At 41.7% G+C, this 141090-nt stretch overlaps 10 protein-coding genes across 16 annotated transcripts in view; 6 read left to right on the top strand and 4 right to left on the bottom strand.

Moving 5' to 3' along the window:
- Positions 1 to 9768: 9768 nt before the first annotated feature.
- LOC123600450 (olfactory receptor 52B4-like) lies at positions 9769 to 10731 on the bottom strand. The gene has a single exon (XM_045482503.1). It carries the CDS (start codon positions 10729 to 10731, stop codon positions 9769 to 9771), a length of 963 nt encoding a protein of 320 aa, XP_045338459.1.
- A 14277-nt stretch (positions 10732 to 25008) lies between these two features.
- Positions 25009 to 40232, bottom strand: TRIM6 (tripartite motif containing 6). 6 transcript variants are annotated; one of them, XM_045484273.1, is made up of 8 exons: positions 40114 to 40232; positions 32271 to 32759; positions 31699 to 31794; positions 30773 to 31003; positions 27998 to 28020; positions 26572 to 26672; positions 26259 to 26285; positions 25009 to 26036 (listed from the first exon to the last, which is right to left on the bottom strand). In XM_045484273.1, the coding sequence occupies exons 2-8, from the start codon at positions 32691 to 32693 to the stop codon at positions 25474 to 25476; spliced, it is 1464 nt and encodes a 487-aa protein (XP_045340229.1). In that variant the 5' UTR covers positions 32694 to 32759; positions 40114 to 40232; the 3' UTR covers positions 25009 to 25473. The 6 variants fall into 6 exon arrangements, with proteins under 6 accessions (XP_045340229.1, XP_045340232.1, XP_045340231.1 ...); XM_045484276.1 differs by having other exon boundaries at positions 26572 to 26669; XM_045484275.1 differs by having other exon boundaries at positions 31699 to 31791.
- An 11644-nt stretch (positions 40233 to 51876) lies between these two features.
- Positions 51877 to 52881, bottom strand: LOC123602527 (olfactory receptor 52B6). The gene has a single exon (XM_045487013.1). The coding sequence runs from the start codon at positions 52855 to 52857 to the stop codon at positions 51877 to 51879; it is 981 nt and encodes a 326-aa protein (XP_045342969.1). The 5' UTR covers positions 52858 to 52881.
- Positions 52882 to 70298: 17417 nt separating this feature from the next.
- LOC123602526 (olfactory receptor 52H1-like) lies at positions 70299 to 71249 on the top strand. The gene has a single exon (XM_045487011.1). It carries the CDS (start codon positions 70302 to 70304, stop codon positions 71247 to 71249), a length of 948 nt encoding a protein of 315 aa, XP_045342967.1. The 5' UTR covers positions 70299 to 70301.
- A 4595-nt stretch (positions 71250 to 75844) lies between these two features.
- On the bottom strand, positions 75845 to 76795 carry LOC123602525 (olfactory receptor 52B2-like). The gene is given in 1 exon segment (XM_045487010.1): positions 75845 to 76795. A coding segment is annotated over 1 exon segment (951 nt).
- Positions 76796 to 93646: 16851 nt separating this feature from the next.
- On the top strand, positions 93647 to 94597 carry LOC123602524 (olfactory receptor 52H1-like). Its single transcript, XM_045487009.1, has one exon. The coding sequence runs from the start codon at positions 93656 to 93658 to the stop codon at positions 94595 to 94597; it is 942 nt and encodes a 313-aa protein (XP_045342965.1). The 5' UTR covers positions 93647 to 93655.
- An 11149-nt stretch (positions 94598 to 105746) lies between these two features.
- Positions 105747 to 106688, top strand: LOC123600449 (olfactory receptor 52H1-like). Its single transcript, XM_045482502.1, has one exon. The coding sequence runs from the start codon at positions 105747 to 105749 to the stop codon at positions 106686 to 106688; it is 942 nt and encodes a 313-aa protein (XP_045338458.1).
- A 12360-nt stretch (positions 106689 to 119048) lies between these two features.
- Positions 119049 to 119996, top strand: LOC123602523 (olfactory receptor 52H1). The gene has a single exon (XM_045487008.1). It carries the CDS (start codon positions 119049 to 119051, stop codon positions 119994 to 119996), a length of 948 nt encoding a protein of 315 aa, XP_045342964.1.
- A 10875-nt stretch (positions 119997 to 130871) lies between these two features.
- Positions 130872 to 131891, top strand: LOC123600448 (olfactory receptor 52D1-like). Its single transcript, XM_045482501.1, has one exon. It carries the CDS (start codon positions 130872 to 130874, stop codon positions 131889 to 131891), a length of 1020 nt encoding a protein of 339 aa, XP_045338457.1.
- A 2094-nt stretch (positions 131892 to 133985) lies between these two features.
- The window catches only part of LOC123602522 (olfactomedin-4-like), a 16494-nt gene continuing 9389 nt past the window's right edge, over positions 133986 to 141090 (top strand). The window contains exons 1-3 of one of the 2 annotated variants that reach the window (XM_045487006.1): positions 133986 to 134111; positions 136801 to 136863; positions 137112 to 137255. In XM_045487006.1, coding sequence (XP_045342962.1) covers positions 134043 to 134111; positions 136801 to 136863; positions 137112 to 137255 — 276 coding nt within the window. In that variant the 5' untranslated portion in view covers positions 133986 to 134042. The remainder of the gene's footprint in view (positions 134112 to 136800; positions 136864 to 137111; positions 137256 to 141090) is intronic. The other variant, XM_045487007.1, reaches the window with a different exon arrangement.

The following is a 141090-nucleotide window of genomic DNA, read 5'->3' as shown; positions in this document are numbered from 1 at the left end:
ACTGAAAAATGGAGACTTGGCTGGGCAAAGAAAGGAACAAGCTTCTAGTGAAACATAATTACTGAGAATTAGAAAAGAATATCAGACACTTGCAGTTTTAGTTCCAACATGTAAAGAATTTAAAAGCCATTACTTCCAACTTTACAGTAAGAAAAAAACTGAACAGAATGACTAAAATCCAAAAGACAAGAAATAACAAGTGTTGGTGAGGATGTGGAGAAAAAGGAACCCTCGTGTACTGTTGGTGGGAATGCAAAGTGGTACAGCCACTGTGGAAAATAGTATGGAGGTTCCTCAAAAATTTTTTTTAAAAAAGGGGGTGCCTGGGTGGTTCAGTCAGTTAGGCATCTAACTCTTGATCTCAGAGTTGTGAGTTCAAGCCCTGTGTTGGGTTCTGCACTGACTGCGAAGCCTACTTAAAAAAGTAATAATAAAACTAGGACTACCATATGATACAATAATTCCACTACTGGGTATTTACTCAAACAATATGAAAACACTAATTCAAAAAAAAATGTATGTACCCCTGTGTTTTTCGTAGCATTATTTACAATAGCCAAGATATCGAAGCAACCTAAGTATTCATCAATAGGTAAATGAATAAGAAAATGCCATTTGCAACAAAATGGATGGACTTAGAGGGTATTATGCTAAGTGAAGTAAGTCAGACTGAGGAAGACAAATACCATGATTTCATTCACATGTGGAATCTAAAAGAGCAAAATAAAACAAAACAAATGAACAAACAAAAAGCAGAATCAGACCTATAAATAGAATAAGCTGGTGGTGACCAGAGAGAAGGGGGGAGGGATGATGAAGGGGAAGGGGAGATACAGTTCTCCAGATATGGAATGAATAAGTCACGGGAATAAAAGGCACATCACAGGGAATATGGTCAATGATGTTATAATAAGTTTGTATGGTGACACATGGTAGCTGTACTTGTGAGCGTAGCATATACCATATAGAGAAGTTGAATCACTATGTTGTACAGTGGACACTAAAGAAACATTGGGTGTCAACTATACTAAAAAAAGAAGAAGAAGAAGAAGAAGAAGAAGAAGAAGAAGAAGGAAGGAAGAAAGAGAAAGAAAGAAAAAGAGAAGAAAGAAAGAAAGAAAGAAAGAAAGAAAGAAAGAAAGAAAGAAAGAAAAAAAGAAAAAAGCTGAACAAACAACATCAATGTCTTTTCCTGGTTGCCACAGAGAACTGAGGCTAGGGCACCTGGGTGGCTCAGTCAGTTAAGTGGCTGACTTCGGCTCCGGTCATGATCTCACAGTTTTTGAGTTTGAGCCCCGTGTAGGGCTCTGTGCTGACAGCTCAGAGCCTGGAGCCTGCTTCAGATTCTGTGTCTCCCTCTCTCACTGCCCCTCCCCGACTCACACTCTGTCTCTCTCTCTCAAAAATAAATAAACATTAAACATTTTTTTTCATTATCTGTGATTTTCTAATCAACTTACTCTATTTCTTGAAATAAAGCCAAGGTAACAATGTTTAACATAAACCAAACTGCATTCTAAAAAGGATTCATTTCAAAGCATAAAGAAAGGAAGCCAGGATAAAATCAATCAACAGCTATAGATTTAGATAAATAGATCACCTCAGTTATGAGCTACGTTTCACACTGCAACATGCCTTTTTTCACGCCCACGTGACAAATACCCCTCTCACAAACTGCATAGCCAGAAGGACTGTACTGTAAGCCTAGATTTAAGGTCAGTTCAGAGATTCCAGAAGAGATAGGATTAATAATGAATGTGGGTACTGTGGGCAGGCTGGAGAGGCAAGACAGTGAAGGAGACATGCATGGTCTCAGTAATGTCTGGGCACTGCTCTCCCTCCACTGGGGCCCCTCACACAAACCCACACAAATACAAGAAACCACCCACCCTCCACATGCCATCAGAAGATATATATCTAAAACTCCATCTACTTTTTTTCGTTCTCATTCTAACACTATTTTCCACACTGGCATCACCTCTTTTCTGCCCTATGGCCTCCTGATGATTTTCCTGATTAACACACTCTACATACCCAACATACATTCTTCACAGAACAACCAAAATTATCTTCTACAATGGAAATATGATCACGCCATGTTTGAAAACAAAACATTTCCTTGGGTGTCCATTGCTTTTAGGTTTACAACTTAATTCAATTTTTTTAATATTTATTTTTCAGAGAGAAAGAACACGCTCATGTGCACACACATGGATGGGGGAAGAACAGAAAGAGGGAGACCAAGGATCTGAAGCAGGCTCCATCAGCACAGAGGCTGATGTGGGGTTCCAACTCAGGAACCACGAGATCATGACCTGAGCCAAAGTCGGACGCTTAACCCACTGAGCCACCCTGGCGCCCCTTAAACTTAATTTATTAACAATGTCTACCTGGCATTTAGTGAAGGGATCACGGAGAGCTTCTGGTCTTAGTTAAAGCCGATCATTGTATTCCATTCTTGCTGCCCCTCTTACAGTACCTCACCAGAGTCAAGCTCCTTCTCATGTCATGTGGTTTTGTCTCCTGAACTCTCTGCGCCTCCTAATTTACTTAACCAAGTCCAACTAATCCTTCATATCTGTCATTAAAGTCTCCTTCTTCAGGTAGATATCTTTGACCATGGGACCCAACAAGGTCCTCCATTATCACAAGTGTTATTCAAATGCTTATTTATATCTTTATTTGTAGTGTCTGTTTTCTCAAGTCAGCATACTCTGAGTTTGCATATTCCTCTCATATCCTAAAAAATATGTGGAGATTGAAATGAAAAAGTACCATTTTCAAATACATCTAAAGAAAAAAGTGCTTACATATAAAGTTAGCAAAATATGCATTGGATCTGTATGCTGACCATTAGAAAATGCTGATGAAATAAACCAAAGAAGACGTAAATAAATGGAGAGGCATACTAGGTTCATGAATCAGAAGACTCAGCATAGTAAAAAGATCATATATCAATCTTTCCAAATTTTATCTATATATCTAATGAAATTCCTATCAAAATCCCAGCAACATTTTTGGTAGTCATAGACCCACTTATTCTAAAATCTATAAGGAGAAGCAAAGGACCTGAAATATATAGAACAATTTTAAAGAAGAATGATGTGTGAGAAATCACTCTACTTGAAGTTAAAGCTAACTATTTAGCCATAATAATCAACAATAGTGTGTCAGTGGCAGAGGATAAATGCAGAGATCACTGGAACAGAATAGTAAACCCCAAAACAGGCCTAGATAAATATGTCCACCTGATTTTGGACAATTAATTATACAGAAGTAATTTAATGGGGGAAGAAAAGCTTTTGTCAACAAATGGTGCTTGGAGCAATGAACAATTATAGGCCAAAAAGAAGGGAAGGGAAGGGGAGGGAAGGGAAAGGAAGGGAAAGGTAGGGAAGAAGGGAGGAAGGGAGGAAGAAAGAAAGAAAGAGGGAAAGAGAAAGAAAGAAAGAAAGAAAAAAAGAAAGAAAGGAAGAAAAAGAAAGAAAGGAAGAAAGGAAGGAGGAAGAAAGAAGAAAAATGGAGAGAGAAAGGGAAGGAGGGAGGAAGGAAGGAAAGAAAGTTAACTCAAAATTGATCATAGATTTAAATATAAAATGAATACTCATAAAACATTTGGAAGAAACAGAAGAAAATCTCTCCAAAATCTGGAGCAAGATGAAGAGTTTTAAGATGACACCAAAAGCACAACCCATAAAAGGAAAAAATCAATAAACTGGGCTTATCAACTAAAAAGTTTAAAAAGTTTTAAAAATTAAAACTTTTTACTCTGAGAAAGTCCCATTAAGAGAATGAAGACAAGCTATGGGCTTGGAAAATTTATTTGCAAACCACACATCTGCCAAAGGCCTTACGTTTACAATATGTAAAGAATCCTTAAAACTTAGCGGTAAAAACACAACGAATTCAACTAGGAAACAGGTAAATTACACAAACTGATATTTCATTGAGGAGAAATGTGACAAACAAGCACATGGAAAATGCACATCATTAGCAATTAGAGAAATGCACATTAAAACCACAATGGCGGGGCGCCTGGGTGGCGCAGTCGGTTAAGTGTCCGACTTCAGCCAGGTCACGATCTCGCGGTCCGTGAGTTCGAGCCCCGCGTCGGGCTCTGGGCTGATGGCTCAGAGCCTGGAGCCTGTTTCCGATTCTGTGTCTCCCTCTCTCTCTGCCCCTCCCCCGTTCATGCTCTGTCTCTCTCTGTCCCAAAAATAAATAAACGTTGAAAAAAAAAAAAAAAAAAAAAAAAAAAACCACAATGGCATAGCTATCAGAGTGACTGAAATAAAAAATACCGATGACAAAAAAATAAGCTAGGACACCAAATGTTGGTGAGGATACAAAGAAACTAGATCACTCACGTGTACTGGTAGAGCCACTCAGGAATACAGACTTGTGGTTTCTTATGAAATTAAATATTCACTTAGCGTGCAACCCAGAATTGCACACTGAAGCATTAATCTCAGAGAAATGAAAACTTACATCTACACAAACACCTATGCATGAATGTTCATAGCAGCTTCATTCATAGCCCCAAACTGGAAACAACTGAATCGTCATTTAACATATGAATGTTTAAAAACACTATGGTACATCCTTTGTACATCCATGGTAGAATAACAGGGAATTCTACACAATAAAAAGAAATAAGCTACTGATATACAGAACTATGTAGATGAATACCAAGCAAATTATGTTGAGTGAAATAAACTCAGTCTCTAAAGGTTATGGGCTGTATGATTCCATTTACGTATCATTCATAACAAAATTTTAGAGATGAACACCCAATTAGTGATTGCCAGGGGCTAGGTATGGAAAGAGAGGGATGTGGATAAGGCAACAAAAGGTATCATAAGTGGCGATGAATAATTCTGTATCATAACTATGGTGGAGGTTCTGTGAATCTAACGTCATAGAATTATTTAGAACTACAGGCATACATGCGCACACACACTCACACACACAAAGAACTATACACACACAAGCACACATACAAATCCTACACATAAAACTGATAAAGTCTAGTAAGTTCTGTGGTTTGTACCAATGTCAACCTTACAGTTCTGATATTGTGTTAACATGGGGTGTTACCATAGGGGAAAACAGGTTGATAGAGAGAAACATGAACTCCCAGTACATAGTTATTATGCAACTTTCTGTGAATATATAATTATTTTTAAAATTTTTTTAATGTTTATTTATTTTTGAGAAAGAAAGAAAGACAGAGCATGAGTGAGAGAGGGGCAAAGAGAGAGGGAGGCACAGAATCCAAAGCAGTTTTCAGACTCTCAGCTGTCAGTACAGAGCCTGTCAAGGGCCTGAAACCCACGAACCATGAGATCATGACCTGAGCCAAAGTCTGACGCCCAACCGACTGAGCCACCCCGGTGTCCCTAATTAATTAAAAATTAACAGATGTTTTGTAGGGGCGCCTGGGTCAGTTGGTTAAGTGTTCAATTCTTGATTTCAGCTCAGGTCATGATCCCAGGGTTGTGGGATGGAGCCCTGCATTGGGCTCCATGCTAAGCATGGAGCTTGCTTGGGATTCTCTCTCTCTCCCTCTGCCCTTCTCCTCTGCTTGCATGCACTCTCTCTCTCTCTCAAATTAAATTAATTAATTAACTAATTTAAAAAAGATGTTTTGCAGTTGTTAAATGTGAAAAAAAGGTATCTTAAGACGAATGAAAATAAAAAGCAATAATTATAATAGCAAATATACATAAGTATATGTTTAACGACATTCTAAGCATATTACATATAGTAACCCATTTAATCCTCATAAGAACTCTATAATGTTTATAAAGTAATCCTAATTTAGAGATGAGAAAATGAAAGTCGTGAAATTAATATGAATAATACTCAAATCCTTGCTTATAGTGAGTTTTCTATGATTAAGAAATGGAAAAAGACAGAAAAGACATACATATAGCTATTAATGTATTTAAATGTTAAATATTTAAATCAGTTTATAAAAACAATAAAAATAAAAATTTATCTAGACATATTGGATAAATACTTAAAAATGAGACTGAAAACATGTATTGTTGTAATACATTTTAAAATTAGTGAAAAGAGATAAGGGGAAACCAGAGTTTTGAGAGTTAAATGGCAAAACCAAAAATAACTAAAATCATCTGGGGGATTTAGTAGTCAAGAGCACAACCTGACAAATAAAAATAAAATGGATTTGTCTTTGCCTCTGACATTTTCCTTGGTAGAGTTTCTGTTTCCCCATCTGTAATACCTATTTTATGAAGTGCAAGTGAAGGTGATGTGAGGTAATGTATATAAAATGTTTTGCATGGGACCTGTAAAGTAAGTACACAAATGATTGTTACTATTACTTTATAAGATGAAATATGGTCATCTAATGTATGTTTAACCTCAATATCAATTAAAAATATAAGTAAAAATTGCAGTATACAGCAACTTCTTACTCAACACGTCTCCAGAGGCGAGGGAAAAAAAGCAAAAATGAACTACTGGGACCTCATCAAAATAAAAAGCTTCTGCACAGCTAAGGAAACAATTAGCAAAACTAAAAGGCAACTGACAGAATCGGAGAAGATATTTGCAAATGACATATCAGATAAGGGGTTAGTGTCCAAAATCTATAAAGAACTTACCAACCTCAACACCCAAAAAACAAAGAATCCAGTGAAGAAATGGGAAAAAGACATGAATAGACACTTCTCCAAGGAAGACATCCAGATGGCCAACCGACACATGAAAAAATGCTCCACGTCACTCTTCATTAGGGAAATACAAATCAAAACCACAATGAGATACCACCTTACACCTGTCAGAATGGCTAACATTAACAATCAGGCAACAACAGATGTTGGTGAGGATGCGGAGAAAGAGGAGCTCTTTTGCATTGTTGGTGGGAATGCAAGCTGGTGCAGCCACTCTGGAAAACAGTATGGAGGTTCCTCAAAAAACTAAAAATAGAACTACTCTACGACCCAGCAATTGCATACTAGGCATTTATTTACAGGATACAGGTGTGCTGTTTTGAAGGGACACATGCACCCCCATGTTTATAGCAGCACTATCAACAATAGCCAAAGTATGGAAAGAGCCCAAATGTCCATCGATGGATGAATGGATAAAGAAGATGTGGTATATATATATACATACATCTATGTATACACAATACACAATGGAGTATTCCCTGGCAATCAAAAAAAATGAAATCGTGCCATTTGCAACTACGTGGATGGAACTGGAGGGTATTGTGCTAAGTGAAATTAGTCAGAGAAAGACAAAAATCATATGACTTCACTCATATGAGGACTTTCAGAGACAAAACAGATGAACATAAGGGAAGGGAAACAATAATATAAAAACAGGAAGGGGGACAAAACAGAAGAGACTCATAAATATGGAGAACAAACTGAGGGTTTACAGGAGGGGTTGTGGGAGGGGGGATGGGCTAAATGGGTAAGGGGCACTAAGGAATCTACTCCTGAAATCATTGTTGCACTATATGCTAACTAATTTGGATGTAAATTTAAAAAAATAAAAAATAAAACAAGCTAAAATAAAAAAAATTGCAGTATAATATTTTTGTCCTTTTAAATGGCAAAAAAAATTAAAGAAAACTGTGCAACTCCATTATTAGTGCAGAGATAAATCATCCTCACCCTTTGAGGACATTTTTATAAGATTCATAAAAAAAGTCTATAAAATCTGCAGTAGCATATCTAGGACTCCATCCTGAAAATAAAAAATTGAAATACCCAGAGTAAGATGTATGTTCAGGGAAGTCTTATTTATATAGTTAAAAATGGAAAGCTCCAAATGTCCAATAATATTTAAAATGTATGAAAATATATATGCAAAGAACAATGAAGGTAAAGCAATACACCAAACTGTTACCAGTGGTTTCCTCCTGACTAGGAATTTTCTTTATATTTTTGTTGTTTTCCAATTGTCTTACATTGAGTATTTACATCTTATATTAAAAGACAATATGTAAAACTTTGATTTGTGAGCACAACTCGTTCTGGAAACATGCTTGTAATCCAAAGCACTTGTATACCAAAGCAAATTTCAAGAACCCTTGGCTCAGTTGTGATCATGTGACATTGGGCGTCACGCACTACTCCAATTGCAAGACATTGCTCATTTATCAAGTTAAAATTTATTAGAAATGTTTACTCGTCTTGCAGAACACTCATAGAACAAGTTACTCGCAATCCAAGGTTTTACTGTTGCTTACAAATAATTTATCTAAACATATCTGTAAACTTAAGCAGCAAATAGAAATGAGCCTTAAGTTTGTAAATATATAGTCATAATGCTATGCAAAAAGGGCTTAAAATAATAATGCTTCATTAAATATAGTAACACTCTGCAGTAAACTACTTCATAGGCATAGTAATTGATTGTATAAATGCATATGTATTAGAAACAATGCCAACAAGTACTGCCAGAAAACTAGTTATACATAGTGGAAAAGAAACATATATAGTACAATCAATATTCTGTTTATGTATCGTATGATACTATTTTCCAGGTAGATAAAGGAGTAGATCAAGCTTTAGATACAGATGGAGATGAAATACAAACACAGACTCAGAGACAGTTGTACATGCAGATATAGAAGTATATAGATATGGGTAGATAGCCATAGAAGACAAAATTTTAACAGTAAAATTGTTCAGGGGCTGTAAGTTTATGGGTTTATGAGTTCCATTTCATGTTTGTCTTTTTTCTTAATTTCTAATATTTTCTACAAGAAACATAGATTTTTAAAAAGATACATATTTTAAAATGAAATATGGACAACACACTATCTTGCTCAGGAAGGAATTATCAACTAAAGAGCACACTGGGCAGGAGATGTGGTTGGAGAAAGGACCACAGAAGAGAAGAGATGAGAGGTGGGCATGGAAGGAGGAATAGGACTTTTCCACAAGCTGATGGAGGTTATCCCAAGGCAGATCAGGGACATGGAGAGCATGGCATGATCTGGGGAAGGTGAGGCATTAATGGCCCAGTGTGTCTGATGCTCGGGTTGCTTGGAGGTGACATGGCAGTGCTGCTATAAAGGAAGTCAGAAATCAGGTCATTAAAGGCCTTGAATGCCCTGCTGAGGAGGGATCATTGAAGAACATAGCCTGACGTTGAGATAGGAGTGTCCCTGTTCCCAGCACACACCACCCCCCAGAAACTACAGGAGAGACCAGTTTCAATCCCTTCAGTCTCCCCAGGGGTTTTTCTGCCAAATACAAAACACAATTCATTTATTTTCTCTTATTACAGACATGCATGCTGATCGGATATAAATTATAATGTAATAGGAATAACTGCAAAACACAGGGATCAGTGATTCTAAGAATATCATTAGCCAGAATGAAGGCCATTAAGGAGCAGAGGTTTGTATGTGATTGTCTAGAAACATCAGGAGATGTCTCAGAGCTTGAGAAACTCAGTGAGAAATAGCTGGGCAAAATCCCAGGCCAGAGCACGGCTCTCACTTCATCCATTTCTAAAGATCATCCTAGAGTCATTAAGGACATATGACTTTTGAAAATCAATGCATCCTGTCCCAGGGTCTTTGCAGGAGCGGGCTTGCTCAGTCCAACATGGTGCTGAGCTCAGTTGTTTTGACAATGAAGGAGTGAGTCCTCCAACCTCCCTGGTGGTCTTGCTCCAGAGACAGAACCCACTGAGCTTTCTCCTGGTGTTTCAGCTTATCTCTCCCACCCACCACTTCCACAGACCACTTCACATATGGCTAGAGATTCCGAAAACTCAGTTCTTCAACCAAAGTGATTTCTGCTTTGTAAACAACATGTGAACCACTTGCTCTCTGATTTGCTTGGTCTTAATCCCATAAATGATGGGATTCAGCATAGGTGGGGCAAGCATGCAGATGTTGGCCAACAAGATGTGGGTATGAGGAGGAATGTGGCGTCCAAACCGCTGAGTAAGGGTTGTGAAGATCGCGGGGCTGTAAAAGAGGACAATGATGCAGACATGGGAGCCACATGTGTTAAGAGTTTTGTGGCGAGCATCTCGGGAAGGGATGTGGAAGACAGCACGGAGAATCAGCACATAGGAAACAAAAATTAACACCACATCTAAAACCACTGTTAATATTAGGATGGAAAATCCATACCAGATGTTCACACGAATGTCATTACAAGCATATTTGGCCAAGCCAATGTGTTCACAAAAGGTGTGTGGAACAATATTATTTTGGCAGAAAGTCAATCTTTTCAAAAGAAATACTATGGGGAAAAGTGTACAGAAACTTCTCAGAATTATAGTCACACCAATTTTTCCAATCAGTGCATGTGTAAGAATAGTGGTGTATCTCAGTGGGTAGCATATGGCAATGTAGCGGTCAAACGCCATCACCAGCAAGATCCCCGACTCAGACATGAAGGTGCAGTGGATGATGAAGAACTGAGTTATGCAGCGATCCAGGGAGATCTCCCCAGCACGGAACCAGAAGATGGCCAAGGCCTGAGGTACTGTGCACGTGGAGAGGACAACATCTGCTCCGGCCAGCATGCAGAGGAAGAGGTACATGGGTTCGTGGAGGCTGCGCTTTGTGAGGATAATGCAGATGAGCAGGCTGTTCCCAAGCAGGGCGATGACATAGGAAACGAAGAAGGGGATGGAAATCCACACATGCTGGTCCTCTAGCCCAGGGATGTCTAGCAAGTGGAAGATTGTATGGCTAACAGCAGTGTGGTTTATGGTTGTCATGCTTGGAGCAGATGACCTGGGATCTCACTTTCTGTTCACAAAGAGATGAAAGAATTATTCTAATATTCTTTGTGAATATTAAGACTTTTGTCATATCTCACACTCTTCATCTTCTCAGAACATGCAAATAGGAAATATGCAAGGATGAAGGATATGGTCTGCACCACAGTGAGTGACAGTCAATTATCCTTACCTCCAACTAACCAAAGTCAGAGACATTACTGTCTGTATTTCACTTTCAAAGAGGATTATGCATAAATAGAGAAACTCATTACTCATGACTGGGAAGAGTGTAAAAAGATACTTGAAACTGACTAATTTAGTAGACAAGAGGCAGCATAAGAAAAGGCGAGCATACCAATCAATGCACAGTATATTCATGAAACACTTCCAGCATAGGGTGACAGGTGCATAGGGACTTGCACAAGCAGTGAAGAACCTGATCACAACTTCATACTTAGACCTCACTCTTCACACAGGACACAGCCATCAGATGTCTTAAAGCTATTAGTGTTGAATGATAACCCGTGAAGGTTTATTGGAATAGTAATTGAAGAGATTGGATGCTAAAAGGTAAGTTGGGTTCCAGGAATAGAATGGATCTGAATGTAATACAGCCACAGAGGAATTAAACTAATATTTATTAAGCATGGTTTTATGCCAGGAATTGCAGTATGCACATTATACATGGCATTTTGTATGCTCTTCATGTAGGGAGCAGACATCCACTCTAGGGAGTGGATATTGTCTCCATTTCACACCTAAAGAGGGACTCAGAGAATATGAAACTCTTGTCCAATTTCCCAATCAATAATTGATAGAAATGAGTTTGAAATTTCTCCGACTTCAGTGCATACAGTTTGCTCACTTGTGAAGAGGATCAAGAGAACTTCAAGAGGTAACAGGACTTGTGTGTCTCATGTTCATACCTTGGGGAGCTAAGCCTAGAAATGACTGAAAGTGGAAAAAGAAAGGCATTATTTCTGGGGATGGGGAATCGCAATACTTGACATTTGTAAGATTCTTCTGATAGAAACTAACATGTAATTTTACCATTTGTTTCCTAATACACCTTCCTTCATTCATTAGCTTAATCATTCAGCAAGCTTATTTGGAGCATGGGCTGTTTTTCAGACATCATGTCCTGTGCTTGAATCCTAACTGGGCTTATAGATTGAGAGAATTGTGGGTAGGTAAGCAGATGAGATCAGTAAAATGTTACAGGTGTAATGGGCTCAGAGGGCACCTCCTGAGAAGACAGCCATGTCTAATCCCGTTTTTACCAGAATAAAGAAGAAATGGAGCCAATAATAAAATACCTTCATCCTGGGTTTCTGAAGATGTTAAATGACGAGGTATCTTAAAATATCTAGCTCAGGGGCTAAGATAAATCTTATGCTCACTAACAGTATTTTTTCCACTCCAGTTCCCTCTTTTGGTGCTGCGATTTTTCTTTCTGGGGAGGAAAATCGGCTCCTAGTTTTTCACACCCGCCGAGATGCCCTGGCCCCTTTCCCAAAATTCCCTCCAACATCTGGCTTGGGGCAGGTGACCAGTTTGGGGCCATTCTCAAGGCTCTTTTCATGGTTTTCCAGGAGGGGTTCATAGTCTAAGTAAATGTGTTTTCTGTTTTCTCATCTCTCGTAGAACTATGAGGGCACCTGCCATTAACTGGATTGCTTCTCCTGATTTGCCACCCTACAGGAACTTCCATCTGGCCCATACATTCTCAGCTACCCTCCCAGACCTCACTTTCCACAGCTGCTAGAAACAATCAGATTTGTGCTTCTGGTCTTTACCATTCTTTGTCCAGATGTATCAATAGCCTCCAAGAGCCCCGTCACCTCCGGCCTTTTGGGGACAGAACACCAGCCCAGTCCTTACGTGGGTCTTGGAACCTCTCCACCCCCAGATGTCTAATTCACTCACCAACCTTAGGCTGAGTCTCCAGGAACAGAGGCCATGAGATCCATAATAAAAATTGGCTGGTGGGTCAGGAGTTGGGCTGTTTATCCTCTCTTGTGGAACCCTGGAGGGAAGTATTTATACCAGGGCTCAGGGGACAGAGCAGGTCTCCACCAGCCTCACCTTCTTCCCAAATGGGCTGGGTCTCTAAAATCATTTCCCATTACCCTCCCCCCTGACCCTCTTACTCTCTTGCTTCTCTCAAGATGCTCTGATAAGAAAGCCTTTTCTACCTAATCTAGTCTTGCTAGAGGCTTATTTAATGAATGTTGACTCATTTTCAAAGGGAATATTAAATACTCACAATTACTATGTACCAATGATTTCTATTTGTAGAGCTTTTTTCCTCACAAAAAGACTTAGGTTGAAGTTATATTCATCCCCTGGATTTTAATAAGTTGGAAATTTTAGAATCATGAATAATGATGTTTAAGTATTGACCAAGAGTATATGAGCATTTATAAACTGTTAACATGCTTAACAGTTAGTGGAAGAGGTGTGAGTCTTAATTACTTTAAACATTTGTATTTTATTTGCCTGCTCCCTTTGGCGGCTGTTAAGATTTTTCACTTTATCTCTTTAGTGTGATTGTGACATACCCAGACACAGTTTATTGATTTGTATTCTCTTTGAGGGTCAATGAGCTTTTGTAATCTGTAAATGTATGACTTTCACATAATTTGGAAAATTCCAGTAATTATTACTTCCAAAATTATTTTCTACCTCAGTCTCTCATCTCAATTTTGGGATCCCAACTACATATGTTAGACCTTCTGGCATTGTTCCATCAGCACCTGAGGGGCTCTTCACTTTTTTTTTTTTCTTTTCCTCTCACATCTTTAGTTGGAAAATTCTACTGATAAATCTTATGGTTAATTATGAGAAGTACAACTATCAAGTTCAAAGAATAAATGTATTCATAGATTTGTTAGGTATTAAAAGTTCCCTCATGGTGGTTGTACCATTGCCATCTGTCATTCTGATTGTTTATCGAGTGTGGCCATTTGCAAGAATGGCTGCCAATAATTCTTCCCTTGGCTGCACACACAAACCAATTTCCCCAATCATGAGGTGTAGTCTATTCTCTAACCCATCGAATCTGGAATCACCTTATGACTTGCATTGGCCAATAAAATAGACTTGAAATGAGGTGTGCATTCCAAGGCATATGGACCTAGCAACTTCCATTTTGCCCTCTTGGAGGCCAGCAGCCATTTAAAAAGCTGAGGATAGACAAATGAATCAGAGAACATGTGGAGAGAGATCACACAGAGGACAAGAGAAGCATACCAGCTGACAACCATAAAGGTAAGGGTTTTGCTTTAAAAAAATTTGTTTTAATGTTTATTTATTTTTGAGAGAGTGAGAGCACAAGTCAGGGAGGGGAAGATAGGGAGGGAGTCAGAGACTCAAACTCAGAACTGGGAGATCATGATCTGAGCTGAAACCAAGAGTTAGACACTTAACCAACTGAGCCACCCAGGTGCCCCTAGTTGCTTCTTTATAGCATAAACATGAACTGTTCTTGGCATACAGTAGGCACATGATAAAATTTATCGAATGAAATATGATAGAATGAATAAACTTTGAGCAATAGAAATACGTGACTTCAGTTGCCGGGTGTCATTTAAGGTGCTTGGATACCCTGAAATCTGGTGATTCCCCAATCAGGGAGAGTTTGGTCGAGTTTCAGAATGTTTTATTGGTGTTGGATGATGCCAGGGAATGGGATTTGGGAGCCTCTCACTATTCAATTCATCGAGGATTTATCAAGATTTCCCACCTCAGCCTGGTACCTCAGGAGGTGAGGCATTTCGCTACAGGCTACATTTACAGCAATATTTCCCATTTCATTTTTCATAACTGCTCCTCAGACACAGTGTATAATTCATCCTTCACCCCTCATTTGTCATGCCCTGCACTTCTACTACTTCTGCATCCTTATACTCATTGACTTTTTGCCAAAAATATCCTGTTTGACTGATTTTTTTAAATCATATAAAATCATGAAATTTTTACTTTAATTTTTTTTTAAGTTTATTCATTCATTTCTACAGAGACAGTGAGCGCGAGTGGGGAAGGAGCAGAGAAAAAGGGAGAGAGAAACCCAAGCAGACCCTGCGCTCTCAGCACAGAGCCTGAGGCAGGGCTCAAACTCACAAAAACGTGAGATCGTGACCTGAGCCGAAACCAAAAGTCAAATGTTTAACCAAATGTTTAACCGACTGAGCCACCCAGGTGCCCCCTGAAACTGTCACTTTAAAATAATAGTAATGGGGGCGCCTGGGTGGCGCAGTCGGTTAAGCGTCCGACTTCAGCCAGGTCACGATCTCGCGGTCCGGGAGTTCGAGCCCCGCATCGGGCTCTGGGCTGATGGCTCAGAGCCTGGAGCCTGTTTCCAATTCTGTGTCTCCCTCTCTCTCTGCCCCTCCCCCGTTCATGCTCTGTCTCTCTCTGTCCCAAAAATAAATAAAAACGTTGAAAAAAAAATTTATAAAAAAAAAATAAAATAATAGTAATGAAATGCAAAAAAAAGGACAACTGTTGCTAGTGAGGTTTAATTTACTTTTTCTTTGCTCTTTTATATATCTTTTTACATTCATAACCAAACTATATCTTTTATAGAGATTTATAATAGTTACTATATTTCAAACATACAATTTTATGGATGCAAAATACATCAATTTATGATAGAATCATATTTTACCCATCCATTTCATAACTGTTTTTAAATTTTTAATAAATTTTCATTGTGATAAATATATATAACATAAAGGTTACCATCTTGATCATTTTTAAATGTACTGTTCAGTAGTATTAAGCATGTTCACACTGTTGTGCAATCGATCTCCAGAACTTTCCATCTGTAAAACTGAAACTCTATAGTCATTAAACAACTACTCAGTCCCCGCTTCCCTCCAGCCACTGGCAAACATAATTCTTTTTGTCTCTATCAGTTTGAGTACTCTCAATATCTCATATAAGTGGGATCATACACTATCTGTCTTATGACTGGTTTATTTTATTTGTCAAAACGTCCTCAGGTTTCATCCATTTTGTAGCATGTGTCAGAATTTCCTTCCTTTTGAAGGCTGAATAATCTATTATATGTATAAACAACTCATTTACAGGTTCTCAGACCCAATTCCAACATGGGGGAGGTCCTCCACAGAACACAAATCAATTCTAGGCAACGACCAGGGTGTCCAAGAATTAACTTCATTCTGACACCACCTTCCCAGAGATAGCATCAGATTCCACAGATTACGTGTTCAATCCTACAAGACTACCTACCCCTGCCCCCATTTGAGACACCAGGTGCAAGTCCCAGGCAGTTACCTGGGCTTCTGACTTGTACACCTACAACCTCCTCCTTAGGTTCTTTTAAACTCAGGGAAACACTTACATTTGTCAGCTGAAGGATGGAATCAGCATCCTCATGGAAGAGATGCGTAGGATGAGGTATGGAAAAAAAAGCGAGGAAATTCCAAGCTCTCTGAGTGCACCACTTTGCCCCAAACACCTGCTCTTCACCCAGTCCTTTTGGGTTTTTATAGAAGCTTCATTCAAAGTCATGATTGACTAAGTCATCGGCTATTGGCTGATTCAACCTCTAGCCCCTCAGGATGTCAGGGGTGGGACTGAAAGTTCCTACCCTCTAATCACAAGTTAGTCTTCCTGGCTACCAGCTTCTTGGGTGGTGTCCAAAAGTCACCTTCATTAACATAACTAAAGACACCTTTATTGCACTTAATCACAGGAAATTCCAAGGGTTTTAGGAGCTGTGAGTCAGGAACCTGGAAAGAAGACCAAATACATATAAGGAATATATTTTGGTTGTCTGGATGATCAAATACATACATTTCTAATAAATCACAATATTGCAACCACATCACTTTTGTCCATTCATCCATTGGTTACGATTTAAGTTGCTTCCACCTTTCGCCCATTACCCATAATGCTGCTATGAACACAGGTATACAAATATCTCTTTGAGACCCTACTTTTAACTCTTTTGGATATATACCCAGAGTGGATTTGCTGGATCATGTGGTAATTCTATTGTTAATTTTTTTTTTTAAAGAACCACCATACTGTTTTTCATAACACCTGCACCTACCAGCACTGCACAAGGGTTACATTTTGTCCAACACTTAAAATTTCCTGTGGAGATATTTTGTTGTTTTTGTTTGTTTGTTTGTTTGTTTGTTTTGTTTTTTTAATAGCAGACAGCCTAGTAACCCTGACTCACAAAGGTAATGTAAACAGATTAAGAAAAAATGTAAATCTTCTCACATAAATATTAAAGCGTTATCAAAAATGCCAAAGTTTAAATGACTTGCTCACTAAGGCATGTATTTAAGCTCAAGTTTTTTCTAAATTATGAAGGAATGTATTTTTTTAGAGTTAGTGTTTTAAACATATACGGATTTTCAAATTATTTGTGCTGATTTAAAACGGGATGAATCTTTACTAACTCCCATTCAAATGGAAACAAGACTATTTGGTGCACTAATGCTAACAATGCTAACATGTGTAAACCTGATTTGGGGATGGTATTGTGAAGGAGGGGATGCGCAGGCTTGGAAAGCCATAAATATCTGACCTATGGATGTGGGTCAGAGGGAGAGATACTAAAAGGTGGCTCTGCTTCTGGGCTCCCTGGGGTAATAGCTGTCCTTGAGACCTTGAGGCAAATATATAAACTCACCCATCACTCTGATAATTCCTGTGGTGATTCATGCCATCCTAACCCACAGGAACTCCACTTGAAGCAAATAGGTGATATTTTCTTTCTGTGGAGTATAATTTCAGGGTGGAAGACCCTAGCCAGACTGTATGTTATTGGATCTAAGGCAGGTGGTTAGCAATATTAGGACTGTCGTCGACAGTGAAGTTGACAGAGTTGGAAAGACTAGAGCAGTTGTATGCTAGCGCCACAGTCACTGGCTGGCAAAGTCAAATGTGTGCAGGTCTTTCAAACGCAGCATTCTGTGACATTACGCTGACAATGCGAAACTGGCCATAGTAGGAGAATAGGCACCGTGAAAACTGGCAAATACTACAAATTAGGGCCCTGTTTCTATTCATTTTTTAATGTATTTGTTTATCCATTTTTTTATTTTTCTATTTGTTTGTTTATTGGTGAGCTGGTTTACCAGCATACCACGACACTAGACTCACAAATAAGGGCTGTCCAAGTAGAGTGGAAAGTATTATCTGGGGGGCAGTATGAATATTCTGGGCATGAGGACCCTCTTTAGCTCTCAGGGTGCCAAAGATCTCTGAGCCCCTCCAATGACGTTCCACGGTGGCCTCCGATCCTTTTTATTATAAACATCCAAGGATTTAAAGGGGCTTATTTATTATTTCCTTGTCCTGATCCTTCATTACACTCATCCAATATTTGCCACTTGGTTGTTTTGTTAAACATTTTGAAGACTTACACAGTGCTTCAGCATACTGGGTTCTGGAAACACACAGAGAAAAAGGATAATTTTGTGAGCCCTCACAAAATTCACTATTAATTGGAGGAACATGGCCAAGTAGTCAGATAAGCTCCTATCTGAGAAAGGGCTACTGACTGACCAAACTCCTTGTGAAAACAAGGGAAAAGAAATGGTTTACAGGGAGATATATCAGTAAGCACATTCCTGACATACTGGGCAGATGATAAGAACTTCCCTGAAAAAAGGTCTTTTTCTCAGCAAGACAAAGCAGGGAGCTAGAGGTGCATTGTCCAGGATTGTGAAAGTACCTGGATCAAGGCTAATGAAGGATTCATGAGGCATCTGAGAAATTATCTTCAGTGACCCTGAGCTAAACAATCAGCCACTTTAGTATATGCAACTTCACCTGTACAACAGACCCCAATTCTGGGCCTCTTAGCCTCTATATTCTTCCTCACAGTAGAAAAACTCTCTTTGCTCCCCCCCAACCCCCCAAAGTATCCAACGAATACCACTGTTTGTAATCTCTTCAGGCTTTTATTCTGCTTCAGATTCATCTCCTTTTCCTGCTATTTTTTCACGAGCGTTGCATGAACAGCCGGCCACCAACCTCAGCAGTATTATCATGTCTATTTTCAATCCTTCCATCTCCTCCAGCAGGATAGCTTTCCTCAGGGATGTGTGTTCTCAAAGTGGTTGTGTGGCCACTGAATGACCTGGTGGTAGTTGTCTTCAGCAGGCAGGTCCTCACAAGCCTCTACTGGCAATCTTTCACATGATTTATTTTCAGTGGTTTCACCGTTACCGAGAGTTATAGGAACAAAAACAGGAGGGGATTTTCCTACTGCAGAAATAAAATGCAGAGATGAGGAGAGTAGAACCCAGAGAGGGAGACAACTATGTTGACACGTACTCACTGTGTGCTAATATTTGAGTCACACACTAAGTCAACGCAGAGATGATGATGGTTGTTTATCTGTGAACTTCACCATAGCTCAGTTCAGATCCTGAACTTCTCACTATCTGAGTTCAGCACCAAGCTCCTCTCCTAGAGTGGAGGTAGGGATGTCAGATTCATCACACAGTCAGAGAGGGCATGGAAGTGAAGCCCTAGAGCGTGGCCTGGATAATATTGGTGGGATTTCAGACAAGTAATTTCCAAACCCATGTTCTATTACCCCTACTCTTCATTCTATAGCAGAAAGGTTAGGACATAGCTACCTGCCCAGGGAATGCCTTTGTTCTGCTCTTTCCCCGGCCCCCTAGTCATAGTCAGAAAAACCTTCTCGATTTCATTCAGTTCAGAAAGGTCTTTTGCCCCTTAATCCACTCACAGAAGATGAAAGAATGTGTAGTAAGTTACAAAAAAATCTTCAATTCCCAGCTATATTCCATGGAGCTGTGACAATGTTCTTGAACCTCGAAGTCCTATTTGGGAAAATTGGTGATGACAATATCTATTGCCTTGTACTATTACAAGCCATTACAGATGCCATGGGCAGTATCTTTATATCAGTGCCTATCACTGAGATACAAAGGATCACTTTCCAGATCTTATCTATTTCACTGGGCTAGTAATCATCCTTCGGTTTATATTACTAGTGTAAACACTTCAGTGTCCAGATATTCTAGTCTTTGTTAGCTTTCCCCCTTCTAGTCTATCCTCAACTCAGCCACTAGATTAATATATCCAATTAATGTTTTCCAGTTTCTTTCTTTTTTTTTTTTTTTTACATTTTATTTAGTTTTGAGAGAAAGAGAGACAGAGCACGAGTGGGGGAGGGGCAGAGACAGAAGGAGATACAGAATCGGAAGCAGGCTCCAGGCTCCAAGCTGTCAGCACAGAGCCCGATGTGGGGCTTGAACCCACGAACCGTGAGATCATGACCCGAGCTGAAGTCAGTTGCTCAACTGACTGAGCCACCCAGGCGCCCCAATGTTTTCCAGTTTCTTAACTCATCACGGCTGACCATTTACTCACAGATTAAATCCAAGATCTTGAATTTATACTCTGGGCAAATATGCTTTGGCCACCATCTTTTTTTCATTTGCCCAAATTTACACTGCCGCCACCACACAGAGCTGAAAGCTGTTTTGTTTTCCCCAGAGTTCAACCCATTCAATGTTATCCATAACCAAGGCCCAAGAGTCAAAATAATCTTATATTTGTCTCCATTGTTTTATAACCATGTCATATGTCAATAGCCATATACAACGTATATGGTTCATCGTACTAGGCTGATTTTCTCACTTCTTCTTTTACTTTAAAGTTCCAATTGACATCCCCAACTGTGGTGTCAAAATATGCACATGGAAATATTTTACTTTCTTTCCCAACATAAGCTTTCAACTTAAATTTTTTATCATAACCTTAGTCAACACAAACTACAATTCAACTTTCATATTTCTTAGTATCATTTTTAGGTAAGGTAGCTATTGAAGTCTTTTCCTACATTTTGAGTATTATGAATTTCTTTTGACTCTTTTGTAATACCATTTACATTTCAAATGGTCCCCTGACTTGTCTTGGAATATCCATTATTGGTCCAAACTAAAAGAGGATAGTCTCTAGGTACTGTGATTGACAGATCATGGATCAAATAGTTGGTGGCCATTAATAAAGTATAATTTTCAAAGACTATACATGCTCCTTAGCAGATCCAAAAGCTCAAAGATTGTTTTGTGCTGTCAGCGCAGGGCCACTGGCACACATTCCAATCACCATCTTCCAATGTGTCTTTGACATGGAAGTCACAGGGATTTGGATTTATTCCATGATCCTAAAGACAGAGCCATCTGAACATTCTGTTGTAGCACAAGGATGCCCTTGTTGCTCTAGAAGCCACTGAAATTAAGCACCAGATATATAAGAGAAGGTGATATCATTGATATGCTGCATGGAATGTAACCCAATAGTGCTACTATTGAAATGCCATCATAAAATGAAATACAGAAAAGGGAAGTCTATTAAACATTTATGTAGTAGATTAAAATAACAAACAAGAGGCTCCAAGTAACCCTGGAGTAAGCTGTAAACTTACATTGTGTATGAAGACAAATTGGCTTTATTGATAGGAATAATAACAATAACAACAGCAACAAAAGAGTTAAACACATACCAACCCCTTTTGTTTTGTGATATCTGCTAATGTTCAAACATGCAGTACGACTGGTCCTAATTTGTTCTCTATCCAATGAACTATTTTGTTAATTCCTCTTAGTCCATTGACAAAATTTAGAACCTCTTCAATGGTTATTAAAGATGATTTAATGACTCAAGTCTCTCTAGCCCTTAAGTTATTGTGTAGTTTCCTCCAATACACTGTAGTAATCTTTTTTTTTTTTTTTTTTCTGTATGACTCATTTTGGCTTTGATAACATTAGCAGGTCAGTGTGCAAATGTCCTATAGTAATAAACATAGAACAATTATTGCAATTACCTTATTTAGAAGCTGACATTAACTTTGTTAGAGAAGTACATCAATCCAAGACTATAGGAGAAAACCAATGACCATAATATTTAAATCGTATGGGTATAGCTTTTCTTTGGCAGGATTTATCAACAAAACGTGCTATTACATTTTAATCTCAAGAACATCTCTTGATATTATCTTCTACAATGGTAGTTTTACTAATGTTGTAACATTGTCTTCCTATCAAGTGTTATATTATTATTGGTGAATAGAGGTTCTACTTCTTCTTGTGATATGGAATTATCATAATAAAGGAAGGCAGAGGAAGCCTGACCTCTCATTTTCTCTCTGTAATCATCTCAGTAGTTTATTGATGTGCAGCTCCTTGGAATTATTTAACATCTATTTTCCCCCTTTAACTTCATTGTTCAGTAACTAAATGAACATCTCTTTTTTTCTTTGAGCGAGTGCACACATGAGTTGAGGAGGGGCAGAGAGGGAGACAGAGTATCCGAAGCAGGCTCTGCGCTATCAGCAGAGAGCCATTATGCAGGGCTCAAACTCTCAAACCGTGGGATCATGACCTGAGCTGAAACTGGAGGCTTAACCGACTGAGCTACTCAGCCACCTCTGAACATCTATTTATTTAAGTAGGTAACTTTGTCCATCCATATTTTTTCCTCTAGTTCTTTTTGAATTATTTCATGTCTTTATGTATGTCCATAGGCCCAACCCCCTCAGCTCAGCTCTCATTAGTACTTCAGTCTCTGCAGAGGTCTTCCGGGCAGTGACAAGATAAGAGACTGAACAGAACCCACTTACAATCTGTACAGGAGTTCATCCAATCAGATCAGAGTATACATTCCAGATCTGGTTGTCTCCAACCTCCTGAAAATCCTGATAACACTCTCTACCAGTTCTATTTCTCTTATTCTATCTCCTTTAACTTTGAGCGTAGCTTGGCCTTTAATTTAAAAAGATGGTTGTTACTTAGCTTATGCCTACGCGTATGACAACAAAACATCTCATCTCTTCCCCTTTTCTTTATGAGTTTTAGACTACAAGATGGAATAAACATGGTTCCAGAAAAAAAGCTAAGATCCTGAGTCTTTTGTAATGAGGAAGAGGAATTGCCTTAGGTTCCAGGCACTCCTGACTGTCCCACCTAACAGACCACTAGGTCTCTGCAATTTGAAATTTGAATTGTACATGATTGCATGTGGCTAGACATTTTTACATTTTTCCTTGCAGTTAGGTATGGCCAGATGGCTATTCTCAACAACAGAAAGTGAGCAGAAATTACGAATCCCGTATATAACTGAAAAATTTAAGAAGCAAACTGCCTCTCCAGGCTTTTTTACCCTTCTGCTGGCTTGATGCTTATGACAATACTGTCCTTGGGGATGGCAGAGACTCAGGTGGAAGCTTGGTGCATGAAACTCACATGAAACAGTGCCACACAGCACTAATTACACTCGTGTTTGATTTTTATAAGAAATAAATGTCTTTAGTGTTTGATCCTAAGTTACGTGTTTGGATTTACTTTTCACAGCAGGTTTGTCCTGCTGTGCCCAAAATGTCAAGGCCAGTAGGCCTCTGCCCAGATTTCCCCAGGAGTCAGGGCTGCAAACTCATTCCTCCAAATCTCAAATTGGACAACCTTCCCCAGACCTCACCGACACAGTCCCAGCTAGTACTATGTGTTTCCTTATTGTCTACGGTCATTCATGGAACACTTCTGCTGGCAGAGGACAGCTGGGCCAACTCCTTTTCCCTGGAATTTATTTCCTGGGAAACTAAGTGACAAGGGAGCAATTACTGAGGCCGATTCCCTTTTATCATTTCTCATCCGTGAACACCCACTAGCTCTGTGGACAACCATTTGCCGGCTCTATCTCCTTTCACATTTCTTCCAAGTGAAATGGAAATCAGGATGAAGAGTGTGCACTTGGCCTCTGGTCTCCCACAAATTTCATCTCTCAAGTAAAACCCTGCCCTACAGCAAGCTATTATTGAGCTCTCATTATATCCTGTACTTCATCTCCCCCCAGACACCAGAGCTGAGCCTGAGGATGAACTAGTTAGGATTTCCTCAAACCATGAAAGAACTACAAAAGTCCAGCAGACTGATGGCTAAAGACAGGGACCAGACTAGGCAGTCATATTCTCTGGCCATGATCCCTTGCCATGATCTCCCACATTGTAAATATCTAGATATGTTGAGATCTTCTCTCTGCCATTACCTTCTTCTACAAAAATGCCTCAGAGGGGCAAGAGGTCAGTGTAGAGATGAACACATCTGCCTACACAAGGCCCCCATAGGGATAGAAACTGCATTACAATAAGAGCTATTCAATAGAAAAGCTACGTGAGCCACATATGTAACTTTAAATTTTCCAGCATTTACATCAAAAAAGTGGAATGAAACCGGTGTAGTTAACATGTACTTATTTAATCCCGTATACGCAAAATATTATCATTGCAATCTACAATAGAAAAGTTGTAAGATACCTTACATTTTTTTAAAACTAAGTCATTGGGGCACATGGGTGGCTCAACCAGGTAAGCATCTGACTCTTGATTTCAGCTCAGGTCATGATCTCGCAGTTCATGAGATTGAGCCCCATGTGGGCCTCTGAGCTGAAAGCACAGAGCCTGCTTAGGATTCTCTGACTCTCACCTGCTCTCTGTCTCTCTAAATAAATAAATATAAAAAAATAAACTAAGTCCTCAAAACCAGGTGTGCATTTTACATGTACAGCAGACTTCAATTCAGAATAGTAATACTTGAAGTGCTCAACAGCCACTGGTAGCTCTTGGCTACCATATTGGACAGCTCTAGCTAACTTCTGTTTCCACTCTCACATCCACCTCATAATTTCTTTTGCAGCTGGCTCAAAAGCATATAGCGCCTCTGCCAAAGTCATAGCAGCTCATTCACAAAGCTGTTCACATTTGAGCATAAAGAAAGGGGGTAAAGCTGGAAAAAATCATTCTCTTCCTTAAAATTCTTTATAGTCTTTTCTTTGTATGTTTCCTCCCATTCTGGGAGAAAAACCTGTTTTGGATTTATCATTTTCTTCTCTCCTTTTTCTATTCTATTTCTATTCAATTCTATTCTATTTTCTATTCAATTCAATGAATTTGGGAGATTTGTTTTAAATTTTCAAACACGACGCTTAAAATTTTAAATCCATGAAGGTTGTAGTAAAAACTGAAATTAAAATTTCTTTCTTTGAATTTAAAGCCATCAGAATTAACATTCTAATGGTTTTTAGCACTCAATCATATATATACTTACACAAAAATACAATACTTTGTTCATTTGTTGCATTTTATAAAACCTGACAATGATGTTATAAGAATGTAACATTACAGGTCAATTTCTTTCATAAACAGAGATGGGAATGAAACCTAAACAATGTATTAGCAAAAATAAATCCAGTATCGCATGTGAAGAATAATAGTGATTTATTTCAGGACTTTGTGTTGCATTTAAAAATGGAAACAAATCAATGTACTCCAATAACAGAATAAAAATGACACAAGAAATCTCCATATTATAGACAGTATCTGTTGAAATTCAATTTTCCATTCAATATTTAAAAAATATAGAAAATAGAACAGAACTTCCTAAAAATTTGATCCCATGAATCAACAACAAAAAGAACTCCATCAAATATCATGCTTAATGGTAACATGTTGAAAGCTACCCCCCACCCATCCAAAGGTCTGTAATTAACTAGTCAGGGATGTTCACTATCACCTCTGGGTATATTCTAGCATTGAGTACATGTTCAAAGTGAAAGGCGTGAGAATGCAGGAATACAGAAGTTCAGAAAAGAGAGACTGAGGTACAGATGGACCTCAGACTAGAGGGTACTGCTCAGGTGTGAGTGGAGATGGCAGAATGTTCAAGAGCTTGGGCGACGCAGGGTCATCGGGACCACACAGTTGCAGGGATTAAAATATGGAGAAAGGGTGCTAGGAAAGTAATATTTAGAGAAGGTGTAGATGGGAAAGCCATGGTTTGTGACATTGTAAAAGGAGACAGTGCCCGCCTCGTAGTCTAAGAAAATCCCAACCCGGCGAGGGGGCACCATCATAGAGAGGAGCAGGGAAGTGGAAGATTCCTCATAGGCTCTATATTCATGTTTATGATGTAGCCCAATCACCCAGTATCCACTTTGAGGTTGATATCTGGAGTAAACATTTCGATTATTCGTAAACTGGTTGAAACAGTACGTGGGTTCCGCTGAATTACTGCACACCCCCAGGATCCAGTCAGTCTTCTTGGCCACATCTACCTCCCAGTAGTGTTTCCCAGAGGAGAAATGTTGGGAGCCCAGGATACCACAGTCATAATGCTCTTCCAGGTAAGACCCAGGCAGCGTGGCACCCACAAATCTCACTTGTCTCCGGTTTTTAGACATGACAAGATTTAAGTTAGCCGTGTGTGGATTCAGAGTCACGTCCACTGTGGAAAAAGATACAACATCAGCAGGGGAGGATAGGTACGCGGGTCTTAAGACACTGAGAAGAGGAAACCCAGAAGTGGAGGAATTGGAACTACATGGGGGTATGGAGGTATGGTATTAACACTTCGTGCCTTAGAGTATGTGGGTATGTCAGAGAAGGGGGGGAGCATGTGAAAGAGAATAAGGACATGTTGCTCAAAGATGCCATGCTGGCTACTTACCCCAGTAGCTCTGGACATCCGTCAGTTCTGTAATGATAACCAGAGTCAATCATGTTGCACAGAACTGACAGTCTCAGGTCTGCTGTCTCCCCATCATGGATTGAGGGGGGAGGCAAGGACTTCTGTAAGGATGCAAGTTGGCCATCTCATTCCTCCTTAAATATGAACTGTATGTTTTGCAGCATGCTATGTCCCTCCCTCTCTGACCTCTCTCTGCACCACTCTCCCCAAACATCAACTCTTCGCTCTATTCTATTTATTGCTTGGGCTACAATAATTACACATCCAAAAGCTGTCCCTTGAATCTCCTCACCTCTAAACACTCGCAGCATCCTTTTCAGATCTGGAACTCGAAACATACTCTTCAGCTTGGTGGGCAGAGCTTCTGGCTTCTTTAGGGTCCAGAACTCACTTCTAGAGAGAAGAGACCTTATGAATCTCCTACACTACTGCCCTTGGGTTCTTCCAACACCCATCTCCCTCATCTCCCAGGTCCCTGGGAGAACTTAAACATTCTTTCTTGAAGAAAATTAGCATAATTCAGCAAAGAGCCCTAGCACTGGAACCAAAGACTTGGACTAGAAACTAGCTTCTCAGCGTCTGTGTAAACTATGATAAGATCTAACCCTTCAAAGCCTCATTTTGGTTGGTTTTGTTGTTTTTGTAAAATACAATCATTTTCCCTTCTCTCTCTACATCTTAAGATTATATAAAATTAAATAAAATAGTGACTGGGAAATCCTTTGCTTCCTCTAAACAAGATACAAAATGCTTACAAGTGCCACCTTAGAGGGTCTACTACAAGGGACTGTGTTGAAGGGAGACTGCCAGGAACCTGCTGCCAGGGCTCTGAGAGTATTGAGTAAAGGGCTTCTTCTGAAGACTGAGTTTAGGCCTTAGGGTCTCCCAGAGGCCTAGGGAGAAAGGCCTTCAAAAAGAGGCCTGTCTCTAGGAATATTACGCCAGTTGGAGAAAGGAGACATCTACTCCACACTGAGAGTGAAGACTTCAGAAAGGACAACAGTCTCCATATTTCATGTGTCTGTGAGGAGCGTAAAGGTACCAGGTGTGTGGACAACCTTAGCTGTCATCTTAATGGATGAAATTCTAGAGTATGTGATAGAGAAGAAAACAGCTTTTGTTCGAGGCCTAAAACAACTCTTCTCAAGATTTCACATCTATGTTTTTATTGGAATTGAGAAAAATGTAAGTCTGAGGAGAAATAGGTAGCAAGGCAGGACTGTTCTAAAGCTAAGGGAGAAAGGGAAATTGAAGGCAGATGCCCCAAGAACTGATTCTTGGACCTTGGGAAACACAGATGGGAAATTTCCCTCTGATAAAAGACATGGACAAAGAAAATCCCTGTGTAGATTGAGGTAGCTATAAACTACTGGAATCAGGGCTGGAAGCAGGTAGAGTTTTGTGGCAAAAATGTTCCATCATAGGATACTAGAAGAGTAAATGATACTGTAACCTTTTATTCTTAAGAACCACTGTCCCCAATTTGTGACATCCATCCCCACCCCATCACTCAAATTCTCCTACCATAGAAACCAGGTCATTCCCTTTAGTTCAGGGAACCCAAAAATCCTCATGATGAGCAACTCAGGACATCATAGTCCTAAATCTCCCGTCTTGTGATTTTTCTTCTTTCCTTTTCCACTGACCACAAGATAATTCTATGGGTATCGGAACCTTTGTCAATCCAAGGGAACCACCCTGTATTCTCCTACACATACCTTTTCATGACATCACTCACATCCTAGGAAGGAAAGAGAAATTGTTAAGGCAAGGAGTTCTAGGTCTTATCCTCTAACACAGCCTCATCCATATTCCTTATCCATTCCCCACAACCCCATGATATCATGGAAATAAAGATGGACCCAATATGGAGGCCACAAAGTGGAGATAAGAACTCAAAGTAGACTGTCCCTGAGCCTCTATGTAGGAATGTTGGGAGATGATTCAACTCATCAGTAGCACCTTTATTTTGACAATAGTGTGTGTGTGTGTGTGTGTGTGTGTGTGTGTGTGTGTGTGTAATGTTATATATGCACATCACCTATTAGCACTAGAGAATCTCACATGATTAAGTCATAATTTCTGTCCTTGAGATGCTTACATTCTAGTTGCTAAGGATACAAGAGTCTTTTTTTTTTTTTTTAATTTTTTTTTTCAACGTTTATTTTTATTTTTGGGACAGAGAGAGACAGAGCATGAATGGGGGAGGGGCAGAGAGAGAGGGAGACACAGAATCGGAAACAGGCTCCAGGCTCTGAGCCATCAGCCCAGAGCCCGATGCGGGGCTCGAACTCACGGACCGCGAGATCGTGACCTGGCTGAAGTCGGACGCTTAACCGACTGCGCCACCCAGGCGCCCCAGGATACAAGAGTCTTAACTATGGTTATTTTTCAAACTTTGCCTCTTCTAGCCCTCTAAGCTATCCTTGCTGACTTCTTCCAGTTTTCTTGATTTTGACACACACATGTGTTGATGATTCCCAAATCGGAACTTCTGCTCAGATCACTCTCATCTGCACCAGCAAATGAGCCACCGACACCACAAACTCAAAATGTTTAAAGGAAAACTTACTTTTTCTGCAACCATGAGGTCTCGTATCTTCCATCTTCCTCAGTGTTACCAGCATCCATTTAGTCACCACATTTAGACAAAGTATCATCCTAAAAACTACCTTACATTCACCCTGACGTCCCATCTTAGGCCAAGCCAGTCCATTTCATGCTCGCAACTTCTTTTAGCCACCTGGTCTTCACTGTCATCACTGCCACCTCCTCCCTCACTTGAGCAGAAATGCCTCATAGCCTCCCACTTGGTCTCCCTAACTTCTGCCTCGTTACCACAATGACTGAAAAAAAGGCCAACGGTTTCATCTATTTTCTCTGTGTCGGGGCTATCTTTAAACTGGCCTGCACGTGGGAAGCAGTGGAGGTGGTGGATACGTGTCAACTTACACCAAATACCCAAGGTTGTGTGGGCCTTAAGGCATGGCTGTACTGAGGAACCCAAATGGCCAAATCAGGGTGCCACTTCATGGCTCTTTTTCTTTTGTTAGTGTTATTCTCAGGGGTCATATTTTGAAACTTGAAAGCTGTGGGCTTGCAGCAGCTATCAAATCTTACTGCGCAGCAATGCCCCACAGATACAGAAAAGAGAAGAGGAATGTGTTTGTGCTGGACAAGCTCTAGAAAAACTGACTGTGAGACAGCACTCAAGTTAAGACGCCCCCTGGGCAAGTCATGCTAATGGGTGTGAGAGTATACACAGATGCCTGGGTGAGCAACATACACTGATGATCCCTTTGCATGTACGGAGCAATGTTTACATCTTGAGGGGTCTGTGGAGAGGCAAGAATGGGAGCAGGGAGAAGCGTCAGTGTAACCCAATGTCAAAGACGAAGCAAAAGGGCAAGAAGAATAAAATGAAGATGGGAAATCAGGAGGAGTGCGGAAGAATGTCATAGTGACATTCTAGTAATGACCCCAATAGTAGGGCGCAAGAACAGGCAATGATTATTCTACCACCAAAGGGAGAAGAGGAAAGCAAGTAGGCAAACAGAGAGTAAGGAACAGCCTGAAGGTTCCGGAAGGTTACAAAGTACATCCTGTCTCCACTTCATAGTCACCCTATTCACTCTATGTAGAAAATACCTGCTCAGATTTCAATTTCAATTCAAGCTCCTGCACGAAACCTCTCCAGATTTGACACCTGGCACCCTCCCAATACACACATACGCTCACGCACACACACCCGAGTCCAGTCTTCTCTGTGCCTTAAAAAGACCTGTTCGAACTTCTATCACAACACGTTAAATGATTCTGCCCTAAGAAGACAGTAAAGCAAAAAAGGGTTGGTGATTACATACAGAACCTCTAAGTACTTGAGCTTTGTAGGTGTTTGCCGGGGACTAAGCTGGGTGAAAAGTACCTGACAAATCCCAAGTCAGCATCAGAGACAACAGGTGCCGAATGCCTACCTCTTCTCAACAGAAGAGGCATTATGTGCCCCACAAGGGATATTTGGCAATATCTGGAGGATTTCTGGTTGTCAGAGCAGACAGGAGTGGGGGGTGGGGGGTGGAGCTACTGGCATCTAGTGGGTGGAGGCCAGGGATCCTGCTAAACATGTTACAATGCACAGAGCAGCCCCTCCCAGCAAAGAATTCCCAGCTCAAAATATCAATAGTGCCGAGATTCAGAAGTGCTGCTGTAGAACATCAATGGATATAACAGATCTTCTCCACTGTATCAAATAAAGTTTTGGACCTCAGTTTATACATAATAAGTAAAAATGAGACATTCCCCTAGCATTTGTACTTTAATTATTCCATTCTTTATCCATGACCTCTACACAGTTTAACAGGCAAAAGGCCCAAGTGGGCCAAACGAATTGTTTTCTTGCCCCCACCAGGTCATCAGTCCCGTGTAAGAAGGGAAGGAGAGTTAGTCTCCCTTTGCCTGGACCGTCAGATCAGGGGCTCCTTCACAAGTCTCACCTGCAGCAGCTCCATTGCCGACCCCTGACACCGAAGCTCCAGGTCTGAGATGAGCTCCCTCAGTGACTGGCTCTGCTGGTCCAGCTCATCCTCAGCCTCTTCTAAAATACTCAGCCCCTTCCTCTCTTCCTCCTCCAGCTTTTTCAACTGTCGCTGCTCTTCTTTGTCCAGGATGCTTCTCAACTTATTAAACTGTGTCTGGATCCTGTGTCTCTCAGGTTCCATCTGATTCTTTAAGAACATGCAAGAGGAAGAGGCTGCTAGTCTGTTGAGCTGAGGGTCTCCTCTCTGGAGCGGGGATGCGGGGGGGGGGGGTGGGGAGGGTCAGGCTCAGCACTGCTCTTGGGGCCAGGTCTCACCAGGAGAGGGTAAATGGGGGAAGAAGTCCTGCAGAACCTGTTCTTCCCTTCTGTTCTCTTTTCAGTTCTTCCCAGACCATGAGCCCCAGGCTACCTTATCTAGGCCTCCTAGATATAGACTATGGCTCCTGGGTGAGGTCTAGATTCCAAGCTGCCTCCGTGGCCTCCCATGCATCTGCATTGGCCTCTCCTTCCAATTCGGAGTACCAAGGTGGGAATGATCGGCCTGTGTGAGACCTGTCTTTCCAGCAGCTTTCAGAGCTTGAAACCATAGAATAAGGTCTGGAATCAGGAATTGGGGGCCACCAATGGCCTTTCCTCTCCTATGTAACTATCTTCAAAAACCTGAATTCCTTTTTGATGTATTCATTCTCTGACTCCTCCTTCCCCAACTCCACAGCAAGAACAATACCCTTGTTTTTGTAAGGGTCACAGTGAGGATGGGGCAAAGGGAAGCTCTTCCAGTCAAATGAGGGAACAGACAGGACCAGGGCTCCTTTGCCCTCGGTTCCCATGCCCTGCCCTGATTCCTGTCCCAGGACACCTTCAGGAAGAAATCTCTCTTACCTTCCAGGATGTCCTCTTCCCTATGATAACAGCTTTTAGTCTCTCGGCTTCCTGCTGCTCTTGCCTCAGCTTCCTCAGAGACTCCTGGAACTTCTCCTTAAAGAAACATCAGGTCAAGCAGGGTCAAGCGCTAGCTTGTCTCCGTGCCCAGAACAGAGTAAATGGGGAAGAGATTATGCTGACCTCAGAAGCCTATCCTGCTGGGGCTGAAGAACTGAGAAGGCCTAAGGATCTTTTATGTAGAGTGGATGCAGACTGATTGTCTCTCCTCCCAGGGAAAAAACCTGCCCACGAAGGACTTTCCTCTCATTGCCACCATATTCCTCACACTTGATCCACCAAGGCCCCTAGCTGCACCCCCCCCCTCCCCCCACATCATCCTCTGTTCATGCAGAGCAGGTCTTGAGCAAGAAAGAGATAAAGTTACCCTTGGGCAGTGAGGGCCTTTTCTAGGTTCATCCTCTAGGTAAACAGGAAAACTACAAAGAAATTAGGTTGCAGCATGAAGAAAAGTTACAATCTCCTGCCAAGGCCCCCTGCTCCTCCTGCCTTCCTGCCATGTGGGCTCCCACCTGGTACTCATGGGCAACCTCCTCCATGAGGACTGTGTGGTGACCACGGTGCTCCTGAGACCGCTCACAAAGCCAGCAGATGAGCTTCCCATCTTCCTTGCAGAAGAGCTGGAGTTTCTCTCCATGGTGTGCACAGAGACTTGCCTTCAGCTGCATCCCGGGGCCCAACACCACCTCTCTGAGTCTCTCTGCGATGTTGGCCAGGTGCCGATTCGGCCGCAGGTCCCCGGGCCGGTAGCTGGTCTGGCACACAGGACAGCTGCTTTCCCCTTCTTGGCCTATCACCCATTCTGCGCTGTTCCCCGTGATGCAGGCCTGGCAGAAGCTGTGGCCACAGTCAATGCTCAGGGGTTCTGTCAGGAGCTCCAGGCAGATGGGGCAGGTCACCTCCTCTTGTATGTCCACCAGGACTGCTGAGGTCATTGTAGCTATTCTCCTGGCTCCTGCCCGCCTAGCTGAGATTTCTAAGACACCTCCTGCTCACAGATCCTGGGTAGATGGGCAAACAAAAAAGGGTCAGAGTAAGAAATGAGGGTGAATACTGGGTGGCCCAGTCAGTCAAGTGTCCAACGTGGGCTCAGGTCGCGATCTCACAGTTCATGAATTCGAGCCCCAAGTTGGGCTCTGTGCTGACAGCTCGGAGCCTGGAGTCTGCTTCGGATTCTGTATCTCCCTCTCTCTCTGCTCTTTACCCACTCATGCTCTGTCTCGCTCTCAAGTAGAAATAAACTTACAAAAAAAAAAAAAAGAAAGAAAGAAAGAAAGAAAGAAAGAAAGAAGAGAAAAAGAAAGAAAGAAAGAAAGAAAGAAAGAAGAAAGAAAGAAAGAAAGAAAGAAAGAAAGAAAGAAAGAAGAAAGAAAGAAAGAAAGAAAGAAAGAAAGAAAGAAAGAAAGAAAGAAAGAAAGAAATGAGGGTGATTAAAAGGATGTTGGGTATTCTGAACATAGAGATCAGATACCTGGGGCAACAAGGGCTTCTTATCCTGGCTTCAGACATGTTATTTACCCCAACTCATACATGACGTCAATTTGTGCTCTCAGTAGAGCAAGAATTATAATTTCCCTTTACTCCTACTGGATGGAGGGACCAACTGTGGCCCATGAGAAGTGGCCTTGTGTGAGCCACCATCTGTTTGTTCTCATCCACCAAAACACACCCTTGGTACTAAAAGCACCAAACAGGGGCTCCTGAGTGGCTCAGTTGGTTAAAAGCACCAAAACACGCGGCTGCCTCAGGATGTGTGCACTTGCTGTTACTGCTTCAAGAAAGACCGTTCACCCTGATATCCGCCTGACTCAGGGACTTCATTCCACACTCTGCTTTCATGCTCTCTTATCAGAAAAGTTGGCTCTGTCTAACCTAACTGAACCTAACCTAACCACTCTTATAAAAATCACTCTTCACATACTAACCTGCTTCATTGTTCTTTTTATCACCACTTAAATGTACATCTTTAATTGCCTGAATCCTCCCACTAGAATATAAGTTCTAGAGATCGGAGACTGTTTTTGTTCATTACTGTAGCTCAGAAATAGCAGTGCCTACACATAGATCCTCAACTTTATTTTTACATTTTAATTCCAGTATAGTTAACATACAGTGATATATTGGCTTCAAGTGTAAGGTCCTCAACTTTTGATGAATAAGAACCTCCTTTTTTCATGAGCTTTCTTGTGAGATTCATTTATTGCGAAGACACTTCCACCTTCTTACAGGTCTGTTCCATACAGAGCCCTTTCATCCCTCATGGTCACCTTCCCAGAAAAAAACAAAAACACCAGCAATGACCACAATAACATGAGGTAATATTTTTATAAAACTTTTATACCTAGTTGTGATTTAGAAATCACATTCCCCTGATTTCTTTAACCCTCATAGAAAAACCCTGAATAAATAAGTATTTTTGGCTCTTTGATAAAACAATAGAGACAGACATTAAGTGACATAATAAAATCAAACAGCTTCTAAGTCATAGAGTTGGCAGAACTTAACATGTCCATAATCCTAGTTCAAGGCTCTGTCCTCAAAGTCAGAACTTTAAACAGATGTTCAGTGGTGAAGGTGGTAAAAATCAGACACAGACCCGGGGCTTTAGGGATGTGGAAATGAGAAAGGTCCTGCTTGATGAAGAAATTTCACCAGGGCCTGTGATAAATTTTGACAGGAGCCTTAAGGGATACATGTGTTGAGAGAGGGGAGGGGAAAGGTGGGGCTGAGACCACGTGCCCTTCTAGTGTAGGACTAGTCCCCAGAGAAAGACCTAAGGAAGATGTATGAAGGGACAAAGAGGTCTTACAGCATTTCAGGCAAGTACTGAATCACTAATGGGATAGAAATGTGTAAAAGTGGGAGGAAGGCGGAATGAAGTCCTGATACATGCTTCAGCGTGAATGCCCTTGACAACATCAGGCCAGGTGAACGAAGCCACACACAAAAGATCACACATTATAGAATCCCATTTACACAAAAGGTCCAGAGTAGGTGAATCTTAGGCAGGGAAAATAGATTAGTTGATGAGGGAGAAAGAATGGGGAGTTACTGCTCAGAGGTTTAGGGTTTCTTTACGAGGTGATGAAAATTCTGGAATTAGATAGTGGTGCTTATTGAATACATTTGTTACTATACCAAAAAATATACCTTAAAAGGGTGAAATTCATGATATGAGAATTATATCTTAATAAACAAAGTGCATGAGAGGAAGAAAGAAGAGGAGGGGGCTTACCCATGACCTCCAGTGCAGAGTTCTCCCCGCCTCTCAGCTTGTATAAAAGGCATGTGATGGGAGAGTACTGGAGAGTCAAGCATGGTTCTATAGCTGCTGTGGGGAGATAATGATGAATGAAACAAATACTCCCCAAGGGCATATACTATTTAGACTCCCAGCAGGAAACAAATCTACTCTCGAAGACACAAAGATAGATAACCGTGATTAATGCAGACAAGTGTATATGAAATGTGTATGAAGGAAATAATCATCAATACCATTTTCTGATCACTTCTATGTGCTAGGCAATGGCTGAACTCTTTACAGATATTATATAAGCAATCCCCACAATAATTCTATCAGGGAAGTTTAATAACATCTATTTTCTGAATGTGAAAAGTGAATTTCTTAAAAAGGTGTTTAACTACCAAAAGTCTCAGAGTGAGTAAGTGACAAAGTAAAGATAACAATCCTGTTTTATGCAGCTTCAAATCTCAGGTTATTAATCAGAGACCCGCCTGGTCCTTCAAGGGAGAGAATGTTTTCTTCATGCTACCCACATCACCTGCAAGGGCACTCCGATCATGAAGTGGCTCAGCTTGCTTCTGTCCATATCCTGACCAGCACTGGTCTCACTTTTTGGCCACACTGCTTCAGGATAGAATCCCAGTTCTTCCTAGCATTTAAAAGCATCCAACAGGGGTGCCTGGGTGGCTCAGTCGGTTAAGCGTCTGACTTCAGCTCAGGTCATGATCTCACGGTGCATGGGTTTGAGCCCTGCACTGGGCTCTGGGCTGACCGCTCAGAGCCTGGAACCTGCTTCCAATTCTGTGTCTCCCTCCCTCTCTGCCCCTCCCCCCTCATGCTCTGTCTCTGTCTCAAAAATCAACAAACGTTAAAAAATAAATTAAAAAAAAAAGCATCCAACAGCTCTTTCTAAATTATCTACAGGCTCCTTCCCCAGCCCAACTCTGCTTCATTCCTGGCATTACATCTTGCAGACTCAGGCTGCCTCCTTTTCCCTGGCAGTATAGGGCAGAAAAGAAGGCGATGGTACTAGAGTAACATGGACCCAGCTCTAAATCCTGAATTTATCAGTGTCTAGTTTTAGAACACTGGAATAATTCCTGATCTGAGATGTGGCTTCATCTTTCGTGCACTGCTGAAATCATTCCTCCCTTAGGAGTACAGTTGTGATAATTGTCTGAGCCAATGTAAAAACTAGTTATGGTTACACCTAAGCTGGCACTGCTCTCTGATCTTCTGGTGCTCTTACCTCTCACCACAAGGAAAAGGGCCTCTGGATATTTTTACTGGGGACAGAGCAAAGTCTGGTAGATAGATAGCCCTAAATAAGTATCTGTTACAAGAATTCATGAGGCACTTCCTTACCACTTTTCGTATCTTCTTACTTCTTTTGGACCTACGATGAAAATCCACTATTTCCATTCATAACAAGATTTAATGAGATGGCATTTAAGGACAACATGAGAAAGCTCAGCCTGAGCCAGTTGCCTCTGTGTGCCTGGGGTAAGGGTCAGTTAAAAAAGCTAGAAGCTTCTCTAGACAACTAGAAATGCTAGAATTTACTCTAATTTTATTTCTTGTCTGTGCTGAATTAAGACAGATGTCCTTCTCATTGAAAAACACTATTTTATTCTCATTATTAGAAGTTTTCAGTTGTTAAATTATATTACTATTGTCTTAAATCACAAAGAGAATTTTTTAAAGACATCTTTCTTGTGCATGTATGTATGTATGTATGTATGTGTAGAGTGAGTGTGTGTGTTCTGGCATTTAATCACTTTCCTTGGAAGCCATTTGTCTGCTTGCCTAGCTGGAGCCTTGCCTGGGACATGAAAGAGCCAGCTCACAAATGCACTGCCTCGCTGAAAGCACACTAGCCCTGGGCTCCCAAATGTGACCTTCCTGTACAGGATAGGCCACGGGGCATTTCTGCCTCCTGAAAGCAATGTAATGCAATAATAGCCAAGTCCTGGAAATAATCCATAAAACCATTAACTGGTAAATGAACACATTTTGGTATATCCACACAAGGGCATATTACCAAACAATAAAATGGAATGGATACTTAACCACAAGATATACTTCAAAAGCATTATATAAAGGGAAAGAAGCCAGATACCAAAGGTAAGTTTCTATATGATTCCATTTATATGAAATCTTAGAAAAAACAAAACTACAGGATACGAGTTGAAAACTGACTAGTGGATGCCAATGTCCAGGGGTGTAAGAAGGGGATTACTTGCAACGGGACACAAGAACTTTTGGGGGTGATGGAAATGTCCTTTATATAGGATTATGTTGGTGATTACCAATTGTCTACATATCAACGCTCATAGAATTGTGTGCTTAAAGTTAACTTGATAGATGTAAATTAGAACTCGTTAGAGCTGACAAAAACAGAAAGAAGAAATGTATTGAGAAAAATTGAAGGCGTGGCTCTCTATCTTCTAAGCACGAATTAGAACTGAGCTGTCAAATATGGTAGCCACTTGAAGTGTGGATAGTCAAAAATGAGATCTTTTAAATATAAAATACACACCAGATTTCAAAGATTTTGTTAGAAAAAATAATCTAAAATGCAACATTAACTGTTTTTATATTGATTACTCATCCTAAAAATTGACACATTGAGTTAAATAAAATATATTAAAAAATCCGTTTCACCTGTTTCTTTTTAATGAGGCCACCAGAAAATTTAAAATTATACATGTGGTCCCATATTTCTATAGTTCTTGTTCACCTAATGCAGTACTATAGATATTCAAGACAAAGATTTTTAAGCAGAAAAGGTGATGTAAGAGTTGATGTCGCTTCTCAACGTGTATAAAGTTGAGGCTGCAGAAAAGAAGAAATTGTGAAGGAGGGGAGCACAGAGCTAGCATGTTTGAGTAACCCTTGCCCACATCCCTGCAGGCCTTTGACCACCCGCAGCAGCGGAGCGCAGCCCAGAGAGGACATAACAGGTCAATTCAGCCTCCCTTGGAGGCCGGTCTCAAGAGCAGTGTGGCCGGGCTGAGATGACAGCCCGGCCGTGTGAGTGCAGATCCCAGAGCCTGAGGTGCCTGAGTTCAGTGGGTCAAATTTGCAAATGAAAGAGGCCAAATTCATGACCAGGCAGAACTATTAAATCAGAAGCAGATGCCTGAAAAAGAAGGTCAGGTGGTCAGCTAACTATCAGCATTGGCATCCAATGGAACTCTTTATGCAGAATCTCAGCCTCACCCTGGCCAATTCAGTTTCTGCAAGTCAATAAAGATCCCCAGGTGATGCCTATACACAGACAGGAAGGCTTCAGAAGCACTGTTTTAGATACGGGCGCTTCCTCCACAGGCAGATGCAACACAGGGGGCAAAGTAGCTAGAAAAGGGTGGGGAGAGGAAGATTCAGAGAATGGCTGATATTTAGATCTGAAACATCGGAAAGAATGGAAGCTCACAATTCAGTATCAAAATGGCTGCAGAAAAAAAAGCCAGTGACTGGGCAGGGAATACTAAAGGTTAGCGCAGGCTGGGGGCTCAAAATAAGTTAGAAATAAGATGGTCAGGCCTGCCCACTCCCCCACTCCAGCTGGGAGGTCTACTGAAAATGCAGCAAAAACCCAATCAGGTGGAAACTGCTTTCATAAGTGAGTTTAGTTTCTCATGTTTAGGGAATAACGGTATTTTTTTTTTCGTTATATTCTACTTTAACCTATTATCTGGGATGGATTATCTAACAGGTGGCACTTGATAAATAGTTGAATTGGAATATTATCTGCTTCACTTTTTTTTTTTAATTTACATCGAAAGAATCTCTATCCCATGCGTTTCAGAAACTTGTAATAACTTTGCAAATTCTTAAAATATTGTCCTGCACAGGTTTTCTTCTTCTCCCTTTTAAATAATCCATTAACTGAGGGTTTTTTTCTAAAGAATAGTTCATAAAATCCTTATTTTCCCCTTGCATTTGTGAATCCCACTTGAAATCCCAACTTTTTAAAACTCTTAAATTTTTAACTTTAGATGTTAGCCATATTCTTCTTTATTATTGTGCATTTTAACATATTGTGTTCCCCACTCTATTTATTCTTGCAAAAATCGTTTTAATTGTGGATTTTAAAAGCTCAGCATTGAGTTTGTCAAGAATAATGACTTGATAATTTACTATTTGTAGTCGCCTATGTGTTTAAACCCTCAATACTCACCCAAACTCTAGGGTACAAATATTTCTCTGTCCATTTTATAGATGGATGAAACCCAAACTCAAAAAGGTCAGGGTCGGAGGCAGAATTTGGACACAGGGGGTTCTCAAGCATATATTTCTGCCTCGATTAACTAATCAACGTTGTCACTAATCTGAATTCACTGAGTTGGGGTGAGGATGAAAAGAAATAACGATCAAGTCGTCTATACCATGAGCTCGGAAAAGGAAGGGACTTCATGTCTTATACTGCCCTGTCACCTCGGCCAGAAGTGACAGTAAGTGGCGCGTCACAGAAAGGCAGACATCTCCCGGTGGCCGGCACGTCGAGAGAATGAGAAGCCAGAGAGGATCTGGCTGTGAGCAGCCCCGGGTGGTCAAGACTCTCCAAGTAGTTTTAAGTAGATTGTGAGGGCCAGAGGGTGCGGGGCCTGCTCGGTTCCTCGACAGGCAGGGCTCCAGGCCAGCCCCGCCTCCGAACGGACCCGCAGGTCTGGCGAGGGCGGAAGGCTCACCCCCCAACCCCCTGGCGAGAGGTCAAGGCCTCCCGGGTGGAGGATGAGCGGTGTCACTTCCTGGGGCAGAGCGGCCGAGACGGGGGAGGGGGTGCTGACCTCAGAATCCACGCCGTCCCACGGTTTGCACCCATTCCCGAACCCAAAACTTCCAGGACTGCACCCCCTTCCCCCGCATCCTACCGCCCCCTAACACCACCCTTTACACAGACTACTCCCGGCTCCCAAGCCAGGCAGGGGTCGCCGGGCCTTCCGCGCTCCCTTGCCAAACTCGAGTCAACTCGAAACCGCAGAGGTCTCCGTCGCTCTGGTCCACCCACGAAGTCCCCCCCCGCACCCCAGCCTGCAGGGCGGGCGGGGCTCCCAGCGCCAGCGGAGACAGCGGTGGCTGGCCAGAAAGCGGACTTGCTCACTAACCTGGACTCTGGGTCTGGATCGGAGCCGAGGACTCGCAGGAGCGGCAGCCTCCACCCACCCCTGCCCAGAGACTCCGAGCCCAGAGGCGGGGCGAGGCGAGGGCCAGAGGTTGCTGATAGGGCCGGCGCGTCCCGCGGCGCGGGGCCCGCACTCCAGGGGTGTGGTGGCCGGGGCCCCAGCTGCCAGAGGGGGCGCTGTTCCGCTCACCTGGGAGCCGCGAGTCTGGGGCCTGGGGGAACACCTGAGCGCCCCGAGAGGGCACTTGTGCATCGTCTTCACGTTACCGGAGTCTTCCGATCTCACGTCAGTGTTGAGTAACACTGATAATACAGCCGTACGCTCTATTAATTAAATTGTCTGAATAAAAGAATCCAAATGTATACGTGTAGGTAAAGATAACTGCCTTGCACCATAATGGTATGCTTTGCAAAGTCATCATTAAAAGGTATTAACTTAAAAACTGTATCTGCAATTTTAACCTATGTGACCTATGTACACTATGAGAGACGATAGATACGTGTATTTAGGTCCTTGTGCATACATGCAAAGCTTGAGAAGCCTGAGAGCTGTAGCTGTAAGGTTTCAATGGCACAGCAACTCTTAAGAAGAAAAGGAAGGGCAAACTTTTTGCCCCAAGAGAACTGAGGAGAGGAGCCTGACTCGGTCTGGGAAAGAGGGTTGGGGGATGGGAGCCTGCAAGGAGGAGGGTGTCCAGATCGAAGTCAGGACAGGGGGTTGGGCAACATGGCTTTTTTTCACTTGGCATACTATTTCCAATGTTCATTCATGTTGTGTCATGTATGAGTACCTTATTCCTTTCAGAGCTGAATAGTATTCCATGGCATGGATTTTCCACATTTTGTTTATCCATTCATCAGTGTTTAATTTTTTTCTTAAATGTCCATTTATTTTTTGAGAGACAGAGAGACAGGCACAGAGGGTGAGTGGGGGAAGGGCAGAGAGAGAGAGAGGGAGACAGAATCCAAGCAAGCTTCAGACTCTGAGCTGTCAGCACAGAGCCCAACCCAGGCTCAAACTAAGGAGCAGTGAGATCATGACCTCAGCTGAAATCTAGAGTCAGATAGATGCTGAACCAACTGAGCCACCCAGGCGCGCCCCAGTTCTTAGACATTTTAGACTGTTTCTATTATTTGGCTTTCATGAATAATGTGACTATGAATTTTCTTGTACAATTTTTTTTTAACTTAGGCCTTTCGTTTTTCTTGGGTATATACCTAAGAATAGAATTGCCAGATCATGCATTTACTGTTTTGAGAATCTTCCAGATTGTTTGTCAGCACCATTTTACATTCCCACCAGCAGTGTAAGAGGATTCTAATTTCTCCATATCCTTGCCAGTATTTCTTTTTATAATTTTTTTTAATGTTTATTTACTTTTGAGACAGAGACAGAGCATGAGCGGGGAAGGGGCAGAGAGAGAGGGAGACACAGAATGTGAAGAAGGCTCCAGGCTCCGAGCTGTCAGCACAGAGCCCGACACGGGGCTCGAACTCACCAACCGTGAGATCATGACCTGAGCCGAAGTCGGACGCTTAACCGACTGAGCCACCCAGGTGCCCCCCTTGCCAGTATTTCTTATACTCGTCTTAGTCTTTTATAGTCATCTTAGTGGGTGTGCAGTGGTATCTCATTGGTATTTTAGTTTGCATTTCCCTAAGAATTAATGGTGGTAAGCATTTTTTCATACACTTTACTATCATTGGCATATCTTCTTTGGAGAAGTGTCTATTCAGATCCTTGGCCTATTTTTTTAAATGGGTTGTCATTTTATTATTAAGAGTTCTTTATATATTCTAGATTCAAGTCCTTTATGAATTCTGATTCATAAGTATTATTTCCCATGCTAAGGATTGTCTTTTCATTTTCTTGATTGCATTCTTTAGAAGAACAAGTTTTGAATTTTGATGAAACTCCTTTTTTGTCACTTATACTTTTGTTGTCATTTCTGTGAAGGCATTACCTAATCCAAGGTCATGAAGGATTATTCCTATATATTTTTTAAAAACTTTTATAATTTAGGGGTGCCTGAGTGGCTCAGTTGGTTAAGCATCCAACTTCAGCTCAGGTCTCGTGAGTTGGAGCCCTGCGTTGGATTCTGTGCTGACAGCTCAGAGCCTGAAGCCTGCTTCATATTCTATTTCCATCTCTCTGCCCCTCCCCTGCTTGCACTCTGTCTCTCTCAAATATAGAATAAAAAAAATTTTTTAAATTTAAAAATTTTTGTAATTTAGCTCTTATATTTAGGCTTACAATCTATTTTGAGTTAATTTTTATTGTGTGAGATAGAGGTCCAATTTTATTCTTTTGCATGTAGATATCCAGTTGTCCCAGGACCATATTCTTTCCCCACTGAATTATCTTAACATTGTTGGCAAGCCACTAAAGAGTTTTAATAAGGTGTGTGTGTGTGTGTGTGTGTGTGTGTGTGTGTGTGTGAGTGATGGTATGGGACAGGTAGGGAATGACATGTTCTGAATTTGAAAATGTAAATTTGTAAATGTAAGAAAAGATCACCTGGCTGCAGTGAGCAGGGTAAAGATGTCTGGAGGTAACAAATTCCTCTGTTCCTTTAGTACAGAGGAAAACATGCTTAACTAGATGCTGTTGAGTTTGGATGAAAGAGAATGGATCTGGGAAATAATTGGTTGTCTCTCCATGTGAGCTGATGATAATGTGTAGGTGGGGATTAAGGATAAGTAACTCTAGGTGCATATCCAGATTTCTTACTCTCACATCCTAATGAAGGACATGAAGAAGACAAGGTGAGCTAAGAGAAGAGTACAAGTAAGAAGAAGAGAAATGTGAAGTGATATTCAAGGGAGCACACTGAAAGAACATCTTTCCAGGGAAAGCACCCTGAAGAAACAGAGCAAAGGGCCAAGGAAAAAGCTCAAGGGAGCCCTGATGTTAAAGAAGGCCTGGGGTAGGACAAAATAGATAAAGGGAATTAAGAGGTATACATACTTCCAATTATAAAATAAATGTCACAGGGATGAGAAAGTACAGTATAGCGAATATTGTCAATAATATGTAATAACTTGGTATGATGACAGATGGTGACTACGCTTACTGTGGTGAGCACCGAGTAACGTATAGAATTGTCAACTACGCCGTATGTCTCAAACTAATATGACACTGTATGTCAACTATACTTCAACAATCAAAAAAATTTTCTTACGTTTATTTATTTATTTTGAGAGAGAGCAAGAGTGCACATGCAAGTGGGGGAGGGACAGAGAGAGAGGGGAGAGAGAAGTGCAAGCAGGCTCTACACCATCAGCACAGACCCCAGTGTGGGACCCAAACCCATAAACTGCGAGATCATGACTTGAGCAGAAAACAGACGCTTAACCATCTGAGCCACCCGGGAATAAAACAATTTTTTAAAGGAAAAGTCTGAGCTCTAAGTCTGGAAAAGATGCAAAGAAAGGATGGTATCTAGCACAGGAATTAGCTCTAAAAACTCATTTCATCAAAGGCTTTTTAAAACAGGAGGATAAATCAGTAAATCAAATAGCAGATAATTGATCCCATTCAATACAACTTGCATTTCTTCTCTGACTTGTGTTTTTCCTGAGATTAGCCACTCTGAAATTCCAAGCCAAGTGGCACACTGTTGTGCTGTTTTTAAAATGTCTTTTTATCTTTCAAATCAGTTCAAGTTCTCTTACCAAGGTTTTCTTGATCTCTCTTATTTCATTGACTCTTATTTCCCTGCAATGTTGAAACCCTACTTCATGCAAGTCCAATCCACCACCCTCGCTCTTTACAGGCCTTTAAAAACTCAGTTTTGCTCCTGAAATTCAGCTTATCACAGAAAAGACAGTGAAAGATGGAAATCCGCTTTACAAAGAAACTCTGAGAAACTCAACTTACGTATGTTTGTGTAAAGTTAACTGGCATATTAGGTACCGAGTAGGTGTTGTCCTGTAATGTGTCTGCTAGTTTACTTTCCATTCAATAAGTATCTTCTATGGGGTTTGATTTTTATCATCTTATAGGCAGTGGAAAGTGCAATTATTTGTATTTTGGGTAGATCTTTTGGGTGTCTGGGTAGGTGGCAGCTAGGAGGTACACAATGCTGAAATCAGGGAGATCAACTCCCAGATGATTGAACTGGTCCAGATAAAACTAAATTAAGGCAATATATTGAGATATGAAAGAACTGATAATACAAGCTGCTGAGCTGGAAAGATTAGGCTCTGTGACAGCAACATATTTGAAGGAGGAGAAGGAGGAATCTGAGGTAGATTTTTACATTAAGCAGTTGGGAGGATGGTGAGACTCTACACCAAGGTGGGGAATGATGGAGATTAAGCAATTTGCTGGGGGAAAAATGCATGTTTGTTGTTGCTCTAAATCAAGTGTGCATCACGTGGATATCATTCAGATGAAATTAATACGTTCTAATTTCCAAGTATCTAGCCACTAGACTCAGTATAGATTTGTGAGCCAACATAATATGTGGGGGTTAAAGTCAGAAGATTCACTGAGATCTCTGAGGCATATGTATGAATGATAGGAAACAAGGGCTGAAGAAAAATACACTGAACTCTAAGATAAGGGGAAATTTCTGCATTCTTATGTGTATATCTAGGGTGTCGAACAATGTACAGAACATATTAATTATTCAGAGTTGGCTTGTGGAAGGAAGGTAGAAAGGAAGAAGGGGGGAAGGAAAGAAGGGCATGACTCCTCTTTGCTTCCCACAAGTGTCTCAGGCTCTAGACACTAGAGATCACATTTTGCATTTTTCATGTACCGTGGTGGGTTTCTAGAATAGCCTGCCTGGGTCTTGCTTTTCTGACCTCAATTTTAACCCTTTCTAAAAGAGGGTGTGTTCTGTGATTTCTGGACTTAACCGGTCTTTCTTTGCTCTCACAGGAGGAAGTGCAAAGTGTCCTAGAAAGGAATACATGGACGGGGTTGGGGTAGAGACTGTTAGTCACTTTGACTTGTGAAGTCTGGTATGAGCCCTTGTGAGAATCACAGGGCAAAGAAGATGGGATATTGAGCAGTTAGCAGATACAGGTCACTGATCTGGCTACCAAGGAGTCACGATCAGCAGGAATGGACAGATGTCTGTGGTAGGAGAATTTGTCAAGATCTCAAAGTCAGTGGGGGAATGTAGAGTAAAAGGAGTCTCAGGATTAGTACTTCTCCCAGATTCCCGTGTCTTTACATTATTTTTATTACTGCAGACTTGGTTATTGGTCTGAGCCATACTTTACCTGTTGATCTCATCATTGGATGCTCATTTGCCTCTTCAAATTCTGAATCGTTTCTGGGACTTGCAGCATTGTAACTTGTGCTTTCCATCATTGTGGAGGGAAGAACCCGTCTGGCCCTCAGACCATACAATACCCATACCCTAGGTGATGGAATTTCTAGCGTTTTTTCCATGTTTAGTTTCCATGCTTACTGTAAAAGCCTCTCCTGTGGGGTTGAGGTCACTTGAGTTAAAAGATCCTTCTCTGACTGCTTTTAGCTCTTTCCATACTCACTTGAATTGCCAGGCAATTTGTCCTCCATGAAGCTTTGGCTTTAGTTCAGGAGGCAAAGATTCTATGTTCCTCTGAACTATGGGAAAGACGTAAGGCAACTTGAACTGTAGAACACACTGCTGCATTCCATGTCAGCAAGATGTTCTACACTTGTATCCAGAGACTTTAAGAAGCAAAATGAGGACAGACTTATATAATGGTCTTCTGGTAGAGTCTATCAGTTATCTCTGTGTCTGACATAGGGAGAGAGTGGAGAAAGAGGTACCTCTTTTTTAGGTAGGGAAGAGGCTGGGAGCCAGAGCTGTCTTCTTTCTTGGGCAATCAACCATGACCTCTCCTGTAGTCCCTTAGCATCCTACACAGAGACCTAGAAATTTACTTGAACAAGCACAGGAATATGGCGATTTCTACACCACAGTTCTACACCACACTGAGTATGCCTAGAATACTGCTTTTGCTGTACAAATATCTGGTCTCATCTAGCTGGAAAGGCCACTTTTGTGAGCAAACTCTCATCATTTTTCCTCCTCCATGTTTGTATCATACATTTAATGTCACCAAATACTTTTAAGCCATTATTCCACATTCATGACAACTCGGGGAAATAAAATGGGCAAGAGATTATAATCTTGTTTAAGAGATGAGGACGGAAGCATGGCTCCCAGAAAACTAGAACATAAGTCTAAGTATAAGGCATCTACTATCCTAAATGAATTGGATTCACCTTAACATATTTTATTCATTAATCTTTCTAACATTGTAGTCCCATTCCCAGGAGTATAGATGAAAACTAGCTGGGAACTCATAAGAAACAGGGCTTACCAACATTAGCCATTAGGGACATACAATTCAGAGCCACAATAAGATACCATTTCACACCACTTAGAGGGCTAGAGTTGAAAAGACAAATAACAAGTTTTGTCGATTCTGTGAAGAAATTGGGACCATCATACACTGCAAGAGGAAATGTAATATGGCATGGTCACTTGGAAAGCAGCCTGACAGTTCCTCAAAAGGATAAATATAGCTACCGTATGACTCAGCAATTCTTTTAGGTATATACCTAAGATAATGAAAACATAATTCCACACAAACAAGTGTATCTGAATGTCCATAGCAGCATTATTCATAACAACCAAAAAGTTGAGACAACCCAAACACCCATTAATTTATAAATTGGTAAACAAATGTAGTATATTCATACAATGGCATGGTATTCAGCTATCAAAAGGCATGAAGTACTGATATATGCAACAACATGGAGGAACTTTGGACACAGTCTGCTAAGGGAAAGAAACCATAGAAAGGATCACATATTGTATGATTCCGTATGTGTAAAGTCCAGAATTGATAAATCTATAAAAAAAAGAAAGTAGTTTAGTGGTTGCCTAGGGCCAGGAGGTGGGATGGAAGAAAAAGGGACACTGGTTTTGTTGGGGGAAGAGGGGAAATGGGGATGTTCTAAAATCGGTTGTGGTGATAGTGGCATGGTTTTATGAATACAATAGGAGATACTGAATTATACACTCCAAATAAATGAATTGTGTGGTATGCGAATTATGTTTCAGTAAAGCTCTTACTTATATTGGAAGAAAGAAAAGAAGGAAGGAAGCAAGAGAGGAAGGAAAGTAGGAAGGAGGGAGGGAGTGAGGAGGGAAGGGAGGAAGAAAGGAAGGAAGGAAGGAAGGAAGGAAGGAAGGAAGGAAGGAAGGAAGGAAGGAAGAAACTGGACTTATTTCTTGGAGCAGAAAAAGAAAGAGAAGTGTGGGCCACGGGCCTTTCAATATTTCTTATCTGGTGGCTCCATGCCTTTATTCAGGGCTTCAAACCTGCCTCTTCCATTCCATTTAGTTTTCTGTATCAGGGTGTGCTGGACAATAGCCTTTACACAGCTACTTCATGGCCCAAGGTCAGCTTTTCTGCGCTCTGTCACCAAGCTTGGATCACACCGTAAACTTGCAAAATTTCTACAATTCTCCACTCGACACAGTCCACTTCTGAAGTCTGACAGAGAAGCGAAACTCTCTGTAGGAAGGTTGAAAGACACCTGGCTTCACCCACCTATATTTGCATATACAGATCAGGACCAGAAGCTAGGGAAAGTTCTGGGGATGGGGGAGGGGTAAAAGAGAAAAGAATGGAATGGGGCAGTGTCTTGAAGGGATGGGAGGAGCAGGAAAAGCCTGCTATAGGGAGGAATTCAAAGTACATCCAGGTCGATCTCAGTCTGTGGTTTTGTCAGGAATGTTGCAATACCAATCAGAAAATTGAAAGAGGAAGGAATGTGTATCCCAAGCAAGGAAGAGCTGTGATAGGACCTTGAACAGCAAATACAAGGGGCTTGGATATTGCTAGAGGCCAGTAGATGGTGATATTGAGGCCTCGGCCTCAGGGATGTTTATTCTTCCTTCCTGATTTAACCCAAAGAAAAACATCTTAAAAACTTAGATCAATCTGAGGGTTGATGGGGGGTGGGAGGGAGAGGAGGGTGGGTGATGGGTACTGAGGAGGGCACCTGTTGGGATGAGCACTGGGTGTTGTATGGACACCAATTTGACAATAAATTTCATATTAAAATAAAAAAAATAAAAAAGAAAATAAAGAAAAACATGCCCACATCCCATATGTTCAAAATAATTAACTAGCAGAGTCGAACTGTAGCATAACAGCATGGTTAATAGTTAAGTATTGATTAAGTTTGGTTTTACAGCTTAGCCTTCCCCCATATCACAGAGTCAATACATCCGTAGTTTTTAGGATCCAAATATTTTTTTTAAACGTTTATTTATTTTTGAGACAGAGAGAAACAGAGCATGAACAGGGGAGGGTCAGAGAGAGAGAGGGAGACACAGAATTGGAAACAGGCTCCAGGCTCTGAGCTGTCAGCACAGAGCCCGACGCGGGGCTTGAACTCACGAACCGCGAGATCATGACCTGAGCCGAAGTCGGACGCTTAACCGACTGAGCCACCCAGGCGCCCCAGGATCCAAATATTTTTGTAAGCACCTAGGAAGTCCCGGAGTCCATCATTATGCATTTAAGACAGAAAGGAGCCTGGGAGAACTCCACTGGCTTGTGGAGAATAGCTGAAGTCCATTTTGTCCAAAAGGAGCGTAGAATGTTGGAGTGATGCCCCAGAATCAAGAGAGCGACCCTCTGCTTCAGAGAAGGAGCCCTTCCCCCACCGAAAAGACAACAATGAGCTTTCCATCATACCTCCCTTCTCAGGATGCTCACCACCACTCACTGCTTTGAGACCTTCACAAACAATGTCACTATGCATTTTATCTCTGTTTTGTCACATACAAGAAGCTCATGATTCGAAGTCATTGCTCAGACTCTCATCTCCATAAGGCCCTGGATATCCCTAGTTTTGATTCCACATACCACCCCTCTCCAAATTTTGAAATTCTTCACTGGACATTCTGGGACTTATAGTCAGCTGTCAGAAAAACTCAACTTCTTGGAATATTTTCTTTCCTTTCTTGGTCTTGCTCCTGACTCTTTGTTTCTGTCTCTGTCTCTGCCCCTCCATAATTCTCTTATCATGATTCTTGATATTTCAAGACCTAGGGGTGTCTAGGTGGCTCAGTTGGTTAGGTGTCCGACTTTGGCTAAGGTCATGATCTCACGATTCCTGAGTTCGAGCCCCGCATTGGGCTCTGTGCTGACAGCTCAGAGCCTGGAGCCTGCTTTGGATTTTGTCTGTCTGTCTGTCTCTCTCTCTCTCTCTCTCTCTCTGTCCTTCCCTCATTCACACTATCTCTCTCTGTCTCTCTAAAATTAATAAATGTTAAAAAATATAGAGTTTTTAATTCAAGACCTAAGCTGAAGTTGGACGCTTAACCAACTGAGTCACCCAGGTGCTCTGTCAGCACAGAGCCCACTTTGGAACTTCTGTCCTTCTCTCTCTACCTTCCCCCCCACTCAAAAAATAAACATGAAAAAATTGATAATAGTGACAAATTTGGTAGCAACAAAATATCCATTAAAACACCATTTATTTTGTTTTGTCAGGCTAATCTCTTAAATAATCAAAACAACTCTGCAGTAGGTGTTGCTACTTTTTTTACAGAGAAGGAAAAGAAATTTAAAGAGGTTCCATATTGCCTAATGACAAACGGCTGGTATGTACTGAATATGGTGACTTTCTCTAACTCAAGTCTGAGTGGCTTTAAAGACTTTGTGGAACTTGGGGAAGTTTCCACTCCTAGTAAGCATATGGGTATGGCATTGGGGCTCCGGGATTCAGACTTCATTCAAGTTTTTCAAATACATTAGTTTGTATAATACTATTGCAATTGTACTTGCCAGAATTACTAAACTTGTGCACATGTTGTTTTGTATCTGTGAAGGTCAGTCTGGAAAGCAATTTCCTTTGTGGTTGCTGGATCAAAGGAGAAATGCATGAGAATTTGGTTGAGGTATTTCCAAATTCCACAAAAATTCTGTTGTATTTTATATTCATGAGTAATGTATGAAAGAGCTTGTTTTCTTAATTGTTTGCCAATATGATGTTGATCCTTTTCATTATTGCCAACCTGATAGGTGAGGAATGGTAACTATGTATGCTATAGCCTCAATTTCATTTCACTTATTAATAGTTAAGCATATTCCAACTGACTTTGTCATCTTTCGTCAGACTCTTGATCATTTTTTCCCCCTACACTTTATGGGCTCCTGTGTATTAGGAAAAATTAACCATTCATCTGTAATATAATTTGAAAATACTTCTTCCCAGTTTGACATTGGCTTTTGACTTTCCTTATGGTGATTTTTTTGGTTTTGGTTTTGTTTTTTTGCCATGAAAAAAAAAGGGGGGGAAGACATTTTTTATTCGAAGATCATAGTGATGTCTCTGTGGAAGAGACATATAAACAGAAAACTGAAGGAAAGGAGAGTAATGTCAAGATTAAGAAGAGAGTGGATCATCAGAGTGCTCTGTTGGTTAAGCCTTTGACTGCAGGTTTTGGCCTTAGGTCATGATCTCATGGTCACGGGATCAAGCCCCATGGGCTCTGCATTGAGCATGGAGCCTGCTGAAGATTCTCTCCCTCCCTCTCCCTATGCCCTTCCCCTACTTGTGCATGCACAGGTGCTCTCTCTCTCTCTGTCTCTGTCTCTCTGTCTCTCTGTCTCTCTCTCTCTCTTTCAAAAAATAAAAAGGATATAGGAAGAGGATGTTTCAGGCAACAGATTAACAGGTACCAGGATCTGAGGAGGAGATGAATTTAGTGTATCTGCAAAACAGTGATTAAGTATATGTGTTTTGTAGTAGGTGTACTTGTTTATTTTTGTTTTTATTTTAGAGAGAGAGAGAGAGAGTGTGGGAGCATGCACACAAGTGGGGGAGAGGATGGGAGGAGAGAGAATTCAAGCAGTCTCCATGTGGAGCCTTGTGCAGGACTCAATCCCACAATCCTGAGATCACGACCTGAGCCAAAATCAAGAGCTGTGTGTTTAACTGACTGAGCCACCCAGGTGCCCCTGGAGCAGCTGTAATTAAAGCAACATCTACAACAATTTCTAAAGGCATTTAATTTTGATATTTAAACATTATATTTGGTTGAATTCAGTTATTATAAAAATTAGATTTTTTTTTAAATCTTGTTTTCCCTTTCCTATTCCTCTATGTAGAAATATAATTCATGTATGATTATGCAATCTGCTTGGGTCTCGGGACAACTTTTTATTAATTATGAGATAATGAGCTATTAATTGAGTTGAATGAGCTATTAATTAATAATAATTAAAGCAAGAATACAAATAAAGCTATCATTTGTCAAGCATTTATTTTATACCAAGCACTTTTATACTATATATATATAATATATATTTATACATATTGTATGTATTATAAAATATATATTATAGAATATATAATACATATCTCTCATACACCCATTAAGGAGAAAATGCAAGTGGATACTGAGAAAAGTCCTGTTTGGATGGGAAACTCCAAATAACTTATCACCCTTACCCTAACCAATTTTTCCTGAGATGGTGGAGGACCAGAAGATATTGAATAATAGGTAGACAAAGGTGGGGTGGCTGTTACTGTAGATTTCTAAGAAAAGAAATCAAAGGTGGGTTTGAGTAGAGCATGTATGTGAATTAATTGGGACATAGATGATAATAGCATGGCGATAACTGGAAGACATAGAGACGAGGTTAGGGTGAACATAGGATCAATTAATAGATACAGAAAGGGATTAAGTTAAGGTCAAGTTGAGAACACTTATTTAGATTCCTTGGCAAGATGTGAAAACATCTGTTTAGCCCCTTCCCAAATCTGCTTGGTCCTTGCTCCATAAATAATGGGATTGAGCATAGGCGGGATGACCACATAGAGGTTGGCCAGGAGGATATGGACATAGCGTGGGATGCGTCTCCCACCGAACCTGTAGGCAAAGACAGAGAAAAGGGCAGGGACGTAGAAGAGTAGGATGACACAGACGTGGGAGCCACATGTGCTCAGGGCCTTGGACCGGGCATTTCGAGAAGGGAGGCGGAAGACAGCTCGGAGGATGTGAATGTAGGAAACAGCGATAAGGATGATGTCCAGGCCTGTGGAGAGTAGGGCAGCTGCCAACCCGTACCAGACATTGATGGAGATATCAGAACAAGACAGACGGGCGATGCCCATGTGCTCACAAAAAGTGTGTGCAATGATGTTGATCCGGCAATAGCGCAGGCGCTTGAGAAGAAAGATGGATGGAAACATGATGATGAGGCTGCGGGTCAGGGTGGCAGCGACGATCTTCCCAATGACGGTGCTCGTGAGGACTGTGGTATATCGCAGAGGGGAGCAGATGGCCACAAAGCGGTCAAAGGCCATGGCCAGCAGGACTGCAGAGTCGGCCACAAAGAGGAAGTGGATGAAGAACATTTGGGTGAGGCAGCCATCAAAGGAAATGTGGCTGGAACCTAGCCAGAAGTTGGCCAGTGTTTTGGGCATCGTGGAAGTGGAGAGCAAGATATCTGCACTGGCCAGCATGGACAGGAATATGTACATGGGCTCGTGCAGGCTTGGCTGCGAGAGGATGATACAAATTAAAATGCCGTTGCCTGCCAGGGCGGCTACATACATGGTGCAGAAGGGGATGGAGAGCCAGATGTGCAGGTGCTCCAGCCCAGGGATGCCAGTAAGGAGGCAGCCTGTCGTGCGAGTGTCAGAGTCGTTCACGGCAGCCGTGCTCCTGGCAGATGAAAGGGCCATGATTTTCTTCAGAGCCCTCGCCTGTGCCAGAGGGGAAACATAACTTCAGACTTTGTACACACTAGCAGAGTGAACAGTTGCAAACTCTTGCAAACAACCACAAGGTCTGTACACGCAGGTCCTACAACCACTATGGGGTCGGCACAGGCATATTCTCTGTAGACAATTACACACGGGCTCTGCACGATGTGCACGGTTATAGACCCTGCCCACAGAAAGGCTCTGTGTTCTTATTCAGAGGTTTTCGACATAGTTCTAAGAGCTTTGTGGGGCTCGAAAACCTTGCCAGACTCAGTACAGTGTCACAGGTTCTGAAAAGAACAGGAATAGCTAGAACACCAAAACAATCTCTATAATCTCTCCAGGTATGGGAACTGAAATGAACTCTGCAAAAGCTCAGGCTCTGCACAGAAGGGCCACAGTCCGACACCGAGCAACAGTTACCTCTTCTTAGCAGACCATGTGGAAGAGTAGGATTGGGGGCTGTGGGCTGCAGACACTATCTCTTTCCCCCATCACTGATGCTCTGACAAGTATGGAGGCAGTGAAGGCAGCTGTGGCATTTAGAAAGAACACTAGACATTATGTGCAAAAAAACAAAAAGAATCTTGGGTCAGAGATCTGCTCTGTCAATTACACTGTGTAATTTCGGACACTTCACTGTGGTTTCTAAGAAACAATTTTCTGATCTTTTAAATGAGCATGATTGTTGTCCTATTGGCATATCACATGAGATTTTGTCTTTGGAAGCCTTATTAAACTGTGTGGTGCCTCCTTAATCACCCATCTGGCTCTGAAGTGTGATGCAGTCACCAGGAACAAGAAGGAAGGTGTGGTGTGATGCTTCAGAAGGTGAGGTCCTCTGATCAGCATCACCAGCATCATCAGGGAACTTGCAGATTCTTGAACCCTACCACAAATCTCATGAGTCAGAACCTGGGCTTCGAGGCAGCAATCTACTTTTTAGCGAGGCCACTAGGTGACTCTGACTCATGCTAAAGTTTCCGAGCCACTGATACAAGACTTTTTCCCTTTCCTCCGTGTCTGGTCCAGATGCCCATCCCATCTTCCGGGATCAATAGCTTCTCAGTTCCGACTGGTTTTGCAGCATTCTTCCTCGAAATGCCTAGACTTCTGCTACATCTAACCAGTGTGATCCTCAGCTCACATGGTCAGGATGTGGAGAAAATGACAGGACCATACAGTGGGTACTATGAATTAAGCCACTTGACCCCTCAGCCCTCTCCAACGTTCTCACAACGAACGTACAACTTTTACCACTGCCCAAATTCTTATTCTTCTATCAACTGAACTTTCGTCCTGTATAACCCAGACCTCAACTTTGTCGGGAGCCAACTCCTCATATCATTATTCCACTCTTACAGACTTATCTCTGCACCCATTCTCCTCTCATTTCCTCCAGTTTTAGAGACAGCGGTGTGACTGTTTTTCCTGTGCTTCAACGATTCCTTTGTTAGAGCTGGAATACGTTTTACTTCACTTAGGTATAAAAAAGCCCCTTCAAGTTATTTTACTGATTTATTTAGAGATAATATAAATCAATTGTGACTTTCTATGCTGGCAGCAAACAACTGGAAAATTAAATTTTAAAAGTTCCATTACAATATAAACATAAAAGCATACAAAATGTATGTTAACAAACCACATACTTAAAAATAAATGTAACTGAAGTTTGCAAAGCCCCTACACTGAGAGCTGCAAACTACTGCTGAGATTTTTTACAACATAAAAAGATGGAGATGTACACCATGTATACAAGTCAGAGGACCCAAGTGATTGTTAAGACATCAGCTTTCTCAAAATAAATCTATAGTTTGCTTTTTAAATTTTAACTTATTTCAATAATAGGCAAGTAGGGGCGCCTGGGTGGCGCAGTCGGTTAAGCGTCCAACTTCAGCCAGGTCACGATCTCGTGGTCCGTGAGTTCGAGCCCCGAGTCAGGCTCTGGGCTGATGGCTCAGAGCCTGGAGCCTGTTTCCGATTCTGTGTCTCCCTCTCTCTCTGCCCCTCCCCCGTTCATGCTCTGTCTCTCTCTGTCCCCCAAAAATAAATAAACGTTGAAAAAAAAAATAATAGGCAAGTAAAAATTGTATATATTCAAAGTGTGCATTGTCAAATTATTGCCACAATCAAGTTAATTAACTTACTATCCATCACCTCCCATAGTTACTTTTTGTGTGTGTGGTCTTAAATTATTTTTAAAACCAGATGGATAAATACACACCCCTGTATACTTGTACATGTGCATATATACATATGTGCATATGCGTGTGTGTATGTATGTCTAAAAGAATAATTTCCCCATCTATCCTCTGAATCCCCTCTTTCCTACCTCCTCAGGGACTTTGTTCTGCCAATTTATCCCCTCTCTTCTATATCTTCAGTTTCTCCTAAATTCTTGGATCTTCCTTCTTAGATCTTTTGCATTTATAAACATTCAAATCTTTATAACCTTGAAAACAAACAAAAAATAACAACAGCTGTCATAAAAATATCTTATTCTACTAATCTGTCCCACTACTTACTGTTGCGTCTTTCTTCCTTTTTTCCAAAGTCAGTCCTTCCAGGGGTGCTTGGGTGGCTCAATTGGTTAAGCGTTTGACTTTGGCTCAGGTGTGAGTGTGAGTGGAAACCTTCCTATTCTCTCATTTTTGTTAGCATTCACTACATATCAACTCTATCCCAGACACCAGTGAATAAGACGCAGCAGTTCATGAGTTCAAGCCCCAAGTTGGGCTCCGTGCTGACAGCTCAGAATCTGGAGCCTGCTTCGGATTCTGTGTTTCCCTTTCTCTCTGTCCCTCCCATACTCATGCTCTGTCTCTCTCTGTCTCTCAAAAATAAATATTCAAAGTCAGTCCTTCCATACACATCTCTTTGGGCTTTGACGTCTCTACCCTCCCCTGGTACTTTTCCAGTCTCCTGATCTTCCTTTCCAGTCCATATTAAGGGTGATTCTGTCCCAGCAGGATTTGCTATCAGGTATTTGCTATCAGGTGTCTCTAACCTCTCCTTATTGCCCATTTCCCCTGGTTAATCTGGTCCACTGCCTTAGCTTCATTTAGCCCACCTATGCTAGTACTTCCCAAATCTATATCTGCCATCCATATTGTTTTCCAGGCTTCAGACCCACTTACCCACGTCCTCGCCCCAACTAGTCTGCAGTCCTTCCAGTCTCTAAGCCAGACTCCATGCATAAGTTATGTTTCCTACAGATAATTTTGAGCATGGTACTTACTTGATTACAGATACTAATTTCCTTCTGCCTGAGTGATTCTCACCAATAACTTGCCCACTTGCTCTTCTAATACTGGATCAAATGCATGCCTCTGAGTTTACATTTTGCTTCCTCTACCTCCTTCCTCACTTTTATTCACCCAGTTGATATTTCTCATTCAGGAAGACTTTCTTCATCCCTCAAGGCTGGGCTATGTGCTTCCTCTGTGCACCTATGTTCCCCTGCAATTACCCCTCTCTCCACTTATCACATTGAAGTATTTTCAGCCCTGATATATTGTGAAGCTCCTTCAGGGTCGGGGCTGCGTCTTATCCACTGGTGTCTGGGATAGAGTTGACACGTAGTGAATGCTAACAAAAATGAGAGAATAGGTAGGTTTCTACCCACACAGTTGTATAAGTTCACACTGTCAGGGACACACACTCATGCCATAAAAATCATGGGTTTGTAATCACAGATCCTCTGTTCTCACACCCTCTTCTTGTCCTGTGCCTTTTGCACTCATGCTTCCCACATGACTCACCACGTGCATCCTCCGCCACCTGCTCCCACCACCATGGGTCACATTGGCCCCCTATGCAAACTTTGCTTCTCCAGCTCCAGTTCTCCTCCTAGATAGTCAGCCTCCAAGGCAGCCTTTGTTGACAGCACCTCCCTATCGCTAATCCATGGGACTTGTGTTTTCACTCCAGTTCAGGCACCCTTGATGTTCCTGCACCCCCAAACTGGGTAGCATCCCCAAAAGCCCCACTTTAAGTTTTCTCTCCAGCAGCTCCTGTTTTCAGACCCTCCGCTGTTTGTATGCCCGGTTCTCTTGTCCTCTCATTCTTGCTTCTCTGTGCTTTGGGAAAATCACCAAAAAACGTGTTCCTTCTATTCCAATGAATTTGTACTCCCACTTGTTTTTGAATCCTTTACCTGACTGCTCCATTCAGGAATGTTATCCTTTTTTTTTTTTAATTTTTTTAATGTTTATTTATTTTTGAGAGAGAGGGAGAAACAGAATGAGCAGGGGAGGGGCAGAGAGAGGGGGAGACACAGAGTCTGTGCTGTGTGAGCTGTCAGCACAGAGCCCGATGCAGGGCTTGAACTCATGAACCACGAGATCATGACCTGGGCTGAAATCTGATGCCCAAGCAACTGAGCCACCTAGGAGCCCCGGAATGTTATCCTTTATAAAGGCTCCCCCTCCCCCTACAACTGCAATAAAATAACACTTCCCCCGTTGTTTCTCAATGTCTGAGGATAGAGCTGTGTGTCATTTATGATTCTTGCATCCTCCTTACAAGCCAAGGACGATTTGCTCATTAGTCTTGCATCGTCACCTGTAAAGTGACCCTTCAAACTGCTCTTCCCCCATCTCACTCCACAGGAGAACAAAGTGACCTAGCCCATTCTTCCTCTTCACCCATCACTTCTCCTTGAACGTTGCTACAAAGCTGGCTACTTATCTCGTACCCATTTCCCATCCATTCCTCCATATTAGTCACCTCCTCTCCATCCTGAAAATGTGTGACCCACACTTACCTCCCTGAGGCCTCCTTCTCAGAATCACATTTCTCAAGTCAACATTTCATACACAGCTCAACTTCCTCCATATATAGAGTTGAATCTGGGGCCTTGCTCCGTATGGTGTTTATTTCCTCTTCTCCTTTGGGAATGGGGATTCTCCTCCCTTGGTGTCCCCTTTCCTCCCTTAGTTTCAAATCCCTTCCCTGCCATCTGGGCCAATATGCTTCTGTTCAACACAAGGATCTAAGGCAGGCAAGGATATGCTCTGGCAAAGAGCCAGAGAGAAGAAATCTATTGATAGACAGCATCTTAGGGAGCGGGCAGTGGTGGTCAGCACCAACTCAGAGGCTCTTAGCATGAGAGTTTCCTTTGAACTTGTTTTTGCATTTCCTGCTTCAATACTCATTCTCCTCCATGCCTTCAACCCACCTCTCTCTTCTCTCTTCCTCTCATCATTTTGTCTTCCCTAAGGCATTTTCCTCTTGGGCTTCTTTCCTTCATTATCTGCCTAGTGTCTGTCTTCAAATCTCTGTGTCTTTTTAACCTTCACTCTCTTTTCACTGCCCCTAAAAATCTATTGCACTCATATGGCATCAGGAAGGAAAGGATATACAGGAATCATTGTCCCTAGTCTTGCTCATTCAACAATTTGACAAGATTGATCCCTTTTTTGGTAAGCATTTCAGGTAAATAGGTAAGGGAATCATGTCCTCTTACCATGAGCGGGTACTAGTAATTACCATAAAGTAGTGGTACAAAGTGCTATGGAATCCAGAGGCCAGAAGAATAATTCTGCCTGGTAAAGTTAGGGGAGGCTTCACAAAGTGTCAGATTGCAGCTGGGACTGAAATGGATGTGGTGTGCACACATGTGTGTGTCCATGTGTGTTTATGACTTTTTAAAGTGCCAACTGAGACAATGAATGTGAAAGAACTTTAGAAGTTTCCATTGATTGAATTGCCTATTCTTGTGCTAGCACCACATGTTCTTGATCATTGTGGCTTTATAATAAGTTTTAAAGTCAGGAAGTATGAGGGGCACCTGGGTGGCTCAGTCGGTTAAGCATCAGACTTCGGCTCAGGTCATGATCTCACGGTTTGAGAGTTCAAGCCCAGCGTGGGGCTCTGTGCTGACAGCTCAGAGCCTGGAGCCTGCTTCTCATTCTGTGTCTCCCTCTCTCTCTCTGCTTCTCCCTTGCTCATGCTCTGTCTCTCTCTGTCTCAAAAATAAATAAAACATTAAAAAAATTTAAAGTCAGGAAGTACAAGTCCTATTTTACTCTTTTAGAGTTGATTTGACTCTTCTGCATTCCTTGTGACTCCATATGGATTTTAGAATCAGTTTGTTAATTTTCTTTTTTTGTTTGTTTATTTATTTTGAGAGAGAGAGAGAAAGTGCAAGCTGGGGAGGGGCAGAAAGAGAGGGAGAGAGAATCCCAAGCAGGCTATGCACCACCAGCAAGGAGCCCGATGCGGGGCTTAAATGCACAATCTGTGAGATTGTGACCTGAGCTGAAGTCCGATGCCCAATTGATGAACCACCCAGGTGCCCCTAGTTTGCTAATTTCTGTGAAGAATTCTGCTGTGATTCTGGTAGGGATTGAGTTGAATCTGCAGATCAGTTTAGGAAGTATTGTCATCTTCACAATGTTAAGTTTTCCATCCCTGAACATGGGAAATTTTCCCATTTATTTAGATCTCCTTTAATTTTTTTTTTTATAATATATGAAATTTATTGTCAAATTGGTTTCCATAAAACACCCAGTGCTCATCCCAAAAGGTGCCCTCCTCAAACCCATCACCCACCCTCTCCTCCCTCCCACCCCCCATCAACCCTCAGTTTGTTCTCAGTTTTTAACAGTCTCTTATGCTTTGGCTCTCTCCCACTCTAACCTCTTCTTTTTTTTTTTTTTTTTTCCTCCCCCTCCCCCATGGGTTCCTGTTAGGTTTCTCAGGATCCACATAAGAGTGAAACCATATGGTATCTGTCTTTCTCTGTATGGCTTATTTCACTTAGCATCACACTCTCCAGTTCCATCCACGTTGCTACAAAAGGCCATATTTCATTTTTTCTCATTGCCACGTAGTATTCCATTGTGTATATAAACCACAATTTCTTTATCCATTCATCAGTTGATGGACATTTAGGCTCTTTCCATAATTTGGCTATTGTTGAGAGTGCTGCTATGAACATTGGGGTACAAGTGCCCCTATGCATCAGTACTCCTGTATCCCTTGGATAAATTCCTAGCAGTGCTATTGCTGGGTCATAGGGTAGGTCTATTTTTTAATTTTCTGAGGAACCTCCACACTGCTTTCCAGAGCGGCTGCACCAATTTGCATTCCCACCAACAGTGCAAGAGGGTTCCCGTTTCTCCACATCCTCGCCAGCATCTATAGTCTCCTGATTTGTTCATTTTGGCCACTCTGACTGGCGTGAGGTGATACCTGAGTGTGGTTTTGATTTGTATTTCCCTGATAAGGAGCGACGCTGAACATCTTTTCATGTGCCTGTTGGCCATCCGGATGTCTTCTTTAGAGAAGTGTCTATTCATGTTTTCTGCCCATTTCTTCACTGGGTTATTTGTTTTTCGGGTGTGGAGTTTGGTGAGCTCTTTATAGATTCTGGATACTAGCCCTTTGTCCGATATGTCATTTGCAAATATCTTTTCCCATTCCGTTGGTTGCCTTTTAGTTTTGTTGGTTGTTTCCTTTGCTGTGCAGAAGCTTTTTATCTTCATAAGGTCCCAGTAATTCACTTTTGCTTTTAATTCCCTTGCCTTTGGGGATGTGTCGAGTAAGAGATTGCTACGGCTGAGGTCAGAGAGGTCTTTTCCTGCTTTCTCCTCTAAGGTTTTGATGGTTTCCTGTCTCACATTCAGGTCCTTTATCCATTTTGAGTTTATTTTTGTGAATGGTGTGAGAAAGTGGTCTAATTTCAACCTTCTGCATGTTGCTGTCCAGTTCTCCCAGCACCATTTGTTAAAGAGGCTGTCTTTTTTCCATTGGATGTTCTTTCCTGCTTTGTCAAAGATGAGTTGACCATATGTTTGTGGGTCTAGTTCTGGGGTTTCTATTCTATTCCATTGGTCTATGTGTCTGTTTTTGTGCCAATACCATGCTGTCTTGATGATGACAGCTTTGTAGTAGAGGCTAAAGTCTGGGATTGTGATGCCTCCTGCTTTGGTCTTCTTCTTCAAAATTCCTTTGGCTATTCGGGGCCTTTTGTGGTTCCATATGAATTTTAGGATTGCTTGTTCTAGTTTCGAGAAGAATGCTGGTGCAATTTTGATTGGGATTGCATTGAATGTGTAGATAGCTTTGGGTAGTATTGACATTTTGACAATATTTATTTTTCCAATCCATGAGCAGGGAATGTCTTTCCATTTCTTTAAATCTTCTTCAATTTCCTTCGTAAGCTTTCTATAGTTTTCAGCATACAGATCCTTTACATCTTTGGTTAGATTTATTCCTAGGTATTTTATGCTTCTTGGTGCAATTGTGAATGGGATCAGTTTCTTTATTTGTCTTTCTGTTGCTTCATTGTTAGTGTATAAGAATGCAACTGATTTCTGTACATTGATTTTGTATCCTGCAACTTTGCTGAATTCATGTATCAATTCTAGCAGACTTTTGGTGGAGTCTATCGGATTTTCCATGTATAATATCATGTCATCTGCAAAAAGCGAAAGCTTGATTTCATCTTTGCCAATTTTGATGCCTTTGATTTCCTTTTGTTGTCTGATTGCTGATGCTAGAACTTCCAGCACTATGTTAAACAACAGCGGTGAGAGTGGGCATCCCTGTCGTGTTCCTGATCTCAGGGAAAAAGCTCTCAGTTTTTCCCCGTTGAGGATGATGTTAGCTGTGGGCTTTTCATAAATGGCTTTTATGATCTTTAAGTATGTTCCTTCTATCCCGACTTTCTCAAGGGTTTTTATTAAGAAAGGGTGCTGGATTTTGTCGAAGGCCTTTTCTGCATCCATTGACAGGATCATATGGTTCTTCTCTTTTTTTTTGTTAATGTGATGTATCACGTTGATTGATTTGCGAATGTTGAACCAGCCCTGCATCCCAGGAATGAATCCCACTTGATCATGGTGGATAATTCTTTTTATATGCCGTTGAATTCGATTTGCTAGTATCTTATTGAGAATTTTTGCATCCATATTCATCAGGGATATTGGCCGGTAGTTCTCTTTTTTTACTGGGTCTTTGTCTGGTTTAGGAATCAAAGTAATACTGGCTTCATAGAATGAGTCTGGAAGTTTTCCTTCCCTTTCTATTTCTTGGAATAGCTTGAGAAGGATAGGTATTATCTCTGCTTTAAACGTCTGGTAGAACTCCCCTGGGAAGCCATCTGGTCCTGGACTCTTATTTGTTGGGAGATTTTTAATAACCGATTCAATTTCTTCGCTGGTTATGGGTCTGTTCAAGCTTTCTATTTCCTCCTGGTTGAGTTTTGGAAGAGTGTGGGTGTTCAGGAATTTGTCCATTTCTTCCAGGTTGTCCAATTTGTTGGCATATAATTTTTCATAGTATTCCCTGATAATTGTTTGTATATCTGAGGGATTGGTTGTAATAATTCCATTTTCATTCATGATTTTATCTATTTGGGTCATCTCCCTTTTCTTTTTGAGAAGCCTGGCTAGAGGTTTGTCAATTTTGTTTATTTTTTCAAAAAACCAACTCTTGGTTTCGTTGATCTGCTCTACAGTTTTTTTAGACTCTATATTGTTTATTTCTGCTCTGATCTTTATTATTTCTCTTCTTCTGCTGGGTTTGGGGTGTCTTTGCTGTTCTGCTTCTATTTCCTTTAGGTGTGCTGTTAGATTTTGTATTTGGGATTTTTCTTGTTTCTTGAGATAGGCCTGACTGCAATGTATTTTCCTCTCAGGACTGCCTTCGCCGCGTCCCAAAGCGTTTGGATTGTTGTATTTTCATTTTCGTTTGTTTCCATATATTTTTTAATTTCTTCTCTAATTGCCTGGTTGACCCACTCATTCGTTAGTAGGGTGTTCTTTAACCTCCATGCTTTTGGAGGTTTTCTAGACTTTTTTCTGTGGTTGATTTCAAGCTTCATAGCATTGTGGTCTGAAAGTATGCATGGTATAATTTCAATTCTGGTAAACTTATGGAGGGCTGTTTTGTGACCCAGTATATGATCTATCTTGGAGAATGTTCCATGTGCACTCGAGAAGAAAGTATATTCTGTTGCTTTGGGATGCAGAGTTCTAAATATATCTGTCAAGTCCATCTGATCCAATGTCTCATTCAGGGCCCTTGTTTCTTTACTGACCGTGTGTCTAGATGATCTATCCATTTCTGTAAGTGGGGTGTTAAAGTCCCCTGCAATTACCACATTCTTATCAATAAGGTTGCTTATGTTTATGAGTAATTGTTTTATATATTTGGGGGCTCCGGTATTCAGTGCATAGGCATTTATAATTGTTAGCTCTTCCTGATGGATAGACCCTGTAACTATTATATAATGTCCTTCTTCATCTCTTGTTACAGCCTTTAATTTAAAGTCTAGTTTGTCTGATATAAGTATGGCTACTCCAGCTTTCTTTGGCTTCCAGTAGCATGATAAATAGTTCTCCATCCCCTCACTCTCAATCTAAAGGTGTCCTCAGGTCTAAAATGAGTCTCTTGTAGACAGCAAATAGATGGGTCTTGTTTTTTTATCCATTCTGATACCCTGTGTCTTTTGGTTGGCGCATTTAATCCATTTACATTCAGTGTTATTATAGAAAGATACGGGTTTAGAGTCATTGTGATGTCTGTATGTTTTATGCTTGTAGTGATGTCTCCGGTACTTTGTCTCACAGGGTCCCCCTTAGGATCTCTTGTAGGGCTGGTTTAGTGGTGACAAATTCCTTCAGTTTTTGTTTGTTTGGGAAGACCTTTATCTCTCCTTCTATTCTAAATGACAGACTTGCTGGATAAAGGATTCTCGGCTGCATATTTTTTTGTCTAGCACACTGAAAATCTCGTGCCAATTCTTTCTGGCCTGCCAAGTTTCAAAAGAGAGATCAGTCACGAGTCTTATAGGTCTCCCTTTATATGTGAGGGCACGTTTACCCCTTGCTGCTTTCAGAATTTTCTCTTTATCCTTGTATTTTGCCAGTTTCACTATGATATGTCGTGCAGAAGATCGATTCAAGTTATGTCTGAAGGGAGTTCTCTGTGCCTCTTGGATTTCAATGCCTTTTTCCTTCCCCAGTTCAGGGAAGTTCTCAGCTATTATTTCTTCAAGTACCTCTTCAGCACCTTTCCCTCTCTCTCCCTCCTCTGGGATACCAATTATGCGTATATTATTTCTTTTTAGTGTATCACTTTGTTCTCTAATTTTCCCCTCATACTCCTGGATTTTTTTATCTCTCTTTTTCTCAGCTTCCTCTTTTTCCATAACTTTATCTTCTAGTTCACCTATTCTCTCCTCTGCCTCTTCAATCCAAGCCGTGGTGGTTTCCATTTTGTTTTGCATTTCATTTAAAGCATTTTTCAGCTCCTCGTGACTGTTCCTTAGTCCCTTGATCTCTGTAGCAAGGGATTCTCTGCTGTCCTGTATACTGTTTTCAAGCCCGGCGATTAATTTTATGACTATTATTCTAAATTCACTTTCTGTTATATTATTTAAATCCTTTTTGATCAGCTCATTAGCTGTTGTTATTTCCTGGAGATTCTTCTGAGGGGAATTCTTCCGCTTGGTCATTTTGGATAGTCCCTGGCGTGGTGAGGACCTGCAGGGCACTTCCCCTGTGCTGTGGTGTATAACTGGAGTTGGTGGGCGGAGTCGCAGTCCGACCTGATGTCTGCCCCCAGCCCACCGCTGGGGCCACAGTCAAACTGGTGTGTGCCTTCTCTTCCCCTCTCCTAGGGGCGGGATTCACTGTGGGGTGGCGTGGCCCGTCTGGGCTACTTGCACACTGCCAGGCTTGTGATGCTGGGGATCTGGCGTATTAGCTGGGGTGGGTAGGCAAGGTGCACGGGGGCAGAAGGGGCAGGCTTAGCTCGCTTCTCCTTAGGTGATCCACTTCAGGAGGGGCCCTGTGGCAGCAGGAGGGAGTCAGATCTGCTGCCGGAGGTTTGGCTCCGCAGAAGCACAGAGTTGGGTGTTTGCGCGGAGCGAGCAAGTTCCCTGGCAGGAACTGGTTCTCTTTGGGATTTTGGCTGAGGGATGGGCGGGGGAGATGGCGCTGGTGAGCGCCTTTGTTCCCCACCAAACTGAGCTCTGTCGTCCGGGGGCTCAGCAGCTCTCCCTCCCTTTGTCCTCCAGCCTTCCCGCTTTCTGAGCAGAGCTGTTAACTTATGACCTCCCAGACGCTAAGTCGCGCTTGCTGTCGGAACACAGTCCGTCAGGCCCCTCCGCTTTTGCAGGCCAGACTCCAGGGCTCTGCTTGGCCGGCGAGCCGCCCCTCCGCCCCGGCTCCCTCCCGCCAGTCCGTGGAGCGCGCACCGCCTCGCCGCCCTTCCTACCCTCTTCCGTGGGCCTCTCGTCTGCGCTTGGCTCCGGCGACTCCGTTCTGCTAATCCTCTGGCGGTTTTCTGGGTTATTTAGGCAGGTGTAGGCGGAATCTAATTGATCATCAGGACGCGCGGTGAGCCCAGCGTCCTCCTACGCCGCCATCTTCCCTCCGTCCAATCTCCTTTAATTTTTTTCAACAATATTTTCTATCTCTCAGAGTATAAAATTTATACTTCTTAAACTTCTTCCTAAGTATTTTATTCTTTATGATGTTCTTATAAATTGAATCATTTTTCTAATTTGTTATTAGATTGTTCATTACAAATGAATAGAAATATAAACAATTTTTGTATATTGATCTTAAATAATGTATATTGACCTGCAACCTTGATAAACTCATTTGCTAGTTCTTTTTTTAAAATTTTTTTTTTCAACGTTTATTTATTTTTGGGACAGAGAGAGACAGAGCATGAACGGGGGAGGGTCAGAGAGAGAGGGAGACACAGAATCAGAAACAGGCTCCAGGCTCTGAGCCATCAGCCCAGAGCCCGACGCGGGGCTCGAACTCACGGACCGCGGGATCGTGACCTGGCTGAAGTCGGACGCTTAACCGACTGCGCCACCCAGGCGCCCCTCATTTGCTAGTTCTAATAATTATTTTTAGTGGATTCCTTAGGGATTTCTATATCAAGGTCAGGTCCTCTATAAATTGAGATAGTTTTACTTATTCTCTACCAATCTAGATGCCTTTTATTTTTTATTTTTGCCTAATTTCCTTGGCTAAGACTTCCAGTACACTGTTGAATAAAAGTGGCAAAAGCCTGTATATACATATATGTATATGTACATACATGCATGTGTATGTACATATATGTATATGTACATATATGTGTATATGTATCCTGTATATACATACATATATATTCTTTATTCTATACAAGAGCCAATAATAATAGTTAAACATCTTTTGAGCACTTACTACATGTTTTGTAAGTTCAGGAAGTAACTCATGTTTGTCAGAAAGAGTTGTAACTCAAGGGGCACCTGGGTGGCTCATTCAGTTGAGCATCAGACTCTTGGTTTTGGCTCAGGTCATGATCTCAGTGTTCATGAGTTTGAGTCCCGCATCAGGCTTGTGCCAACTGTGTGGAGCCTGCTTGGGATTCTCTCTCTCCCTCTCTCTCTCTGCCCCTCCCCTGCTCTTTCTCTCTTTCTCTCAAAATAAATAAATAAACATTTTTAAAAATTAAAAAAAAAAGTAAGAGCTGTAACTTAACACTACTTATCGTGATATAGCATTCTAGAATGGTATATATCTGCTCCATTTTCAACAAGTCATTTTATAATTATATTTGTTTGTTCCAAAGAATTATAATATTGATGGCTTAATAAAGAGGACTGACAATAGTAAAGATAGTTTTTATGTCTGTGAGTCACTGTTTCTTAGGGATATTTTGTTTACCTGTTTTTCCACTCAGAGTATATTTATTTTATATTCCCAAATTGTCTGTGTCAAGAACTGTGAGGAGTATGAAATTTTCTTCTACTTGCAAACTAACAAGTTATTCATTTCATGGTGGCTGGTGGAAGACACAGGAATCCTAAGTCAGAGACAAAGGAGAATTTAGTACAAACAGCCATAGTAGATTTCTCTAGATTTAATTGATGTCCTTTTTTCTGACCCAGAGTCCTGTCCAGGAAGCCTCATTATATTGACTTGTCATGTCTCCCTTAGGCTCTTCTTGGATACAGCAGTTTAGTGTTAAAATGTTTCAATGTGTTACTATTTTACTTTGATTTTTTTTAAATGGAGTTTTTATGTATACCATGTGTTTTTAATTTAAAATGTTAAATTTCTTTTTCTATATTGTTGGAATGAACCAGGTTGGTGTCCCTGTGTGCTCAATTTAATTTTTTGCTACAGAATTTCCACTCTGACTGGTTGAGATGAGAGAAAGTCAATTTCATGTAAGTTGCTGAGAGATCTGCAAGAACTCGGGGACACAGCAGAGACAAAAGAGTATATCTTTAGGGAAGCAGGAAGTTACTTTACCCATTTTTCTGTGCCACAGTTGATACACCCAGCTTTACAACCTTTAATAGCTGGTCTATTTTCCCTGAAGGTATTCTGAACTTGTTATTTTTATCTGATTCAGTGAAATGGAGAGCTTAGCACCACAAAATTACAATGTAACTTCAGCTCTTTCTGTAGTATGCAAAGCTTGCTCTTCCCTATATGTTTATTATACTGTTACACAAGACAATTCAAATGTAAAAGGTGTAAGACACTAAGACTAGAAGTAGTTCTTTTTAGCGATGCATTTAATAGAATCAATAAAATGAAAGAAAACAAGGGAAGTGAGAGAAAGCTGTTTCAAGAAGAACTTTAAGGTTTCTGCCATAAGCCTCTGAACATTAATGATACATCTCCAGCCCTATGGTAAACATTGAATAGTCTGCAATGACCTGAGGAAGTGGTTTATGCAAAAGTTTAACTCCTCTTGCTCAGAAGTCAGAATTTCTTCAGTCTAAGAAGTACCTCGATGCAGTTACAACTAGAAACCGGAAAGCCCTATCCAATGGGCTAAAAGGTGATGTTTATATCTACAACCATATGATCAGAACTTACCCACATCCCTAACCAGTCTACTGTCTTTTCTCCAAACATTCACATAAACATTTGGGATCCAGAATTTAAAGGGTTATTATCACACCATTCTCCCCAGTCAGAACCAGGAGCCTAGCTATTTTAATTTGTTTTTTCTTTCAAAAATTATTTTTTGAGTATCTGTGAATGACTAGTCTACACAGGAATTCTAGCACTTCCTGGTTTCTCCTCTCTATCTAAAACTCTGAATCAAAGCATGCTTATATATGATGTCATTTCTAGATCAGGAAAATATTAATGTAAACATTTACACACTAATCCTAATAGTATTCACTGTTGACTGGAGTCCCTGGAGTCCCCCTATATTTCAGAGCCCTCACTTTGAAGTCTTTCCATCCCCTGAGAAAAACAATGAGAAATAAAAAGTTATGCTGTGCAGGTGTGTCTGTCTTTCCTGGGTGGAATTAAATTTCTTTGTTCCCATGCCTCACCTCTCATCTAGGTATGCTTCTTTCTTTTTACATGTCCTCCCCAATGGTGTTACCTCCTGCACCTTTCTGTTCTCATCTTGAACTTATCCTCTTCAAGCCCTTTATTGGTTTTCTAACATCAGAATAAGGTGTCTGTGAGTATTATCTGAATGTGGTAATTGTGGTAGGGGTCTTGGGGAGACAGATGGGGAAGATCCAGAAAAAGGTTATGGTAGCTAGATTAATGAATGGCCCTGCAAAGATATGCATACCCTAACCCCTAGAACCTGCTCGTAAGTTATTTATATGTCAAAGGAGATTTATGGTTGCTAATCACTTGACTTTAAAATAGGGATATTATACTGGATTATCTGAATGAGTCTGATGTAATTGCAGTGGTCTTATAAGTAGAAGAGGGAGACAGAAAAGTTTGTAGAGAGAGACAGAGATGTGACTACAGAGGTTAGAATGAGTTTGAAAAAACACTCAATCCGCTTTTATTGTCTTTGAAGATGGTGGAAGCAAAAATAAGCCAAGGATATTTGTGTGTGTGTGTGTGTACACAGATATATATATTCAATACTTTCTGGCCCAAAGAGGACACAGTGAAAAAATAAGTAAACAATGGAATAACAGTTTTATTCCTTAGATTGTATGGTTATTTTATGTGAAATCTTGCCTTCTTTTACTCTGGAAGAGAAACATGAGAACAGAAAATTTGTCTTCGAGAGGGATTCCCAATCATTAACAGAGGATGCTCATATATCTAGGAAAGAGAATCCAGAAAAATCATGTAAAATTCAATACAGCCTTCTGATTTTTTTTTTTTGGTAAAATGATTAAGAGCTGTGATTTTGTAAGCAGGTTTACATGCATGCATGCATGGTTTAGGATTACTGGAGAAGGTTTCCTGGAGACATTAGTGCTTGTAAGGATCAGGAGCAAGGAATAGAATTTACACATGTTGAGAGAAGACAATATTGCACTGATAGAAAAGGCAGCAATCCAAGCAATGAGATGTAGGAATGATGGAGAAATCTAAGGAAGCCTATATGGATGCCTTGTAGGGAAGAATGAGAGACACATTCACATAGGTAGAACTAAAATATGAAAGGAAACTATTGCCTCCCAAGCAGGAGATAAAATATATTCTGTAGGTGTAATGCCAGTTACAAATTTTTAAATAAGTTTGTGAGTGTCTTAAGAATTTCATATTTTAAGAGAGAAATCTGGCAGCATGAGGTAAAGAAAAAGGCTTGCAAGATACTGAAAGAATGGGATGGATGTCTTATTGCCTGGCTCCAATAAGCGATTAATGATTAATGATTCGAAGCGATTAGGTGAGGAAGTGGAGAAGAAGTGGAGTAGGCAGATCAAACAGGGATTTTAAAGAGGATCAGAAGAGCTGGCAGATGAGACACAGGGACTGAAAGAGGAAGAAGAGCCCCAGTCAACCCTCAGATCACCGTGCTCCAGTGGTGGGAGAATGATGTGATGAAAGAATAAGATAGCTGGTCAGGAAGTTGGCAGGTGAAAAAATAATGAGTTGTGGAGAATTGTTGAATTGACAGAAGAATATTTAGGTGAAAAATTTCCTCCAGATATTGAAGAAGCGGGGCAAATAGGCAGTAGTAAGCTGGTTTGCCAGAGTCCTGATGATGCACTGGCAATAAGGAATGCAGATTTGCTAATTCGCACCTGACCCCTGTTATTTCTTTGAATGGATACCTCAGTAAGATGTTACTGAGACTTATGCCAGGTAGGATACTCAATACTTACAGCTTTGAGAAATTTCAGACTGAACTTGGAACTTTAGTTGACAACAAGGGGCCAGTAATGATCCCAGGTCATGGATCTGGTGGGACATAGTCCCAATATAGTAACAATACCGTTATGGTAATGTCTATAGATAGGGAATTATTGGTTTAGTTGATGTCTCTTGGCAGCCTTTGGTAAATGCTACAGAGATTGTGACAAGAAGTAGGTTGTGTTTGCCTTAGTGTTTGTTATGTGTTGGGAATGAAAGGGTCTTAGTTCTGGAAAAGACTTAAAGGGAATTTATGGCCACTCAGTTCTAGGGAAAAAAAAAATTACATTTTGTCTTCAAGGAATTACAGTTACCACGATGGCCACATTGAATCTGACAAGTTTCAATCCAGGCTCTTTCATTTTGGTGGGGATCCCAGGGCTGGAGCAATTCCACATCTGGATTGGGATTCCTTTCTTCACTATCTATCTGGTGGCCCTTGCTGGTAATGGCATCCTTCTTTACCTCATCACTGTGGACCACAGCCTCCACGAACCCATGTTCTTCTTTCTCTCCATGTTGGCCTCTGCAGACCTTGTATTATGCACCACGTGTGTCCCCAAAACACTTGGCATATTCTGGTTGAAAGCTCAGAAAATCACTTTTCCTGGTTGCCTTACCCAGTTGTTCTTTCTTCACTTCAGCTTTTTTCTGGACTCCGCCATTTTGTTGGGCATGGCATTTGACCGTTACATGGCCATTTGCTGCCCTTTGAGATACACAAGTGTTTTGACACCAAGGACAATTGTCAAGATCATGGTGGGCATTGTGGGTCGGAGCTTTGGTGTCATTTTGCCTGTTGTTTTCCTGGTGAAGCGTTTGCCCTTCTGCAAGTCACGTATCATCCCTCACACATACTGTGAACATATAGGGGTTGCCCGGCTTGCCTGTGCTGACATCTCCATCAATATCTGGTATGGTTTTGCTGTGCCTGTGATGACTATTATCTCAGACCTGGTCCTCATTGGTATTTCCTATGCTCTCATCCTTCATGCTGTTTTCCATCTTCCATCCAGAGATGCCCGCCAGAAAGCCCTCAGCACCTGCGGTTCCCATGTCTGTGTCATTCTCATATTCTACACACCAGCCATATTCTCTGTCCTCACTCATCGCTTTGGACACAATATCTCTCGCACCTTTCACATCATATTTGCCAACCTCTACGTGGCAGTCCCTCCTGCACTCAATCCCATCATTTATGGTGTAAAAACCAAGCAGATCAGGGACAAGGTCATCCTCCTACTCTTTCCTAAAGGGATGAAGTGACCCCTGGCTGAGAACACGGAGAGGAAAAATTATGAAAAGTCAAGTAATCGTATTGATTTAATAGAATTTCTTGTGTAAATCAGTAGCAGGAAGCCCTCCAATATGGATTCAATTCCCATGAATTTCAAGACCTTAATTCTGTTGGAGAAAATCATTGGTAGAATTACAGTAAGAAAGGTAAGGATTTTTCAGGTCCCTAGAAAATGGCAGACATCAGATGGAAGTATCCTAATTTTCTACGATCAAAAACATAAATGCAAATAGGTTTACACTTCCTTTGGTCCTTTTATCCTGTTTCAATGTCCTCTTTAAATACGTTTTGAAAAGGAAAGAAAAGAAAAAATAGTACTTTATTCATAGGTTGTTTACCACTCAGTAAGCTCATAAATTCAATAACCATCTGCATGATGAAAATTCCCACATCTAAAGCTCTACTCCCAATTCTTTCTCTATCCCACATAGCCAACTCTGTATTTGGTAGCTCCTCCTCATTATTCAACTGAAACTTCACAATAAACATGAACCAAAATTCACTTATTGATTATGTCTTCTGAATATCCTTTAAATTCACTCACATGTTTCACATTAAAATATGATTACCTCTTTCTCTGTGTGTGTCCTGAATCTTTTCAACAGCCCCATTTGGAATTTGCTAACTACAAATTATTCTCTTTCCCATCCATTTTTTACTCAGAAACTAGAATGTTCTCACTAAACCCCAATTAGATTATGTCAATCCTCTACTTAAAAATGATTCACGGGACACCTGGGTAACTCATTGGGTTAAGCAACCAACTCTTGGTTTTGGCTCGGGTCATGATCTCACAGATCAAGGCCCATGTCAGCACAGAGTCTGCTTGGGATTCTTTCTCTCTCCTTCTCTCTTTCTCCCCTCACGCTCTCCTCCACCCATGCTCTAGTGTGCATACGCATGCTTTCTCTCTCTCTCTCAAAAAAAAAAAAAATCATTCAGGTTGCCCATTTTTCTTGGAAGAAAACTCAGATGCCCTAATATATCTTCAAAGCCTTTACAGCATTGTTGGTGCTAACCAGTTTTTGCATGGTGTTCGCTGACCACCTCTCCCCTTTCCTCTCCCCTTTCCTCTCCCCTTTCCTCTCCCCTTTCCTCTCCTCTTTCCTCCTTACATCCGCCTCATGCTATAATCACCCTGTGTGTCTTATGCTTTTTCAAACTCTATTCTCCTTCCTTCTGGACTTTCACACATACTATTTCCTCTGGAATCTGAAGCTGAGCTTGAACTTGGGTAGAAAAGGGAGTGAAAGGAAATAATTTTTCAATCCCTTCTTATTGTTCTATTTCACACCTACCAGGATGACTGTAATTTCTTAAAAATGAGAAATAACATATGTTGGTGAGGATGCGGAGAAATTGGAACCCTAATGCATTGCTAGTGAGAATGTAAAATGGTGCAGCCTCTGTAGAATAGAGATTGGCAGTTCCTCAAAAAGATAAATGTAGAATTATCAAATGACCCATTCCTACTCTTCGGTATAAACCAAAAAGAATTGAAAACAGATGTTCAACCCAAAACTTGTAAATAAATGTTATAGTGACATTATTTACATTAGCCCCCAAAATGGAAACAACTCATATCAAATGCATGTCAACTGATGAATGGATAAAACAAATACATTCAATCTGAACAATGGGGCCTTTGTCAGTCATAAAAAGGAATGAAGTTGTGATACATAATATAACACAGACGAACCTTGAAAACACTATGCAAAGTGAAAGTAGCTGGACACAGAAGACTACTTCTGTATCATATGATTCCATTTATGTCAAAAGTCCAGAATAGCCAAATCCATAGAGACAGAAAGTCAGTTAGTAGTGGCGAGGTGACTGAGGGAAGGTGAAATAAAGAGTAACTTCTTAGTGAGAACGTGGTTTCTGTTCAGGGTGATAAAAATGTTCTGGAATTAGATGGTGGTGATGCTTGCACAACATTGTAAATGCACTAAAAGTCACTAAATGACACACTGTAAATGGTTGAGATGGAGAATTTTATGTGATGTGAATCTTACATTAATAAAAAAGTTAAATAATATGCTCAGCATCATATAAATAATAAATGATGAGTATAAAGTTAATAAATCTGTCTGATTTCTTAATTTTTTAAATGTTTATTTATTTTTGAGAGACAAAGAGAGAGAAAGACAGAGACAGAGCTCAAGAGGGGAAGGGTCAGAGAGTGAGGGAGACACAGAATCTGAAGCAGGCTCCAGGCTCCAAGATGTCAGCACAGAGCCTGATGTGGGGTTGAACTCAGGAACCACAAGATCATGACCTAAGCCAAAGTCAGATGCTCAACCAACTGAGCCACCCAGGCTATAGGAATAGAATGGGGAGGAGAGACAGGGACAGGGACAGGCACAGGGACAGCAGCCAGCCAAGACTTACACGGTTGATTACATGGTTGAGTATTGTGGAAGTAGAAGACCATTTATACTGGAAGTTTGGACTGAGCATGTGTGGCTTTTTTTTTCATGTTTATTTATTTTTGAGAGAGAGAGAGAGACAGAGCATGAGCAGGGGAGGGCAGAGAGAGAGGGAGACACAGAATCTGAAGCAGGCTCTCGGCTCTGAGCTGTCATCACAGAGCCTGACACGGGGATTGAACCCATGAACTGTGAGACCATAACCTGAGCCAAAGTCTGACACTTAACTGACTGAGTCACCATGTGCCCCAATCATGTGTTGCCTTTTAAATACTCATGTTGTCAACCTTGTTCTGAATGCAGAGGCAAAGTGTTCTCGATCAGGGACAGATGATCATTATTTACTTAAAGAGCAAATAACTCTGTGGTTCCCCATATTTGATTCTTACCAGTAGGGCTTTACAATGAAGGCTAGGTCACATGTCCTATACATACAAATGTCCTATATATGCAAAATCTAAGATTAAAGAAAAATGTATTTTCTCTGCTTGTAGAAGCCGGAGAGACTATTTTTCCTCTCCTTGTCTCCCCCCCCCCTCTTTTGGGGGAAAGTTTCCTGAGAGACTGATGAGGAATAAATCTCTCCAGGGAAAAGATGAGACCCTCATCTTCAGCTCTAAACCCAGCCATGTCTTTGTACTTCTGCAATTAGCTAAATCTCTCTGGAGTTTTCTATCTGTAGTTATCGCACTATTGTAAATTAACTTCCCAAGACTTGCTCTTAGCCCAGGATGCCAAGATTTTGGCAAAAGTTCTTCAGAAAACCCAGCTCAGGAAAAACAAAAATACTTTCTCTATACCCACAAAACGCCAGGAATCTGAGCAGACAGCTGAGAAGGAAGTTCTGTGGTTCTGGAGCAAGGTAGAATTTCCTTGAAAATTCCTAGATGGGCTTCTGAAGGAAGTAGGAAGCCAGCCCACACTGCCTGGAATAGGGACAGTGCAGCCTGAGTAGCTGAATAGTGTCTGTCGTCGTCGTCCCCCATCAGAAGTGGGTGGCGCACCTCTGATAGGGACAAGCCTTGAGAGGACACCTCCCTGTGGCTAGATTCACCCTGCTGGGAAAAGAAGGGAGGCAGGAGATAGAAGGACTTTGCTGCAGACAAAGGACGGGGTTTTTTTTGCTTTGTTTTGTTCTTAACCTTTGGCCATAAGCAGGGTGAAAGCTCAAACCAGGGAACTTAATGCCATTAACGGCAGTGACACAACACATTTGTACAGCATTTTATAATTTCTAAAGTGCTCTAGTGTTCAGTTTCTGTTTGGCTCTTCATACCACAACCCTGTGAGATAGATGTTAAGAAGTCTGAAAAGAGGGTTACTCCAGTGCAGATTAGAAGGGTTGCACAGGACACCCAGCATCCAAGGCAGTTCGTTTTTCCAAACACTTAATTGCCTTGTCCTTTTTTTCTCTTCCTAAATCACATACTCACAGCAGTAAAGATTTCCTTTGTGCGGATTGCATCATCAAATATTCCCATTTGTGTAATGAGATTGTGAAGGTGTTCTTCTGTTAATAAAATGAGATAGAAGAGGGAACCTCAACATTTCCCTTATTTAAGGTGTGCACTCTAGTTTGTTTTCTTTAATGTTTATTCATTTTGAGACAGTGGGAGATTGAGAGTGAGGGAGGGGCAGAGAGAGAGGGAGACAGAGGATCCAAAGCAGGCTCTGCATCGACAGCAGAAAGTCCAATGTAGGGCTTGAACTTAGGAATCATGGTGAGATCATGACCTGAGCCAAAGTCAGAGGCTTAACCAACTGAGGGACCCAGGCGCCCCTGTTCACTCTCATTTGTATTTAATATAGCAGTTGGGAAGGACACATAGAAATGTATTCTATGAATCTTATTTTTGTTTGATAGAAATAGAAATGTTACTAGTAAATAGTGAAGAACCCTATAGACATTTAAAATAGTAGTTTTATGCCTATGAATACACAGGTTTTCAAGAACCTGTTTACCTTTGAAATAAGGGACTCATACAATTTGGGTCATTTCTATTGAATGAAAAAAAAAAAAAAAACTAATTCCATAGCAGGTAGAGTCTATCCTAAATGACAACTTATCTGTCTGCTTTTTTAAATAGGATCCTTCCTCCTCACCTTTACAAAATCACAATGAGAGCCAATCATCCTTAGCAACACTTCCTTTTTGAAGAAAACACAAGGGCCACTCTTTCACGGATCTGTTTGGTCTTTACTCCATAGATAATTGGGTTCATCACGGGGGGAACGAGAACATAGAGATCAGCCAACAGGATGTGCACATGCTTAGGGATTTTTCGGCCAAAGTACTGAGCAATGACAGTGAAAATCCAAGGAAGGTAGAACATGAGGATGACACAGACATGGGAACCACAGGTGCTGAGTGTTTTCATCTGCACATCATGGGATGGCAGCCTGAAGACCGCCTGGAGAATGAGCCTATAGGAGACGACTATTGTCACCATATCTAGCGTTACACTGAGTAATGACACAGAGATTCCATACCAAATGTTGACGGTGATATCAGCATAAGCCAACTTAGCCAGCCCCATGTGTTCACAGAACGTGTGGGAATTGATGTTTGTCTGGCAGAAGGGCAGGTGCCTCACTAGAAAGATAACGGGGCAAACAGTTGCAAAACTCCTGAGCACTACAACACGCCCTATTTTGCCAATGACACCATGGCTAGGAATGATGGTGTACCTCCGTGGGTAGCAGATGGCCACATAGTGATCAAAAGCCATGGCCAAGAGAATGCCTGATTCCACCACAAAGGCAAAATGCATAAAGAAGAGCTGGGTTATACAGCCACCAAAAGAGATGTCCACATCATCAAATCAGAAGATGCTCAGGGCTTTGGGTACTGTGGATGTGGATAGAATCAGATCCCAAAAAGCCAACACAGAGAGGAAGAGGTACATAGGTTCATGAAGACTTTGCTCCACTGCCACCACACAGATCAGGATAACATTTCCTGACACAGACACCAGGTACATCAGGCAGAAGGCGATGGAGATCCACATGTGCAGCTTCTTCAGGCCAGGGATGACATTGAGGACAAACATATCATAATTGACAGTGGAGTCATTGGGATCAACCATGCCTGAATTATGGTATGGGACCTTCATCACTTGTCTATAAGGAGAAAGAAAGTTTGAGAGCTAGCCCTTCACAATCAACTAGCATATATTTATTAGTTAATGGACTCAGACATCTGCCATGTAAAATTTCCATTAGTAACTTTTCTCCGACGCAGACCTAATTGTGTGTAGTATTCTACATTGTGGAGAAAGGTTCTAAAAATTCAAAGTAAGATCAAAGAATTTCATAAAGATGCTTCCGAGGAAAATCCTGAGCCTGGTACTGTTTTCTCACACAATGGTCATAAATGAAAAATGATGGTCATGCAAAATTTTAAAACTTGTAATAATAATTTGTAGTCTCTGACTAAACATTTTAAGAAATGGAAGAAAATTATACATTTTTGTAAAGAATATTAAAAACCAAATAAAAACAAGAGTTTTTTTTTCTGATTGAACTAGTTAAACAACAATCCTGTTATCTGGCACATATATTTACCTAATCAACTATTGATCTATTGATCAACTAAACATCTGTTAATAACCTACAATATGTATAGAGATAGCTCCACATTCATAAAAGGGAAAAGGAGTTCAAATCCTGTAAAATAGAAATCTTGTGTATCAGGGTATAGTTTATACAAACACGGTGCCAGTAAAGGGGTTTTGTGTTTGTTAAATAAATTACTAACCATTGATTACAGATATCCTTTGTTGTGAAGTTTCAATAGTGAAAGATTTTATTAAATTACGAACCACCATCATTACAGGTGGGGATGCTGCTACTTGAGAATAGATGGAGTTGTTTACAGCACAGTACTTTTCTGAAACTCAGGATGAGGCTTTCACCCAGATTATTCAAAACATTGTTTCTATCTCAGTTTTCTTTGTTAATACATCCTACCTTCATTACTTTAAAGAAATGTGATCAGAAATAAGTAACTTGAGGAAATTAAAAACAGAAATCATAGAAGTAACTGGATGCCGCTACCAACCGCTTCTTATTTAAACTCCTTTAAAAATAGATTTGATAGGGGCGCCTGGGTGGCGCAGTCGGTTAAGCGTCGGACTTCAGCCAGGTCACGATCTCGCAGTCCGTGAGTTCGAGCCCCGCGTCAGGCTCTGCGCTGATGGCTCAGAGCCTGGAGCCTGTTTCCGATTCTGTGTCTCCCTCTCTCTCTGCCCCTCCCCCGTTCATGCTCTCTCTCTGTCCCAAAAATAAATAAACGTTGAAAAAAAAAAATAAAAATAGATTTGATAAAAAAAGAGGGGGCACCTGGGTGGCTCAGTCGGTTAAGCATCCAACTCGGCTTATGTTCGTGAGTTCAAGCCCTGCATCAGGCTCTGTGCTGACAGCTCAGAGCCTGGAGCCTGCTTCGGATTCTGTGTCTCCCTCTCTCTCTTCCCCTGCCCTGCTCACACTCTGTCTCTGTCTCTCAAGAAGTGAAGAAACATTAAAAAAAATTTAGAAAAAAATAGATTTGATCATTCCTTTCTTCGTTGGTTTTTAATTCCTTCACGTTTTATTTCATATGGTGCAAGCACTGAATTTGAATAAAACTAGTAAACAAGAAAGTTCTATCCTTCAGGGATTGTAACACAGTTGACTTTCCTCAAAGCTCTCTTCCCAGAGATTTTTCAGTAACCATCCACCTCGTACTAAATGGGTTTGATCACTGAAATGGTAAGAGATAATGGAATATACTATACTCCTTAAAGAAAGTCAAAATAAAATGTCCAATCCTGCCCTCATTTTGAATAGCCTAAAATCTTCACTAAAAAGCAAGTTAATTTTCATTAAAAAACAAAATTAATTTTCTTGTTAACAAAGAAAAACCTTCTCATTCTGCGTCAGGAAATATCAGCTTATACACAAAGATAGCTGAATTAGTTTTATTTAAAAAATGAATCACACTTAATATTTGCCACTTGATATTAAATTTTAAAAAGTTCACAAAATGCTTATGCTTAATGTCATTGTTGAACAATATCAATGGTACATAAAAATACATATTTTCATAGATAGGATTTCTGAGGGATAAAACATGGAAATAATTATTGTGATATCCATGTAGTAAACTAATAGGTGATTTTATTTTATTTTTGTTTTGTCTTGATAGTTTCTGTTTTCTATTATATGGAAAAGTATATTGTTTTACTATTGTAAAATATATGACAATAATTTGATGAAGTCGTTTTGTTGTTATTAAAGAGAGCACTAAAAGTGCAAGCTTTCATTAAAAGTTATTTGATTTGGGGGCGCCTGGGTGGCTCAGTCGGTTAAGTGTCTGACTTCGGCTCTGGTCATGATCTCGTGATCCATGGGTTTGAGCCCCGTGTCAGGCTCTGTGCTGACAGCTTGGGGCCTGGAGCCTGCTTTGGATTCTGTGTGTGTGTGTGTGTGTGTGTGTGTGTGTGTGTCTACCCCTCCCCCACTCACACTCTGTCTTTCAAAAATAAATAAACATAAAAAAAATTTTTTAAGTTATTTATGTCTTCCACCTTTAAAATTTTTAAACGTTTATTTATTTTTGAGAGAGAGAGAGAGAGAGAAAGAGGTAGGGGCAGAGAGAGAGGGAGACAGAATCCGAAGCAGGCTCCAGGCTCAGAGCTGTCAGTGCAGGGCGTGATGTGGGTGTGAACTCACCTACCGTGAGATCACCTGAGCCAAAGTAGGAAGCTTAACTGACTGAGTCAACCAGGCACCCCCATATCTTCCATCTTTAGAGGATTTTCCCAAAATCCCTTCTAATCCACAGTAATCTAACATTCTGTTGGGATAGCTTCAGGCCAATGACCCATCTATAGTTGCCCTTGGACTGTTTAAAATAAGCTGGTAAGTCTGGTTTTGATTACCATCACTTGAAATATTCATTGGCACCATAAATTGGCATGGAAAAGAATAGCGAATTACATTCACCGAAGAAAAGAGGTGTGTATAGAGCAATACATAATACACTTGTTCTTTACTTCATATAAAGATATCTTCCTAATATTATTCAATGTTAAAAATCAGACCATTTTCCTTACTTACAAAGATTGACTTGCTGAACAAAATAACATGTCTCATGTGGTGTTTCATGCTTTTAAAATAGAAGAAGCTGTGGGCGTGAGCCCAGACTTCATAGACAGGCAACCAATAAGTCAAAGTCAGGGTTTAGCCACCCACAGAGGATAAGATTTGAAGAGCAACCATAGAATCCATTACTTCCCTGATCTATCAAGAGCTCCCTTTCCCCAGACCACCTACTCAGGCACAGCTCAGATCTGGAGTCCCACCTAGGGCTTAAAAGATCAGAACAGTCTCTTCAAATAGACCCTGTTAAGAGACCGTCTCCTTCCGGGGTGGACAGCTGGTGTCCTCATCGTGCTCTCTCCTGTGAGTAACAAACTAGAATGAGACCATCTAAAATATCACTGTGGGAGGCTCAGAGAGCAAGGTACAGGTGTTATTATTACTCTTGGAAAGAGCAAGAGGAGGCTGAGCCTAGAGGTAGGGAGAAATTGCTGCAAGGAGAGCAGAGGGGAAATGCAGATCCAGAGAATGAAGATCCTGAGGAAGGGTAGTCAAAAACGTACACTGAATACTTGCTTCCTTTAACCTCCGGTTCATGTGGCCAGTCCACAGACACAGGAATGGCTTCTTGCAATGCAAGTGATTACAGTAACTGCTACGTGTCTGTGTCCAAGTTCATCGACAACGGTCCACCTGTTAGCTGCGCCACCTAGCTCGGTAAACTTCCATCCATTTCCTCAACAGAAGGGAGACTCCCACTGCATAAAAGGCAGAATGAGCCTAGGATCATGTATTGTTCTCGGAAAATCCCGAGGGACCCCTGGGACTTGGTTCCTGGTCCTGCCTCCCCTTAAACTGCAGACAGGGACAAACGAGTCAAGAAAATACTTCATTCCTTTCCTGCTGAACTGGCAAGAAGACCTTGAGCCCCATCAAAGTGCCTGGGGCAGAAAATTTAAGAGAACACCTAAGACCTTGAGAGTGAATTCAGCCTTAACATTTGCATCCTCCACACCTCCCTAGCCTCATTTGAGCCCCGGTTCTGGAGGCGGCATTATTTAATTCATTCTTGTGTCCTTTGAGCCCACCTAGCTCCTCCTCATCTCTGCCTGGACTCCAGTGAAAATCCTCAGACTAAGTTTGCTCCTTTAAAGCTTCATTCCAAGTGCATCTTGCTCCAGTCCACCAGTAAGTCCATGGACTTTCCTGTATCAATTTTATTCTGTCATCTCCCAAGCAAAACCCTCCACGAACCCATTCATCCCGTAGCCTTGAGAATAAGATCCAAGCTCCGGAACACAAGGGGCAGTTTCTTGCTGCCCTCTCCAAGCTCTTGTGATCTCCCAGATCCCTCTAAGCCTCGCCCACTTCCAGCTGTTTCTCCACTCTCACCATGTTCTCACCTGCTGCTGCACATTTGAAACAATGTTCACTCTGACTAGCACGGTTTTCATCCCATGATTTGCCTGGTTTTCCTTGAAAACACAGCTTGAATGTAAAATTCTTCACCATCTTGCTCTCTCCTTTAATTATATCAGCACCCTCCTCTGTGTCCTCACAGCTCCCAGTGCCTTTTAAGGTCATATTATCTCATCACTCTGTCCTGGAATTGCCTGCTTCCCCAGGAATCTGTGCTCTCCCTGAGTACAGTAAAAAAAAAAAAAAAAAAAAAAAAATGCCTCGGCCATATCTGCATCCACAGCCTCTGTTACACAGTTACTAGAATAAAATAAAACAATTGAAAAGCAATTGTCCTGTAATGTCCCAAACAATGTGCAAAATACCTTGCATACAGCATCACAAATCACTTTTCAAACCTTGTGAGCTGGGGAGATCTCCACACACACACACACACAAGGAGACTGGAGCCTGGATATTTAATTCATCCAATGGGCCTGCTGGAATTGTACGTTGCAGCCAGCAGTCAGTGCTTGGCCTCAAGCCTTTCTCCTCACTGCCCCCTCCATGCTGTCCCATAGACTTCACCAACAGACGGTGGTTGGGTGAATGCATACATGAGAATGGGAAGCTGGGGCAGGGAATGCACCCACTAAGCTGAATGTCATCTTTCAAGATGGTTCTGTGAACAGGCTATTGACTTACTAAAAATGGCATCTGTTGCTCATAACTTGTTATACTCCTATTCAATTTTGTTTAAGTATATGAGCCCAACTGAAAACAAAATACTTGCTTCAAGGAGCTTGTATTCACATCTTCCTCCTTCTTGCCTAAGGGTCTTTGCATATACTTTTCTCCGTGTTTGGAACGTTGTCCCCTTTTCCTTGGGCCTACTGAAGACAATGTAGTGTAATGTGAAGTTGAAGTAGGGTTCAGGAGCCAGACTATCTAAGATAGGAAATTCTCTGTTAAGCAGCTGAGCAACTGGAAGAACTTTCTGTGTATCATTGTTCATGTCTGTAATATGGAAACAATAAGGAGATCTACCTCACTGGGAGGGAGGAAGGACAAAATCTGATAATGTTTCTAAAGGATTTGGCCCTGTATTTGACATAAACCAAGAACCCAGTAAATATTACCTATTTTATTAGCTTTTAGTTAAAATTGACATCCTTTTTAAAATACTTTTCTTACAGAATCTTTTCTCATCTTCCCCAGGTCTGACCTGGGGTTTTCAGGTCAATTGACCTCTGTCAATTGACTTGCATAACATCCTACAGATTTTCATAACAGTTATCAAAGGTAGTGATTATTTTTACACATATACTCTGTTGATAATATGAAGAATATATTCCTCCTCCATGAACTGAAAGCTCCATGAGGAGAGGTATTATATCTTCTGGTGGCTAGCAGAGTGCCTTGCTCCTAGCAGGGGCTCAGTATATCTGTATTGATGCACTGCCTGCTTGATTGGTTGCCTGCCCCTCAGGCTAGTTTCGTTTCTCAGCACTTTAGTAAATGTACCTGAGTCTGATACGTAACACACATGACCCAGAATGTCCCCGGGTCTGCTAAGTGACACCCATGTCCCAGAGCACGTCGTATCCCCTTACACCTCTAATCTTTTGCACATGCTGGTCTCTTGGCCTGAAGTGTCTTTTTTTTTTTTCTGTCTTCCTTTAACTTTTTTCCATCCTCAAGACTCATATTAAGTTCACTTGCCCCTCAAGATCTTTTCTTATCCCTGGACTGTGGTATTATTCCTCCATGCAGTTTCCATGCACATCTTTGGGTTTCCTATGAGTCTCATTCTGTATTGAAATTTCATTTTTACAAGCCTGTTGAGCTTAGTAGATCATGTCCTCAAGTGAAATACTGATATTTATTTCTGAATATCCAGGGTGTAGCATAATGCCTGGTTTCCTGAGCTTGACATATTATTCTTACCGTCATAAATGTTTGTTGTGTGAAGAAAGTGATCCTGCAATCCTTTTACAGATATCACACCTGGTGCTTACTGTATCTCACACATACTGGTGACTTCCCTTGCTGAGGTAAGTTTCAAAGGGAGTGATTTAAATAGAATTACAGTGGATTATCGTTAAGTAGCCCAGTGGCTAATAACAGCAGTTACAATGTCCTGACCTTTAATTCCTTATCCACAGGTAGGACTATAGGATAACCTATGTTCCTTTTCATATCAGTTATCTATACTGTGTAAGAAGTTACTTCACAAGTTAACAATAAACATTATCACAGTCTCTGTATGTCAAGAACTCAGGAGCGGCCCGCCTAGAAGGTTCTGTCTTGGGTCTCTTACTGGTTGCAGTCCGGATGTTGCTGGGGTTGCAGACATAGGAAGGCTTGGCTGAAGCCGAGGAGCTATTTCCAAGACGATCACTAGGTAGCGCTGTTTGTTAGCAAAAACAAAAACACAACAAAACAAAAAAAATGGTTCAGCTCCTCCTCAGGCAGGTGGTTTGAATGTCCTGTCTCAAAGGCTGGCTTCTCCCAGAGTGGGCAATTCAGGAGAGATAGCAAAAAAGGAACCTTCAATGTCTTCCACAGCCTGCTCTCAGAAGGCACACATCCACCATATGCTATTTGTTAGAGATGAATTACTAAGTCCAACCCATACACAACTGGAGGGGAATTAAGCTCTATCCCTTGAAGAGAGGAGTATCATAAAATTTGTGAACATACTTTTTTTTTAAGTTTAGTTATTTATTTTGAAAGAGAGAGAGAGAGGGGGAGATAGAGAATCCCAAGCAGGCTCCATGCTGTCAGTGCAGAGCCCGATGTGGGGCTACAACTTATAAACCATGAGATCATGACCTGAGTGGAGATCAAGATTCAGACACTTAATCACTTAACCAACTGGGCCACCCAGGCGCCTCTATGAACATATTATGAAACCACCATTCTTGTTTATATTTATAACCTGAATTCTTTGTCTTCATGATGCTTTGTCATCTGACCTTGGGGGCCCCTATGTACACCAGGCTATCCACATTCAAATGCCCTAGGCTCCACATATAAATCATGATACCCATACTGTGTCTGGCACCATTGATTCTACTCAGAATAACAACTGTTTCCCAAAGTATGCTATATGAATAAATGAAGCATTCATAGAAAACATGGCAAGCCCTTCCCCAAGAACAAAAGTAAATCGAGGACAGCAATTAGATGCCACAATTCTTTATTTCTTCCCTACTAATCATACTTGTCATAGGATGTAAAGTTTTCTGAAAAAGAAACTGGCATAAGGTAGGGGTTTGAACTGAAAGAAGACTATAGAACTGTTACAATAAAAGAGGTTTTCCTGTAATGTACAGTTCTGAAAATATTCTACTTTAATCTGAGTTTTTTATATCACTGTAAATTAATTGTTTCTTAAGATTCGGCAATTAGTCTTATCTCTTTTCTTCTCTGTATTATGCTATGACTTTAGGAAGACAGTGACCATGAAGAGTTTGTGAAGAGATGGGTAATTAGGGAGTGGGGATATTTGTAAAAATACAGGTATACATTTCAGGCCTTTTCCAGATGCATTGAGCAATGTAAAATTAGTTTCTAATTGGTATTAGAATAGTGACTTCAATGTATAAAATGCTATAAAATAAGTGTCATAAAAACAGATGCTATAATATTGCTTTAACTACTAATAATTGAGAACATAGTTGAATGCCTACTTTGTGAACAACCATAGAAATCTGATGGCAAACATCAGGAGTAAGATCCTAAACTTGCCTTCTAGAAGCAGAAACAAAACGTTAAACAGATCATTGTAACATAGTGTGATTAGTGCTAAGGCAGGCATAAAGTCAGGGGGCATGATGGGGTGAGGGGTGATTTTCCAAATGGGTGATGCTAAATTTTAGGCTGAGTCAGCCAGAAAAGAATAGGAAGGGTATTCTATTTTTTTATTTTTTGATGTTTATTAATTTCTGAGAGAGAAAGAGACAGAACACAAGCAGGAAAGGGGCAGAGAGAGAGGGAGACACAGAATCTGAGGCAGACTCCAGGCTCTGAGCTGTTAGCACAGAACCCGAGGCAGGGCTTAAACCCACGAACCACGAGATCACGACTTGAGCTGAAGTCAGATGCTTAACTGACTGAGCCTCCCAGACACCCCAAAATAGGAAGGGTATTTTAGAAAGAAGGAATACCGTATGTAAAGGGATGATGCTTGCAAAAATTTAATGTGTGTTTGGGACTCGAAATATATTAGTATGGAATTTAGAGTGTTTGAGGGGTGAGTGGCAAGAGGTGTCACTGCAGAGGAAGTCAAGGGCCTGAAATCGCTAGATCTTGCGTGTGATGCCAATGGGGATTTCTTTTATACTCAAGTCTTTATCAACTTGGCAGGAATGATGATCATATTTCTATTTTAGAAAGATTATTATGGCTTGCAAGGAGAGGATGAATAGGTGGGGTGGAACTGAGATCTTTAGATCAATGAGGAGGGTCCAGTCACAGAGGTGACAAGGGACTGAAGAGTGGTGACAAAGGAGGAATGTGGTTCTAGAAATATTTTAAAGTGTCAGTTGCTAGGGCTCGCCAGCATATGTGTAAGGAGTTTTACATGTCGGTTCAAGTGTTTGATCCATAGGACTGATCTGTGATAACGAAGGCAGTCTCTTTTTAGGCTTGAATCAGAAACCAGAACCTGTACCCCTCCTCCCATTTGCATTTTCATACTAAAATGCATTTTATTTATTTTTTTTTTTTTTTAATTTTTTTTCAACGTTTATTTATTTTTGGGACAGAGAGAGACAGAGCATGAACGGGGGAGGGGCAGAGAGAGAGGGAGACACAGAATCGGAAACAGGCTCCAGGCTCTGAGCCACCAGCCCAGAGCCCGACGCGGGGCTCGAACTCACAGACCGTGAGATCGTGACCTGGCTGAAGTCGGACGCTTAACCGACTGCGCCACCCAGGCGCCCCTAAAATGCATTTTAAAATGCATACTAAAATGTATTTGCATTTTCATACTAAAATAACTGTTACATATACTTACACAGCTGACTGAATTCTTATAATGTAAACCCAGTAACTCACAGAGACATACAAGTCCTCTCTCCCTCTCCCTCTCTGTCTCTCTGTTCTGTCTCTTTGTTTCTCTTGCACACACACACACACACACACACACACACACACACACACACAGTGGTGGAGACTGGCTTGCCATCTTGCAAGCCCCAGGGGACTCTGCTGGCTCAGGATGCTGCCTGTCCTAGAAGACAGGAATCTGCAGGGACGCAGATCACCCCAGCCTTCAGGACGTCAGAGTCTCAGGAGCTAGACCCCTGGGAAGTGTTTCCTGTGCAGTCCACAGCTCACTGATTGGGTGCGTGGCTGTGGCCTCTCAGGGGCCCACAAGTATTGAGTGCTCCCTCTGAAGTCCAGGAAGAGGAATAAGAGGATTGGTTGCACGGAGGTGCCATTTCTCCGCATACTTGGTCCTCCCCAAGGGTCTGGGTTTGGTAAGTGTTGGAGAAAACAAAGGCAGAGCTCAGGTTTGGATCCTGGGACAGCTAACTGAGGGACATACACGGGACCCAAGAAGAGAGGCAAGGAGATGCTAGGAAAAGACAGGGGTGGGCTCAATCCGGTTTTCCCCATGAAATACAGTCTGCAGGCCTGGGTGCCAGATTTAAACAGTCTCAGGGGTTGGCATGAGGATGGACAAATGGAGCAGAAGGGAACAAGTAGGACTGGAGCTGTCTTCAGGACACAATCCAACAGCCACGACCACATGGTCTGGGAGCTTGGGTCTGGAAGAGCGGACTCCATCTCTGTGTTTTCTGTGTGATTTGAAATTTTCTGTTACTGTGCGGGTTTCTGGCATCCGTGTATATTTGCAAGTGTTTGTAATAATAATGACCTCATATGATGGTCACTATTGATTGGTAGGTTAACACTGAGCTGAGGACTTCTCTCATTTAATGCCCACGAAAATCCTGTGCAGAAACAGACACTTTAGAGACATCAAATAACTTGTTTGGTGTAATGAAAAAACAGTCACTGATCAATGCAAATCTGCTACTTGACTCTAAAATCTGGGTTCTTAAGAAGTAGGAATGATGTGATTTTGTGTAAACTTTGCCTAGCATTTCATGTGTGTGTGTGTGTTATACTTCACTCGTTCGTTTATTATATTTTAGCCACTTACTAATTAAACTGTACTTTAATGGAATATAAATAGAAGGGAAAGCAGAGGTGGGGTAGGGAGAGTCGTGGCTGAAAAAGTACAAAGGTCCCATATCAAACAGGAGCTTGTGTGCAATGATTTAAACATTATTTATTTATTTAATAAATCTTAAGAGTTTATAGAGATTAAACTAGTGTCAGAAATAAAATTATTTGGGGTGCCTTGATGGCTCAGTTGGTTGAGAGTCTGACTTCAGCTCAGGTCATGATCTTGCGGTTCATGAGTTCAAGCCCCGCATCGGGCTCGGTGCTGACAGCTGAGAGCCTGGACCCTCTTCCAGATTCTGTGTCTACCTCTCTCTCTCTGCCCTTCCCTGCTTGTCTTCTGTCTTTCTCTCTCTCTCTCAAAAGTAAATAAACATTAAAATTTTTTTAAACAGAAATAAAATTGTGATTATGAAAATGCCTTTACATACCAGCTGTGTGTGTAAATATGAGGACTCAGTCTTGTGGTTAAGAAAAAGTTTTCTGGAAGAATTTTCACCTCAGCTGAGACAAAGGGGGGTGAGCAAAAGTAAGCAGCCTTATTTCTCTGGATAAAACTTCTTGAGTCATGTTAATACAACTGTTATGATAACCGTGATCTTTAGATCTTTAGTGGAAATGCCTTTAACATTCTCCTGGTTTGGCATATTATTGGCTGCCAGTTTGCATGGGTTTATTTTCCTTTATTTATTCATGAACAGGTATTTAATGATTTCAAATGTATTTCCAGAGAATATTCTTTTTGTCTTGACTCAACAGCAACATTCATTTCCAGAAATATTCACTGAGCACTTTTTAAGTGCCACCATCCTGCAGATATTGAAAGCATTTTTGAAACCATGATAACAACAAAAGCAGGAAGAACAAGATTTGCATGATCTTTGCCTTTTTACAGAGACTGCAGTCTAGGAGAGAAAATAAATAGTAAACAAGTGGTGCAAGTGTGATGAACTGCAGAAAAGAAGGGATACAATTTGGAAACAGAACTTTCTGACACGGAGAGATCAGGAAGACTGTACCCAGGAAAGTAATATTTAAGTTGAATGAAAGGGGACTTAGAGACCTGAATGATAAGTTACATGGAAATTACTTTTAACATATACATTTTTAGAAAAAGCAGGACTTCTTTTTCTGGCAAACATTCCTGGAGTGTAACAGGAAGACTGAAGAGGTAACACGACCAGATTGTGGAGACCTTGTTAGCTATGTTAAAGATCTTTAATTCTGATTCCAAAAAGATTGGATTACTATAATTGATTGCGCATGGGGGGTTAAAAAGGGAAAGGTATAAATGGTGAAATTCTGATTTTTGCTTCGGGTCATTTAGTGGATGATATTGGTATTCTGTGAAATATTAGACACAGTAGGGGGCATCAGGTTTGTGAAGGAATATGATGAGTTTTCATTTTGATTTTTGAGAATTAAATTTGAGTGCTATGAGATATCCAAAAGAGGATATCCAGAATGGAGTTGAATGTATGTGTCTTGTTAGATGTAAATGATAGGTAAAGAATTGGTAGATGTCATGTATAGCTATTAATTGGGATCTTGGGAGTGGATGATACAGATTAAGAAAAGTGTGAAGAGAAAAAAAGGGGGCTTCAAGCAGAACCTTGAAGCACCCCAGGACGTAAGACACTCAAAATAGGAAGAACAGGCAAAGGATGAGATGAGATGTCAGAATGGTTGAAGAAAAATTCCAAGTGTTGTAATAAAACATTAAGACAATATTTCAAGATTGAGGAGATAGGGAATAGGGTCAAATGCTGCTGCTAAGTCCAGCAAGGACTCAGTGTGGGATGTGGATTTCATTGGTGATCTTAGGAAAAGCTGCTTTGGTGGAAAGATAAGGACAGAGGTAAGATTAACATAGGTTAAAGGGTAAGCAGGAGATGAGAAGAACATAAGTGGTGTAGACAAGTACATATCTAGCTATGCATGAGAGAATATAATTGTTTCTGTGTAATTTAGGCCAGAAAATACTTGAGCACATTTTAATTGTTTAAATGTTGAAGGAGTAAACTTCTTGAAAGGCTAGGTAGAAGACAAATGCGTACACACTCACACACACACACACACACACACACACACGCACGCACAGATGCGAGGCTGTCTTACATGATTTCACATACAATGGCTTTGAATTTCTCTGTGAAGCAAAATGAAAGGTGATCTGTTGAGAAAGAGGGAGTTGGAGTTGGTGGACGTGCTTGAAGAAAAGTAGGGAAAAAAAGTCATCCAGGGAGACTGAGCTGAATAAGATCATGTTGCTGGGTCATCGGGCAGTGTTGGGGGGGTGAAATTGAAGGTTGATGATCATGAACTTATGGGAACACAAACATGTCTAGTTAAGTGCCTTTCCATAATGATCTGAAGGACTTATTTTATTGGTGAATCTAGGAGTTGAGTTTTGCCTACATATTGATGGAAAGTCAGTGGATCAAGGGCAAGCAAAATATGTGTAAGAGAGTGCTTAATGTGATGAATTAGAATTTAACCTAGAAAGGAGTAATGCAGAGACACTAGGATAATGAACAAAAAGTATGGAAAGCATCAATACCTTGGAGGGCTCAAGGTTGTTGAAGAACAAATGATAATCACTGAACCACATACCTGAGCAGATACAAGTAGCATGTCTACAAGTATGATTTGTGAGGCAGGTCAATTCTAAGTTCTAGTGCTTCAAGATACACCTGTGGAACTGGACACCTGACTTCACAGTAACAAAATGAAATTGTCTAAGATGATGTTATGCTACATTGAGGGAAAAGTTTGGGGTAGATGAGTGGGAAGGATGTTAAACTTGGTGCATAATGATCACCACAATACACCCAGTTACACATATTACCGCACATAGTTGAAAAATTTTTTTCTTGTGATGACAATTTTGAAGATCTACTCTCTTAGCAAGTTTCAAGTATGCAATACATTTATTTATTTATTTATTTGTTTGTTTGTTTCTATAAATTTACTGGCAAGTTAGTTAGCATATAGTGCAATAATTATTTCAGGAGTAGAATCCTGTGATTCATCCCCAAATATAACACCCAGTGCTCATCCCAAAAAGTGTCTTCCTTAATGTCCCTTGCCCATTTAGCCCATCCCCCACCCACAACCCCTCAAGCAACCCTCAGTATGTTCTCTGTATTTAAGAGTCTCTTATGTTTTGCTCCCCCCTCTCTGTTTTTATATTGTTTTTGCTTCCCTTCTCTTGTGTTCATCTGTTTTTACATTACATTATTATTATTAACCCGAGCCACCATACTGCACATTCCATCCCCTCATTTATTTTATAATTAGAAGTTTATACTTTTGACGGTCTTTACCACTTTGACTCACGTCCTACACCCGCCTCTGTCAACCACCAATCTGTTCTCTGTGTCTATGAGTTCCATGCTTTCATGTTGTTATGTTTGTTGCTTTAGTTTGCAAACACAGCATTTGTCTTTGAGATCATACAATATTTGTCTGTGTTTTCTTCATGTGGCTTAAGTTTATATCCTCTGCTATGCAGATATCATGCGTGTGCCATTTGCCATATACTCTACAGAGAATTTTATTACGTGTCAGTTTATGTAAAGACTTCTCAGGTTTAATGTGGAGCTGTAACATTTGCTTGTCATGTGGCCTTTGGCGGGTTACTTAACTTCTCTGTGCCTGAGTTTCTGCACCTTCAAAATGTAGGTAACATTATTTCCTTTCTCATAGGGTTTTAAGATGATTACGGAAGTTATTTCACGTAAAGAACTTTAGACTTGCATAGTATTGTGGAGGTTTCCAAAAATATTAGTTTTGTTATAGAAATTGTTTGCTTGCTTTTTATCTTGACCTGGTTTTCAGAATGTAGCAATTCTAAATTTCTTTCACTAGAGGGCCCTCAATCACTCTCTTTGAATACATGTCTTCAAGAGTTTGTTTCCCCTTTCCTTTTTTCAAACCACATGTGTATAGTTTGAGGAAGAAGTATGATAGAATAGTTTAAAACACACAATTTGAAGTCAGAGGTATCTGGATTTTGGTCTTACTCAAATAGACCATTTATCATCTATATTAGTCTCTATAAAAGGGGTATAATGCCACTTAGGGGTGCCTGGGTGGCTCAGTCGGTGTCAGACTCTTGGTTTCAGCTCAGGTCATGATCCCATGGTCATGGGATCGAACCCTGCATTGGGTTCCGCACTGATCTTGGACCCTGCTTAAGATTCTCTCTTCCCCCCTCCCCCTGTCCCCTGCTTGAGCTCTCCCAAATAAATAAATAAATAAATAAATAACGTTGCTTATATCATACTGCTATTGTGGATAGTTTATTTTCCTTCAAAACATGATAAAGATTATTTTTTTTATTCTAGGAAACAATGATGATAAATGGGCTAAAATGACAAATGTCAACTACAACATTCCTACATATGTTAACCTCTTAAAATATTATTTATTTATTCATTAATATTATCTTAAAATGCAATAATATAAATACATATTTAAGGACAAAAAAAAGCACACTTGAACCAATTTCCTCAGTAAATCCTAAGAGGGGACTGGAGGTTGAGCTGTATATCTATTTCCATATTGTTCTCCATGGTGAGGTACCAAACATCAGTCTCAGAGAACATTCTGGTCTGAAAATGCCAGATGCTATAGTATAAGGGATATCAGGAGAGTAAGTGCAGTCAGAATAGGGTTAGTGTGCTGGGCACACTGCAGTTTGGTGTTAGGTTTTTCCGTACTGTCTTCTTTCTCTACAACCCATGCCTCTTCTCAGTCCTTGGCAACCTGAGTGTGTCACCTGAGACAACCACCTGGACTGGCACCACAGCATAAATGATTATTAACTGAGGACTGGCATGTGCTAGCTCTGCCAGTTACTAGAGATGAGCTCTTAGAAAAGATCATCTCTCAGGTTTCAGATTCTGTAAAAAAAAAATAGGTGGATAAAAACACATATCTGAGACCACATCCATAGTCATGCTGAAGCACAAGTCCTCCATGGACAGGACCTATGAAGGCTGCTCTAAGCAGTCAGTAGGGCACTCGATATGGTGGGAGGAGTTGAATTTGACATTGACCTGCCCAACAAGAAGGTTTGTATCAACTCTGAGCACAGTGTGAACACTCTGCTGGAGACCCTGGGAAGAAACACTAAAGGCTCTTTCCTACCTGGGCTCCAAGTAGGGAGGGCCTGGACCCCTGGTCACAAAATGGACCAAATGGGGCAGGACGCTGATCCTCTCCTGCCTTGCAGACAGACCTTGGCCTGGCAGTCCTACACAGCAATGGGAGTTCCTGCAGAGACCCTCACTTGCCCTGCTCCTTCTTAGCTTTCTTTTTTTTTTTTTTTTTCCAACGTTTATTTATTTTTGGGACAGAGAGAGACAGAGCATGAACGGGGGAGGGGCAGAGAGAGAGGGAGACACAGAATCGGAAACAGGCTCCAGGCTCTGAGCCATCAGCCCAGAGCCTGACACGGGGCTCGAACTCACGGACCGCAAGATTGTGACCTGGCTGAAGTCAGACGTTTAACCGACTGCGCCACCCAGGTGCCCCATGCTCCTTCTTAGCTTTCTTGCAAAAAAGTTGAACTGCTTTTGTTGGGAAAAAGATACATATCTCAGAAGACTGCTTTAAATGAGATAATACTTTGTAAAGCCTGGACTCCTATTATGTAATAGGAGTCATAATTGTCAATTGTCTCCTTATTTTCCCAATTGTTCCCCACTTTCTTCGCTTCTTTCTTTCTCTGCATGCGGTTAGATTGTTTTTATCTATACTCAAGTCTATACAGAAACAATTTACTTTGACCCAAGGAACACTTGGTCATTAACATAGGAATACAATTTTGTTCAGCTGGAAGATTCCAGAGTGACTGAGTGATTACTACCAGAAGTATCATGCCTAGGGAATCTTTTCTTTTCTTCTCTTCCCTTCCCTTTCCTTTCCTTTCCTTTCCTTTCTTTTTTTTCTTCCCTTTCCTTTCCTTTCCTTTCCTTTCCTTTCCTTTCTTTTCCTTTTTTTCTTTTCCTTTCCTTTCCTTTTTCTCTTTTCCTTTCCCTTTTCCTTTCCTTTCCTCTTCTTTTCTTATTTTAATGGGAAATCTTTTTCAAGACATGAGTATTGCTCTTACTAGAACTGGGAGGTTCTTTCTTGGCAGGTAGGGAAGAAGAGAACTAGCCGGAAGGAGAGAGTGGAGGAAGAATTATACAATTTTCTCAGGTTTATTATACAAAATTTGTTTTTCAGACACAGAATCTATTCATCAAATCACACCGGCCATGTACAACCTGAGTAGCGACCACACAGGTGACTTCACCCTTTTGGGCGTCCCTGGCCTCGGGCAGTACCACGTCTGGATCAGCATCCCCTTCTGCTTTATCTATCTCGCGGCCATTGTGGGCAATAGTATCCTTGTCTACCTCATTGCTGTGGAACATAGTCTTCATGCACCCATGTTCTTTTTCCTTTCCATGCTGGCCATGACAGATCTGATACTGTCTACCACTTGTGTCCCCAAAACGCTTACCATCTTCTGGCTTGGTCCCCAGAAAATCAGTTTTCCTGGTTGTCTGACCCAGTTATTCTTTCTGCACTACAGCTTTGTGCTGGACTCGGCTATACTGTTGGCCATGGCATTCGACCGCTACGTGGCCATCTGCTCTCCCCTGAGGTACACCACTATTCTGACTCCCAGGACCATCATCAAGATTGCAGTGGGCATCTCCTTTCGAAGCTTCTGCATTATCCTGCCAGTTGTATTCTTGCTCACACGCCTGCCTTTCTGCAGGACACGCATCATACCGCACACATACTGTGAGCACATAGGTGTTGCCCGGCTCGCCTGTGCTGACATCTCCGTCAACATCTGGTATGGCTTTGGTGTCCCCATCATGACGGTCATCTCAGATGTGATTCTCATTGCCGTTTCTTACAGCCTCATCCTCCGTGCCGTCTTCCGCCTCCCCTCCCGGGATGCCCGCCACAAAGCCCTTGGCACGTGTGGTTCCCATGTCTGTGTCATCCTCATGTTTTATACACCCGCCTTTTTCTCCATCCTTGCGCATCGCTTTGGGCACAATGTCTCCCGCACTTTCCACATCCTGTTTGCCAACCTCTACATAGTTATTCCCCCTGCACTCAACCCCATTGTCTATGGAGTGAAAACCAAGCAGATCCGAGATAAGGTCGTACTTTTGTTTTCCACCAAGGCTACGGAATGATGTTTCAATGTGCTATGGAAAAGCAGACGTCATTCTATTGGGGATATTAATGTAGTAAGATAGAAAACAAACATTCTATTTAAAATGAGACCTGTCTGCAGGTGCTTTTGCATATGAGGAAAATGGTGTGGCCTCTATGAAGGAGATGGTTCTAAGTGTAAAAATTCCTTGATGACCTGTTTGCTTGTGGAGCATGAAGTTGCACAGAATTTGATCAGGAAGAAGAGGTGAAAACAGAGAGCTGACTCACTGTGAATGGACCAAGCAATACAAATTTGGAAATTGAGATTTGCAACTGGGCGGGAGGGAGAAAAAATGTGTTAAGTGAGGCAGAGAAACAGAAGAGAGACTAAAAGTGAAAATATCAATGAGGAATTCTTATTGAGGGCATTTGTAGATGAATTAGGAGCATTGGTGGTTATAGTCAATAATATTATTGTCCGTGATATGCTTCTGCAGGTCTCTACCAATGCACCCCGTTCCTACCATGACACATAAAATCATTCAGTACAAGGGCTAGGAGCAGTGCCATCTACCAGCAGTGCTGTGACGGGGAGGAGAGAGCATGTATTTCTCAACACCTGCATTCTAGCTCCAGTGCTGGCAGAAGAGAGGAGCTTCTAGGCTCCAAGACACTGAGAAAGTGAGCCGCAGAGATGTGCCAGGAGACCTCAAGCCAGTTCACTGGAACAGTAAACTAGACGTCTAACCCCATTGACCAAAGACTTTGAGGCCCTTATCTACGGTGTGTTTCCTGGACTGGAAGACTGAATCAACTACAAGACACATCAGTGCAGTGAAGGGGGAGGAGGAGAGAAAATCTACAAGAAAGTGATGCATCCATGGTAAGATGCACCTAGTTCCACAGGATTAGATTAGAGACAACACTGCCGTGTTCACAAAAAGATCTAGAGTTCTTACAATAAATCTTTTTTCTTCTTTTGACCATTATCCGCCGATGTGGAATTATTTGTTGGGTACCCACTGTATTGCAACACGGTTCTAAGCATTCGGGAAATGAAGGTTAATGATACAAAGACTCTGCCCTGCGTTTGTGGAGCTTATATTCTCAGGAGAGTGACACACGAGAAACGAGAGAACAAGCTCTACACCTTCAAAGAGGGATGTAACCGATGGAAAAATGCAGCGAATACAGTGATGCACTACAAGTGGACGAGGAGGACAGGGCAGCGAGGACCGCAAAGGCAAAGGCCCTGGGGCAGGGCACAGTGTGACGTGACTGCACAGAGCAGAGGCCAGCGTGTCTGGAGCAGAGCGAGGCGGGGATGCAGGAGCAGGGAGGAGGGGGGAGCGTGGCCGGGTCCTGTGGGGCTGGAATCATCGGAACCTCTTTGTAGGAGGAGGAAACTGATGCCAGCAGAGTGAATGTGACTTTTCCAAGGCACACAGCGGGGCGGTCATCAATGTGGAGCTACACTAGACTCTGCCAACCCCCAGTTTAGAGTTTTCCCCACTTGACATAACCTCACTCTCGTAAAAAAGAAAACATGAGTAGGAGTATCAGAGCCCATTTTTCTTGTTTCTGTGAAGCCTCTTGTCATAAATTAAGCCACATCCTTCTGCGTGAGGAGCCTGCTTTCTGTGCCAGCTGCTAAAAATGCCCTGAAGAGATGATCTCTTACTCTCTTCTGATTATTTCCATTCTGCTGAGAACATGGATTAGCCAAGAGCTGATATTTTTTAAAGTTTACTAAGGAAGGGATAGTAAATAAATAGGTTCTGAGCTATTTATTTTGTATTTTTATTATTTTTATTTATTATTATTTCATAAGTTTATTTATTTTTGAGAGAGAGAGAGAGAGAGAGAGAGAGAGAAAACATGAGCAGGAAAGGGGCAGAGACAGAGACACAAAATCCAGAGCAGGCTCCAGTCTCTGAGCTGTCTGCACAGAACCTGAATCAAGGCTCAAACTTGTGAACCAGGAGATCACGAACTGAGCTGAAGTTGGACTCCTAACCGACTGAGCCACCCAGGCGCCCCTAGACTGAGCTAATTTAAAAGTACATACTCGTTTCATCGTGGTAGGGACTCAAACCCGTGGTTATTCACCACCAGGCATGAATGGCTCACATGAAAGCCTAATGATCTAGAAAAACCAACATAGGAAGCAGTTGTCTCCTGCACTGTCTCCCTTACCCTCTCCCACTATCTTTGGGCCAGTTATATGTTATTATGTTTCTACTTCTTCCCAGGACAGTTCATTTATTTCTGTGACTTATGGCCTCTTTTCTGGTAACTCTCTATCTCAGTTTTCAAAAGAGCATCCTGATAAATCTCAGTGTCTGTTTTCCTACTTCATAGGCTCGGGATTAGGAGCACATGAAAAATGTAAATCAATGTGCATTGCAGACTGCAAAATACTAATCTAATGTCAGGTTAGTAGTTGACTACCACTGCCATTCTCATCTGGAAGCAGAATCTCAGCAGCATGTGCAACTCTGAGCTCATCATTGTCATTTAAAATCCTCCCCCCACTGTACTGTTCATTGGAGGAAAAACCAGGTTAAGCCTGGTGTTTCTCTTCCCTCAAGGTCCAATCTCCTCCCCGGCTGCCCCAGTGGCTCTTTGTGGTGACACTGGCTGCAAACATTCCATTCCAGTGTCAGACTAGGAATGAAATTATGTGTTGTGGTTGGATTTAAAAGACAATAATTATGCAAATATCAGCAGGTAACTTTCTCATACGTAAGTTATCGTTTGCTATACGTTGTTTTTATAAATTCCCCATCCCTTATATTAAATATAAAATACGTTGACCCTATCAATGGGGGATGAAACTGTTTTATTATCCCATCATCAGAATTTAGAGCTGTATTCTACAGATATAGGGATGCATGAATGTGTCTCTCTAAACCCTCTTGTCCAAACTTTCCACATGTGACCATTCTCAAGGTGTCTGTGATTCCATTGTGTTGCCTCTTATATTTTAGCTCTCGATGCCTAGTCCCCCCACCGTCCTGTTTACCCACACCTTAGCCAGACACTTGCACACTGTACCTAGACCAGATAGTGTACTTATGTCTTATATTGTAAGAAAATGACAACTAAATGTAGGTTTGTGCTCAGAAGAATAATGTAGGGCTTATTAAAAATGAGGAATGGAATAGATTTCAATGTCTGTCTTAGAGGTAAGGAGGCAGCTGGAGATTTTTATGTTATATACCTGCCACTTTGAACCTATACTTTAAAATAAATAAATAAGTAAATAAGTAAGTAAGTAAATAAATAAATAAATAAAATTCAACAGGTAAAAAACTCAATTTAAAAAATAAAATCAAATATTTCTAAATACTATGTTGAACTCAAGTTTATCTTACTACCTATTTGATGATTACAAAAAATACATAGAAATTCACATGCCCATTGAATTTCATAATTCTTTAAGTAGGCATATATGCATATCTCTAAGAGCCAATGTGTTGATTAAAATAATTGCTTAGAGATATTAATTATGGTTACTTAGAGATTCATCAGTAATGGTGCATTATTGATATTTATGTCTCTCAGCTAAATCTGTATGGAATGTTAAAGTAAATTTTTTTTAATTTAAAACATTTTAAAAATTAACATGTCCTAAAAATCTAAAAATAGAATTACCCTACGACCCAGCAATTGCACTAGTAGGTATTTACCCAAGGGATACAGGTGTGCTGTTTCGAAGGGACACACGCACCCCCATGGTTGTAGCAGTGCTATCAACAATAGCTAAAGTATGGAAAGAGCCCGAATGTCCATCGATGATGAATGGATAAAGATGTGGTATACATATATAATGGAGTATTATTCGGCAATCAAGAATAATGAAATCTTGCCATTTGCAACTACGTGGATGGAACTAGAGGGTATTATGCTAAGTGAAATTAGTCAGAGAAAGACAGAAATCATATGACTTCACTCATATGAGGACTTTAGGAGGCAAAATAGATGAACATAAGGGAAGGGAAAAAATAATATAAAAACAGGGAGGGGGACAAAACAGAAGAGACTCATAAATATGGAGACCAAACAGAGGGTTACTGGAGGGGGTGTAGGAGGGGGGATGGGCTGAATGTGTAGGGGGCATTAAGGAATTCACTCCTGAAATCATTGTTGCACTATATGCTAACTAATTCGGATGTAAATTTGAAAAAATTAAACTAAAAAAAAGTTTAAAACTATTTTATAAGGCATTAAAAAAAATAACAGTCACTCCGCTGTGGTTTTAATCAGCTTCGGGGCTATCACACAATGAAGACAGTAATCTGAAGTTAACACATTTTTACAATTCCCCGTTCTTATTCCTTATTCTGTTTAGCTGATCCATTTTTCCTAACAAGACTTCTGATGTAAGCTTGTTACAAGCTTGTTAGCACTGCAGTTCTTGTCCATTGCTGTCACTGTTCCATCAGAACAACTTCGACACCAAACTTAAAATCTTTGTTGGTACTTGTATCCTTCATAGTTTTATATCAGTTCAGAGTTAGTTGGGTTTGTTGGCAACTTTAGAAAGAATAACTCCTCCTTCAAGTCACTGCTATGTGCAAATCACACATATAATAAAATAATTATGTTGGGCAACGAAAAATACTTTAAAGCTTTATTTGCTCTGTGAGTTGGCTTCTGTAACATGACCTAGTTCCCAAACATGTGGTGCTGTGCTGTCATCGTAAAATGGGCAGCCGGCCTACAGCAACCACAAGTGCAGGGTGGATTCCTCATTTAGGACTCTTAGGAAGAAATCATCATGTTTGCACAGTGGGCTTGCTGTTGACAGTCTCCCGCCTTATATCAACAGCTGCTTTTACAGTTCCCGTTACAACGCATCCACACTGACTCTACAAGGGAAAGGCTGGACACAAGAGGCGGTTACTGGACTGTTCTAGAATATTAAAAGACACTTTTACAATAGTACAGAATTGTTTTGATAACCTATAAGTTTGTTCTGTGACAGTGTGAACAGAAAACAATTCATTCAAACTAGGTTTCCAAAAAAATCCACGCTGTGGAGGAAATGCCGTGAAAGACCTGTCATTGCCACATCCTCTCAGTCCCTGCTACATGGAAGGGAAGGCACTTTTGAGGGAGGGGCGATGTTGTGAAAGGAATTATGTCTACCCCAGGGTCGGGCAGGACCCCACGTGGGCCCAGCAGGCGTATCTGACAGCCAGTTTTCCTCAGCTGACTCTGCAAGCCACGGCCTTGACTGATGTGGTGTCCGCTGTCCTAACATAGGCACCTGCTGGGGCTCCACGCTCACTGCTCATCTTCACATCACCTGTTTGGGAAGATCCGGGAATCCTCATTGTACAAAGGAAAACACTGGGGTCGGAAATCTTAAGTAACTTGCTGCAGGCTGTCTGGTAGTGGAGACTTAACCATTCCCTCTCTGCAGGACTCAACAGCCCAGGCTCTTCCCATCACACTTCTTTGTTTATAGGGCTGGGGGCAGAAAGGATGCCAAGTGACGATGACTCTCCATGTCTGGGTGGCACTCGGGTGTGTTATTTGTGTGTGGCGAGGCACGTCTCCATCTGAGTTCTCTGTACCTCTTCCAGTGGTCCTGCCTGGTCTCTTCCTCTCCTGGGTCCTGAGCCCGTCGGGTATAGAGACCTGGGACCAGGAAAGTCGGCAGACAGGACTGCAGACCGCTGCTAATTCCTCATTAACAGTGCACAGCTGTGACCAGCAGCTTCTCAATCCCCCACCAGGGATGCAGGGTCCAAGCCCTCCCGAGGGCCCCGAGAAGCGACCCATAAGTCCTTCCCACCCATCCCTGCTCTCCCCCAGGCTTGCCCCGGGAGCACCTGTGGAGTCTCCCAGGTCACCAGTGCACTGACTCCCGAATGGACCAGCTGGAGCAGTAGGGACTGAAGCAGCACTGGGTATGTGGAGGCTGGATGCCCTTCCTCGTCTCTAATCGCACCTCCGCAGCAGAGAGGTGGGAGCTCCCGACCCCTCAGCAGCAGGAATTCATCAGCCGAGATCAGGCACCCCCTAGACAGGGTGTGGGGGCTCCTGAAAAGTCTCCTCCTTGTGCCCTACCTGGATTTATCCCACAGTGAGCCAAGCACTGAAGGTGCTGCGAAATTGCCCATCCCCATGGGATGGTCTGAGAAGCCTCTTTGTCCTGACGGAAATAGGTGGTTCAGACTCTTTTTCAGAGAACACCTTTGGGGTGCAAAGGAGAGCATGAGGCAGAGGCCACCGTGGCCGTTAAGTTTCAGAACTGGGGGTGAGGTATCAGCACCCCCTTCTCACCTTTTCTGGGTGAGAAAAATGTGGAAGGTGTGGGCTGGGGACCAGGAGCAGGGATTAGAGGACAGCACCACCACATTCTTTTTTATGTGGAAACAGTCTTGTGTTCAGCCCCCTTTTCTTGGCTCCGTCGTGCAAGAAGGTTCTTTCTTTGGTTGATGCCGTCTAATCTGATACTCTACGCGGTCTTTTAGCCATTATTTTTTTCCTTACATGGGATCACATTGCTTTCAAATACACTTCCTTCAGTCTCCAACTCACAGTTTGGGGTTTGTTTTATTTTTTTAAAGATAATTTAAAGGGTGGATGTTCAGATGATAAAGTTGAGAGCTATGATCACACTGGAAAGGAGCTCAGTAGGAACGGGCTCAAGAAACAATACAAGTGCTTCAAATAATTATGGCCATATTATTTAACATGTATGGGGATTCACTGTCATCTAGGGAGAACTGCTTTACATGTTATTTATTTATCCTTCAAGGATTCCTGTACTGTTGGTGCCTTTATTCTTATCCCTAGTTAGGTAAAAGAAATAAAGGCATAGAGCAGTTGAGTATCTTGTACAAAGTTACACAGCTGGTTTGTGGAATAATTAGGGTTTGAACCGAGATAACATGGCCTCGGAGCCCTCTCTAGATCTAAACGGCTGTGCTGACGTGGGAATACTGGGGAACAAGAAAAATGGACCTTTGTGCTGGCTTTCCCTCTCACTCCTCTCCCCTCCACAATCAGGATGGGATGTCAAATTCTGATTAAATGGAGGTTCAAAGTGCTCAGTCAATTCAGGTTCATAGTGGCGAACTCATGTTGCCAGAGTTCAGTTCTGGAACTCTTCCCTTCTGCCTTCTTTTTGTCTTACTGCTGCCAGCCACATTTAATATGTTCTTGTTCTGCACTTCCCTGGAGGGGAAACTTGTCCCTCAAGCCCCTTGGGCAGGACACAGTACGTGAGCCACTCTGAGGACAGGGAGGCTCCCTGAGAAGGATCCATAGCAAAGGGCGAGGGAGGAAGGGAGGACACGGGCTCTGGCCTGGAACCCACGGGGCGGAGGCATCGAAGGAGGGAGACGGGTCTCAGTCTGCAGCAGGTGCAGGCAGGTCTGTGCGCCCCCAGTGACCCTGCCAGTACAAAGGTGCGCATGTGTGAATGGAGTCAGAGCGAGGACACCGTCAGCGTGGAAGTGAGACCCAGGACCAGATGATGTGCAGAGTCTGTGTGAGTGGCAGAGGCAGCCTCTCCTGCCCAAAAAGAAATTGCTGTCAAGTGAGGAACATGGTAAGGCTTCTGGGAGAGGAAGCAGTCCTGGACTGGGATCCAGGGGTCCTTGTTCCGTATCCCAGTTGTGTGTGACCCTAGCTTTTCTGTGCATTGGTGTCCTGATCACGGAAAGAGACCCACGACAGGGTGATGCTATGCATGCGGTAGCACATAGGAGAGGCCCCAGGACTCCAGCCCTTAGCACAGAGACGTTGCTCTGCCTGGAGCTCAGGAGGAGAGGCATCCAACTTCCACCCCCTCAGCATGTCCCTTGGCAACTCCTGACTCAGAGAGGATGCTGAGCTGTGTGAGGCCTGGAGACCATGTGAGACTGGACAGAAAGCAGAGCGGGCAGTGAGAAGCCACGGCTATGCACCTTCACTGAGTTGATGATACAATGTTCTCTGAAATTGAGGGCATAGTGAATAGTGTCAAACGCTCCTGAGACGTCAGGAAGGACTGAGTTTGGGACATGGACTTCACTGGTGATCTTAGTAAATGTCCCTCTCGTGGAAAGATGAGGACAGAATGAGACTGATATGGGAGAAAGGGTAAGCCGGGCATGAGAAGAATATAAGTGGTGGAGAAGAGTACATATCTAGCTATGAATGAGAGATTAGAATTGTTTCTATTAATGTAGACTAGAAAATATCTGAGCACACTTTAGTTGTTTGCTGAAGTTTTTAGTTGTTTAGTTGTTTTAGATGTTGAAGAAGTAGAATTTTTAAAGGCTGGGTTGAGCTTAGAAGCAAGAAGAGAATGAAGGTTAATGAAGATTGGGAAGATATGATAGAGAGATGGGTTTGTTTTGGGTCACATACAAGAGGGATAGTTTTCCATTTATAACAAGAAAAACAGTAGCGTGTGTGTGTGTGTGTGTGTGTGTGTATTACATATATATGTAGATGTGAGGACTGTCTTGCACAATATCATATCTAATAGCTTCAAATTTCTCTGTGAATTAAAATAAAAGATTTTCCCTTGAGAAAGAGAGGTTTGGAGTTGGTGGATGTGCTTGGAGTAAAGTAGGGACAAAATCATCTAGGGAGATTGAGCTGAACAAGATCATGTTGTTGGGTCATCGGGCATTGGGGGTGAAGTGAATATTGGTTAGGATGAAATTATGGGAATACAAATATACCTGGTTAGGAAGCATCTTTCCTTCATGTCCTAGAGTGCTTATTATGTCGGTGAATCTAGAAATTGAGTTTTGCATTTTTAGGTGATGGAAGGTCAGTGGAGCAAGGGCACGCCAAATATGTGTAAGAGAGTGCTTGACGTGATGAATCAGAATTTAGCCTAGAAAAGAGGAATGCAGTGACAAGGAGATACTGAATGAAATGAGTGAAAAATGAGGGCTCGAGGTTGTTGAGAAACTAACTACATGTGTGATGTAGGAGGCAGGTGAGTTCTAACTTACAGTACTTCAAGATCCCACCCCAGAATCAAGTACTCAATTTATAGTAACAAGATAAAGCATCCAAGAGGTGTTATATTAAGTTTAGGGCAAAGGTTGGGGTAAGTGAGTGACAACCGGTAAACTTGCTGCAAAATGATCACCACAATATGTCAAGTTAAAATCCATCACCACACGACTGTGAATTTTTTCCTTGTGATGTGAACGATGAAGACGTAGGCTCTTAGCAAGTTTCAAATACACAATACGTATTATTAACCAGAGTCACCATGCTGTACATTCCACTCCCACGACTCATCTAGTGAATAACTGGAAAATTCGTGCATTAGACGACCTTTACCCATTTCACTTACCTCCACCGCCTCTTCCCACAAATATGTTCTGTGTGTCTACTAGTTCCCAGCTTTTGTATTGTTGTATTGGTTTTTTTAGATCGCACACAGAGCATTTGTCTGGAAGATCATACGGTATTGGTCTGTGTTTTGTCTATGTGACCTAATTTTCGATCTTCTGCTCTACAGATATCATGTACGTGCCATTTGCCATATGCTCTATAGAAGATTTCCTTTATCCCAGAAAGTCTATGAAAAGACCTGCGTTTAATGTGGAGCTCTACCATTTGCTTGTCATGTGGCCTTTGGCGGGTTACTTAACTTCTCTGTGCCTCAGTGTCTGCAGCTTCAAACTGTAGGTAACATTATTACCTGTGTCATAGGGTTTTAAGAGGATTATGGAAGTCATTTCACGTAAAGAACTTCAGACTTGCATAAATTGTAGAGGTTTCCAAAAATATTAGTTTCGTTATGGAAGTTGTTTGCTTGCTTTGATCTTGACCTGGTATTCAGAAGGTAGCAATTTTATATTTCTTCCACTAGAGGGCCCTCAATCACTTTCTATGAATACATGTCTTCAGGAGTTTTGGTTTTTTTTTCCCCCTTTCCTTTTTTTAAACCACATATGCATAGTTTGAGAAAGAAGTGTGATAGAATAGTTTAAAACACACAATTTGAAATAAGACGTATCTGGATTTGGGTCTTACTCAAATAGACCATTTATTTTCTACGTTAGTCTCTATAGAAGGGGTAAAATAATGCCACTTAGGGGTGCCTGGGTGGCTCAGTCAGTTAAGTTGTTGGACTCCTGGTTTCAGCTCAGATCATGATCCCAGGGTCATGGGGTCCAGCCCTGCATTGGGTTCCACACTGAACTTGGAGCCTGCTTAAGATTCTCCCTCTCTCCCCCTGCCCCTCTTCCCTGCTTGAGGTCTCTCTCTCATAAGTAAGTAAGTAAATAAATAAATAAATAACGCTGCTTATATCATACTGCTATTGTTGATAGTTTATTTCATTCAAAACATTAAAAAGAGTCTTTTTTCTTATTCTAGGAAACAATGATGATAAATGGGCTAAAATGACAAATGTCAACTACAACATTCTTACATATAAGTTAACCTCTTAAAATATTATTTTAAAACGTAATAATATAAATACATATTTAAGGACAAAGAAAAGCACACTTGAACCGATTTCCTCAGTAAATCCTAAGAGGGATCTGGAGGCTGAGCCGTGTATCTGCTTCCATATTGTTCTGGTGAGGCACCAAACATCAGTCTCAGGAACATTCTCGTCTGCAAATGCCAAGTGCTATAGTATCAGGGATATCAGGAGAGTAAGTGCAGTCAGTGTAGGGTTAGTGTTCCGGACACACTGCAGTTTGGGTGTTAGGCTTTTCCTTACTGTCTTCTCTACAACCCATGCCTCTTCTCCCTCCTTGGCATCTCACAGTGTGTCACCTGAGGCAATCGCCTGGCATGGTACCACAGCATAAAGGAGTATTAACTGAGGACTGTCATAATGCTAGCTTGGCCAGTTACTAGAGATGAGATCTTAGATAATATCATCACTCAGAGTTTTAGATTGTATAACAAAAAATAATAGAATAATTATTAACACGGCAATAATTATTAACACATTATTAACACGGCAATAATATTTTACACTGTATGAAGAAGATTCCAGAGTGATTGAGTGACTACTACCAGGAGTATCATGTCTGGGGAATCCGTCTTAAAGACCTAAGCATTGGTCTTGTTAGCAGTAGGAGGTTCTTTCTTAACAGATAGAAAGAAGGAGGAAGAATTACCCTACAGTTTTTTTCAGGTTCATTATACACAATTTGTTTTTCAGATACAGAATCTATTCATCAAATCACACCGGCCATGTACAACCTGAGTAGCGACCACACAGGTGACTTCACCCTTTTGGGCATCCCTGGCCTTGGGCAGTACCACGTCTGGATCAGCATCCCCTTCTGCTTTATCTATCTCGTGGCCATTGTGGGCAATAGTATCCTTGTCTACCTCATTGCTGTGGAACATAGTCTTCATGCACCCATGTTCTTTTTCCTTTCCATGCTGGCCATGACAGATCTGATGCTGTCTACCACTTGTGTCCCCAAAACGCTTACCATCTTCTGGCTTGGTCCCCAGAAAATCAGTTTTCCTGGTTGTCTGACCCAGTTATTCTTTCTGCACTACAGCTTTGTGCTGGACTCGGCTATACTGTTGGCCATGGCATTCGACCGCTACGTGGCCATCTGCTCTCCCCTGAGGTACACCACTATTTTGACCCCCAGGACCATTGCCAAAATTATTGTGGGAATCTCCTTCAGAAGCTTCTGTGTTATAGTTCCATGTGTTTTCCTTGCAAATCGTCTACCCTTCTGCAGGACACGCATCATACCGCACACATACTGTGAGCACATAGGTGTTGCCCGGCTCGCCTGTGCTGACATCTCCGTCAACATCTGGTATGGCTTTGGTGTTCCCATCATGACGGTGATTTCAGATGTGATCCTAATTGCTGTCTCCTACATCCTGATCCTCTGTGCCGTCTTCCGCCTCCCCTCCCAGGGCGCCCGCCACAAGGCCCTTGGCACGTGTGCTTCCCATGTCTGTGTCATCCTCATGTTCTATATACCAGCATTCTTCTCCATCCTTGCACATCGCTTTGGGCATAATGTCTCTCGTACCTTTCACATCATCTTTGCCAACCTCTATGTAGTCGTCCCACCTGCACTCAATCCTATTGTCTATGGAGTAAAGACCAAACAGATCTGGGACAAAGTCATCCATCTGCTCTGTCCCCAGAGGTCCCAGTGATGCATGCCTGAAGTGTGTGGGCAGGGGCAAGTTCTTAGTGTATATCAGCTTAAAGGCTGAACCTGTAGCCAGTGGTTCAGAGAAGGGACAGATCAAAAAATTCTTTATTAAGAAGATTTGAAGTTTTGCCTACTCTGTTATTTTAGTCAGAATTTTACTCCTTAATTCCAGTTGCAAAAAACTAAATTCTGTGTCTGGGAAACAGTGTATATATATTTTCAATTTCTTGTTATTGTTATGAAATGATTATCAAACTCTTAATTGAAATAATAAAAAAAATCCTATCTCTTGAGGCACCTGGGTAACTCTGTCGGTTGAGCGTCGGACTCTTGATTTTGGCTCAGGTCATGATCTCAGCGTTGTGGGATTGAGCCCCACATCATACTCTGTGCTGAATGTGGAGTCTGCTTAAGAGTCTCTCTCCTTCACCCTCTCACATGCTCATTCTTTCTCTCCGTCTCTAAAAATAAAAAACAAAAATAAAAAATGGTCATCTGTTTTTCATGATAAATATGTTTCTAAGGAAACAGATTTTTTTTTTTCAGTTTTATGTATCTTAGTAGTTTACACATCACTGGAGATCACAGAATTTCTCTTGTGATAGCTCTGAAGTTCCGGACGTTGACTTTAAGTATGAGCCTTGGCATATAATAGGTGCATAAGGAATGTTTATCAAATACATGAGTGGCAAATAATCATGCAATTTAAATTAAGAGTGCAGGCATTTATTGTGGGCAAAAAGAAGACAATGAGGAATGCAAAGCTCATTTTTCATTCAATCTTGAGGAAGAAAAATGAGGTGTGATGGTTAGAGTCCTCTAAGAACAAATATAAAGATGACACTAACTTCCTATGGCCAATGAGAAGGAAAAGTATGAGACGGAAAAGATTGAGATGAGGGATCGAAACCTGGACAATTGGAAGAATGGGTGGCCCAAGTCTCTTCTTCCTTCTCAAATCTCAAAAGAGATGTAGTCCAATGGTCAATATGTATCTTTACCTGTATGATGCCTTCTTTTCTAATTAAAAAAATTGTTTTAATGTTTATTTGCTTTTGAGAGAGAGACACAGCATGAGCGGGGGAGGGGTAGAGAGAGGGGGAGACACAGAATCTGAAGCAGGCTCCAGGCTCTGAGCTGTCAGCACAGGACCTGACGCAGAACTCCAACCCATGAACCATTAGATCGTGATCTGAGCTGAAGTCAGACGTTTATCTGACTGAGCTACCCACGCACCCCTGTATGATTCATTCTCTTTTCAAATCTAGGATGTCTAATTTGGTCAGAGGGAGTCACTCAGTCACTAAATTAGTCAAAGAATCACTATTTTCGGTATTTGTCAAGTGTCAAGGATAGTTGATGTCTGCTTTTCTCCCAGATCTAAGAAGTCCTCAATGCTCATTGCTTCTTTCTCAACAACCTCTAGGAGTTACCAGTGAGTGTCAGTACCGTCTCCCTCCCCTCAGTGGTCCCAACACAAGTCACCTTTCCTCTGAATGAAACACCAGAGTTCTGTGTGGTCTCTCTCCTACTGTTTTCCTGCCTCCATTCATGTGGGATTAGATTCACCATTCTACAGTAACTCTCTACATATAATTTTAGTAAGAAAGATATGTTTTTGTGGACACAGAGACTATAGTTTGACTATATGTTCTTTTACATGTGACAGCAGTCATATAGAGTTTCTTCCAAAATTATTTGATGTATTTTGAACACCATAAATAAAAATGTTATGAAGTGTAAGTAGAAAAGATAGTAGAGACAAAACAAAAAAGCATAGATGAAGATTTTTTAAAAAAATAAGGTAAGAAATAAGCCAGTGTACTTTTATCTTCATGGGTTCCTATTCTCTTATTACATATGTGGGAAGATTTAAGCTCTAGAGTATGTGAGAGATAAGCATGATTTAGTTCCATAATTCACACTGCATATAAATAAGAAGACAGTGAGATGGTCAGAGAAATAGAACTATTCCTGTTATGAAGAACAGAAAGAGATATCATCAGAAAGCTCTTAGAGAGAAGCTCCCAGTAAGGTAATTAGTCACGTTCTTACCAATTACAGTTTCATTGGGCCTCCTATGTCCCTCATCTCAGTATAGAGCAGTAGAACATCCTAAATTTTCATTTAATAAAGGCTACAGACTTTTCTGGGAGCTAATATAATACAAATCTCCTTAGGTCTGGTGTGGTCCAAATATTCTAGATTATTCTGAGTACAGAGTAGATTCCAGTCAATCTTCATTCATTCATTCATTCAACAATATTTACTGAATATTTGACAAATATTTTCTAAATCTGCAGCACTGTGTTAGGTAAACTGTTTCCTATGTTGACCAAAACAAGGATGGGTGTTATGCCCCTGGTGTTTGTAATTTAGTGAGGGAAATGAGCCTCAATCATGTAACCAGACCAATGGACATGTAACTTCTAGTTGTGTTAGGTTTTAGGACACAAAGAAACCAACAAAAATTTAAAAACGGTGCTCTTAAAGACAGACTATCAGAGGAAACCAGCTTCCACTTAGGTGAGCAGAAAGCTCTTCCTGAAAGAAGCGTTATTTTCTTTAACAAAGATGGGAATCATGAGAAAAAGCCAGTCAGGTGGGAGAGGGAGGGAGGCAGAGGATTCAGGCAGAGGAGGTGAAAAATCTGTACACTGAAAATTGAAAGACTTTAATCAGAGAAATTGAGTAAGACTCAAGTAAGTGTAAAGGTATCCCATGTTCGGACTGGGAGAATTCATATTAATAAAATGTACATATTCCCCCCAAAATCCACAGATTCAATGTAATCCATATAAAAATACCAATGGCATGTTTATAGAAGTAGAAAAACTAAGCCTAAAATTTGTATGGAATTGCAAAAGCCAAGCTAAGCCATGTTGAGAAAGAGGCACAAACCTAGGGGCATCCCATTTTCTGATTTCAAACAGTATTACAAAGCTGTAACAATCAAAACACTATGAAACCAGTATAAAAACAGACATATAGATAAATGGAACAGAATACAGAGGCCAGAAATAAACCCATGAATATACTGTTAACAAGGACCCGAAAAAGGAAAGGATAGTCTATTCAAGAAATGGTGTTGGGGACAGTGCATATCTACATGCAAAAGAATAAAACTAGACCCTGGTCTTAGACCACTCACAAAGCTTTATTTGAAATGGACTCAAGGCTTAAATTTAAGACCTGGAACTATGAAACTCCTACAGGAAAACATGGGAGGATAGCTCTTTGATGTTGTTGGCAATGATTTTTTGGATATGATACCAACAGCACAGGTAAAGCAAATAGAAATAAAATAAGTCGGACTACAACAAACTAAAAAGCTGCTCAGCAAAAGAAACATAAACACAAAGAAAAGGCAGGCATTTACAAACCATACATCTGATAAGGCGTTAATTTCTGAAATATGTAAGGAATTCATACAACTCCAGGGTAAAATAGTAATAATCTGATTAAAACAATGGGCAGAAGACCCTAATAGACCTTTTTTTCCTCAAAGAAGAAGACATTTTTTTTTAAAGTTTGTAATTTATCGGTATCTTGATTTTATTAGTTTTTAAAATTTCAAGCATATGGAAATATAGAGAATAACACAATAAATACCCATGTGCTACCATTGAGCTTAAGGGGAAAAAAACCATATATAATTGAAGGGTGTTAACCTTCCCTAATCTTATTCCCTTCCTTCCTTCCCAGTGATAATTACTATCCTAAATTGGTATGTAATACTCATATTTTTATATATCCATAAACAACATATATTGCTTTGCATGTTATTAAACTTATCATTAATGATCTGTTTATTTAAAATTGTATATGTCCTGCAACTTGCTTTTTCATTTAATAGTGGCTTATAAACTTTATCTGTACATCTTGGTCTAGTTTATTCATCATTGTTGAAGAGTAGTACGTTCTGCGATTTACTACTTTTTACTTATTTGATTGTTTATTTATTTACCTATTTATTTAAATTATTTTTAAAAAATTTATCCAAGTTAGTTAGCATATAGTGCAATAATGATTTAAGGAGCAGAATGCAGTGATTTATCCCCTGCATATAACACACAGTGCTCATCCCAACAAGGGTCCTCCTTAATGCCCCTTGCCCATTTAGTCCATTCCCCCACCCACAACCCCTCAGGCAACCTTCAGTTCGTACCCTATGTTCAAGTCTCTTATATTTTGTCCCTCTCCCTGTTTTTATATTATTTTTGCTTCCATTCTCTTATGTTCATCTGTTTTGCGTCTTAAATTTCTCATATGAGTGAAGACATATATTTGTCTTTTCTAATTTTGCTTAGCATAATACCCTCTAGTTCCATCCATGCTGTTGCAAATGGCAAGATTTCATTCTTTTGGATTGCCGAGTAATACTACATTGTATATACCACATCTTTATCCATTCATCAGTTGGTGGACATTTGGGTACTTTCCATACTTTGGCTATTGTTGATAGCACTGCTATAAACATTGGGGTGCATGTGCCCCTTTGCAACAGCACACCCGTATCCCTTGGGTAAATACCTAGTAGTGCAATTGCTGGGTTGTAAGGTATTTCTATTTTTAATTTTTTGAGGAACCTCCATGCTGTTTTCCAGAGTGGCTGCACCAGTTTGCATTCCCACCAGCAGTGCAAAAGTGTTCTTCTTTCTCCGCATCCTTGCCTGAGTTGCCTGAGTTGTTCATGTTAGCCATTCTGACAGGTGTGAAGTGATATCTCATTGTGGTTTTGATTTGTATTTCCCTGATGAGGAGTGATGTTGAGCATTTTTTGATGTGTCTGTTAGCAATCTGGATGTCTTCTTTGGAAAGTGTCTTCTCATATCTTTGCCCATTTCTTCACTGGATTATTTGTTTTTTGGGTGTTGAGTTTGGTAAATTCTTTACAGATTTTGGGTACTAACCCTTAATCTGATATGTCATTTGCAAATATCTTCTCTCATTCTGTCAGTTACCTTTTAGTTTTGCTGATTGTTTCCTTTGCCATGCAGAAGCTTTTTATCTTGATGAGGTCCAAATAGTTCATTTAGCTTTTGTTTCCCTTGCCTCTGGAGACATGTTCAGTAAGAAGTTGCTGAGGCCGAAGTCAAAGCGGTTTTTGCCTGCTTTCTTCTCGAGGTTATTTATGGCTTCCTGTCTTACATTTAGGTCTTTCATCTATTTTGAGTTTATTTTTATGTATGGAGTAAGAAGGAAGAAGACATTTGAGTGGGCAACAGGTACATGAAAATGTGCTCAACATCACTAATCATCATGGAAATGCACATTAGAACCATAGTCTGAAATCATCTCACAGTTGTTAGGATGGCTAATGTCAAAAAGACGATAACAAACGTTGGCGTGGAAGTGGAGAAAAAGGAGTATGCTGCTGGCAGGAATGTAAATTGTTACAGCCATTATGGCAAACAGTATGAATGATCCTCAAAAAATTAAAAGTAAAACTCTTATATGATTCAGCCATCTTACATCTGAGTACATATTGGAAGAAAACAAAATTTGTCTCTTGAAGAGATTATCTGCACTCCCATGTTCATTGCAGCATTGTTCACAATAGACAAAATATGGAAAGAACTCGTGTCCATGTTTGGATGAGCAGATATATGTACAGCACATTTTATACGAGGGAATATTATTTAGACATGAGAAAGAATGAAATCTTGCCTTTTGCAACAACATGGATGAAGTGCATTATGCTAAGTGAAATGAGCCAGATAGAGAAAGACAAACGCTGTGTGGTATCATTTGTATGTGGAATCTAAAAATAAAAAATCAAACTCATAAAAACAGAGTAAAATGATTGTTCCTGGGGGCTGGGTTGGGGGACAGGAGAAGATGTTGGAGAAAATGTCCAAAATTTCACTTATAAGATGAATAAGTTCTAGAGATCTAATGTTAGGCACAATGACTATACTTTATAATACTGTATTGTTTCCTTGAAATTTACTAAGAAAGTAGATGATAAGTGTTCTCACTAAACACACACACATACACACACACACAACTATATGACATGTTAACCAACTTGATTGTGGTAAAATTTCACAATGTATATATATATATATATATATATATATATGAAATTATCACTTAGTACACTTTAAATATATATAATTTTATTTGCCATTTATACCTGAATAAATCTGAAAAAAATAAGAAAGTAAACATTTATGGATGAACAGATGGCAAGATGCTTATTTAGAAAGGAAGAAAGAGAGAGGAAGGAAGGAAGGAAAGAAGGAAGGAATGAAGGAAGGAAGAAAGGCAAGGAAGTAGCACATGAGAAGACACAGAGCTGAAAAGTCTCTGTGCATTACAGGAACTGGAATCTAATGTGGGGGGGAAGGGGTTAGATAGACAGAATACAAAATGGTAATATTGCAGAAGATTGGAAAACCCAGATCATTTTAAGGAATGTAATATTCTAAGAACAATGGGAAGTCATAGGAATTTTATAATTTTTTTTTGAAGTTTTCTGATTTTGAGAGAGAGAGAGGAGAGAGAGAGAAATCATGAGGAGGGAGGGGCAGGGAGAAGGAAAGACAGAATCCCAAGCGGGATCTGTGCCATTGTTGCAGAGCCCAACATGGGACCTGAACTCACAAACCATGAGACCTGAACCAAGATCAAGAGTTAGACACTCAACCAACTGAGCCACCTGGGCACCCGGAAGTCATAGGAATTTTAATCAAGGCAGCAACTAAGTCCAAATTGTATTTTAAAACATTATTCCTAAATCTATTGTTTTTTAAGGGGTTTGTGATAGTTTGGGGCGGTGGTGGCTCCCTGGATTCAGCAGTCACTCTACTACCCTTTCACATACATTTTAACCCTCAGGAGGTGGGCAGCCTCTTTGCTCAAGAAAAAACTTAACCCCTCAACCGCCTGAAGGAAAGGCAATTTCACCACAAATTAGAAACAAAACAATAGAAAAGCTTTGCTCAGCCTACATGAAAAAACTCCGATTTCATTCTGTGCAAAAGAGTGAAATAGCAGTTCAAGTAATTGATGGGGGCCAAAATTAGCGTGTATAAAATATTCAAATAGGCATAAGGAAATTCTTCCTTACTCATTTCACCACTAAATCATTTTTTTAAAAGTAACATGATTTTAAGTTAAACATACTGCTACAGACATGGTGGTGATTGAATTGTAGGAAATAGCATTTTGAAATAGTGGGTCAGGACTCCTATGGGGCATCCTAGACAGAGGGCCAGTTGTCCATTAAGGTGTTACCCTTCGATCTGCGAATAGAACCATAATATCTGTGTGTAAAATAATAGTTTTTCGTGATATTTAAGGAAGTGTGAAGGCTGAGAGGTGTGACTCAATTTTTTAGGATGTAAATTATAGATAAAGTGGGAAGGGGCACCGGGCACATTCGTATTTAGTCCAGTGGAAATCATTAACTGAGACAATGATTTTTATTAGCCCAAGACAATGATTTTTATTAGACAACACTAAGCTGCAAGTTCTACATAACCTTCTGATTGGACCAGGTGTTCATATGAGACTCATTCAAGTTTCCATAATCAGCTCTGCTCCACATAATCAACAAAGGAATGCAGACGTTTCCATAAGGGGACAGATTACACCAAAGGTAAGGATTGTACACTTATCTGACTTAAACATATCTCCTCTTCCTGTAAAATATTGGCCAAGGAACTTCCACTTCTAGTACATCAAACAAAACACCATTGTGCATTTGTCCGTTATTTTCAACAGTCTTGCGATACAGGATTTAAAACGATAGCCATTGGAACAAATGAAAGTTTTGTACAGTGTGTCCAACCAGAAGGAAATATGCCTGTGGATGAGACAAAGACCAACAATTGGCAATTTGGGGTCCACTACTCAGGGTTATTGACCAATATCTGTGCAAGCATAGAGACAGAGACTCTGGCTGTGCCGTCCCAGGGACAGTGACCTGGCTGCTGATCTGAGGGATAAGCGCCTGTCAGGTCTAAACAGACCTGGGCCTCCAAGCCACCAAGAGTGTCGGTGGGCATATCTGGTAGTCTTCCCACAAGATTGTACTGTATTGTTCATATTGGGTTTTACAATAAAAATTATATTAGTGTTTCAATTGGGGTTGAGTCCCATTAAGGAAAACGTAAAGATAAGAGGAAAATAAGGATGAAGACTGACAAAACCACTGGAAGTAGCAGGTGCCAGGACTCAGAGGTGAGATCAGAACAGGACTGAAGCGAAGGGAGGACATGATCAGATACGCAAGGTAGGAGGAGCAGTGTGCAGAGGGGAGAGGCAGGAGGGAGACACAAGGAAATACGCTGATCCTTTAGGAAGCCATGAGAGTGATGTAGGTAAGAAGTGAAGGTAGCTGGACAATGATACAGAGGAGGGAATGGCTTGAGGACATTTTAAAAGGGCTCAGCAGCACATTTTTATAAGAAACCTCAATCCTCATGAGCAGTAAAGTGACATTTGCTGATCCTGGGAGCACTGAGAGCAGGGCTAGGGTGGGGAGTGGATCCAGTTCAGGACGTGATGGATTTCAAATAAAAATGGGATGTTCAGGCAAAGATATTGCAAAACAGCAGCCACTGGATTGCCAAGGGCAACATACTGACTTTGGCCGTCAAAGGAAATAGCGTCCAGGATCTGCTCTCCTCTGCCTCCGTAGAGGCAGTGCCAACCCACTTTCTTATTTTCCGGTTGTAATGCTCACATCCACATATGCATTGGGCCCCCAGGGGAAAACAAGGCACAGAGATCCACCGTGGAGCCTATGAAGGCAGATGCTGGGGCCCCACTTTGAAGGCAGTAGAGCATCTTGACATAGGCCATGTGAGCAGTTTAACAAGGGCTCAGTGAGCCCGCGCTGTGTTAGACATTTTCACAAGCACTGTTCTATCTAGTTGGTCACCCTTCTAGAATCTCAAGAGGTAGGTACTGTATTACCACCTTCTTGCACACATTAAGTGCATCGTCCAAGCCCTTTACCACAGAGGCAAGGACATGAGCTGGAGATGTGGCAGGTGGGCACGTGCACAGCCATGTCCCATAGGCATACGGGTTCACGTGTGATGCAAAACATAAAAATAAACAACTGTAGGCAATAGGAACTGCCAGGCATGGGCAGGGTTAACATGAACTTCTCCATTCTCCCCTTGAGAGTGATAGGATGTCCCTGAGGCCCTATTTACCTCTCCCCCCCCCCCCCCATTGAACATCAGCCAGAAATAATAAATGGGAAATGGGCAGGGAATCTACCTGTCCACCAGTCCCGGGCTTTCCCGTCCATTTTTTTCTTTGTTTGGTGCGTTTGCTCCTCCTGCAGTTTCTGGCTATCTCTCAGTATGACCTTTCTTCTTCTGGTCCGGCCCAATCTCCATGAATAGGTGAGTGTTGGCTGTTTGTGGTGTGGGGCCTGGACCAGGATTGGCCAGAAAGAGGGGTTGGGTGAATGCTCAGGGTTCCATTTCCAGGAGACACGCACTGAGACTGTCGCTTCCTTTCTGGAGTGATTTCCACTTAGAAGTCCAGGTCATGGTCACATGACTCGCACAGATACTCCATTTAAGGGACCACAAAAGATTTGAACGGATGCAGAGTCATACACCTGGGTTAAGCATGACCAAGTAACTGAGTTCAGCAAACTTCTGGGTCCGACATGTGACAAGGACTCACTGCCCTCACCTAAAACGTGGGATAAGTGTGCAGATGTGTGTGTGTGTGTGTGTGTGTGTGTGCCGGGGATACTCTGGTTAGTATATGCATCTGTCTGTCTCTGTCATCTGACGATACAGGCGATATCAAATATGATCTATTATTTGTCCTTATAATAAATGAGAATTATAGATATTAGGCTCTTTTGAAAAATGTGGGACCTAAGGATTATCGTTCAGGCATGTCCACACAGGTTGACAATAAATATGGATCTGGGACGAAAGTGCTCATCCATCTGGCTCCATAGCAAATCCTTACGGCCCATACTTTATTGAGATACTGTGGCATCTGTGTGTGTGTGTGTGTGTGTGTGTGTGTGTGTGTATGCGCTTATCTACCATACTGCTATACACACAAAATTTAATAAAATGAGTACTTATATTTTATATCATCCATTACCTGAGTCTTATTTAAATTCCCATAATTATACATCATATTCCATTACTGATTTGTTTCAACAGAATCCAATCAAGAATTTCTTCTTTCACTTTCTTAAATTCATTTAATCTAGAAAAGTATTTTTAACATCTATGTTCCCTGTACTTTATTGGTGGCACTGACTTGGTGAACTGACCGGACTGTTTCATAGATTGCCCCACATTCCAGATTCATCTGACCTTAGAATGACAAGCCTCAGAGTTCACTCGCCCCGTGTGTGTCCGTATGTGTGTTTGTAGATGCTTGGATGACTGTATGAAGATGCGTTGCGTCTGAGTGCATGACACACAAAAACTAGAGAAGATCCCTCCTCGCATAGGTGTGAATAAAGGACGACCTCACAGGAGCTGGGAGAGAAGCGATTCCAAGCACTGGTTTCAAGGTCCTGATGTGGGTTTTGTTCTAGGACGTGACCAGCACATGGATGGAACTTTTCACAAGAAGCCTGAACAACCTAATCAGCTCTCTCCTGTTGGTGACAGGTGGTGACTAGGTGCCCTCCGCGCTTAAGAACCAGATGAAGGTCACTCAGCTGGAGAGCAGGAATACTCAGCAAACAAGAGCTGGACTGTGGCAACCTTTGAACAGTGAATGTGTTCCCAGAGCCCAGAACCTAATATAAAGGAGATGCTATGGAGGAGGGTTCTGTTGCTCCAAGAAAAGTGTTTTTACACCTTTTTACTGATAGAAATGGGGCGTTCAGAAAGAAAAGAAGAGAGTATTTTGTTTCCCTTTACCAAAAGCAGAAGAGTGATGAAAGTAAGTCTGACGAGCTGGGCCTTAGAATGAGCTAAAACGTGGGGGTTGGCACAAGGCTGAACATGAGCTTGGCCTTGTAAGTCCAGGAATCGTAGGTGTAGGAACATCACCATCTTCCTCTCCCAGTGCTGCTCCTGGGAGTGCTTGGCCTTGCTCTATGGTTGGTTATGTGTAGATTATAAGTAACTTCCTATGTACTGACATTACTGGAGGAGGAAGAAGGAAACTAGTCTTTGAAAGAGCAGCTTTGCAAGTAAAAACGTACATGGCAACTAGCAGTTCCATAATTCATTTGTGAAATATGTTGTTTATATTTTTCTCACCATGTGTTTATATGATGTGCGCCTTGTGTATGATGTGTATGGTGTATGCATATGTGTAAGGTCTGTGTGAGTATGTGTGACACAAAGAGCAAGGTGCTAGGGGGAGTGTATCTTGTAGGAGTATAGGTAGGTGAATCTATTATGGTGAAATGTATGAGAGAATGTAAGTATAGATCAGGGAATATTTGAGGTCATAAATATAAATTGTGTGTATCTGAGACAATGTATCTCGAGGGGACTATGTTTATATCCAATAGGATATGAGTTTATGAGGACACACTTGTCTTCTGGACAGAAATCTCAACTTGGAGTGTTATTAGTTCAAATGTTAGGATGTTATACAGCTGTATAGCTAAGGGGTACTTGAAAATGAGTTTTTTGTGTGTGTGGGGAGGAGAGGAGTAAGGACCCAAGAACTTCACTAGATTGAATTTTGCTAATTTTTATTTGTTATACATATTATCCAGTGTAGAGTAGGAACTCAATTTGTGTTTGCTGAATTGACTATATTTTTGGATGGCCATGAAGGTGTGTTGACCTCACAAATCTGAGAGCCATGGTCATCACAGACCCTTGAAAGAGCAAGCAAGTATCCTGGGACAAATTTTGAAATCCCACATGACAGAGCAAGCAGATCTTGTCAAGGTCTTGTCAAGACCAAGCAAACAATAATGTCTGTGAATTCACAGAAACTATTTCCACCTGGAAAAAGTATGTGCTGTAATTTTAAACTTGTATCAGTGGCATACCATAAAATGAGAAGAGTGGTTGCAGCCCATCTGGAAAGCTGCTTGGAGGAGTTGTGTACAGGGCAAAGGTGGCCAGAAGAATGAACATATTCTCGTTAGGTAGTGTATATATATATATATATATATATATATATATATATACTATATATATATATATATATATATATATATATATATATATATCTGAGACAATCCAAGATTATGCAAGTTACCTGCAGTCGTTTTAATATCAACCTATTTTCACTTCAAAGGTGTCCCACGTTGAATGATAAATCATCTTATCTTTAGGAGTCAATAGTCATGAGTGGTTGGAAGTGAGAGTGACTCACATGACCCTAACTACTCTCTACTACCCTCTGTCCTCAGGACCTGGGGCCTGTGTCACCGTGTTCGACCATGGTCACTTTCAACCTGAGCAATTACAACCCAGGACCCTTCATTCTGGTGGGAATCCCAGGCCTGGAGCAATGCCATGTGTGGATTGGGATTCCCTTCTGTATCATCTACATTGTGGCCGTGGTGGGAAACTGCATCCTTCTCTACCTCATCACGGTGGAGCGTAGCCTTCACGAACCCATGTTTTCCTTTCTCGCCATGCTGGCTGTGAGTGACCTCGTCCTGTCCACAGCTGGTGTTCCCAGGACACTCAGTATCTTTTGGCTCGGGGCTCGAGAAATCACATTCCCAGGGTGTCTTACACAAATGTTCTTCCTCCACTATAGTTTTGTCCTGGATTCAGCCATCCTGATGGCCATGGCATTTGACCGCTACGTGGCCATCTGCTCTCCCCTGAGGTACACCACTATTCTGACTCCCAGGACCATCATCAAGATTGCAGTGGGCATCTCCTTTCGAAGCTTCTGCATTATCCTGCCAGATGTATTCTTGCTCACACGCCTGCCTTTCTGCAGGACACGCATCATACCGCACACATACTGTGAGCACATAGGTGTTGCCCGGCTCGCCTGTGCTGACATCTCCGTCAACATCTGGTATGGCTTTGGTGTCCCCATCATGACGGTCATCTCAGATGTGATTCTCATTGCCGTTTCTTACAGCCTCATCCTCCGTGCCGTCTTCCGCCTCCCCTCCCGGGATGCCCGCCACAAAGCCCTTGGCACGTGTGGTTCCCATGTCTGTGTCATCCTCATGTTTTATACACCCGCCTTTTTCTCCATCCTTGCGCATCGCTTTGGGCACAATGTCTCCCGCACTTTCCACATCCTGTTTGCCAACCTCTACATAGTTATTCCCCCTGCACTCAACCCCATTGTCTATGGAGTGAAGACCAAGCAGATCCGAGATAAGGTCATACTTTTGTTTTCTACCAAGGCTATGGAATGATGTTTCAATGTGCTATGGAAAAGCAGATATCATTGTATAGGGGATATTAATGTAGCAAGACTGAGAAAATGGCTAATTCTAATTGAAGTGAGAACTGCCTGCAGGTGCTTTTGCATACAAGGAAAATGGTGTGGTCTCTTTAAAGGACTTTCATTATTCTATATATAAAAAAATCCTTGATGGTGTGTTTGCTTCTGGAATATGAAGTTGTATAGGATATGATCAGGAAGAAGAGGTGAAAACAGAGAGCTGACTTAGCGTAAATGGACAAAGGAATACAAATTTGGAAATTGACATTTGACTCTGTGGAGAGAGAAAAGTGTGTTATGCACAACAGAGACCCTGAGGAAGTGAGACTAAAAGTGAAAATATCAACAAATAATTCATTATTGAGGGGATTGGTAGATGGATTTAGGACATTTATGATAATATTCAGTTGTCACTAGTGTTCATCATATGCTTCTGCCATTCACTTTATATTCCCTCTACCCCCAACAGACACACACATAAAATCATTCAGTACCAGAGCTAGGAGCAGCACGATCAACCAGCAGTGCTGTGACGGGGAGGAGAGAGCATGTATTTCTCAACACCTGCATTCTAGCCCCAGTGCTGGCAGAAGAGAGGAGCTTCTAGGCTCCAAGACACTGAGAAAGTGAGCCGCAGAGATGTGCCAGGAGACCTCAAGCCAGTTCAGTGAGACAGCAAAGTAGATGTTTAACCCCATTTGCAGAAGACCTGTGGGACTTTTATCGACAGAGTGTGTTTCCTGGACTGGAAGAGAGATTCAATTACAAGACACAGCAGTGCAGTGAAGGGGGAGGAGGAGAGAAAATCTACAAGAAAGTGATGCATCCATGGTAAGATGCACCTAGTTCCACAGGATTAGATTAGAGACAACACTGCAGTGTTCACAAAAAGATCTAGAGTTCTTACAATAAATCTTTTTTCTTCTTTTGACCATTATCCGCCGATGTGGAATTATTTGTTGGGTACCCACTGTATTACAACACAGTTCTAAGCATTCGGGAAATGAAGGTTAATGATACAAAGACTCTGCCCTGCGTTTGTGGAGCTTATATTCTCAGGACAGTGACACACGAGAAATGAGAGAACAAGCTCTACACCTTCAAAGAGGGATGTAACCGATGGAAAAATGCAGCGAATACAGTGATGCACTACAAGTGGACGAGGAGGACAGGGCAGCGAGGACCGCAAAGGCAAAGGCCCTGGGGCAGGGCACAGTGTGACGTGACTGCACAGAGCAGAGGCCAGCGTGTCTGGAGCAGAGCGAGGCGGGGATGCAGGAGCAGGGAGGAGGGGGGAGCGTGGCCGGGTCCTGTGGGGCTGGAATCATTGGAACCTCTTTGTAGGAGGAGGAAACTGATGCCAGCAGAGTGAACGTGACTTTTCCAAGGCACACAGCGGGGCGGTCATCAATGTGGAGCTACACTAGACTCTGCCAACCCCCAGTTCAGAGTTTTCCCCACTTGACACAACCTCACTCTCGTAAAAAACAAAACATGAGTAGGAGTATCAGAGCCCATTTTTCTTGTTTCTGTGAAGCCTCTTGTCATAAATTAAGCCACATCCTTCTGCGTGAGGAGCCTGCTTTCTGTGCCAGCTGCTAAAAATGCCCTGAAGAGGTGATCTCTTACTCTCTTCTGATTATTTCCATTCTGCTGAGAACGTGGATTAGCCAAGAGCTGATATTTCTAAAAGCTTACTGAAGGAAAAGTAAAGAAAGAAATTCTGAGCTAATTTCAAAGTACATAATCATTTCATCCTGGTAGGATTTCACACCAGTGGTTATTCACCAGCACACACAAATCACTCCCGTGAAAGCTTTATGACCTAGAAAAACCAGAAAATGAAGAGATTGCGTCCTGCTCTGCCTCCTCTACTTTCTCCCCACCGTCTATCTTTGGCCCAGTTACCTGTTATTATGTGTCTACCATTCTTCCCCAGAAGAGTTAATTTATTTTTATGAATTATGTCTCTTTTCTGGTAACTCTGTGTCCTAGTGTTCATATACGATCTTCCTGAGGAATCTCAGTGTCTGCTTTCCTACTTCATAGGCTCGGTGTTACGATTCAACAAATAATGTACACCTCATGCTTTGAAGATTGCAAAATACTAATCTGATGTTAGCTACTGGCTTAGTATTTCACTAATTACCACTGTCATTCTCATCTGGAAGGGGAATCTCAGCAGCATGCTCAACTCTGAGTTCATCACTGACATTTATTTTTTAAATTTATTTTATATATTTATTTTATTTGTTAAATTTAATTTATTTTTAAAATTTACATCCAAGTTAGTTAGCATATAGTGTAACAATGATTTCAGGAGTAGATTCCTCAACGCCCCTTACCCATTTAGCCAATCCCCTCTCCCGCAACCCCTCCAGCAACCCTCTGTTTGTTCTCCATATTTAGGAGTCTTTTTTATTTTTTTCCCCTCCCTGTTTCTATATTATTTTTGCTTCCCTTCCCTTATGTTCATCTGTTTTGTATCTTAAAGTACTCATTTGAGTGGAGTCATATGATACTTGTCTTTCTCTGACTAATTTTGCTTAGCATAATACCCTCTAGTTCCATTTAAAATCCTCCCTCCACTGTACTGCTTATGGGAGGAGAAAACAGGTTAAATCTGGTGTTTGTCTTGCCTCAAGGCCAATCTGCTGTCCCAGCTGCCCATGACTCTCTGGTGGCACTGTCTGAAAACATTCTGTTCCCGTGTCAGACCATGAATGAAATTGTGTGTTCTGGTTGATTTAAAAGAGAATAATTAGGGGCATGTGGGTTGCTTAGTCAGTTGAGCACCCACCTCTCAATTTTGGCTCAGGTCATGATCCCTACAGTCATGGGAAGGAGCCCTGTGTTGGGCTCCATGCTGAGTGTGGAACCTGCTTAGCGTTCTCTCTCTTGCTCCCTTTGTCCCTCTTCTGTTCTCCCTCTCTCAAATTAAAAAACAATTAAAGAGAATAATTATACAAATATCAGAAGGTAATTTTCTCACTCATAAATTGTCTTATCCTGTATGTCTTTCTTTTTGCAAATTCCTCATCCCTGGTGTTAGATATGGGATTAAAACCATAACAGTAAGGAATTGAACTGTTTTGCTTTCCCATCTTTGGAATTTAGAGCTAGCTGTATTCTACAGATTTATGGGTTCATGGATGTGTCTCTAAACCCTCTCTTCCAGACATCCCACATGTCAGCATTCTTAGGTGTTTGTGATTTTATCCCATTGGGCTTTACCTTAGCCGGCTACTTGCACAGTGTACCTAGACCTGACTGTGTAGATATGTTTTATATATTAAGCCAACGACAACTAAATGTAGTTACTGTGTTCAGAAGTATAATGTAGGCCTTATAAAAATGAGGAATGGAACAGATTTACAATGTCTATCTTAGAAGTAAGGGGGCAGTTGGGGCGTCTGGGTAGCTCAGTCGGTTAGGTGCCCGACTTCAGCCCAGGTCATGATCCTATGCTTCCTTAGTGGGTTTGAGCCCCCCGTTGGGCTCTGTGCTGCTGGCTTGGAGCCTGCTTCAAATTCTGTGTCTCCCTCTTGCTCTGCCCCTCCCCCTCTTGTGCTTTGTCTCTCTGTCTCCCCAAAATACATGAACATTAAAAAAGGAGTAAGGGGGCAGTTGGAGGGGCTTAAGTCTTGTACCTGCCATTCTGAACCTATATTATTCAAGTAAATGTACAACGAATTTTTCTGTCATAATTTTAGTTCGGTAACATTCATGAATTAACCGTGTAGGAAATAAAATGCATACAAACTGCCAGCACTGACATGTAGCAAGTACTACCCACTGCTGTTTACGATCAGAAAGCTTCTAGGCTGGCAAAAGGAGTAGGTAACCTACATAGATGCTTTGCTCAGCTGATCTTATGTGTTGTGATGAATGGCCTAGGGTGTTAAAGAAGCACAGAGGAAGCATGTTCAATCATTCCTATGATGCAAGGAAAGCTTCCTGGCATAGTTCATTTCTGTGATGGTCTAGAAGAACACAAAGATACTGAACCTCAAGAATAAGGGGAACAGCACCTGACAGCTAGAGGGGATCGCATGAGCCTAAGTGGGAATTCATGCGTTTCAAAAATCTGCAAATTTAGTTTAATGGAGGAATCATCCATAGTGATGATGGCATCGCTCAGAGAGGTTGCAGGTGTTGGGCAGTGAGAATAGGGGGACTAATAAACTCATCTTCTGTGGATGTAAGAAGCTGGTTGGAATGTCAGTAGATGAGGTTTATGAACTATCTCATAGCTTGATGCTATGGTTGGCATTGAAAGTGAATAATTTGCCACACATTCTTTATTTCTTCTTGCAAACTAATTGAGAGATAGTCATAGGAGTTAGACAAATTGACATACTAATGTGAGCATTATTTCTGGTTGTGTCAAATTCAAAAATGTGATATGAGTGCGTATTCAGGTTGACTTTCTACTATGTTATTTTCAAGTGTAAACTTGGGAGGACATACCTTAGGATGAGTCAAGATCTACAAAACAATTACCATGGCTCATTTTTCTGCTGAAGAAAACCACTGAATCACTGAGGTGGACATACTTTTATGTGGACATATAGAGAGAGGCCTCTAGAAAAGCTCCTCTCAAACTATCAATAAGGAAGGACCACATCTTCCAATTCCCAAATCTGTAGAATAAGGTTTTTGTAAAATAAAGTAAATTTGTCAAAAAGTAAAATTTTAAATAATCATAGAACACGGAAGTCTCATCTCTGTTATTGTGTTGAAAGCCATAAAATATATTATAACAAGGATTACTATGCCAAATTCAGGAAACAAATGGAAGACTGCAGAAATGTGCACACTGTATCTTGAAAGTGTGCATATTGGTGTTTACCATAGAGAACTTATATTACATCATGAAATTTTGTCATTCTGTGATTATAGTTAAACAAAGAGTTACGAATGGAATAGTGAAAACCTTGTATTAAAAGCCTATCTATACCTTTTGAAGCAATGCCATGCTGTGCATATCATATTTAAAATGTTACTGTATCAAATGAGTTTGCACCTTTCTGGTTAATTTTTCTAACATAGTTTGGCTTGATGTCAATGCTACGTGTAGGCAATAATTTATGATTAAACCATTTTTTGTGTGTGTATTGTTTGCTTAGGTATTGCTTTTTGGCTGTTAGTAGTCAGGAAACCTGTCTCCAAATGGTCTATTAACAATGATAAGAGGCATGAAATTAAGGGTCACTATTTAAGGAAATCATTTCATTATTTTAAGGACATTTATTTCTGTCTTTTATTTAAACTTAAGCAAACAATGTTGTATTTCCATTATTTACCTTCTATGCTTCTTTAGTAACCACTTCCAACAATTTATGCTAGACACTTACATTAAATTCAAATGATCCTTCAATGAAAGAAATGGAGTCAGGATTCTTGAATTTCCTTGATGTTGATTTTGTTTAATGGAAAATGAAATTCAACACATTCTATTAAATTTGTATGCTGTTCAGTGATTAATTTTTTCCTGATGTCTAATATAGCCCTTCACTCATTTTAATGAAGATTATTATTTTATGAAATATGTCATAACATTCTTTAGAAACTTTGTTCTTCCAAACTTCTATATTTACCTCTAAAACTCATTCCCTAGTGAAAAATACATGGTATGTGAGTATTCAACATATTAACAATTCCTAAGTTAGTCAAATAAGAAAATCTGGCTGGCCCATTCATAGCCTTAGGAACTGAGACAAACAATGTTTCCTATTTTGAACAAACCCTAAAAGTTCATTCCGTAGCTCAAGCATCTCAGTAGAACTTTTCTCCATAATAATTATTACTCTACATCAGGCAGTACTTTTTATTTTTGATCAGTTTCTGGGGTATTACACAACAAAGAGAATCATCTTGAATTTAACGCATTAACTTTCACACAATTCCAGATTCTTGTTATAGTACTAATCACATGATTCAGCTTAGCTAACTTATTTTTTATACCAAGTCTTTTGATTTATGCTCTGATGTAAACTCCATAATCTTGTTAGCTACGGCACTGTTTATTTGTTCCTATTACTGTTGAATCAGAACATACTTCTACACCACACATAAACCCTAAACTACATTTGTTGACATTGTATCCTTCATAGTTTTATAACACTTCAGAATTAGTTGAGTTTGTCAGCAAGTGTTGAAACAGCCCAGGCTCTTCCCATCACACTTCTTTGTCTGTTTATAGAGCTTGGGGACAGAAATGATGCCAAGTGACGATGACTCTCCATGTCTGGGTGGCACTCGGGTGTGTTATTTGTGTGTGGCGAGGCACGTCTCCATCTGGGTTCTCTGTGCCCCTTCCATTGGTCCTGCCTGGTCTCTTCCTCTCCTGGGTCCTGAGCCCGTCAGGTATAGAGACCTGGGACCAGGAAAGTCGGCAGACAGGACTGCAGACCGCTGCTAATTCCTCATTAACAGTGCACAGCTGTGACCAGCAGCTTCTCAATCCCCCACCAGGGATGCAGGGTCCAAGCCCTCCCGAGGGCTCCGAGAAGCGACCCATAAGTCCTTCCCACCCATCCCTGCTCTCCCCCAGGCTTGCCCCGGGAGCACCTGTGGAGTCTCCCAGGTCACCAGTGCACTGACTCCTGAATGGACCAGCTGGAGCAGTAGGGACTGAAGCAGTACTGGGTATGTGGAGGCTGGATGCCCTTCCTCGTCTCTAATCGCACCTCCGCAGCAAAGAGGTGAGAGCTCCCGACCCCTCAGCAGCAGGAATTCATCAGCCGAGATCAGGCACCCCCTAGACAGGGTGTGGGGGCTCCTGAAAAGTCTCCTCCCTGTGCCCTACCTGGATTTATCCCACAGTGAGCCAAGCACTGAAGGTGCTGCGAAATTGCCCATCCCCATGGGATGGTCTGAGAAGCCTCTTTGTCCTGATGGAAATAGGTGGTTCAGACTCTTTTTCAGAGAACACCTTCGGGGTGCAAAGGAGAGCATGAGGCAGAGGCCACCGTGGCCGTTAAGTTTCAGAACTGGGGGTGAGGTATCAGCACCCCCTTCTCACCCTTTCTGGGTGAGAAAAATGTGGAAGGTGTGGGCTGGGGACCAGGAGTAGGGATTAGAGGACAGCACTACCACATTCTTTTTTATGTGGAAGCAGTCTTGTGTTCAACTTTCTTTTCCTGGCTCCATTGGCAAAGGAAGTTCTTTCTCTTTCTGATCGATTCTTTTTTAACTGTTTTTTATTTTTGAGAGAGAGAGAGAGAGCAGAGGAGGGGCAGAGAGAGAGGGAGATTGGATACCAAACAGGGGTCCGTGCTCACAGCAGAACCCAATATGGGGCTCGAACTCATGAACCATGAGATCATGACCTGAAGTGAAGTCGGATGGTTGACTGAGCCAACCAGGTGTCCCTCATCAGTTCTAATCTGATACTTTCAGCCTACCTTCAAGCCATAGTTCTTTCCAAGTTCAGCACCCCTGTGTTTTCCACACTCTTTAGTTCAGTTCCCATCTCATCTTTTTGTTTTTGTAACATATATTAATGCATGATTGATCAGGTTTTGAAATTGAGAACTAGAAATGCAGAGGAAAGGAACTCAACAGGAATGGGCTCAAGGAAAATTACAAGTGCTAAAAGTAATAATAATTATTCTATCTAACATGCTTTGGGGATGCACTGTGTTTCAGGCAGATTTGTTTTATTCATTTTTTTAAAACTTTTTATTGCTTTTTAGGTGAAAACATCATTTCACAATTCAATTCATATACTTTAGATCAAAAACTGTTTTTGATGTGGCCTCTTCTCTATGATTATCTGTGGAGAGACCGTTCTGCTGGTCTTTGGGTCATGTTGTGGGTTCGTAACCCTGATGAGAGGGTTATTTGGCATATTCATGGGATGAGGTGAGTTCAGGACCCTCCTAGTCTGCTATCTTCCCAGAAGTCCCAGAATTGCTTTACATGTTATTTTATTTATCCTTTAAAAATACCTGTAAAAGAGACACATTTATTCTTTATCCCTACTATAGGTAAAAGAGATAAAGGCATAGAGAAGTTGAGAATCTCAACAGCTCGTATGTGGAAGAAGTAGGATGTGAACCCAGATAATGTGGCCTTGGAGCGTGCTCTAGATCTGAACCACTGGGCTGACTTGGGAATACTCGGGAACAAGGAAAATGGACCTTTGTGATAGGTTTCCCTCTCACTCCTTCCTTCTCCACATTCAGGATGGGGATCTCAAATTCTGATGAAATGAAGTTCAAAGTACTCAATCAATTCAGCCCAAATCCTATTAGAAAGCTGGGACTTAGCACATGTTGTTAGAGTTCAGTTCTGGAACTCTTCCCTTCTGCCTTCTTTTTGTCTTACTGCTGCCAGCCACATTTAATATGTTCTTGTTCTGCTCTTCCCTGGAGGGGAAACTTGTCCCTCAAGCCCCTTGGGCAGGACACAGTACGTGAGCCACTCTGAGGACAGGGAGGCTCCCTGAGAAGGATCCATAGCAAAGGGCAAGGGAGGACACGGGCTCTGGCCTGGAACCCACGGGGCGGAGGCATCGATGGAGGGAGACGGGTCTCAGTCTGCAGCAGGTGCAGGCAGGTCTGTGCGCCCCCAGTGACCCTGCCAGTAGAAAGGTGCGCATGTGTGAATGGAGTCAGAGTGAGGACACTGTCAGCGTGGAAGTGAGACCCAGGACCGGATGATGTGCAGAGTCTGTGTGAGTGGCAGAGGCGGCCTCTCCTGCCCAGAGGGAAATTGCTGTCAGGTGAGGAACACGGCAAGGCTTCTGGGAGAGGAAGCAGTCCTGGACTGGGATGCAGGGGTCCTTGTTCCATGTCCCAGATATGTGTGACCTTAGCTTTTCTGTGCATTGGTGTCCTGATCACGGAAAGGGTCCCAAGACAGGGTGATACTGTGCATGCAGCAGCACATAGGAGAGGCCCCAGGACTCCAGCCCTTAGCTCAGAGACGTTGCTCTGCCTGGAGCTCAGGAGGAGAGGCATCCTACTTCCACCCCCTCAGCATGTCCCTTGGCAACTCCTGACTCAGAGAAGATGCTGAGCTGTGTGAGGCCTGGAGACCATGTGAGACTGGGCAGAGGGCAGAGCAGGCAGTGAAAGATGAGAAGCTGCAACAGTGTCTATAGAAAGCCAGGCACAAAGCAGAGGCTGAGGCTGGAGGTTGGGAGCAGGGTCCTTGCCTCTCCCTCTCCCCTTTCTCTTAGCCTTTGAGAGGAGATGGAAGGAGAAGAAGTGTGGACTGTGGGAATGTGAGATATGGGGCAGTTGTCCCTGGAATTTTGCCATAAGGAAGTGTGTTGATAGGGCCCACACCCTGAGTTCAGGACTTTTTTATGGGGCCCCTGCCTGGTACAGGTCATGTTTGTCCTGTGGTTTGGGGAGAGACGTTCCCAGGCCCTGAGGGTGTTGACATCTTTCTTTCCTTGGAAAGGCTGGCCCTGTCTTGTTGGTCCTAGAATGACGTCACCAGGGTGCAGAGGAACCCATGGGTCCCCCACCATGAGAGAGTGTAGACCAGACCCCGTGACTTGGCAAAGCCTTATTCTTCAGAAGGAAGTTCTGGTTTCTAAACCAATAAGACTTTTATTTGGAAAGTCTATCCTGGTTTATTACCTAACACTTCTCTGCAAGAGTCAAAATGTAGGGCTGTGAAAAAAGGCCCAGGAGGCACTGCTGCACAGAAGCCTAGAGCACACATGGACCATGAAATGCTTTATAGCCATCCCTCCCGCCCCCATGCCCAGACCACTGTATTCTCTGCTCACCTGCCTCTTCATTCCCTGGAACAGCTTAGAATACCAAATGCAATATCTCATGAAGTTCATGGACATAACTGTGGTTTAGGAAGAGCGTGGAAAGCACATTTAGCTTGCATCCTTTTTCTAGGCTGTTCCTTATCCACCTAAACCCAGGTAAGTAAAGTTTGTCCACATCCACCATTGGATGCACCATACTGCACTGTCATTGTGGTATCTGACACAGTCCCTTCCACTGCAGCCAAACCTTGATGCTCTTCTGTGTCCTCTGGGTGATCAGAACTTTTCCAGACTGAGCTCTTCAGAACCCAAAGGGTCTGTCCATGGACAAAGAACAGAAGAAAAAAGAGCCACAAAGCTGAGTCAAGGGATGAGGTTCTACACTGGTCAAAGCAGGGATTAATTTTCACAACCCAGGCATTTTGAACTATTATGAATAGAGCTGGAGGTAAGAATTTCAAAGCCATTGAAAGCTGGGACAAAATACTAGACAAACTAGAAGGAATATACTGTTTGGGAGGGTAAGTGAGCTAATAAAGTGGCTTCTGGAAAAGGACTTTGGAAGAGGAGCTTTGTCTGAGCACCTGTGGGTGCATGAATGGAAAAATAGCCATTCCATATATGCTTCCTTCTGACTTATAGCTTCCCTGGGGTAGAGGGGGACACAGAGAATGTTGGCAAGTTTGGGCTTGTTTGACACGAATAACTTCCTCTGGGACAGGTCATCAGGAAAAGCATATTCCAATGCTTTCATGTGCCTGGGATGTTGAGGAGACATTCCTCCCAGAGATGACTGTCAGAAGAGTGTGGTCTGTAATCAGATGAGTTTTGATTCAAATCCTAGTTTTATTAACCAGATGGGTATCCTGGAGTAGGTCTTTTGACCTGTCAGAAGCCAGATTCCTTCATTTATCATATGGAAACATTAGCAAACCCACAGACGGCTAGGAAATCCATAGGCCAGCATAGGGCTGTCAGCAAATGCTTTAGTACCCAAAGGCTGGACCCTCACCCCCACCTATCTGAAATCTCTGGGGAACTGATGATTGCTTCTCACAGGCTTCATTCATACCCTGCAGGGACAGAGCCAAGTGGAAACAGGAGATGGAAATGGATCCTGTACTGGCTGCTCTCAACCAGACTGTGCTCATCTCTGGGCCCGGTCCCTTTGTCCTGCTGGGGGTGCCAGGACTGGAGACCTTGCATGCCTGGCTTTCGGTGCCTGTATGTCTGCTGTACATGGCGGCTTTGGCAGGGAATGTCCTTCTGCTGGGGCTGGTGGCAGCTGATAAGACACTTCAGGCACCCATGTACCAGCTGCTGGGGCTTCTGGCAGCTGCTGACTTGGTTCTGGCCACATCCACGGTACCCAAAGCTCTGGCTGTGCTGTGGGGCCTGTCAGCGGAGATCTCTTTCGCGGCCTGCCTAGCTCAGCTCTTTGTTACCCATGTGGCCTTCATTGCTGAATCTTCAGTGCTCCTGGCCATGGCCGTGGACCGCTATGTGGCCATCTGTCAGCCTCTGCGCTATGGGGCATTGCTGACACAGCGTGTGGTGGGTGGAGTGGCTGTGGCTGCCGTGACCCGTGGTGCCTGTGTCATGGCACCCCCTGTGGCCCTGCTCCAAAGACTGCCTTACTGTGGGCAGCGGGAACTCCCCCACACCTACTGTGAACACATGGGTGTGGCTCGGCTGGCATGTGGTGACACGCGCCCCAACGTTTGGTACGGACTAGCCACCACACTTCTATCCCCAGCACTGGACTTCGGGCTCATCGCCACTTCCTATGCCTTCATTCTCCGTGCCGTCTGTCGCCTGCCGTCCCATGGTGCCCGCTGCAAAGCCTTGGGTACCTGTGGGGCCCATGCCAGTGTCATCACTCTCTTCTACACACCCGCTCTCTTCTCTTTCCTGGCCCACCGTTTCGGCCGCCACACGGTGCCCGGCCACATCCACATCCTACTGGCTAACCTGTATGTGGTGGTGCCCCCTGCCCTAAACCCTGTGGTCTATGGAGTACGTACCCAACAGATCGCTCAGAGGCTCAGGCACTTGCTTCGTTTGTGCTGGGTCGGGGCCATAAGGGGTGTGAGCCCTGAGAGGGCCTCCCATAGCAGTGAATGAGCACATGTTTTCTGCAGCTTGTGCGTCAGATGGCCAAGTAGTGCTACAGCAATCCTTGGAGCAGAGCTCTGACCAGGGCATCTTCATCATCTGCCGATAGGTGGCGCTATGGTCACCCCAGCCCTGTTCCCATCTCGTGGACAGAATGCGCACTGAACACATCTCACCACCGGGGTTTACCGTGTCCATAGACTTTTCCTGCTCTTTCTAACTCTGTATTGATCTCCACAGTTGCATCTCACACACATAGAACAGACTGGGCCCGGACTGTGGCAAACAGGGAGGCCCAGGATGCAGCCTGGTCATCAAGATCTCATCTTTCCCCATCACTCTGACCAGCCAGGGCCAGATTACTGAAAGGTTGCTCTGAGTGGGGCCTTTTGTATAGCGCATGACGCTAAGCAGGAACTCCATGTTTGCTGAAGGAATGAAGCAGGAACTCCATGTTTGCTGAGGAAATGGCGCGATATGAGTAAAAGAGCACACAGCTCTGGAAATTGATGTGCTTTCTGACCTGGAGACTAACACCTAAATCTTGAGAGAGCTGCTGGTTCTGGGAGGGAAGGCAGTGGACTACCCCATGCTGCCCACCTAAGCTCTTTCTCCTGTCTGCTCACGTGCCGAGCCTTCCCCTGCTCTCCCGGCTAGATCCCCTCACTAGTTTCCATTGGCAGAATATAGGAAGATGACCCCAGCACTAGTTGTCGTGCTTCAGGCTCTGTGTTCTTTCATACTTCCTCCTTTCCATCCCTCTTTCCATAACGTTCTAGTAACACCCACCTGCGCAGTGATTCAGGATAGGTTTTCTGCTCCATGTAGCTTAGGGCTCCCAACTCATTCCTCTCATACGTCCCTAACCTCTGTGGCTCCTCTGGGACAGAGACTAGGCCACAGGAGCTGATGGAGAATGGATCCCAGGCCGTGAGCAGGGAGTCAGAAGGTGAAAATCTGTAAAGCAAGATGAAGGTATGGTCTCTCATCAAGGATTGCCCAAGAGAGTCCAAGGCATTTCTTCCTGGAGTCATCCATTCACTTAAGCTCTCTCATCCTTTCCCTAGGAGGAAAAGTAGAGACTTCATATGCCTTTCTCTAGTAGGTATTATGTACTGGGCAAAGGGCTATAAAGGACGGGATGCATTAGCAAATGGCCTTTATGCTGAATGTCTATGATATCTGAATTGGGGTTGCAATGACAAGTAGGAAAATAATAAGTGATACAAATTTCTCAATGGGAAAATGCAGTCTTCATAGGAAATCTGACATCCTCTTAGGTATTTGGGGGTTTGAGATGCACCACTGCCTGGGAAGTTCTCAGTAGACACAGTGGAAGAGAAAGGGGTAATTTCTGGTGGCCAGCCCTAGGAACACTGAGCTATGACTCAGGACCAACTCTTCCTTTTCTTTAGGGTACCCCAGGTACCAGGCCCAGAGGACCAGAGGCTTGACAAGAAGATATTGGGAGGGGGCTCTCTTGAAGGACAGGGAGTGGAGGCTGCTGACATCCAGAGCTTGAATTAGCAGATACATTTGAATACTAATTGGGTGGGATGGAAACATATAGAGTGCTCAGAACAGTGAGGAGGACAGACTTCTAGGTGTGAGGGAGGGCACAGAGCAGAGCAGCCAGCACTGTGCTGCTGAAGCAATCCCCCCAGGTTCACAGCTTGGCCTGCATCCAAGGTCACTTAATTAAATAAATGGCTTCTGTCCTGGAGATGGAGCAGGTAGGGTTACATTTTCCTCTAGAGTATTCCTCCCTTAAAGTTGAGGGAAAGACCATAGTCCCTCCTGAAAGAGACCCATCCCAAGGCCCCCTCAGTGTGTCTCAGGTTAGTCTTAATCTATGTGGACAGGAGGGCCCAGCAGATGGAGGACAGATCTCAGCTTGAGAACACGACGAGAAAGATCTTGTTTGTGTAAAAAAGTCACTTCCAGCCCTTCCCTGGAAGCACAAACACACTTTCAGCCCTTCTCTGGAAGCACAGCCCTCTCCTCCCATGCCCCGCCCTGTCCCTTTCCAACCCCCCTCACACCCTCAGACCTTTCAGATGATGAAATCCTTATCTCTCCTACTGAGACCATTCACATGGACAAGAGATAAAAGCCTAGGGGAACTCATAGGTATTGCTCCCCTCCTGCAGCAGATGCAACATGCAGTCTTCCTTGGCTCTCCTGATAACCACCCTACTGCTGCCTCTGGCACTCCCAGCGCAGCCTCAGGTACAGGCAGAGGATGGAGGGATCTCAAGTGGGTGAAGAGATGGTTCTGGGTTTTGGGCTGGCTTCCCTCACCGCTCTGATCCATTTCAAGAAGCCCAAGGTTCTGAGAGAGAGTGAAGGTGGAGAGACCCAGGGACGTCTGAAAGGAGGATGGGATACCCAATATGCTCTGACTGTTGCTGGGCTTGGGCAGGCATAGGGTGACAGAGGGAAAACAAGGATGAACTCTGGGCTGTACATCCTGCTCTTTTATGAGGCATCATTTCCTGCAGAAATATGCCACCCTTTTCTTGTTTTTTTTTTTTAATTTTTATATTTTATTTTTTTTATTATATGAAATTTATTGTCAAATTGGTTTCCATACAACACCCAGTGCTCATCCCAAAAGGTGCCCTCCTCAATACCCATCACCCACCCTCTCCTCCCTCCCACCCCCCATCAACCCTCAGTTTGTTCTCAGTTTTTAACAGTCTCTTATGCTTTGGCTCTCTCCCACTCTAACCTCTTTTTTTTCTTTTTTCCTCCCCCTCCCCCATGGGTTCCTGTTAAGTTTCTCAGGATCCACATAAGAGTGAAAACATATGGTATCTGTCTTTCTCTCTATGGCTTATTTCACTTAGCATCACACTCTCCAGTTCCATCCACGTTGCTACAAAGGGCCATATTTCATTCTTTCTCATTGCCACGTAGTACTCCATTGTGTATATAAACCACAATTTCTTTATCCATTCATCAGTTGATGGACATTTAGGCTCTTTCCATAATTTGGCTATTGTTGAGAGTGCTGCTATGAACATTGGGGTACAAGTGCCCCTATGCATCAGTACTCCTGTATCCCTTGGGTAAATTCCTAGCAGTGCTATTGCTGGGTCATAGGGTAGGTCTATTTTTTAATTTTCTGAGGAACCTCCACACTGCTTTCCAGAGCGGCTGCACCAATTTGCATTCCCACCAACAGTGCAAGAGGGTTCCCGTTTCTCCACATCCTCTCCAGCATCTATAGTCTCCTGATTTGTTCATTTTGGCCACTCTGACTGGCGTGAGGTGATACCTGAGTGTGGTTTTGATTTGTATTTCCCTGATAAGGAGCGACGCTGAACATCTTTTCATGTGCCTGTTGGCCATCCGGATGTCTTCTTTAGAGAAGTGTCTATTCATGTTTTCTGCCCATTTCTTCACTGGGTTATTTGTTTTTCGGGTGTGGAGTTTGGTGAGCTCTTTATAGATTCTGGATACTAGCCCTTTGTCCGATATGTCATTTGCAAATATCTTTTCCCATTCCGTTGGTTGCCTTTTAGTTTGGTTGATTGTTTCCTTTGCTGTGCAGAAGCTTTTTATCTTCATAAGGTCCCAGTAATTCACTTTTGCTTTTAATTCCCTTGCCTTTGGGGATGTGTCGAGTAAGAGATTGCTATGGCTGAGGTCAGAGAGGTCTTTTCCTGCTTTCTCCTCTAAGGTTTTGATGGTTTCCTGTCTCACATTCAGGTCCTTTATCCATTTTGAGTTTATTTTTGTGAATGGTGTGAAAAAGTGGTCTAGTTTCAACCTTCTGCATGTTGCTGTCCAGTTCTCCCAGCACCATTTGTTAAAGAGGCTGTCTTTTTTCCATTGGATGTTCTTTCCTGCTTTGTCAAAGATGAGTTGGCCACGTTTGTGGGTCTAGTTCTGGGGTTTCTATTCTATTCCATTGGTCTATGTGTCTGTTTTTGTGCCAATACCATGCTGTCTTGATGATGACAGCTTTGTAGTAGAGGCTAAAGTCTGGGATTGTGATGCCTCCTGCTTTGGTCTTCTTCTTCAAAATTCCTTTGGCTATTCGGGGCCTTTTGTGGTTCCATATGAATTTTAGGATTGCTTGTTCTAGTTTCGAGAAGAATGCAGGTGCAATTTTGATTGGGATTGCATTGAATGTGTAGATAGCTTTGGGTAGTATTGACATTTTGACAATATTTATTCTTCCAATCCATGAGCAGGGAATGTCTTTCCATTTCTTTAAATCTTCTTCAATTATCTTCATAAGCTTTCTATAGTTTTCAGCATACAGATCCTTTACATCTTTGGTTAGATTTATTCCTAGGTATTTTATGCTTCTTGGTGCAATTGTGAATGGGATCAGTTTCTTTATTTGTCTTTCTGTTGCTTCATTGTTAGGCCACCCTTTTCTTGTATGAAGGATGCTGGAACTAAGGAAGGACAACCTGGGCTATTATAAGCATGCACCCTTTGTGTCATGATCCCCAAAAGCTAAACCCCTGGGCTGGAGTTGCAGACTGAAGACACAGCCAAATTAACTCCCAGGGCCACAGAAGATATGTGTGGGACTATTCAGAGAAGGACAGTGGCCACACATCTTGATTCTTGAAAAATCTATAAGGAAACCGTAGATGGTTCTTTTTTTTTCTTTTTTTTTTTACATTCTGAGAACCTCTCGTTTTTCAACTACAAAATAAAGAATTCAAGTCATACCCTCCTGTGTTCTTGGGAATGCTAAATATCAGTCCAGACTTTGGTGCCTAATGGTGCTGTTAATATTCATTCCCTTCTTTGACAATTTGGAACTCTCTGTTCCTGCTGTCTTCAAGACAGAGTGAACTTGTGGGAATCTACTTATGTCCAGAGTAGAGGTACTGCGGCCACCACGCTAGTCCCTGAACATTTCTTTTCAGATCATCTTTCCTCTTTTCCACAGAGCCTCAGAGAAGAGTCTACTCCCAGTTCTGTGAACTGCAGCCAGACCCTGTCAGTGCATGAGGTAGGGTGAGGATGGTTCCACCAGTAGGAGCTGGAAGGAGACTATATTTCAGCTCTGGGAAATCAAGGGAAGGGTCAAACTCACGACAGAAGGAGACTTAGACAGTCATGAACACCCTCCTGTGCAAAGAGATCTCTTCTCAGACTCTCCAGAGTAGGGTCAGCTCTTCTGCTTCATGTTCCCAAACCGTGCACTGTGCTCCAATGTATTTCATTATGCTTAACGTGCCTGTGATCTTGCTTTTGCAGCTGGTGCCAGGCTCTATGGGTAAGGATGGCCTGTGCCATTGTGTGGTTCACCTGGCCAATGACCTCATTCCCCTGAAGAAGTTGGAGCAGCTACAGAGTACAGCCCAGGAGCTCATGGACAAGTATGATCAGGAGCTCTTGAGGGTGAGTGCTGGAGCTACGGGTTGAGGCTGGGAGTTACATGAGCACATTCTCTCCTGCATCCAGCAAGAGGATGAGCTGGGCCAGTAGAGAAATTCCTGGAGAAATCATAGCCCTCATCTTTGAGATGAATCCTGAGTGTGAAGGAAAAAATTAGATATTGTCCTTGGGATTCTCAGAGGCCATCACCATACAGAGAGGTTTGTGGAGGATGTGCTTTCCTACATTAACAGGCCAATTTGTGGGTATAAGTGCAGTGGGAGATGGGAAGAGGTTAGAGAAGAAGAAGGAAGTGGAATGGCCAGTGGAAAGGAGACAGAAAAGAGTTTGAATTGAGCTAAAATAGGGGCAATATCTGGAGAGACTTGTGGACCAGGATAGTGAGCTTGGAAATGATGCTGTCAGTAGAGTGAGGAGTGAATGGAAATGTGGCATCCAGCATGTGATGTGGGCAGTTGCTTTTTGTAATGGGCACTCGGGGAAGGTTGATGAGAGAGGGCCTGAAAGCTAGCTGTCTGTGTCCATTCATTCACTCACCAAGACACTCCTGAGAATGTGGCTGTAACCAGGAAAGGAGAGAGAGAACCTGGGTATACAGAGGAGAGAGTCATTTTTTCTGTAGCAAAGAGGGACACAATGTCCTCAGCTATGAAATGGAAATAACACTAATGCTCACCTCAAGAGCTGTTTTTGTTGTTGTTGTTGTTTTTGTTTGTTTGTTTTTTACTTACATCCAAATTAATTAATTAATTAATTAATTAATTTTATTTTTCAATATATGAAATTTATTGTCAAATTGGTTTCCATACAACACCGAGTGCTCATCCCAAAAGGTGCCCTCCTCAATACCCATCACCCCCCCTCCCTCCCACCCCCCATCAACCCTCAGTTTGTTCTCAGTTACTTACATCCAAATTAGTTAACATATAGTATAATAATGATGATTTCAGGAATAGAATTTAGTGATTCATCACTTACATATAACACCCAGTGTTCATCACAACAAGTGCCTTCCTAATTCCTGTCACCCATTTTGCCTTTCCCCCCACCCAAAACCCCTCCAGCAACCCTCAGTTTGTTTTCTGTATTTAAGAGTCTTTTTGGTTTGTCTCCCTCTCTGTTTTTATCTTTTTTCTTCCCTTCTCTTTGTTCTTCTCTTGTTTTTTAAGTTTCACATATGAGTGAAATAATATATTTGTCTTTCTCTGCTGATTTATTTCACTTAGCATAATACATTCTAGTTCCATACACACTGTTGCAAATGGCGAGATTTCATTCTTTTTGATCACCAAGTAAAATTCCATTGTATATATATATATACCATATCTTCTTCATCCATTCATCAGTTGATGGACATTTGGGCTCTTTCCATACTTTGGCTATTGTCGATAGCGCTGCTATAAACATTGGGGTGCATATACTCCTTCAAATTAGCACTCCTGTATCCTTTGGATAGGTACCTAGTAGCGCAATTGCTGGGTTGTAAGGGAGTTTTATTTTTAATTTTTTGAGGAACCTCCACACTGTTCTCTAGAGTGGCTGCACCAGTTTGCATTCCCACCAGCAGTGCAAAAGGGTTCATTTTTTTCTGCATCCTCGCCAACATCCATTGTTGGCTGAGCTATTAATTTTAGCCATTCTGACGGGTGTGAGGTAATATCTCATTGTGGTTTTGATTTATATTTCCCTGTTGATGAGTGATGTTGAGCATCTTTTCACGTGTCTGTTAGCCATCTGGTCGTCTTCTTTGGAAAAGTGTCTTTTCATGTCTTTTGCCCATTTCTTCACTGGATTATTTATTTCTGGGGTGTTGAATTTAGTAAGTTCTTTGTAGATGTTGGGTGCTAACCCTTTATCTGATATGTCATTTGTAAATATCTTCTCCCATTCTGTCAGTTACTTCTAGTTTTGTTGATTGTTTTCTTCACCATGCAAAAGCTTTTTATCTTGATGAGGACTCAATAGTTCATTTTTGCTTTTGTTTCCCTGGCCTCTGGAGATATGCTGAGTAAGAAGTTGCTGTGGCTGAGGTCAAAGAGGTTGTTGCCTGATTTCTTCTCTAGGATTTTGATGGCCCCTTGTCTTAAGTTTAGGTCTTTCATCCATTTTGAGTTTGTTTTTGTGTATGGTGTAAGAAAGTGGTCCAGGTTCATTCTTCTGCATGTTGCTGTCCAGTTTTCCCAACCATTTGCTGAAGAGACTGTGTTTTCTCTATTGGATATTCTTTCCTGCTTTGTCAAAGATTAGTTGGCCATATGTTTGTGGGTCCATTTCTGGGTTCTCTATTCTGTTCCATTGATCTATGTGTCTGTTTTTGTGCCAGTACCATCGCGTCTTGATGATTATAGCTTCATAATACCGCTTGAAGTCCAGAATTGTAATGTCTCCAGCTTTAGTTTTCTTCTTCAGGATTTCTTGGGCTATTTGGGGTCTTTTCTGGTTCCATACAAGTTTTAGGATTGTTTGTTCTAGCTCTGTGAAGACTGCTGGTGTTATTTTGAAAAGGATTGCATTGAATATGTAGATTCCTCTGAGTAGTATCGATATTTTAACAATATTTGTTCTTTCGATCCATGAGCATGGAGTGTTTTTCCAGTTTTTTGTGTCTTCTTCAATTTCTTTCATAAGCTTTCTATAGTTTTCAGTGTAGATTTTCACTTTCTTAGTTAAGTTTATTCCTAGGTATTTTATAGTTTTTGGTGCAATTATAAATGGGATTGATACATTTATTTCTCTTTCTGCTGCTTCATTATTGGTGAATAGAAATGCAACTGATTTCCGTGCAGTGATTTTATATCCTGCAACTTTGCAGAATTAATGGATCAGTTCTAGTAGTTTTTTGGTGCAGTCTTTTGGGTTTTTCATATGGAGTATTATGTCATTTGTGAACAGTGTAAGTTTGACTTCCTTCTTGCTTATTTGGATGCCTTTTATTTCTTTGTGTTTTCTGATTACTGAGGCTAGGACTTCTAACGCTATGTTGAATAACAGTGGTGAGAGTGGACATCCTTATTGTGCTCCTGACATTAGTGGGAAAACTATGTTTTTTCCCCTTGAGGATGATATTAACTGTGGGTTTTTCATATATGGCCTTTGTGATCTTGAGGTATGATCTTTTTACCCCAACTTTCTTCAGGGTTTTTATAAAGAAAGGGTGTTGTATTTTATCAAATGCTTTCTCTGCATCTATTGAAAGGATAATGTGGCTCTTATCCTTTCTTCTATGTGAAAGTATAATGTGATGTATAATATTGATTGATTTGTGGATATTGAGCCAGCCCTACATCAAGGAATAAATCTCACTTGATCGTGTTGAATAGTTCTTTTAACATATTGTTGGATTTGGTTTGCTACTGTCTTGTTGAGAACTTATGCATCCATGTTCATCAGGGAAATTGGTCTATAGTTCTCCTTTTTAGTGGGTCTTTGTCTGGTTTTGGAATCAAGGTAATGTTAGCCTCATAAATGAATTTGGAAGTTTTTCTTTCATTCTATTTTTTGGAACAGCTTCACAAGAATAGGTATTAACTCTTGCTTCAATGTTTGGTAGAATTCCCCTGGAAAACTATCTGGCCCTGGACTCTTGTTTGTTGGGAGATTTTTGATTACTGGTTTAATTTTTTTACTGGTTATGGGTCTGTTCAAATTTTCTATTTCTTCCTGTTTCAGTTTTTGTAGTGTATATGTTTCTAGGAATTTGTCCATTGCTTCCAGATTGCCCAATTCATTGGCATATAATTGCTCATAATATTCTCTTATTGTAGTTTGTATTTCTGTCGTGTTGGTTGTGATCTCTCATCTTTCATTTGTTATTTTATTTATATGGGTCCTGTGCTTT

This window comes from Leopardus geoffroyi, chromosome D1, assembly GCF_018350155.1.
Source record: "Leopardus geoffroyi isolate Oge1 chromosome D1, O.geoffroyi_Oge1_pat1.0, whole genome shotgun sequence".
Classification (NCBI taxonomy): domain Eukaryota; kingdom Metazoa; phylum Chordata; class Mammalia; order Carnivora; family Felidae; genus Leopardus; species Leopardus geoffroyi.
The sequence above is the reverse complement of the archived record's forward strand: the minus strand, read 5'-3'. Positions and strand labels throughout refer to the sequence as shown.

Coding starts and splice junctions, on each gene's coding strand:
- LOC123600450 (XM_045482503.1), bottom strand. CDS start 10,731: ATGACAACCATAAACCACACTGCTGTTAGCCATACAATCTTCCACTTG.
- TRIM6 (XM_045484273.1), bottom strand. CDS start 32,693: ATGACCTCAGCAGTCCTGGTGGACATACAAGAGGAGGTGACCTGCCCC. Junction 26,673..27,997: donor GTGAGTGATGTCATGAAAAG/GTATGTGTAGGA, acceptor TCTTCTCTCTAG/AAGTGAGTTCTGGACCCTAA. Junction 26,286..26,571: donor GATGCTGCGAGTGTTTAGAG/GTGAGGAGATTC, acceptor TTATCATTACAG/AACTGACGGATGTCCAGAGC.
- LOC123602527 (XM_045487013.1), bottom strand. CDS start 52,857: ATGGCCCTTTCATCTGCCAGGAGCACGGCTGCCGTGAACGACTCTGAC.
- LOC123602526 (XM_045487011.1), top strand. CDS start 70,302: ATGGCCACATTGAATCTGACAAGTTTCAATCCAGGCTCTTTCATTTTG.
- LOC123602524 (XM_045487009.1), top strand. CDS start 93,656: ATGTACAACCTGAGTAGCGACCACACAGGTGACTTCACCCTTTTGGGC.
- LOC123600449 (XM_045482502.1), top strand. CDS start 105,747: ATGTACAACCTGAGTAGCGACCACACAGGTGACTTCACCCTTTTGGGC.
- LOC123602523 (XM_045487008.1), top strand. CDS start 119,049: ATGGTCACTTTCAACCTGAGCAATTACAACCCAGGACCCTTCATTCTG.
- LOC123600448 (XM_045482501.1), top strand. CDS start 130,872: ATGGAAATGGATCCTGTACTGGCTGCTCTCAACCAGACTGTGCTCATC.